Source organism: Talpa europaea, assembly GCF_964194135.1.
Source record: "Talpa europaea genome assembly, chromosome: 10".
NCBI lineage: Eukaryota > Metazoa > Chordata > Mammalia > Eulipotyphla > Talpidae > Talpa > Talpa europaea.
Window position 1 is genome coordinate 116,915,155 of NC_140077.1, and position 144,179 is coordinate 117,059,333.

Consider the following 144,179-nt stretch of genomic DNA (forward strand, 5'->3'; position numbering starts at 1 on the left):
GTTCTAGACCTAAATTGCCACTTAGAATGTGTGATGAACATACAGAAACTTACATGTTGTCTTTTGTTTTATCGAGGAGCAAGTAGATTGTACAAATAAGCTTGATTGCTCTGTGATAGAGGATGTGGCCATCTGTAACAATTCATATTGTGAACTTATTACATAGATAATTATTATGATTAGTGTTACAATTCGGCAATCAGAAATCTGTACAGGATCCAAAGGAACACAGCAGGATAATACGCCAACTAAATGGGCTCGGGAAAAATGCAATTTATTTGACACACTCCACGAGAGAGGCGGAATCAATTGGACATAGAGCGGGATCATTGTTCTCTCCCTCGGTGGCTTGGCTTAGCCACACAGCACCTCGGTCACTGCGTGTCCGGGAGAGTCCATCAACCCTCCGTCCACCCGCAATATCACTGAGGTGCCCTGGGTCCAGACGGGCTGGCGTCCCTGAAGGCGCGCCCCTTGCACAGGCCTAGTGCACCTTCAAGCGCGGCCTTTACATCGCTCAGGTAGGAAGCGCAAACTCCCCCACGCTGTGACCCTGCTGGGGTCCAGACACAGCCGTTGTGCTTAGGGTGGACTAGACACCCATCTACAAATTCCGTTCTCCCTCCCCAAAATGCTTTTTTAAAAAGATTTATTTATTGATGCATGCAAGAACTGGGGTACAGGCCAGAGGTGCAGGGGGTGAGAGGATTTAACAGAGTGGGGAGCAGAACAGGCAGATCCACTGAAATCCACTGCTGAGGGGAGCAGCGGGGGGGACAGGAGAGGTCTGCTGTGCCCTGTGGGTCAGCTCCCTGGCTGGGGATCAAACTCGTGCTGCTGTGACTGCAGACAGCTTCACAGCACTGCGTCTTAACCCCTTTTGCCACCAGGGAGGCCCACCCCCAACATGTTTTGAGGCTGTCATATGAGCAATTCTTCCAAAAAAAAAAGCAACAAATATCAATGTATGGAAAACTTATTTAAAAAGTTTCTAGTAGTCATGGTTCTCGAGTTTGAAAGACATTTTATGGCCCTGCTGATAAAATCTGTAATTGTTCGATTGGTGACAAGATGCTGTACGTCTCCAGTTAATCCACATCTGCTACATTAAATAAGATATGACAGAAGGGAAGGGAGCAGGCGCTGGCACCCTAAACACCCACAGGTGGAAAGCAGTTATCCCAAACATCTGGACGATTTACTTGGTGGTTGCCGGCCAGGGAGACATGAATGTTCTATTTACAAACTCCTTTGGTAGAATGCAAACAATATAAAACATCGAGGGCCTTTGTTGCATGAAATACCGAAATTTTTTTTGTCCTTTTGCAGACTAATCAATTGAAGTCATTAAGAAGGCCCATTACCTACTTCTATTTAACAGAAAAATTAATTGATAGACAAGTGTCCAGCGTAAGTTTGAAGAGATGTTAATTTCAGCATTTACTCTCTTTCTGAACTGTGTGTTCTTAAAGAAATTGCGTGGACTTGGAAGTGGTCCATTGTCTTCAAGACACCCCCTGCACATTCATTGTTTGTTTTGTACCAGGGATCTTGGGTCTCCATTCCGGGTATGGTTTTATTAAGACAATGTGCACATGTGGAGGGAGGTGATTATATATCTTGGTGGTCCTTGATTTTCTTTTTCTTTTCACACGTCGCCTTAGTTTCTGAAGACGTCCCACGCGCACATGGCTTGCTTGTTGCAGGTGTAAAATAACTGACAAGTGAAACCAAGACCCCTCACCAGCCAGCCGCCTCGCCCCTTGAAGGCTGCGGAATAGGAGCGTGGCTTTTGTTTTCAGGAGTCTCCTGCTGATGGAGTTGTCTCTTTGGTGTTCATTTGGTCAAAATTATATCACTTATCATTGCAAGAGTTCAATATTTCTGTGAATCCTGCATCAAAACAATAGTCTCGCGCGCGACTCTTCCCTGCCCTGGGCTGTAAGTTCCAAATTGCCACATTCAACATTTGAGCTCTTTCTTCTGTTATTTACCTCAATTTTCTAAATCACATGTGTAGTTTGTTCTTTCTTGGTTATTCAGTCAGAAGGAGTATCTATATACCATCCAGAATGGAAAACAGAAGAAAAGGATTGTGTTTTCTTATCTCACCCTCTGCCAAAGTAGACACGCGCACATACACGCACACGCGCACACACACACACACACCCCTTCTTAGAATAGAACTGCAAGTCATATTTTATATGCTTACTGGTTATTTCAATATTTGCATTATCGTGACCATGTAAATATTATCCAGGGCGAATCCATGCAGAAAATCCCACGGACATGTTTACATTGGATTTAATATTTTGCTGAACTTGCTGCTTCCCTGGAGTGGCCCTTCAGGGGCCCACCTTCACACAGTCTCTGACACCTGCTCAGGGGCCCGACCTGCCCGTGAGCTCAGCTTGTCCGGACCCCTCCCAGCGCACACCCCCCCCTCCAGGCTCCTCTGTCCGCTGGGGTCTGAACGACTCACTCTCCAGACTGTGCTTGGCCCATCCTGGGCCTGTCTTTACCCCAAGGGATCTCGCCCTGCCCATCAACTTGGACATTCTCGCACCCACTTTTGTGGGGAAAATTGTCTGAAAATGAAATCTTCCAGCAGGAGTTAAACACGCCCCGGCTGCGCATCCCTCTCTGCGCGCTCGCGAGCCCAGCGCCCCTGGACGCCACCCGCGCCCCGCAGGGCTGCCCCGCGCCGCTGCCAGGCCCAGTCAAGTTGGTCAAATTCCTCCAGTTTTGAGGAATTTGAGGCACCTCACCAGCTATGAACTGGTGCCTGTGAGCAGGGCCGGTTAACGCCAGAGATGTGCGGAGTCAGCCAGGGGGTGCTAAGAAGTGTGTGAGGTAAAGTCATGGGCTCAGGATTTTTATTCAACACATCGCTTTACTGTTGTTTGCAGTTTACAAACATCATTTACTTCTATAGTTTTAAATAGTTTGTGTGTAGAGATTTTTAACGAAAATACATATTACACTTCTGCAGGAGCTGGCACTGAACGTTTATTTTTTCACTCTAACTTAATCACACATATAAATTACATGGAGTAAATCTATTACGTGATAGAATATATAACTAAGTTCATTTCAACTAAGTTTCTCCAACTTGTATTTCACAGATGGCAAAGTGAATTTCATTCTTTGGTATTTTTGAATATAAATTGGTAATATTCGCCGTGGATTTACCACGCCTCACGTTAACACACACGCTTCTTAGCCAACCCCTCATCACCAGAACTTATTGACACCAAATGGAACTCACCTGCTTTCTCTAGCCCTGTAGCGAGTCCCCGACAACTGCCTTTTGTGCCTGAGTGAAGCAGTCCAACATCTGGGCTTCATTCAAGGCCTGGAAAGTAAAGCTGTTATCATTTTTGCACGGGGACCTTACAACTTACAGACTTTGGGGTTTAAGACTTGGGGGTGTCAGCTGCACCTTCAGTGGAGGGCAACTTCCAGCCACCCCAGCTTCCAGAGTGATTCTCTCTCTCGTGTGGAGTAGAATCAGGTGCTGCTTCTGCAGCTGACAACATCGTCCAGACTTGAAGAACCACTGGCTTAGGACGCGTCGTCAATTTGCTAACTGAATTCACGTACTTGACACAGAAAAATGCTCCTGTCGATGTGACCTATATTTACCTGTGTCTCCGGAGAGACCTGCTGCCATGTCCTCTGGCACTATCGGGTAATACATTTGAGCAGCTGGTTCGTGTTATCGATGCCTCTTACATAAGTTGAAGTAAACATGGGAATGTATCCAGCGTTATTGTACCCCGAACAGGGCGATGTTTAGAGTAGTAAATTCTAGTTTTTAACTTTCTGTGCTTTTAACTTCAAACAAAAATCTTACCTAAAATGGTCCCCCAAGGACTTTTCATCGACATCCTTTAAAGTGATTCATTGACCAGAGGAATGCAGAGGTTAATCATTTTGATTAATTTCTAATTAGCTCCACCTGTATTCTGAGGCCATGCTCACTATCACCATTGGGAGGGGCCGGGCTATAACCCAGCAGCACCCGAGCACACCATTCCCTTCCGATATGCCTCCGTGGACAAAGCCAAAGCTCTCATTCAGTCACAGCTCATTAGGAAGTTTTTTAAAAATAGAAGATGTAAACCTTTCAGCTTTTACCATTATCTTATATTTATTTTTTTACCTTTTTGAAAGAGAATGTTTGAAATTACCCAGGTGGGTGATTATTGTTAAAATTATTACTGAATGCAAAGGAAGATAATCCCTGTCATGTGTTAAATTTTAAGAAAATCAACAATTTCACTTGCAGATTAGTTTCCTAATGTATTTGGGATCTATAAAGTGAGCTGGATTGGTTGAGAAATCTGAAATTAACTAACTCATAAACAACTTTTAATTTGATTCTCCTGGAAATTCAGAGCATTTATTTGGGGATGTGGTTACACAAATAACATCTCAGGAACTGAGGGAAATAACCATTAAAAAAAAAGAATTCCTTTTTGGGGGGAAAGGGTGTGATTTTAGTAAGGAGAATAAAATTAAGAATGCCGCAGAAAAGGGAACTCTCATATGCCATGACTGGGAGTGTAAACTGGTCCAGGCTTTATGGAAAATGGGATGGAGATTCCTTTCAAACGAAAGTAGCCGTAACACAGGCCCCAGCAATACCATTCCTGGTGTTTATCAGAAGATTGTGATGATACTGGTGCATATAACCATGACGACATTCATGCAACTGACACACTTTGTAGTGCCAGCAGGCAGGGGCAGGTTCACTATTGATTCAGGCAGACGGATAAAGAGAGTCCCAGCGCCCTCAGTGGGTTTTCCAGGCTCTCTCAGGGACACAGGTGCAGGACCGCCAGCCAGGGAGGCAGGCCCAGGCAAGAAGGGGGGCTGGGAGGCAGGATATACACGCTCCCTTCATCAGGTAGGTTCTTGGATACTTCTGGGAGTGCCTGGGGGTGTCTGTGTATGGGGTGTGTGCATTCTAATCACAGTCAGAGTAAAGTATTCAAAAGTGTACCCTGAACACTGCATGTTGCTTTCTGTCTAGCATTCTCTCATAAGTACTTTCTGCCTTCTCCCTCAACTGCCATAATTACATTTTATTTTATTCATGCATAGCTTTCTACACCATCATGTTCTAAAACTAAAAAAAGGCATTTTTCTGTGATTTAACATTTCATTTCACTTGCATTCAATTTTTTCCTGACATAAACAACTCTACAATAAATTTATATATAGACAAATATATATCGCATTTCTCACTTATCAAATTATTTTCCGAGCTAAATTTTCAGAAAATTCTGAAGTTCAAGTACACAAACACTTGCACGACGTCTTAGACACGAGACCCTCGGCCTCCTCCAGCACCGACAGCAAGGGGAGCATAGAAGGATGACTTAGGGGCATCCTGGACACTCACACGTTCCACGCAGGTCTTGCTGCACTAGCTAGTGTTTGTGCATCTGGTGGAAACAGTGGGGATGCAAGTTCGCCAGTGGCGGCGTCCCCTGAGTCAGCAGCCCTGGAGACAGTGGGAGCCCCTCTGGCCAGGAGAGCCAGTTCAGAGCAGACCCCCGCCACCGCAAGGTCGAGACATCGACAGGGAGCACGTTGGGCCCATTAGCATCGCTCTGGGACACAAAGCTGACTTTCCAGCTAGCGCATCCCACCAGGTCCTACACAAGCGCTTGTTACCCACTGGGGTCTCTGGCTCCAACCCCATGCCCACACTCTCCCCTGTCCCTCAGGGTCCCCACTGACCTCAAACTACCAAGACTGATTTCCTTCTGCACCGAATGTAAACAGATCTTATTTTACTAACACTTACTTAGAAATCAGAACCATTATTTCTCAGCCTCGCACCATTCTGCTGCATCTCTCTTGCATTTCTGGATTCAGCTCAGGTGAAGCACAGACACTTTGACCCACGCGCGCGTGCAGACCCACGTACTCTGTACACAGTGACCACTCAGTTTTGGTGTCATGCTTCAGGCTATTTTCGTAGGCAGCCGTGTTTCTCTTTTCCTCAGTTGAGGCCTTGCAGCTTTGGGTGGACATGGAACCTGCTCTCTTGACTAGACGCTGGCCTGCTGAGAACGCTGGAGGCCAGGGGAGGGGAAGAGGCTGCTGCCAACCAGTTATTCAGAGAACGGCCAGGCAGGGCAGGGATGGAAGAGGACACCAAGAGACGGAACACGCCAGGGAATCCCTGGAGTCAGTGTGGCGTTTGTTGTAGAAGACCGAGCTCCCACATTGTGCAGGTACATTCTGGAAGCAGGTGCGTGTTACAGACTGAGGCTGGCATAGCCTCAGGAAGCTCTCGTGAGATGCAAATTATCACGAGTGCCAATGTGTGGACGCTGACGTAAGAGTGAGAACTGTGCTGGCTGAGGCACAGGCTTCGGTGCACACCTGAACAGCTGACCTCTGGCCTCTGCTCCTGCATTTGTACAGAGCTACTGATAAAATGGAAACTACGATTGCTTTTTACTCACTAGAGATCAAAAACACATTTTGATCCAGACTCCAGGACTGTAACTGAGAATTTTCCAGACTGTGTGCCACAAATCCTGTGTTCTGGAAAAGACTAATGTGTTCTCCTCAAAGAAGGCTAAACGCCTGCAGGATCCAATGAACAGCCCTGCAAAGGCCCCCACAGGAACTCACGGGAGCCGTCCGGAGCTGAGCTTCATGCACTTGCAGGTCTGTGCAGGACTGTGCAACCTGTTACGCGCAGGCATCCCAGCCCCCCACCCTCTGAGGTCTTCGACCGTTTGCTGCTTTGTTCTGCACTTGACTTCCACGGGTCTTCTCATGAGTTTTATACTTTTCCCCTTTATTGAGGCGGCCTTTGGTTTACAACGCTGCATATGATTTAGGGGAACAGGTTCACACCTCGTCAGGTGTGAGTCGCTGCCCCACGCCACCCTCCACACCCCGTAGTCCTTGACTGGAACCACCAGCCCCTTCCTCACGTGGCCCTCCCCACCCCCCACCTGGCAGCCTCAGGTCTGCAGTTATATTTGTAGGTTTAGTTTAGTTTTGTGGCTTCCTCTGTGGATTTTGTGTGTGTTTGATTTCCTTCTATTCCGTACCTGAGTGAATTCATCCTGTATTTGTTTTCCTCCTCCTGGCTTATCTCATTTAGCATAAAGCATCAACTTTTGGACCTTATTGAGAGTCTATAGGAGATTTTTCAAGTCATAGCCATATGTGATATGTTTGACTTGTTTGCTGCTATAATCTTACTTTTTAAATGTTGATAATAGCAGATTTTTATATAACAAATCTGCAGTCACCTTAGTCCATATGAAATATCAGATTCAGTTATTTTTTTCTCTCTTTTTTTTTACAAAGAATGCAAAAATAGAATGCAGATTCACGTGTGAACTTCCATTTATTTAGAAATTCATTTGAACTACTTTAAATGACTGATATCAATTAATGGATTCTCTCATAATAACAAAACAAGATGCATTTTTAAAAGAAACTTCATATCTTTAATATCAGAGTGAGTGTCATTTCAGTTGTTTTACACGCTAGGTCAAACGTGTATAATCCTTTAAATGGTGGGGGGGCACGTGGGGAGGGGCCGGTGGTCCGGGTCAAGGACTACGGGCTGAGGATGGTGGGGTGGGGCGGTGACTCACACCTGATGAGGGTGCAACCCTGTCCCCCCAAACCATACGCAGTGTTGTAAACCAAAGGCCACCTCAATAAAGGGGAAAAGTAGAAAACTCACAAGAAGACCCTTGAAGTAAATGCTTTTTGTTCGCCTGCATCAAAGTTCCTTTGGGTTTCACATGAGGCACAGTCCTCTCTTACATACTCAGAACCACCCCACTATAAATTTTTAAAATTTATTTCAGTTGTTGAAACACTGACCACATAGCTTTTCTGGGGCAAAGGCCTGCTCTACGCGCCAAGGAAGCAAAGATCTGAGGCCCGGGGTTCCCTTCGGGGGTCTCACCCAGGAAAGCCCCGAGAGCCACGAGTGCCCCACGGGGGGACAGCGCCCCCACGGGCACCCTGATGGCGCCAAAGGCTCCTTCCTGCGGGAAGGCCACTGTCAGGGCCACTCTCGGCCTGTCCAGACCCCTTTGGAAATAAGAGCCAAGAGGCGGCGCTTGCACTGACCCGCACTGCTCATCGTTCCCCATTGCTGATTGAGTTTGAACATTTTTAGGTATCAAGAACATTGATTTCTAATCATCTATTTAAATTCTCTCCCTTCTAGATGATAGAGAATTCCCGGTACACGCTGAACTCTGCGGTGAGACGCGGACGAGCACCATCGCCCTCCCTCGCGACGGGCTCACAGGTGCGGGGCCTGCGCGGAAGCCCCTCTGGCCGCCCTGATGCGACAGCCCCAAGCAGCAGTGACCCCTGCCTTGATGCACTTCGCCAACTTCTCCTCAGAGGCCTGAGCTCCGAGGACCTCATCAACGCTGCTCTGCAGTGGCTTAGGCCACCGCCCCAGCCTCAGCCCCCTGGCAGGTATAAATCCAACCACTTTAATCGCATTAGCTAGTGAATAGATGATCATCGCCAGTTACTAAAATAAGTGCCCGTAACTTGCAAGACAGAAACTTTCTTCCTGCTCTGTCCATTGCTTTTATGAGAAGTGGAATGATTCAAGTGAGAAAATTAATTTTCACTTTAACTGGGATAAGAGACGCACTAAAGAAGGAAGTTCTTCTCGGCTTACTGTGATGTCATTGAATTGTGATTCACTGATTTGTGATATTGTTGAACTGTGATGTCATCGAAATGTGATGTTATTGAATTGTGATGTCACTGACTTGTGATGTCACTGAAATGTGAGCCGACAGGCATGAGACAGGCGTGACGAGCTCCGGGAGGCTCTGGTCCATCCTTGGCTCTGCTGTCCTCCCCCGTGTCTGGACTGGGCCTGGGCTCTGCCCTTTTCTTTTTTTCTCACAAAGATTTAAGCTGCACTTTAGAGAAGGGGAGAGGAAGTAGAAAATAGCAGGAATTGATGAGGGAGATTTCAGTGTAAGAACCTGTTCACAGTGGTGATAAACCTAAGCCAAGGAGTCCAACAATCTTGCAATTGATTTTTATGCAATGAGCAGATGGTGAGCCACAGAAAATACCTGCGAGTACACACGATAGTGTGCAGCCGTGCCTACGCGGGCCTGTTAATTGCAAAAGGAGGATATGCACTTTCGGGCACCACTGCTGTAGGGGACAGGTATTTATCAAGCTACTGCGTGTGCTTCGTTAGTTGCTGGGGACAGAGCAATAGGCAAGACAGAACCAACTCGTGCTTCTGCAGAATCTTCCACCTTGTCGGGGGGGGGGGGGGCTGGTTGCTGAAAGGATGCAGACAATTGACAATTAAAGCAAAAGGGCTTAAGTCCAAGAAGGGAGAACCGAGGATGTCTCTAGAACCACTGTGTAGGAGTAAGTCTAAGGCAGAGACCAGAAGGTCCTTGGAGGAAAAAGTCATAAACGCGTTTCAATTAAAACTCAAGGTAGAGGAATGTCAAGTGCTCTAAGCGTGATTACGCTGAGGGTGAAACCATTTCATTTTGGTTTGTTCTTCTGCCTTCCTACTTTTGTACATTTCAAATTGTGATTTCTCTGTGGGCACAGCTCCTGTGAGGGGAAAAATAAAGACCAAAAAAAAAAAAAAAAAAAAAACCAGAGTAAGGGGAGGCAGGTCCCTCCCGGCACGAAGGCGACGCTGAAAGGGACTCACGTTGGCGCAGAGCAGGGAGAGCTGCCGGCGGGTCGAGGCTGGTCTGGCCAAGGGTTACATGGACTTCATGCAGAAGGACGGGGGGTGGGGGAAGTGGAGAGTCAGCCAGCATGGACGTGACGTCACCCCAGACGCCCACGTCACCGAGCCTCCGGCGCTTCCTCCCGGCCTGGCCTCTGCTAGTTGCGTGACCCTCCCCATGAGACAGGCGTGACAGGCATGACTCCTCTGAAGCGTGTGCCTTGATTTATTTATGATGCAACTTTTTTAACCACAGTCTGTTGGCACTTAGACCGTGATGTTTAGTGTTAAGTGTGCAAGGCTAACGTTTTAGATGAAGTGTCCTGAAAATGTCCTCAACTGCTGCTAGTGTTTTAATATCTCAGGCCAATTCATAATCCAGGTTGCAAGATTGAAACAATGACTTCCCGACTGAGGGACGTGCAGCACCAAGTGTTCTATTTCCCTATTTTCCAAGTCAGTGTTTCCTGCTCCGGAGCAGACACTGAGTCACATAGTGTCAATGGATGAAGGGAAAAATAAATCCAAAGTCAACAGAGCTGGTGTTGTCAAGTGGAGAGGGAAGTCCCCCACCCCGCCTGGGCCCCTTTAAGGCTGGACGAACAAATTAACATCGCACAGATTTGCAGGAGAAAAGACCCAAGTATGAAAGGACACACACGAAGCATTTACCACAGTGGGCACACGGGAGCATTGACCTGCACGCAGGGGTCTGAGGCCCAGAGAGAAAGAGGGGAGACTGCACATGGCTTGGGGGGGGGGGGGCGCATCCTTGCCCCGAGAGAAACAACATGTTTCTCAGAGGACATGCTCACCGATGAGCCCACACCTGGTGGGGTTCCCCAAACTTCTTCCTTCCAGATCAGAAAAAGGCGGTAGCAGCGACTGCTCCTTTGATTAGGACGGGACGGAAGCTCAGGACATGGCAGTCTCTTGCTCAGTCAGGGAAGGGCACGGGGTTTAGACAAGAACCAAACGTCTCCCCTGCCTCAAGGATCTCATTCCTCTTCCTCAAACTCCTGTGTGTTCCAAAGTGGGCGTCTTGAGACCAGTTGTGAGGATCACGGGGTGGCATGGCTGGGGCAGCCTCAGTGCCGAAGGGCCCCGAGTCCAACCCACGGCATTCCCTGGCACTTGGATGGGGTGAGTGAGGGATGATGTGACCCCGGGGACAACGAGAATTCAAGAGCAGGAAGGCAACACCTCCTTCTGAAGATGAGGGGAGAAAAAGACTTCTAGTGGAAGTAAAGGGGTGCAGCCATTCTCCAAAGCCATAATGAAGGTTTTAGAAAAATTAAAGGTAAGAAGCCCCATGGCCTCCCCCTTCCACGAGGCACGAGTTTCCTAGGAAGCAGACGATGGTCTGGCAGGTGAAGTCAAGGGGAGCTCGGAGTCTGCCCCCACAGTGAGGGGGAACATTTAGGGCGACGTCATTGAAGAGCATCAAATGGGAGCTCCATTCAGCAACAACATCCTGACCTCAAAAAGGTAGTGTCGCGGGGCCTCCCCGGTGGCGCAGCAGGTAGAGAACAGCACTGTGAAGCTGTCCGCAGCCTCTGCAGTGCAGGCTCAATTCCCGGCTGGCCAGGGAGCTGCCCACATGGCGCACAGACCTCTCCTGTCTCCCCGCTGCTCCCCTCAGCAGCGTATCTCGTCAGTCTGCCTGTTCTGCTCCCCGCTCTGTCTCTGGTGAATCCTCTCGCCCTCCCGCACCTCTGACTGTACCCCAGTTCTCGTATAAATAAATAAATCTTAAAAAAAAAAGGTAGTGTTGAGTAAAGAGCCTCATTTGGTTAATGTCTGATGCGTGCACATAAAGGAAAATCTTCAGAACACACGTCAAACATCCAGCAAGGGTGAGTGCGGGGAGAGTGGCGATGGGGGGAGGCAGAAGAAGTAAATGAAACAAGAAAATGGACTGAGCTGTGAAGCCGAAGATGGGATTAGCTGAATGACAGGGAGACGACCCACCACGGCCAAGGGAACAGTCATTCAACCCAGAAAACCCCCTGGGACGTCCCTGGAAAACAAGCCCATTACATGTTAAATTTCCCAAAACTTGACTGTGGAGCCAACATCTTTTGCCCTGGCCTTCCTGCTGCCCGTCCCTCTTCCCCACCCTGACCCACCCGCAGGGCTGAGGGGGTTAACTCTGTAGCCAGAAATAATTTCGAGAGAAAGTGTCACTGAATAAAAAATGAGACATCCTGCCTCACTCAGAGCCTTTTTTATGGCGATGTAAATTCTCCTCATTCAAAAAGCATCTTTTAATATTTTAATTAGGATACTGTGTTATATGAAAGGAACATCTGATTTTGGAAATGCAGATGAGGGTGTGTGTGAAACAAAGACACAGAATTAGCAAGGTAGCACCCAGTTCAGCAGCCAGCCGCGCACCGGAGAGCGCACGGGGAGGATCAAGGAAATAACCTGATTTTTGAAGTGAAAATTGTGCTCACATTTTTCGAAGTTAGCACTTGACAAAGTTAATGACAGTTTAATACACCTTTTACTTTAAAATGCAATAATTATCTTGGACTAATAAACCTGAAATCAATCAAGTTGCAGGTATTTGTTGACAGCAGCTGGAAGCAGGGAGGCCCCTGCGTGTCCGGCGGTGCCCCCCTCTCTGAGCCTGCCCCCCTTCCTGCCCGGCCTGCTCGCTGCCACCCGACCAGCAAGGCCCTGGCGGCGCGTGTGCGCAGGCCGCGGCGTGTGGCCAGCGGGCGGGGGCAGAGCCCTGCACACTGGAGTCTGAGAAAGAGCTGAGCGCAGGCTGCTGCCTGTGGGTGAGGCGGCTCTTCTCACCCCTGATGAGGCCCCAGGTGCCGGGTGAGAGCACGACACCAGGGGCCCAGGCCCCCCCGCGGCTCCGCAGGGAGAGGGGAGCCAGCCAGGCCCCTCCGCAGACAGCATGGCCCTCGCGGGGAACAACGGAGAGCAGGAGCGGCCCTGTCTGGAACGGCCACCCCCTGGGTCTCCTGGTGTGCAGCACCTGCCGCCCCTCAGGCTACCCTCGCACCTGTCCCTTCTGGGCAGCGCTCACAGCAGAAACCTGGGGGGCTGCTCCTGGCGCTCGGCTTCTCACTCTCTTATCTCACAAGCTCTGTCTAAGTGCCACGGAGGCATTTAGTGCAGCCCACGCGACGCTGCAGCGCAGACACGATTCTCCTTTCATCTTAAACATGAACGTGACTCACTGTGACGGCCGGGACTGAACCCCACGTGGACCCCACAGAGCGCAGGGTGCACGCGCCCGCGGCTCCCCCTCCCAAACCCGCCACCAATTCGTCAGCAAAATTCCTTATGGCCAAGCCCACCCGCTGTCCGCGCTGCCCGAGGAAGGCCAGAAGGAACAGATGAGACGCGAGACCCCCCGCGAGCTGCGAGGGGCGCCCAGGTGAGGGATTAAGGGGATGGGGTCTCAGAGGCCACGGTCCGTCTCCTCCCGGTTCCCGCTCCAGGCCTCAATTGCTTTCTCTCGCCCGGTGCCCGAGCCACGGTCAAGCTCTAACGGAGTATAGGGTTAGCTACTAAGTGAAGGAAACAACTGGCTCCCAGAGGCGCGCCCTGGGCCGTCACCTCGTGCGGGGCGACCTGCGAGGGCTCCCCACCGGCACCGGCATAGGTGGCCCACGCTTCGCCCTGGGCGCAGGTCGCCTACCTGGAGATGAGAAACAGCAGGTCCACCTCGCGGGACTCGGGTCGGGCACCTAGGAGGGCATCGGGACACTCTGCAGGAAGGCGGGAGTACAGCCCGCGATGTCCGGGGCGCCGCTGCAGTGACACGGGGTGCAGGGGCAGGGGAGGACCACATGTCGTGTGCTGTCGGGTTCGAGGACTCCCCGGTGGTGACAAATAAGACGTGGAAACCCGATGGCTTCCGCTCACGGCTCGGGCGGCTGAGGCTCCGCACGCAGGCGGTTTCCGCGCCAAGGCCACGGAGGGGGCAGTGGAGGGGGCAAGCGCGGGTCCTGGGTGCAGGTGGTCACCCTGGAGGGGCAAAGCGCAGAGACCCCGCAGGAAGGAAGGCTCAGGAGATGGTGTGAAACAGTAAGAAAAAGAGCCCAATGAGAGGACTCAGAAATTGAGAAATGAGAGAAAAAGACCCATAGTTTTAAAAGTCGTCAGTCATGTCATCCGTAAGCAGCCCTATCACAAGGAATATTTTGGAGTATTTTTTAAGGATTTATTTATTTATGTATGCAAAGCTGGGGTACAGGCCAGAGGTGTGGGGGGGTGAGAGGATTCACCAGAGACAGAGTGGGGAACAGAACAGGCAGACTGACTGAAGTACACTGCTGAGGGGAGCAGTGGGGAGACAGGAGGGGTCTGCTGTGCCATGTGGGTAGCTCCCTGGCTGGCCGGGAATCGAACTCATGCTGCAGAGGCTGTGGATAGTTTCATAGGTTGCGTCTTAACCCCTTGTGCCACCAGGGAGGTCCTATTTTGGAGTATTTTTAATAAAAACACTGTCTTTACAAAGAAACTATATGAAGAATAAGATAAACAGTGAAGAACACAGTTCCTGTACTTTAGAGAAAGTTAACTTTCTGGAAATTAATTCATTGCAACAGAATTGATGGCTGTAAGAAGAGAGAAAAATCCTTGTTTCGTGCCAGGTGAGCTGGGTGGGTTAGTGTACGTCCGCCAGTGACCATCAGGTCTCTGTACCGCAGCGTGTCGCCACAGCAGTGACAGGAGGATTTCCACTCTCCCACAGCGGGGGCACTGGGCCTGAGAGCGTGGCCGAGGTGGGTGTACCCACAAGCACCCACAACACACAACACTCAGGGCACACACGATCACGCGTCCACACGTCTGCAGCAAAGCAACCCCCGTGTGACCAGTGACATGGGAGACGGGTCCTTCTGCACATTTATAAAAATTTCCCAGCGTTCCAAATCCACATATTCCTTTTATTTTTTTAAAAAAGTATTTTTTAAATGCAATTGAGGATTGCAGGCGCAGTTAGCTCACCCGCTTGGTGCCAATGGAAACAGCTACGTAGAAATTACGGTTCCCATCTATCTGCTGTGACTGAAACTGGACGACCTTGGACAAAGCTTCAAGGACAATGAGGTCCACATCTCTGAAATCCTGCCGCAGGCGGCACCAGCCGGCTGCCATGGTGAGCACAGCAGAGCTGGGTGAGTCCCTCAAATGCAAACTGCGTTTGGGGCGGGGAGCTGCTTCCTGTCACTCGGCACCTGCCATCACGCCTGCTGTCAGGAGATTACCCCCCACCCCGGCCCTCTCTAGGGTGAAGACGCAGAGAGAGGTTCTGATCCATAACAGCCAAACCACCCAGACTTTGTGTTTCCCAAAGTTACAATTTGTAGCTCAAACACATGACTGTAACCACAATTACTCTGCTGCTTTGAGGGAGAATGAATTACTCTGGGGTCCAATTTTATCACAATAAGAAGAACTGAGGAACTTACTGGCTCGGTCTTCTTTGGTGAGTGATGAGCAAAATTCCTTTTCTGAGAAGAAAATTAAAGTCCTCTTGCATCTGGAAACTTGCTGAAACGCTCATGACTGCTGCCGGGGCTCGGGTAACGGCGGGTGTTAGAGCAACACACTGGCTCCACTCTGGCCTCTCAGCCGCTGGCCTGCGCACCGGTGTGGGGTTCCGGGGTCACTGAGGGCCCCTCCCCGGCTGAAGATGCTGGGCGGGCACACGCGGGGGGTCGGTCCGTCCCAACGGGCGCCAGAAAGCGGGAGCTGCTCAGTAAGGAGCCAGACTCCTTCCCGCCTCCGTGGCAGAGTCTGCCCATCCTCCTGGCTGTGGTGGGGGGGCCTGCGGGGGGCGGGGGGCTAGACTGTGCAGGAGGGACAAGGCAGTGCAGGGGCAGCCTGTGGAGGAAGCGCCGGGCACACAAGCCCGGGATCTTGCCGTCGGATCCTGCAGACCCACGTTTACTGAATTGAGCAAACTGAAGTGCCCCGTGGAGTCCTGCCCAAACACGCCGCCTCCCGAGTCCACGCCATCCAGTTGCCCCCCTGGAGCACACGCGGCCCTGCAAGGAGGCTCGGGGCAGCCCTGGGGGCGGCCTGGCCAGCTCCGCAGCCCCTGGGGTGCTGATATGATCCTGGGGATCCCTCAGTTATGGAGCTACTGGGAGGAAACAATGATGTTTGCTTTTGCTGGAAAATAAAGGGCGACTTAGGCGCGCCCGTGTGGCGTTCCCGGCTCGTCGGGAGGCGCTCACTGGTCAGCTTCCGAGGGCAAGTCCCAGGCCAGGACAGAGATGCAGCGGCCTCTTGGGCGAGCCTGGGGCAGCGGGAGGGGCAACGCAAACAGGTCAGTTCGCAGGAAGGCTCAGTCACGGTGACGCCCCCTGAGGGGCACATGCAGCGCCACGACCTGGGCCAGCACAAGGGAAACCGTGATGGGGTGAGCGGCGGCTGAGGTGGGCCGGGCGAGCTGGCATCACTCGGAAGCCCGGCCGCGGAGGGTGAACAGGTGAAGGCGACAGAAGTAAACCTGAGGATTCTACCTGGAAGGATTTTTTAAGAATTAGGAGGCTCCACAGAAGAGGAAATGGGCTAAAAATGTTAATGTGGGTATAAAATATTGATGCGCTGTAGACGCACAACTTGCATTGATTAAATATAAAGAAAGTGGGGAAGATAATAGCTCCAAGTTTAATAAACTAGACGTGTTGACAGAAATGAAAAAGTCAGGAGGAACAGCACGTTGGGGCTGCTGAGGAGAGGAGGGAAGGGGCTTGTTTTCCACCTGCCAAGGTCCACTCCTGTGGAGGAGCTCCAGGCAGATCGCGGGAGGCTGAGGCCCGCCTCCCCAGATGCAATTCGGGGTGCCCTGATGCTGAAGGCGTGGGACTCGATGGCACTCCTAGGGTGGGAGCCCCCAGAAAGGGTGGGTGGAAAGAGAGAGGAAAGTTATTTGAAAGGAAAGCGACGGGAACAACGCCGGTCCCGAGACACTACACTATGATGGTGGAAAGCGGTGCGTCCCCGCTCCTGCCGGCCGCGCACCAGGGACATCGTGGGTTTGTAGATATTCAACTCGGTGTGGGGATTCAATGAGGTTTACAATTTTACTGAGAATTTCACGGTTTATGGACCGTCCCTCGGGCCACGTAACGTATCGGAACACAACCCGATGGTGCTGACGGGGCGACTTTTATTCCTTCTAACCGGACGCAATAAACACAGGCAGCACTTACGCGGCAGATTGCGGAGACGTGAAAACCTTGAAGCGCCAAGCAAATTTTTGCCCGTCAGGTATATTCTTATCCACAGGGCCATCATTCCTCATTGATCCGATAAGCCATCGTTCACCCTCGATGCCTTCCAATAGCTCCACTTTTGTTGTTTATTTTAGCCAAAGCAAAGGGAATCGAGCCGGGAAACATGGTCCTTTCACGAAGAAAATGACGGTCCGCATTCGCCCTTGTCACCCCCGTGACTGCCGGGCAGTCATAGGCGAATAATAATGGGGACGAGGAACAGAAGTAACGGGAATCACAGCAGCAGCACAAGCCCTGATGCCTCCCAACGTACCTGTTTGATGAAAACCCCGCGCTTGCAGTGAGCGCCCCGCAGTTCCCTCCTCAGGCGCTCTGTGGGCCTGGGGCGCTCCCTGGCATTCAGCTGGGGGCACCCTCCACGCAGCTCACTAGAAGCCACACCCCAGAACTGGGGTTCCTGCTACCTCCTGTGCTGCGCACCCCCAGTCCTCGCTGTTTCTGTTCGTGCGGAGCCTTCCTGCGTCCCTCCCCGGGGCAGGTCACACGCCCGCGACCTGAGCAAGGCAATACACAGCTTGGATTTATTTATTTTTTTTTTTTTTGAAGGCGCATCTGAGGGCCCAGGGTGACGCTGCCACCTCCCTCCCCACCCCCTGCTGAGACCCGGGGCCGAGCCTCCCGACACCACCAGGCCTGTCTTCACTGGAGATAATCGCACTGTCGCTCAGAATGCTCTGGAACTGTCACGCGGAGAAGATTGAACACTCCACCAGCACCGGCCTCTCTGGCCCGTGCCCCGACGGGTGAGAACATGGGGGGGCGTGGCTGAACCCGCAGCACAGGCCGTGGGGCTGAGGCTGCAGCACAGTGGGGCGGCTGCGCTTCCCGGGCTGTAAGACAGCCCCACCCAGCCCTGGGGTCCGGCCCTGCAGAGGGGACGGCTGCAGTGAGGGGTCTGTCCCGGGGGCGAGCCACGCACTCCCGTTGGGAGGTGGGGTGTTAACACTCGAGGCGAGCGGAGGCCTAACCTCCCTTGGCTGTTTCCCTGGCTGCCGGGCCCGCGTCACCCCGGGTGGCCAGCACGGAACAGCCCAGGACACGCGTCCAGAGCACGGGCCTCCCACGGCCTCCCAGAGCAGGCTCCACCCAGGGACAGGCGCTGCCCGGAACCGGGACGCCCTCAGCCGCGGGGACGCCGCGCGTGGACAGAGCGGCCAAGCTCGAGAGACGGACGCACGGGCCTCGTCCCCGAGTCATGTCACTCATTTCAGCAAACGCGCGGCAAGCGCTCCCGGCGTGAGGGGTTGTGTAGGACGGAGAATGAAAGTGCAAGGCCTGGGCGGCTTCTCAGTCCTGCTGCTCCAAGCCGGCGTCAGGGCACCCAGCGCGAGGCCCGACTCTTACCTCAGGGTGGCCGGGCTCGGGGTGGAGCTGAGGGCTGGGCTCCGGGGCGCTGGTCGGGCTCCCCCCGCGCTGACACCTGCCGTCTCCCCGCTCACCTGCCAAACAAAAGATTATCTTAAACTCTCCCCCGATTCATGCTGTCTCGAGATGGAAATTTCATCCCTGCACCTGCACACCTCAACCCTCTAACTTTATCCTAATATTTCAAAGAGTCCTGAGATCCGTCGGTGCCGAGGCCGCGAACTACAGAACGCGCAGAGGCCACCTTGCGGGTCAGCCCCGGCTTCCCCCCAGGCTGACCCAGACCCCACGGGCCCTCCTCGCGCCGGGCCACCCGCTTCCTTCCCGCAGGGGCTGAGGAGCCGCGGCCTGCAGCCCCGCGACAGCACCTGCATGAGTCACGCGCGGTCCGGGGCGCCCCCAAAGGTCAGGAAATGTGAACCCAGGGGTTGAATCAGTTTCCCCTGATGTGAAACAGCCACTGCAGCGGCCACCAAACTTGTTAAAGATTTTTATTTCTTCAAGTAGCACAGCAGACACCGGGGTTGAAAAACGTGGAAAAAAAAAAAACCCGCTCGCCCACTGGGAGTGGGACTGAGGCACAGCAGGACCCTCGGCGGCCGAGGCGGCGGGGTGACGCCAGAAGGCACCCAATGGGCACCCCAAGTCCTCATCCCGCAGCATCTTCCTTGGATCCGTCCAGACCCTGAATCTGAACGACTTTTTCACTTTAAGGGACTCATTTGAAAACAGAAATCCCCACAGAATTCTACTATTCCTGAAATAAAAACTGTCATTCAAGAATTGAAGCTTCACCTACTCGATGCTTCACACACTGGGCAGAATATGCTGGAATCAAAAATAACCCTGGTATAAAAAAGGTACAGTTTTTCCTCTAAGGGAAAGTGTTTCTGGAACCCATTTCTGATGGACAGTTCTCCTACTCCACGTTCACTTTCCACCTGGAAAAAAATAAATGAGTTAATAATTTGCACAACAACTTTCTTTGCCGTTTTTGTCATAAAGGTAGTGAGTCCTCATAAATTTTGATGTGTACAAAACAACGTATGTTACCTGGAATGAGTCTTTTCTTGCCCCCCTTTATTACTTTAGGATGACGGATTGCCAAGTTGTTTCCGTGGACCACCCTCTTGCTGTGGTGTTGCTGCAAAGGGATCTTAAGAATGTCTGAGCGTCGGCCTCTCTCGGATGGATGGGTGGACGGACGGACACCCGCTATGTGTGCACACACTCTACCTTTGTGCTGAGCAATCACTACCTGCGGACACAACCCTATGTATAAACACACGCACGTGTGTCTGAGCATCCTAGTGATCCTGTCAAGTCACCTTCGTCGCGGCTGTTTTTAAGAAACACCGATAATTTTACAGTAAGCCAAAGTGGCTAACTTCAGCCTAACAGGAAACATCTAAACAAAACTGGATAAAACACCTGCACCGTGCAGCTCCCTTACTAATTAAAGGGCTAATAGCTCTCCCGGAGGCATTTCTGCCCTTTTGTTTCAGATGAGGGCTAAATGCCACCGGCGTCCATCACAGAGCTGGAAGATAATAGCCTCAGGATGTCCATTTAAGTGTAATTAACACTGGTTAAGGAAAAATAAGGACATTGCAGAGTAAAAGTCTAAGCCCTTCCAGCAGCGGCAGCCCGGGGAGCACAGTGCTCCTTCCTCCTCCCCGACTCTGCACAGACGCCCCAAGCGCGCGGGGGCTCTGGAAGAGGCGCCTTCGCCCCTCATTTCCAACCACAGACATCAGTGAGTGTCCAGCTCAGAAGCGGCATGTTTCAAGGAGGGCGCAGGGAGCAAGACAACGTGTGCCCTGGAAAGCCGGTGCCCACCCCACATGGAGGGCGGAGCCGAGGGTCTGTCTGCAGCAGTTGGCTCAGAGCCCCCCACCCCCAGGCCAGGCTGAGGGTGCTTCCCGCTCTGCCCCCGCAGAAGGGAGCGTGGCCTCGCCTGATCGGGTGCCGCTGCCTGGCTGCAGCCTGTGACCGGGCAATGTATGGGCCACAGGGCTCTGCCCTCCTCACTGCAGGTCCACACGGGGTCAGGGGGAGGTGGGCGTCTGGGCGGGGGGATGGGGTCCCCCACACACACCGGAAAGCTAGCGTGAGGTCCTCTCCGCCCTGCTTGGAAAGGCTACTTGGGAGCTCAAAAAACTAGAGAAAAACAGAAGTTGAGAGACCTGGAGGGAGGAGACGGGGCAGCAGCTCAGCAGAGACCCACTGTGGGCCCCGCTACTTGCAGCAAAAGTGTTCAACTGGCCCCTTTTCCTCTTCGCTTTTCTCCCCAAACAAAGCAGGCGAGTCTATCCACACGGAACGGACGCTGGGCTTGGTAAAATCTGTGAGACTTTCTCATCATCACTATTTGAACACACGGTTGCTTTGAATTATCTCAGGTGCTTTTCGAGAGAACCAGGCCTCACACATGTAGCCGTCCACACAGCCCCTGAATTTAAGCCATGAGTGTTTGATGAAGACAGTGGTTACAGAAATAATGAATTAAGAAACATTTGTCTTGCTTAAATCATGTCCCCGAGTGTCTGGTTTGTGTCTGTGTGTGCGGCCTCCCTCCGTAGGAGGCTCTGGCAGTGCAGCTCGGAACTGGCGTGCGCTTTTAAATTATTGAATATATTTGACATGATATTAAATCAAATTATTGTAACTTAGACAATATGGCCCAGAAAAATGAACCAAGTATTCATTTCCAGGTTCTTTGATTATATTCCTTGCCCAATATTATTCTTCCTACTATAATAAAATGGTTATGAAACTTGAAATCTTAATCTAGGAGCTAAGCTGGTGTGGAGAATACAGGTGATGTTATTTGAACAACTCCTGGATCAATATTTATCCATATTATTCTTTCAACCTCTCGCTCCACTGTCTATCACTTGAACAAGTGTAATAGAAAGGAAATAATGGCCCTGACACGTCAGTGAAGCGCGGGCAGTCCGGAAGGGAACCCCTGGCCACGGCCTCGAGAAGGGGCAGGTCTGGTCCGTGTCTCCCTGAGCCACCTCGGGGCGACTACAGTGATGAGCACAGGTAAATGCGGGTGCTGGTCCCCTGAGAACACGAGACCCCTTCGAGCCCCAAGCCCGACGACGTGTGTTACTGCTTATTCCCTGCCCCGCGCCCCGAGCGTGCCCCGTTGCTCGAACATCATTCGCTGTAAAGACTTTCAAACGCACGTGGAAGTTCCTTGACCCTCTGCTCAGAATCCCGCCCGAAGCGAGCAGCCGTGTCTCTTAGACCCAGAATGTGCCCGGATGGGCGTCTTCTTCGAGACTCTCTGCCTGTTCCAGGGAGCTCCTGGCAGCTCTCATGCCCCCCGCCGCCCCCGCGCTGTCTAGAGAGGGTCTCTGAGTGCCGGGAGGGGATTGTTAAAATCTTCCCCTACTTCTGTGGAATTGTGTGTAGTTCACCCCACTCGTGGACTCTGAGGCTCTTTGATCAGGCGTATAAGCATTCACAGCTGCCAGGGCTCGCCGGGCAGGGGCCTGCGCTCAGCGGGCAGCAGCAGCCTGTCTTGGAGGCTGTATTTCAGCAGCAGTCCCGTGCGGAGACTCACAGGGAAAGTTCCGTCTCCTGGAGGCGGGGGTGCGGGGTCTCCCTGGTCTCCTTGTCACGTGCCACCAGGTCGTCCAGGCTCTCCGCCTCTGGTACCCGGCGCGGTGGCGCCGGCGGGCCGGGCCTGCTCCGCGCTCCGCGAGGACACACGTCCACCGGCCTTTGGACGCGGCGAGCGTGGAACAGGGAGGCCACGCTTCAGGAGCCAGCAGGGAAGGACAAGAACTAAAGCAAAATCATCTGGTCTTTGTCTTTCTCCTTCTGCCTCACTCCGGTCGGCAGGTCCCCTCCAGGCCGTCGTGGGCCCAGCCCTCGCCTTCTCAGCCCGTCGCTGCGCCTTCGTGCGCCCTTCCCGGGCTGCTGTGAGCAGCGCCGCCGCGGACACAGCCGTGCTGCCGCCTTTCTGAGCTAGCGTTTTCCTGTTCTTGGGTAAATACCCAAAACGGAGCTACTGGGTCACACGGTAGTGTCCTGTTTTTAGTTTTCTGAGGAACTTCCTAATGAAAACAAACCTTAGATGGGGGTAACAGCAGGCTGGTGACGGGGGGACAGGAGGGGAGGGCGGGTGGGCAGACCCCTCGGCTGGTCGCTGATGGCAGAGATGGACGTTTGGTGGTGGGCGTCGTGAGCAAGCGTCACCTTGGGACCTACGGAGCGGTGAGCTAACGCTCTCCACAGACTCAATGCCGCTGACTGGCTTGGCTTGTTCTGGAGCCGGGTGCAAAGGAAACTCAGTGGCCTCGAGACCCTCCTCCCCGGGACTGGCCTGTCCTCCAGAAAGTGGCTGAAGCGGCAACTACGAGACCCTTCGAGGGGTCACGCTAGTCCCCAAGGCAGAGGAAGTGTTCAAACGGCGACGTGGCACTGTCCTGAGAGGGTTTCAAGCCTCAGCAGGGAAAGCGGGCTCCTCGGCGTGGCGGCCCCCCAGACGCCAGCTGCCCCAGCGCAGGAAACCGACACTGGCGGCCCCATGTCCTCCCTGAGGAGTGGGCATTTGACGCGGAGCCCGTGGGGCCTCTCGTGGGCGCCAGCAACATCCTTGCGGGCCGACTTGTCGGGGCCTAAGCCGTGTGGAGGCAACTGAGGGAGGAAACCTAAATTACTTTAACCTAAATCTGTCAGCAGGGCTGCAGTTGCACGTGGAGCCAAGGCCTGACCACCACCCCCCGCAGCCCGCACGTTCCACAGCGGTGCCTCCGTCGGGACGAGCAGGGAGTGGCCGAGACGGATCCTGTCCCTCCAGACGCGTCCAGGGAGGAGTGGTCAGAAGCAGCGAGAGATCAGATTCTGAGCTTAGACCTACCGTCATGGTTGAGGTGGCGTTTGATCCTCACAGCCTGATCCTCGCCCGTGAACACAGCACTGTAGTTACACAGGTGTGGAGATACACATGATTCCCTCCAACTGTGAGATTTATGTAACTTTAAAAAAGTAAAATGGTTAACAGAGAATTGTCATTTGTAAAATTAGGGGATTGTGGGAGAAGTGATAAAAATAGAACCGACTATGTGCTTTGAACTGTAATAAATAAGTCTTCTAAAAAGCATCTTCCAAAACAAACCAAATTTATATGCATTAAAAATCTGCTTAGGCAAGTAACTCTTATCCCGAATCTCTTTCTGTAATTGTTCAGGAAATATTGCTTTGCTATCTCTCTGCTGATCTTGTGATATGTCTGCTCAAATGATACCACTTTTTAAAGTTTCCACACAACGCTTGCTGGCTTGAATTTTAATATCTTTTCACATACGTTTGGTATCATTTTTTTAAGAGACAAGAACCACTTGGTCCTTCAACAGTGCAGCTGGAAATACAAGCCATGGCTCGAGGTCATCCTGTCCCATGAGGGCAGGTGCAACGGGGTTTCCTTTACGCCGCTCTCTGATACATCTGCTCCTATGACCTGTGGACAGGGAGCAACAATTTTTGCCATCAAACGTACTTAAGTTACTTGAATGAATCAAATGTATACATTAAAGTATTTCCAGAAACATTGATTAAGCTGCTGCTATGACCCAGGCGCTGATCGGCAGGGACAGGACAGTGACGAGGACGTGGTGCTCTTGTGGTTACATTCCAATGGTAGGAAACAGATGGTCTGTCTTAGAGAAAAGGTAAAGACAGATAGAAAGGCAGAGGCGGGTAAATACTGGACAGAAAGATCCAGACAGAGAGAGAGTGACAGAGAAACTCGGTAGGTGGATGGGTGGGCGGATGGAGACACACATAGATACGTAGAGGCAGGAAATAAATAGAACAACTTGGGGAGTGATGAAGAGGCGGGCAGAGAGCTCCTGAAAAGGTAATCGCAGCCCAGACGTGAAGGGGTCAGCTAGAAGGTCCCCGTGACGGTGTGGAAGCGGCTCTCCTCTGCCTGCTCAGAGCTGTGATGTGGGTGACCTTTATCTAACAGCTGGGAACAGGTGTTGAAACAATCTTTAAAGAAATAAAAGCCAGCAGGTAAATGGTCTTACCACTTAAGACAGAAATGCCAAGGTCACCAGAAAGGAGGCTTCTGTCTGTATTAAAAACCGGTAAAAAAAAAATGGGTCCCTCTGGGCAGCCCCCAAAGGCTTTGCTCCGCCGCCGCTAGACCAGGGGGGGGGCTGTGCCAGAAATGTTACTCGGTCGCACTCTCTTTATAGATTTGAAAACTGAGGAATGCAGAAAGAGAAAAAACAATTCGACATTAAATCTCCAGCCTTGTATGATGTCTGTGCAGGTGCCTGCGTGTCCACGGAGGCGGAGAGCGCACGCCTCAGGCTGGCGTCTGCACGGCTGTGGCGGCCACTCTGTGAGAGCAGGGGGTGGGGCGGGCGTCCAGTGGGGCTTCCCTTATGGACGCCGGCATCTGAGTCCCAAGTAATTTTCACATGTCACAGAATATTATTCCACTTTTGATTTTCCTTCAGGCTTTTGAAAATGTAATAGCGGATCCTTCTGCGCCCCAGGACCTCCGAAGGAGACCAGACTGGCCCCTGGTGATGCCCACCGGTCTCTGGACTCGCCGGGCACCTTGGTTTCCACCTTGGGCATGTTCCTGGTGTAGCCGCCGTTGCCCTGCCAAGGGGGAGATGTCTTGTGGCAACTAGGTCTTAGGCACGAACAGCACAGCCTTTGAGCCTCAGGACAGAAAATGTTCAAGAAGCCACACTGAGTGATGGCGGAGCCACGAGGAAGAGGGGAGGCCACTCACTTCCGCACACCCTGGACGCCAGCGCCGGCTGAAGCCTGGCCGCACCGCAGCGGGCCCGTCCTCTGGGGCTGCAGTCTTGGGCGGGTGCATGCGGCTGATTTCTGGGAACATGAGCCCCAACATCAATTGAGGGAGTGGCCGCTCCCACGCCCTCCTGGCTCCTGCCGCCGCTGCCCGCCCTCTGCTGCCCGCGAGCAGGACACCAGGGCCTTGTTATTCTCTTGCTATGCACAACCCAGCCCGGCCGTTTTCTCAAAGCAGGCCTGTCACTGACAGCGCACAGTGTTAGTCTCTGCCCAGGCGATATGTCTGGTTGGCTCTAGTGAGACAAAGAAGGAGAATTTTGTGGGAAAATTGGAAAAAGGCGGGCCTGTCCGGTGGCACAGCGGATTGAGCACAGCGCTGCGAAGCTGCCCACAGCCTCTGCAGCGCGGATTCGATCCCAGCCGGCTAGGGAGCTACCCACATGGCGCGCAGACCTCCCCTGTCGCGCCCTCTGCTCCCCTCAGCAGTGTCCTCCGTCCATCTGCCTGTTCTGCTCCCCGCTCTTCTCTGGTGAATTCTCTCACCCTCCCGCACCTCTGGCCTGTACCCCAGGGCTTGTATAAATAAATAAGTCTAGAAAGGAAGAAAGAAAGACAGAAAGAATTGGAAAAAGGTGGTGGCGAACTCTGTTTTCAGGTGTTTCCCACGGTCAGGGGCACTGAGGGCTGGAGACTGGGCGCCTCCCAGCAGAGTTCGGGCCTCTCCAAACAGTCAAGGTCTCAGTGACTGCAAACAGGCAGCAGCGGCTTCCCCTTGACATTTGTCTACTTGGGAAGGGTTTTGCCTCTCAAGCCTGGACGTGAGCTCAGTGTTCCGTGATAACCTCTCCCACCAAAGCCCTGACGCCCACGCAAAGCCCCCCGGCCCCCGGCAGACGCAGGACACAGCCCGCAGGCCTGCAGCAAGTGCTCGCGGAGCAGGTGGCCCCGAGCCTCCATGCGGCGGGCACGGCTCGTCTTCCCGGCTCTTCCTTCCTTGGCCTGAAATTTATTTTTGTAGAAATTTGCTAAGTTACACCGCCTGGGTGCAAAAGACACTCCCCCGCAGCACGCTGCACTCCTGCCTGCTGCCGAGCCGTCAAACCCCCAGGACAGGGGAGCCGCGGACAGACAGCGAGACGGACAGACAGCGAGACGTGCGCGGGGAGGCTGTCCCTGCGGGGTACAGTCGGGCCGGCGGCGCCTCTGACACACCGGTAAGAACACGCCGTGGCAATTCTGCACCGTCTGTGGGGAGGCCGAGACACGTGAGTGGCTCACATTTCCCTTGAGCTGGGCTAGATGCAAAGGAAAGGGGCGTCCAGCATTAAGCCTTCTGGACACCGGAATGCGCCGGCACGGCAAGTCTGCTCAGAAATCCCCCAAATAGGCTCTCCCTGCACTTGCTGGCATGTGCCCGAGCCAGGCCAGCACACGGGCCTTCTGGGAACGGGGCTGCGGATTTGAAGGACCTTAGGACGTGCTCTGGCTCCTGCCCTCGGGGGTCCTCAGATACTTCTGAGAACCTTCTGGGGGCTGAGCTGTCTCTCGTGCTCTGCTCCCGAGACACTGCTGGACCGGACACAGGGACCACGAACCGACTCCCTGCGGGGAGTCTACACGCTGTGAGTGCTGGGGAATGACATGACGGGGGGCGGGCAGGAGCCCAGCTGGATGAGGACCCCAAGCTACGCTCTTCTAGGTCATGAAAGGGGGAGCAGCGACTGCTTTTTTGATTTAGAAAAGGGCGGACGCTCAGGACATGACATTGTCTTCTTCAGCTGGAGAAGGGCAAAAGACGAGGCCCCTCGGAGCCCCCAGTAAACTCCTTACCGACCTTCCCCCCTCTTCTCAGCTGAACTCTGGAAGATGCCGCCTGAAGCCTTTCGGGAGAACGACTCAGCCGCGCGGGGCGTCTCCAGGCACGCAGGTGGGTCCGGTCACTGCCACACTTGGGCGCGGCTGTTTCCTGCCGTCCGCCTCACGTTTGTTTGATGATGCCGACCTGGGAGAGCCCGGAGGGCTGGGAGGCTTCCTCTGCTCCCCGACATGCTGCTCGTGAGGACCAGGGGCGTGGTCCTGCTATGACTTTCAAATTATGCCCCAAACCCTAGTCAGTGCCGGACGCTGACTCCTCTCGGCGTGCTCGATGCTCGGCTCTGCAAGGAGACCTCAGGGTCTCTCCACAATCACCGGAGCAGAGGGTGTGGCCATGTGGGCCTATGGGGCTCTGGACTTTGGGGCAGGCTGACGACGCATCTGTGGGTACCAGTTCTCACCCCGACTCACCCAACCTCAACCCCAGCCTTGGGAAGATCCATACTGCGCAGGACTTCGTCTGCCAGAGTCAGAACCAGCCCAAAGTGTAATTCTTCCAAATTCCCATTCCACTGTCCAGACTCCATTCCACTGTCCAGACCCCCCTCCCACTGTCCAGACCCCCCTCCCACTGTCCAGACCCCCCTCCCACTGTCCAGAACCCCCTCCCAGGTGCAAGCACAGGTGCTGCAGGTGCAAGCGCAAGCTCCTCCCCCGGCCCCGCGCACTCTGCCCAGCTCGGGGACGGCTTACCCTGCCCAGGGTGACTGCTCACCCAGAAGTGGCCTGCAGAACCCCAGGACAGCTCGCACCCAAAATGTGGGTCAGCCGCGCCACTTCTCAGCCCAGACGAAGCAGCTGGGACAGTCAGCAGCTGAGGGGCAGGGAATTAGACTTGGGACTGCTGAACCGCGGGGGAACGGAAGCTGAAGCGTGACGTCCAAGTGGTCATTTGACTTTTTAGAAATTACCTGGGAACAAATTACACAACTTCATGCCTTTATCGCGTCTCACTGTGCGATTCCTTCTCTGGGTATCACACCTCGTAATATGAATCTCTTCTCACATCTACTACCTTGTGCGATGTCGACATCTGTTTCCATTACACTCGTCCCTTTAGGAGTGAAGTCTTCAAACAGTATAAAAGTTTTAATCACGTGATAAAAATATGCTGGGAATATCTAACGAAATCTATTGTGAATGTGACTAGAAATGCTTCTGACAATTGCAGCATCAGTTGGCTCGCGAAAATATAGTTTACATCTCTCAGGCTTTTTTGCATCTTAGAATTTTTAATCTCCCAAGAGTATCATTCTTCTATAAAAATGGCCACAGCATATTCCCAACAACACTTAAATCTACACCTCGATGCCTAAACTAAAAATAAATATGCATTTTGAGAGGAATAAAATGATCGTTAAATGTTTAGTGTAAATATCCAAAAATGACTCATTTTGCTCACTTCGGCGCTGATTACACATGTGCTGTCAACTCCGGAACATGTTGTGAACATTTGGGCCGTTGCTGAGCTAGAATAAAGTTGCTGGAGCTTGAGGGGCTCTCGGGGGCGGTGTCGCGCTAACCATCCACTCGGCAGGGGCTGAGGGGTCCTGCCGAGGTCGCGAGGCCACCCGGGCTCAGAGGGCCGAGCCAGCTCGTGACGGGACGACACCGGCAGCGCCTCTGCAGACACTTTCCCCGAGGCGGGTGTGACGGTCTCAGCTGCGCCACACGGACATTCCCTTTTCCAGAGAAATTTTTAAAAAGCCATCGCGTTGGTGGCTGCGCATCCGGCTGCCGGCTGGGTGCTGTCGTGGGCCTGTTCTCGACTTTGCTCTGACCCCCCGGAACAGCAGCACCCTCTGTGACGGCCACTCACCTCATCAACAGGCTGTCGCTGTGGGAGTCCGTTAAGTCCCGACCTGCTCGCCAGGCAGGAGTAGAGAGCCCGGCAGGACGAGGGTCCTGCCTCTCCAGAATCGAACTGAGCTGGAAGAGCCCCGGGGGGCCCGGGGAGATGACTCAGAGGCTCCCGGGGAGGAGGTGGCGCCTCTGCTTTCACCCCCTCCAGGCGCCTCCCTTTCCCGACGTGAGAAGGTCAGAGTCCCGGCCAACAGTGGTGCCTGCCCAGGCCTCCCCTCCCAGCCCAGAGGGCGCCGAGACGACAGCCTCCACCAGGAAGCAGGACCGAGGGGTCACGGACTGGGCTGACCGCAGCGTCGGAGGCACTTGGGGCACGGACCCGGCACCTGGCCAGCTCAAGGCCAGGCAGCGCGAGTGACCGACTCACAGGATACCCCAAGTTCACAGCCAGGGCTGCACATGGGCCGGGGGGCTGCGGGCACCCCCTTATCTCCCCGGGACCATTTTCTTCCCTGGACCAAGGGGTGTAACTGCCAAAGGACCGAGCCTCCTGAAACAGAAGCCCTCCCGGGCGACGCCACGGAGACCTGACACGGGCCTGACGCCTGTAACAGAACAGCTCAGATGACAGGGTCGGGACGTCCTGAGATTCCACCGAACGCCTGAGAGAGTGATCGTCTGAAAGGACTTGGAAGAACGACACCAAGGCTAATTATTTTATTTTTAAATCACTGGAAAACACAGATGAGGCGAGAATAACCCATCTTGGAATGACAGGAGGCATCAAGCCCTCTACCTGAGGCAGGCAGGCAGCTGGCCGACAGGTGTGTCCCCTGACGCTAAATGCACTTGCTGCATCGCCAGGGACTGAAGTCACAGATGAGAGTCACAGAGAAAACCTTGTCATAAATGCAGGTAGAAAACAGTAGATTTAACCCGAAATTGTCTAATTATTCTGAGATGGAGGAAGCTTGATTAAAGGACAAACCTAGTTAATTCAAAAAATTCCATGCGGGAAGTAAGTCTTCAGCTGCTAACAGGGGTGGGGGAGTGTGTCGGTGGAAAGACGTGCTGGTTTAGATGCTGAATTTTGAGAGAGACAGAGGAACAGCCCAGTGCTGAGGAGTCATCACCATCTACAGCCAGGGCCGGCGCGTTTCAGGAGGTAACGCGATGCCCCTGAGGCGAGAGGCGTCCGCCCACGCCCACACTGCCTCGGCACAAGAGCGGGGCGGCTGACTCTTGGGGGCTGGACACCCCGTGTGAGCACGAGTAACGGACCTTCAGCGAAACTCCCAGGGACATGGAGCCAAGAAGAGCGGCTGCGGGGCCAGGAGCGTTCTAGAAGGGACCGGGAAGATCTGGTGGTTTAAACGACCTTCTCCCCACGCGGGGCGAGTCGTGAGCATCCGGAGCACTCGGCTGAGTCGCCCGGCCGTGCTCCTGGCTCAGCCCTGCCCAGCCCAGTTTCCGACACGCTGCAGTCCACCCACCCCCGACACCCCAGGGCCGGGTCTGAGTCCTGGGCCTCCACCTCCTGCCGACCTGGTTCGACATTAAAGTCCTTGCACTCCCCAAGCCTGGAGCGTGTTTTCGTCACGTGTGTGCATGGGGCCGACAAGCCTTGGCGTCTGGCTGTCAAGTGCAGGTTTGCCGGGGTTGAAGCCGGTGTCCCGCCCACCAAGGCGCAGCTCACGCCCTCCGCCGTCACCACCCTACAGCCGCCGGGGCCGCAGGAAACGCCAGGCCCTGACAAACATGCCACCGAAAAGAGCCTGCCACCTTCCAAACTTTCTAATAATTTACATACACGTCCGTGCAGCTCAAAGTCCGTCTTTGTCTACAGCTGTGAAGACAGGAATGTGCCCATGCCCTAGTGACACAAATTCACCCTGTCCAGTCAGCACGAGACACCATGTGAGTGACAGGCGTGAACAGCGCGAACATACGCGAGTCCGTGTATATTACTGGTGATTTCCACCACGTGATGTGTAAAATCAAGAATCTGAAATCGGATGATAATCGTGACTCACACGGTCTGACACCGTCAGCTCGTGGCCACCAGCAGCAAGAGCGCGTCCGAGACTGGGCTGACCCGAGTCCCGCGTGGCCAAGAGGCTTCGAGAAGGAACTGGCGGAGACCGCGCGGATCAGGGTGCAGACGGAGCCGGGCGCCGGGGGGCAGGGAGCCTCTAGCTGTCAACGGGGAGACGCATGTCAGCGAGAAGATGTGTTCTCTCTTCCTCGAGTTACCCTTGGAAAAGCCAAGGTCACTGTCGATGGCTGATGACTCAGATCTGGGTGTTACGAGCTGCAGACGATCAGGGAAGAAATGAGCAACACCGGTCCGGGGAGAGATGAAAGGTGCCTCGTCCCAAGGAGCCGGAAAGGGCATCTCGCCAAGGCGCGGGGCACGGTGGGGGCCGAGGCGCCAGGACCACTGGCTGCATGAGGGGAGGGACGGGCAGGAGGGAGGGCAGACACCGGCCAGGACGCCGCTCAACGCCCGCGCCCCTGGGGACCTCGCCTCAGCCTGGGGCTGCTCAGGTGACACACGTCCACGTGGAGAAAACCCACGACAGAGGCCACGCACGTGGAAGACTTGCCAGAGATGAGGCGGAGCCGCGGGGCAGCCTGGTCGTCAGAAACGTGATCCAGACACCGCGGGGAGGACTCGCTGCTCCGGTGGGAGCACTGAGGGGAACAGGCGTGTTATAAACTAGAAGGATGGACTCTAAACAAAGCCTCAACACATCCGGCCACGCTGAGACTCGAAGGACCTACGTCAAGGGGTTTTTAATGCACATTTGAGAGATTTAGTGTCAAAAATTATGGGAAATTATAAACAAAACAAAGGAACAGCAAAACTGAACCACAGCCAACTCCAGAAGTCTGACCTCAGGATTAAGACTACGGGGGGCTGGGGGAAGGGGGCGCAGTGAACTGTGAGGACTGCGGGTACTCGGGTGGGGGCTGGATCACAACAGGCATCTGAAGAGTGGTGTGCCCCACACCATGCGCGCTGCTGGAAGCCAGTGGTCTCTCCAGAACCAACACTGCTTAAGCCAACAAGCAAACGCCACTGACGAGGATTCAGGGGACCACAAGAAGTCCATGGGCTCTTGGCCGGCCTCATGACAGAAAGACCCCACAACGCGGCCATGAGAAGGGCCCAGAAACAACGAGGTGAGCGTCTGTTACGTCAGTGACCAGCCTAGTCCGCAGAGTCGTCTTCGAGACCAAGGGCGAAGGGAAGCGCGTTTCCGCTTAAATCTTTTAAGAATCCAGAATCTACTACAAGAGCAAAAAAAAAAAAGCTTCCCTCTGAGCAGACTCTTACATTTTTGTAGAGTATTTTTACCGTCACTACTGTTACTCCGGGGCCAGCACTGACCGCGTCCCTGCTGCTGCTTGAGTTTAACACACGCGCAGCGCAGACGGCGCCGGCTCTCCTGATGACACCCCGGCGAGGGCGGTTTTCCACGGGAACTTTCCTTCTCTCCAGTCACAGTGAAACAACTGGAGACGGGATTTCCAGCTCACAAATGCACACTGCTTTCACGATTACCCTACTGCAAGCAAAGTTAGAAACCACAAGGCCCAAAGTCTTTAAAATGGCCACTGAGCCAGAACTAAGCTGCTGTTGACTTAGGATGTATTTGCACATGGAATCAAGAATGAGACCTAATGACATATTCCAAATGAGCCTCACTGATAGTATTCCATGATTACATCTGTATTCTAACATTATTGGGATCTGTCATTCAGTCATCTGTTGTGAAAACAAAACCGAGAGAGAACAACGCCTCCTGTGTGACTCTTACTCTTGTCTAATCCGCACACGTCCTGTGCGCATGGGTGCAGCGATCCAGGACCGGCCCCTCATTCCCCAGCACACATCACCCACAAGAAAGGCCCCAGGTCTAGGCCTGAAGCCCGTCCAGTTTAATGCAGTGAAGGCACAAAAATAGGGGGTTACTCACTGACCGCACAGGGGAGGAAGTAAGGATGACTCCTGTTGGCCCCTCCGAACTGACTCCCCCCCTCCAACCCTGCCTTTCCCGTGGCCCTCTCTGGCTGTGCACTCAGTCCCTGCAGATCACTCAAGAGCAATTCAGGGAGAAGAGGACTGTTTCAGGAATGTATCCTCCTGGCTCCTTCCCGGAGCCGACCTCTGGCCGGCGGTGTCCAGCTGCCGCCCTCAAGGCCCTCTCTCCGTGGCGGGCGGGCTCTGGACTCAGTCATGCATCTAGATTGATGGCGTTTGCCATATACATGGGTGACATCAGGCTTGTTTTCCCTTAGACATATCGGCGTGCAGAAATTGGAAAGTAAACTAGGAATGATTGAACATTATAATCGCGGTTTTTGGAAGCAACGGACTTTGTGCTCGCCCTCCTGACTGTAGGCGAGTAGAACAGCACGCACACTCCGGGCTAAATCTGATCAACACGGACATCGTCGATGTGAGATGTTTTACACAGGGAGTTTGCTGCGCAGATGCGTCCCCGGGGAGCGAAGGTGAGTGTTGGCAGTAGATAGCGGTCTGGGGTATTGGATTGTGTCCATCTTCCTTTCTCAATAACACAGCTAACATCTGGTAAGTTCTGGCAGAGGAGAAGTGACTACATGCTCAGGGGACAATTGATGCTGGCTGTGGGGGAGGAACAAGCTAGCAGAGAAACCCCAAGCAGCAGAGCAGATGTACTTCCCCTCGGCAGCGCCCCCCCGAGGACGCAAGCTCCCTGCGCTGGGGGACGTTATGGTTTGGCTCCTGCTGTCAGCGAGGAACCAGCCGTGCCAGAACCCTGGGCGAAGACCGTCTGGAGGAGTCTAAGCACGAGCTGACAAAAACGTTGGATCAGTCCTACCAGGCAGCTGATGGTAGACGAGGTTCGTGGACACTCCGGGCTCATCCTATTTTTCCCAGCTGGGGCTGGTTATTACTGAAGTCCGAGTTATCAAACTTTTTCTATGAAAGAGCAGATATCACTTCTGGAGGAAGCGATACCTAAACTGACCTGAGAGACATGAGTGTGCGTTACTGATGTGCAAGGGAGGAGACGAGAAGGAGCATTTCAGAAAGAGAGAAACACGTCCTAGAATCTGCTGGAGTGAGAACGGCGGGTCCACACGAGACTTCCAAGCTGCGTGGAGAGAAGAGGCAGAGCCTTCGCCAGGGTTTAACTTCCAGAGATGTCATCCAAACTGGGGAGCCAAGAGCGCAGGGATGCGGCGAGGCTCACCGTGCTTGGGGGCAGGAGAACGATGGGACCGCAGCTGCGGGGAGTCGTCGGATACTGCACAACAATTAACAGAGATGGAAGAAAATAAATTAATGAAAATGTTTCAAGTACGTCTAATTATGTTTCTGAGCAGTCACTTGACTTGGGAAGTGTGAACTGGAGAGGATGAAATAAGGAGAGTGTGGGGGGAAACAACAAAACACGGTGTCGCTGGAACACAGAAGACATTCTGGGGGTTTGGATCCGTGGCAGAGAGTGGTGCAGGAACATGCAGTGGGCATGAAGAGCAGCAGAAAGCTGAGAAAATATTTATATGGAAAAGCCATGGGACTAGATAGCTGATTGGACGTGAATCATGAAGAAGAACAAGATGTGAGCCTGAAGAGCTAGTTTATGGCCTGAGCCAGAGGCAGATAAATGTGCTGTGTGCTGATCTAGGGTGCCAAAAAAGGGGCGCATCCCGGGAGCAAGAGAACAGTCAGTCACAGCAAGTGTACAGAGGCTACTGGAAACCTAAACGGATCATTTAGAAGGGCGGGCTGGGAAGTCTATTACATGGTCGTCATCATGCAGATGGCAACTGAAGCAGCAGGAGACCCAAGCCAGACTCACGCTCACCTCCTCCCTCACCTCCTCACATCACATACTCAGTCAGCTATCAGGTTTAATCTAATTATTTTCCCATATTGGTCTTATGCATCTGCTGCATCAGACTCCAGGGACACCGATGTGGTCATTCGTCACCTCTGTCCTTTACTATCAGAGTCACGCCTGACCCCTGAGCCTCACCCCTGCTCAGTCTGTCTACACTGCCACCCGGGGGATCCATCATACAACTAGATCCACCAGACTCCCCCTCTGCTCAAGGTTTTCCAGCCCGCCGTCCCCATGGAGGGGGGCACTCATGCTCCTTGACAGCAAGCCGCCCTCCGTGACCCAGGTCTCCGGGCCTGCTTCCTCGGTCCAGGCCTGTCATCGTGTGCCTGCTGTTTGTGTTGTCCTGCTGCCGGGCAGGCTTCTCCTCAGTCTGCAACAAAGGTTAAACAAAAGTGCGTGCTTGTGGTCCCGCTGGCCTTTGTGCTTCTTCTTACTGATGCTCCTGCTTTTGTGCCTGCCCATCCAACACACAGAGGGGGAGTCTAGCTCTCCTGCCTCTTCAGGCCCACAACACCTCGTGGAGCCACTGAGTGAGCAACTGAGTGAGCCATCTAATCAACAGATGGCTTTCAATGGATGGAAACTCAGTTTGTCACAGATGCCATTTTACTGCACATCAGCACCTGATAGCACAGTTAGTGCTAACACAAGCTCCGCCATTTCTGGAAAACTACCACCACCTCTATGTGGAACGTTACCTGTAGAGTTAGACATCATGATCTAATTTATATTAAATCCGTAAATTCTCTGATGCCTTTCCTGAGGGCTACCTCTATTGAGCTAGAAAAGTGGGGAGCTTCCCCAAATGGCTGGCGCACACAGTCCTGAGCGGCGGAAGGGTCTACAAGGAACCTGCCTCACAGGAATTCGATGTGGGACGATTGCAATCGGAGAGTGCGGCTGGGCACAGGTCACATCCCTCCCCGCGGGAGCCGGTGGCGCTCACACTCTGTGGGTCACGGTGGTGCGTCTCAGGGGTTCGGTCCCAGGCGGCTCCTGGGAACCACGTGTGGAAGGTAGTGAATTCTCAGCGTGCCCATGAGGAGAGAAGACAGAGACAAACGCTGCCGCTCTCCGCCTGTGGACAGTGGCCCTGCTCCTGAAGTGTCCCCCGTACAAGTCAGTCAGTCGCCCGCGTCTCGTTCTTCCCCGCCCCCAAGCGCTTCCACACCGGCCGCTTCAGAGGGACGCGTGGCTCACGGACAAAGCCTTCTCAGACCCTCTCCCCCAAGATTTCAGGAAGAATGTGTTACAATATGCGTCAGAGTCATCCTTTCGTGAACTTTGACCTTCGTATGAAGGGCACTGATGTTAAAATGAATGTGTAGTTCACGTCAGTCCCTGAAGGAGAATGAAGAACCACACAAAATGGCCGACCGTCGTCCATCTTGAATTGTGAGCTGTTGCCGGAGAGAACTTGCAGTGAGGGCATGTCATCAATTTGCCTGACCTACAGCTAATATTCAGAACAACAGTCATTGTTGGTTCTACTAAAACAGCACGAAAGCCAAGTATATGGCTTAACTGGAGATGAAACTCTGATGTCTGTGAGGAATATCAAATATTTCCAACTATTTGAAAATATCTTGAAGGTAAATGATTTAACTAAAACAATCTAATTAATAGATTTTGTTGAGCCCCAAATGCTATTTTCCTGAGCTCCAAGATACTTTAGTGACAAATATCCAGAAATTTCACACATCTTGGACAGTGATTCTGTGTCTCGGGCAATTTAGAGACTGTGGGATACAAAGATTTCTTCCTCTGCCGTCTGGGTAAATGGCACAGAGCGCCATGCTTGGCATCTCATCTCAGTCTTCTGGTGAGCTACAAATGAGATAAAGCAATGTCTCCTGCCTTGGCCCTCTTTTCCAAGGAATGCAGGGGTCAGTTTCAACCAGCGGGCTGTTCACAATCCTGCAGAAGGCCCTGGGAGTCACTTCAAATACCGCAGGTTGGAGGAGCAATTCAGTAGACAAAAATATCACAATGCATTATTCCCAACTCTAATTAGTCAGCATCCTCTATCACAGTATTGTTGTGAGTTGTCCATTTTGTTAGCTCTCTGTCTAAGAAGTGGAGGGGATGGCTGCACGGAGAACACTGGCACCCACATTTCAAAGGAGCAAAATCAGAAACAGATCTGGATGCTTCTGTGTTTCTGTCATAGAAGATTTGAATTATTATCTCCATTCAATGACACAATTACGCACGCATTTGCTCCCGTAGTCACTGGATGGGAGGGCTTCAGACTAACTATAGCAGACGCACATTTCATTTTCTTTTCAAATGAACACTGGCATCAGGAGCCCAGGAACTCTTCCAGGAGGAGCCTCATGTGTGCGTGCTCCTGAGACCGACTGCACCGGCCTCTCCGGCGATGGCTGGCCGCTGGCCTGCGCCAGCCCGTGTCTAGTCACTGCCACCTCTGCTCCCTGTCCCGGACAGAGGCACGGACCCAAATAACAACCACAGGGCAGGAGCAAGGGAAGGAGAAATGTGAAAATAAATCCTAAAATGAAAGGCTCCCTGTGCCTCCGCTTCACGAGGAGGTGGGTGGGGAAGGCCCCCGGGCTGCCTTTTCTCCTTCCTTCGCTGCCTCCTTCTCTTTGCGGCTCTCCCACCAGACGGCCCGTGCGCGATGCTAAATGAAGAGGCATCTGCTGGTGTTGTCAGCAGTGAGATCGAAACAGGCACCGAGAAGTGTTTCAAGATGGCGAGGGAAGGACTCTGCAGTAAGGCTCTGAGGAGGCTGAGTTTCAATGACGCCTAACACAATGTTTTAAACCACACACCACACCACACGTTACTTCTTGTTAAATGCTGGTTATTAAACAGCAGGCCGGCTGCAGACCGCCTGCCGGGGGGAGCGAGGGCTGGCGGATACATCTCTGACAATTGGAACAGTTGACGGAGTGACGCGGATTCTCATCTCCACATCTGCAGAGCACGAGCAGACACCCCGGCCCGCGGCGCTTCTGCGCAGTGGGATCGAGGGTTAGAGTCAATGAAGCACCATTGTAAGCTTCAGTTTCTTCTGGAAGTCTGCGCCCTCATCCAAACTGAACGTGCTTGCGCTGACGTGCTCCCCCCGCTGCACCAGGGGTGTCCAGGGTGACTTGCCGCAAACCCGAGAACAAGGGAGGGGTGGAGGCTGGAAGGCCCGGGGCGGGAGCAGCAGAGCCGTGCGTGCCTGAAGCGCGTTTTCCAGCCGCACAGACACAGCATTTTTCAGCTGCAGGCGAGGACATTGCTCTGCGTTGCCTCTGCCCTCCCGCCCTGCAGCTCCCGGGTCTCTCGTCCCACCTTCGCAGCCCGGGCGGCCGGCCACCGAGGGCACAGGCAGCTGACGCCCAGGGGCTGGACATGTTGTTTTTAGCGCTGACTCTGGGCAGCAGGCGCGCTGAGACGACCTCCGGGGACCTTTCTGCTCACCTCTATTTTTTTTTTAACTTCAGGCTTCAAAAACCTTGGGTTCTCTTTGGACTTGCTAATTTCCCTGTAGCAGGTGTGCAGGGCGAGCAGGCCCCTGCCACTCGGGTGATGGCAACATCCCGGGACACACAGGTGATCAGCGGGTCACCCCATCCCCGGGGGGCGTCTGGAGAGAAAGAGGATTGCTTTCCTCCTTGCTCCTGTCGGTGGCGCGTCCGGCTCTCCCTGCCATGGCCTCGAAGCCAGGAGAGGAACGTGCCCCCAGCCAGGGACAGGTTGGGGACTCTGGGGAGGTGACAGGTCTCATCTCCAGCGGGGGGGGCGGGGGGGGCGGGGGGAGTCCTGCTTGTTAGAAAGACTTGAGTGTCTGTTAAGGTTTGTCCCAAGCAGTGGACTTAAAGGCTTGAGCGCAGCGTCCTCAGCAGCAGTGAGTGAATTCTGAAATCTGAATCCGGCCGTGAAAACGCCGCGAGTGGGGCGTGACGCACCCCCTGGAAGAAACCGTGACCCCTGGACTCCAGCGCAACGACGGGAAAGGTCAGCCAGAGCTTTCCCCCCGCCCAACCCCCTGGCCGAGGCAGCAGCCCCACAGGCGTGGAGGTAAACCAGGCAGGCCGCGCCGGCCCCGACACGCAGCCGTTCCTCCTGCTCAGAGTCCACGGTGGGACAGGGCGCCGCCTGAGGGGCAGGTTGAGATGGACGTCTGTCCTGCAGAAACACGCGAAGCCAGCCAGACCCAACCGTGGCCTCAGGTGCCCTGAACTCTGGAACCGCTGCTGGCCCTGGGCTCGCGGGGGAATCGCGCCTGCACCCCCGACTTAAGCAGCCCCTCGCGCCGAGGCCGCGCCGGCAGCCCCGGGAAGGACAACAGACGGCACAGCCACGGGTCGCGCGCCTGGTTCGATTATGAATGATATTATTGGTGTGAAGAGAGACTGCGCGGATAAATTGCCTAATGTCTGTCAGTTCAACGAGGACATGCCGGGCGTGTTTCTCCTGCGTGTCCGTGTGTGAGGCGTCCCCAGCCCCAGACCCCCGCGGCGCTCCAGGCTCCTCTCACAATCCAAACAGGGGATGGGAACTGGGGTCACTCCTAATTAGAGCTGCTTTGGTTTTTGCGCCTCTGTGTGTGGAGCAGGCAACGGCGCCGTCAGGGCTTCCCCAGCTCCCGAGAGACAGGGACGCGCCTGGGCACCGAGCACCCCGCGCTGGGGCCCCTCTCGTGCGGCTGCGGCGACAGCGCGGGTCCCGGGGGTCAGACCCGCGGGCTCCTCCAGGCCGCGCGTCCACTCCCGCCCCTGACGGTGCCGGCGGGGTCTTCGGGCCTCTCTCAGCCACACACCCTCGTCACACCCGCCCGAGCTCCCCGGGAGACTGCACGTGGGTGTCGGGGCTCCGGGCCCGGCCGCAGATGGATTTTGAATCTACAAAGACTCTCGGCCGTGACGAACACAGAGCAGAGTCAGCTCGCGTTGGACGGCATAGTGGCCATTTCCAAATCCAAAGATTTCTGACGGTGGCTGAGGGTTTCGGGCGTTAAGGAAAAACACCCGACTCGCCGTGGGCTGGTGGGGAGCCGTGGGCTGGTGGGGCCTCACCTCCCGGCTCCACCCGCAGGACCCCACCAGCCGAGGCTGCTGCTCAGCTAGACAAGAATTTCCCGCTGGGCACGGCGCGGAGGGGGCCGGGGGGCGACGCTTGGTGAGTCAGTCAGAAGGAGAAAGAGAAAAAACAGATATTTCACTCACATGCGCAAAGAAGGAAAGAGATCAAGGAACAAAATTAACCTAAAGGAACCCTAGAAATCTGACGGGGGCTGCGGGGGCGAGGGGGATGATGGAGAACAGAGGGGGGAGGGGTCCCATTATTGGGGTGCTGGGGGGGCACGGTGTGAGGACCTGCATCTGAAGCAGTGCGAGCCCGCACCCCTAAGGCACGCACTGTGTGCTAAGCCAGTGCCACCCCAATAAACAGTGATGCAGCTTCTTTTTACACATGCATTTTTTACATCATTTGTCATTTTTGCACAATGCACGCATTTTCATCTTGGTTATAGTCCCCAGACAGTTCCCACCCCCCTTGTTTTCATCCTACCCACCACCCCCCCCACCGTAGTGTGTCTCTGGCTTATAGTTGCTTGTTGATTTGGGTTTTTACTTTTTTATAATTAGTCTTAAACAGTCCGCATTAGGAATTTTTTTAAAAAGGAACTTTCTCAGGAGAACGTGCCACTCTCACAATTTTATGATACTTATTTCTGCTTTTTAAACGCCTCTTGACATGAACACACCCTAATTCTTAAAGTCTGAGTCTACAAGTAGCGAAATAAGTCGCCCCTCGTAAGCCAGTTCCCCGTCATCTTCACGGAAGATCCCCAAACCCAGTGGTTGAGAACAACCACCTCCTAACAGACTTGATACTTGCGGGGGCTGGGCCCCGTGGGGCATCGCCTTGGCTCCGCACACTGTTGATGGGGTCACTGGGCAGTAGCCAGCTGGTAGCCAGGGAGCCGCAGGCATCCAAGACAGCGTCACCTGCACCTGGGCTCCTGGAGATTGCGGGGGCGCTGGGAGACCTACTGTTCTCTTGCGGGGGCGCTGGGGGGAGACCCAGGGTTCACAATAAACTTTGCCGTTGGCCTAAGTCCATCTAGAACCACAGACCACCGCCCGTCAGCTCACGAGCACTGACTCGGTGTGTAGAGTACTTTCAAATATTTACTATCCGACCCTACAATGACCAGTTACAAGGTCTATCGATTAAGTTAGTTAGTTGTTTGTTCTTTGCTTACTCTTCCCTCTAACTCAGGCGATGCGTGGCTGTAGCGGCAGGAAGGGCCCAGGGCAGGACCTCTGTGACCCGAGCAGTCGGGGTCAAGGAGGAGTCCTGGAGCCCTCGGTGGCTTTTATTGGGATTTACCCGGCACGCGGAGGCAGGGGTGCGGGGGGCCGGGAGGCTGGCAGGTCCCCCAGCCCCCAGCGAGTCCTCACTCTTTCTTGCTCCCCGGCCTTCTCTGCTTCTCTCTGCTTCTGCTCTCTGCTCTCTTGGTGTCCCCAGTGACGCCGCCCTTATAAGCCCAGCCTTAGCCCAGGTGCACCCACTTACGCAGGCCCACACCCCACTCGGGTGCCGCCATCAGGCGTGCGTTCAGGACCGCAGGGATCCATCATCCATCCTAATGGCGGGAGGGCAGAAAAGCCTGATGCTTTACCTTACCCTACAGTGGTCTTTAAAAAACTGCTTTTTCTTAAAAACACGGAAGCCCTGTGCGAGCTGAACGGCGACAGCGGCCCCCTGCTGGGATTTGGAGTTTCAGAGGGAAGACAAGGCCCGTTTTCCTGCGCTGGGGAGAGGCACAGAGCGGGACTCACGTGGATGCCGGGCAGACGTGTCCTCTGCCCGCCCCGTCCTCCCATCTGGGCAGCGAGCCCCATGGCAGGATCACCCGCTTCCCGGCCGGGCGCCTCCCGCGTGGCTCGGCTGGGGGGGCGGCTTGTGCGCCTCTGACATCCCCGCTGTGCGCCGGGATCTGAGCTAACCTTTTACATTTTTATAACAGATGCCGCTGCCTCTCCAGACGGGGATTTGGCTAATTGCTTCTCTGATGGAGAGACCGCGCTCAGCTGCAAGGGATTTGAAGAGATGCAGCAAATCAGCCGCAGGTAAATTAGGAGAGCGTCAGCGTCCGCCCCGCAGGAGAAAAAGGTGAATGTGAAGCGCCGACCTGCCCCCTCTCCTCTGCCTCACGCGTGTTCCTAGCCCAGGATCTGTCGCCTGCAGAGGCAAAGCATCCCCAGCGTGGTACGCGTGACTCTGTCTGGTTCACAGGCCGGGCGAAGGCGGCAGAGCTGAGTCCAGGTGTTGACGGGGGAGCAGGTTCCCCACGGGCCGCCCGCTGTGAGGCTGCGCCCCGACTCTGTGACGGCAGCTGCAGCCCCCCCAGGGCTGGGGCCCGCTGGAAGGCTGGGCTGGGCGCCGCCCTCCCCCGCCCCCGAGAGAAGGCAGAGCCAACCCGCTGCACGGGCTGCGACAAGTCCCTGCAGCCCGAGTCCGTGGGCTGAGGACGGAGGCCGCGCCTTCATGAGAGGAGCCGGCAGGTCTTTGGAAGGCCCAGGAAAAACAAATGCCCCGCGTACCCCTTCTCGGGAAAGCCCACTCGTGCCCCACCACGAGGACTTCGGAGGAAGAACAGGGCGGGGACGGGAGGCCCCGAAGTCAGGCCCCGGCTGACGAGGCCCTGGCCAGGCGGGAGGTCAGTCGACGGGCAGGAGGGGCGCGGAGACCCGCTGCGGACACCGCGTCCCGCTACGTTCGTGTGACCCAAAGGCTCGCTCTGGAGGACGCGGCGTCCCTCCCGGCGACAGCAGGGTCTGCTCACCCCTCGGAGGAGCCCCCTGAACGGAGCCGGCAGAAAGCAGCCCCCATCACAGCTGTGTCGTGCCTGCTGCGCGCGGTACAGCGTCTCCCCTTCTCACAGGCACGCAGGCCGCGCGAGGAGAGGCCGCGCTGGACACGCAGCACCGTGTGGCGCTCGTGGGGCCGCCCGGGGTCCTGTCACTCCCGGGGTGCCCCAAGGAGCAGGACCCGGAGGATGCGAGTCGAGAGGGAGAGTCCCCGTCTCGCAGAGGATGTGACCTTCAGTTATGGACGAATCTATGAAATTGGGGTAACAAAAGCCGCCCCACAGTGGGGTCAGGCCACAGTCACCCCGCAGCGGGCGCTGACGCCCCCCTGGCCCTGTCCTGGCCCCTGGGCTCTGGGGCGGCGGCTGCAGCCCGGCTCCTCCTGCTCCTCCTCCCACCTCCTCCTGCAAATATAGACCCTCGTGGGCTAATGTCTCGGCTGTTCGTGAGTCACCAGCCTGTGTTCAGAAGCCGCAGGTGATTGCGAGGAGAGACCGTGCCGCGTCTGAGCCACCACACGCGATGCGACGGAGAGTGAGCTTCCTCTCCCCACCGCCGCTGCCCCGTGAACCCTGCCAGCCACGCGCCATGTCAGAGGCGACGGCCCCGCTTGCCGAAGGCCTGATGCCCTCTGGGCCCTGCTCCCCGTCATTCCCGCCGCCCCCGGGGCCCGCCCTGGCCTTGCTCCGTCACCTGCCCTGGCCGCACGCCCAGATCGCCCAGCTCCGGCTCCTCCCGAGGGGCTGCGGTCTCTCTGCCCCCTTCCCCAGCCTTACTGTAAACCTCCCCCTCATAGGAGAGTCCAGCGAAGCCTCTTCCACGCTGGCATCTTGCTCTTTCCCACTGACTTTTGCCCCATGTCTCGACGCTTCCATTTACCCGCCACCAAGCACGTCCCCCACACAAATCAGAGCGCGGTCAGGGGCAGCGGCGCCACCACAAACAACAGCCGGGGCCCACGAGCCGCCCCGCGAAGTGGCTTCTCTCCGCCCGCGGGCACGACCCTCTCCCGCCGCCGGCGAGCAGTGCGCAGCAAGACGCCAGCGCGGAGGCCGGGGCCAGGGCCAGCTCCAGGGTGTTCCCGAAGCCCAGCGCGCCCAGGGAGGCAGACACGTCCTGCCGAGGGCCAGAGGCCAAAGACCACGAGGAGGGCAACTCTGGGGCTATTCAGAAAGGGCATTTTGCCATCTGCAAAAACAAGAAAAAAATCAAGGGACTCGAAATGACAGACGAGGCCGCGTCACGTGAAGCTGCCACTCACCTGCGATGGTTCCACCAACACGGCGGCCTCGTGGCCACAGCCCTGTACGTGACTAACTAGTTTTTCCATTTTCAATGCCTCCTTCATGCCTCTTTACGGAAAGCCATTTCAGTGACAGTTTGGAATAATTATCCCACTACTTTGTGATAAAATCTTCACGGATGGGCACTTCCTAGCAGGAGCCGCTACCCGGGCACGGCGCTAACAGTGAGCAGCCCCATCAGCTCTGCTTGCGCCGCATCCAGTGTGGCCGTACAGCTAGGACACCCCTCACCCTTCTCTGGGGTCCCCGGGGCAGAGTCAGGACAGCCCAGCACTGGAGGTGACCAGGCGCGCCCCGCGGTGAAACACTGTGGGGGGAGGGCAGAGACCATAGGCGAGGTTTTCTCTGTCAGTTCACCCTCAAAAACATAGCGGGTCCACCTGTCACTCTATTAACTAGCCACAAGAATACGTCGAATCCTAAGGGGACAGAACTGGGGCTGCTCTTGGTCGGGAGCACTCGATGGCGGGGACACAGGCTGCAGGACAGACTGGGGCTGCTGAGTCTGCAACGCAATCAAGTTGTTTAATTTCCTGCAGAGCTCGTGTGAGGGTTAAGTGAATGCATACAGTAAAACACTTAGAACAGAGCAATCAATGCTCAGGAATTACTTGCTACTATTTTTATTCCACCTTATAATAAAGACGGCGGTAGTTATAGATTTCTTCCAGGAGCCCGGGAAAGCCACCGTATCTCCTGGCTCGGTGCCCTGACCTTGGCGGGTGACTCCAAATAGATACACTATAAGCACATCAAGTTCAGCTCGTCATTTATGCAGAGGATGAGGAACGGTCCTAACACGTTCTCAGGGTCTACCAACGGGATGAGAAAATAATACTTTAGGATCAGGTTAATATTCCCATAAATCAGCACTTAACAGAAAGATTTGTGGGGCCTCCCTGGTGGCACATGGGATTGAGACACAATCTATGAAGCTGTCCACAGCCTCCGCAGCACGAGTTCTATCCCAGCCAGGGAGCTGCCCACAGGGCGCAGCAGCCCTCTCCTGTCTCCCCGCTGCTCCCCTCGGCAGTAGATTTTGGTCGATCTGCACCCTACTTTGTCTCTGGTGAATCCTCTCACCCCACGCACCTCTGGCCTGTACCCCAGCTCTTGTATGCATAAGTAGATAAATCTTTAAAAAAAAAAAAAATGATGTTTGAGGTTTTAGCGGGACGAGGCCACGTCTGTGTCTACCGTATTGTCATGAGTAGAAACAGGCCCAGGACGCGTGTGGAATCCTGGACAGCAGTCTCCTCCTTGCGCCTTCAGGACCAACAGGTGCGGCGTTTGGCAGCGAAGGCGCGGGCCGGGGCCCGTGTGCTGAGGCCGGGCGGGGTGCAGGCGGAGCAGCCGGGAAGAGCGTCCCTGGACTTGGGCGTCCATCCCCGTCTCCAGGGCTCAGATTGTCCCGATTCTTTACTTTTTCTAATACAAACGTTCCCTGAGAGAACCACTTAGGAGACTGCGAGCTAATCTTCTTCAAAATACACAGCTCATGCTGATCTAGTCTCTTAAAGTGTTTTCTGCACCTCAAAATCAACAGACTCGAGCTTTCCTCGTGGACAGGAAGGACAAGGGTGGGGGGAAGCGAGGATGCAGGAGGGGTCAGCGGTGGCCCAGGGCGGGGGGGCGCCGGGGCCTGGGGCAGGGGCGCGGGCAGGTGTCTTTGCACGACAAGAAGGACGTGGCCTAGGAGGAGGGCGAAGGCAGAGCCATTGCTCCGTCGAGGATACACGAGAGGTCATGAGCGGCGTCGAGGACGTAGAGCGGACAATGAAAGGGCAGATGAGGCGGCAGAAAAGGTCGTAGGGTCGTCAGCCCGTTTGCAGAGAAATGGCAAATGGTCACCGCCGGGCCATGGTCCGGGAGGGGGTGTTTTAAGAACAACGTCACGTCCCCGCGGCCACTCAGGGTCCGCTGGTTGCTGGGGCAGCTGCGGCACCCACCGATCTCGGCGCCTGCAGTGTGGCCCAGACACTGCCTGAGAGCCGGAGATGAAGGAGACGCGGACACGTGCCAACCCCGCCATCTGGCGGGGGGACCCCCGGGAGCAGGCAGTGGGGTGCGGCCAGAGCCCAGCCGGTCCAGGCCCCCTGGGAGCCCGGAGCCTGGCGCACTTCCGCGTCAGTCCCACCTGCTTCCCACTGTCCCCCGCCAGGGAAGCGCCCCAGAACCCCGGGTGCCTCGAGCTCCCCCTCACAGCTGCCATCGCCCTGCCCTGGCCTCTGTGGAGAGTTTCAAGGCCATAGGCGCAAGCTAAGGTCGTCCTGGGAAGGCCCGTGACCCGCCAGGTGACTGCCCAGAGCGACGTCAGCAGTAATGCTGTCACCGTGCCCAGATGCTCTGCGGAAACAGCCCTTCAGCGCCTACAGCAGAGGGCGCCTCCTGCCAGGACATGCTGGCCTCACCGCCCCCCAGCCCAGAGGACGCCCAGGAAAAGCCTCCGCAAGGGACGCAGCCTGGAAAGGAAGGCCCCACCGCAAGCCCAGGGGTGGCAGTCCCACGGCAGCCGCACCCCTCCTGGGGCGCCACCTGCTCCCTGCCGCGAGGACACCCGAGCGGACGGAAGGACACATGGACGACGAGAACCTCTCTCCGCCCCCGTCTCCCTCCCTCCCCCCCTCTCCCTGACACGCTCTCCCCAGGATCAACCTTGGCGCGTTCCCCTCTTCCCCGAAGCACCCAGCCCAGACCACCCGCGGCGTGAGAGCCTCCACTCTGCGTGTCGCCCACGTCCAGCTTCTCTGCGCAGAGGGTGGCGCAGGCCTGACCTCGCGCTTGTCCTCCCGCCGGCCTCGGGGGCGCCCGCGCCGTGAGGTCCCGTCTCCCTCAGGCGTTCGGAGGTGCCAGGGCCCAGAAGCAAACCAGAGCCCGGCGGCTCCCTCCCAGCTTCTGCGACCCTGACCGGGGTCATCCCTGTGTCCTGAGTGTGCATCGGACCCACAAGGGGACGCGAAATAAACATCACAACAAACACAGTAACTTCCTCCCCTGCTCGTCCCTCAGCCGAGCGGCGCCACGGATGGCGCCACGGACACACCGCTGGACGCGGCGCGAGAGCAGGGGAGGAGGGTCCAGTTCAGTGTTTCAGAAAGTTCAGTGTCGTGGTCCCTCCAGTGCTGAGGCAAACCAGCATGACGTGACGCGACTCATCGCTCTCGATATGGGCAGGAAACGCTTCCAGAAACAGAGAAGGAAGCCACGTGGCCGTGTCCCACGCTCAGCGGCGACAAGGACTAAACATAGTGTTTTAAGGCAAAAGCCCCGGCGGCGAGCATTACTGTCCCGAGTGCTGCGACCACCCTCCTGTCACTAAAGCATAAAATGATATTTCTTCGCCCTTGGCGCTTCCGCAGCTTGCTTTCCATGCGGCGCTTCCCGGGCCTGCGCGGGGAGGAGGCAGCCAGCGCCCGCCGAGACACAGCCCGGGCCTCCCGGAGCCACACGCCGCGGCCCGGCCGGCAGGGACAGGCCCGGCGCGCAGAAATCACCAGTGTTCACACGCCGGTGGCCCCGCGCCACCCGGCTCCTTTGTCGAAAGGAAAGTTATTTGAAATGTGTTGTTTGAAAATGTGTTGTGTGAATATTCTCGGGCTGGAAACACCCACGACACATTCCTTCCCTTCACCCGGCCCCAGCCCCACAGCACCGGACTCCTAAGCGCGCCTTCCACTCCGGCCACAGCTTCCCTGTGAAATATTTGAATTTTCAGTTACGACAACGATGATTGCTCATCGGGGTGGCTAAGACGCCCTCCCGGAAGCCATCGCCGGCTGGACGCGCCTCCAGGGTCTTCCAAGCCAGGTTGTCACCCGCCCTGCTCCCCCCGCCCAGCCCGCGTGGCGCCCCCAGAGGCCCGGGGCTCGCAGAGAGACTCTGGAGAGGGGTCCGGGCCGAGCATCAGGCGCTCGGAGAACTGGGCGGGAGCAGGTTTTAAGCCTGAGATGCTGTTTCGGCCCAGGCCACGCGGGCCCCCAGACTCCCCGGCCCCCCCAGACTCCCCGGCCCCCCCAGACTCCCCAGCCCTTCCAGACTCCTCGGCCCCTCCAGACTCCCTGGCCCCCCCAGACTCCCCGGCCCCTCCAGACTCCTCGGCCCCTCCAGACTCCCTGGCCCCCCCAGACTCCCTGGCCCCCCGAGACTCCCCGGCCCCCCGAGGGGGACGCGCCGCCCGGCCCGGCCCGCCCGTCTCCTGCCCGGCCCAGGGGACGGTCTCCCGCCCGCAGGGCAGCGACGGGGTCCCCGGAGGGCAGCGCGCGGGCGGCGGCCGGGCCCCTGGGCCCCCACACGAGGAGGGGGTCCGAGCCGGAGCCCGAACGCCCGTCGGGGCGGGACCCAAACATCGGCAGCAGAAGCAGCTTCCCGGGTGGTCCCGGTGAGTCACGGTGCCCGAGGACCAGCTGCTCCGGCGGCCACCCTCCTGCAGGCTGGAAAGTGGGGCGGCCGACCCCAGTCCCTGGAGCTGCTCCTGCATCTGGGCCCGTTAAGCCGCGCCTGGCGTGCAGCTCCTGACACTGGGAGACTCGTCCACTGAGAGACTCGGCGACGACGTGGAAGCACAGGGGAGGGGCCCAGCAGACGGGGTGCAGAACTGTGGGCACGCTGGTGGCCGGCAGCGTGTGGACCTGCACCCCTAGGTCATGTAGTGTTATAAATGTCATTACCCCAGTGAAAATAATGCAGCTGAGAGCCACCCCGTCACGTGTAACTTCTGTTATATTGGTCAACAGAAAAACCCAGTGTAGAGATGGCAATCATGAATCTCCTCCTCGCTACAGGCTGTTTGTCTGTTACTGTTATTTCGGGGTGCAGTGACCTGGCTCCCACCCAGCCCGAGCCATCTCTAGCGCGCATGAAACTTCAACATCACCTTCAATTTTAAAAAGATTTAGATATTCGAATAGTGAATGTCATGTTTGAATGAGTGATATTCTCTGGGGAGACTATGAAAATAATGTTTTAAATTAAGATATACAATATTCGGAAAGTCGTCATCAATCTGCACCAACATGCTTTCTAAACATTTAAATTTTCTTTCAGTGTTTGACTTGCACAGGGAAGCGAACTTGTTTTGCAAACATGAAACGGATTCCCTCCAGACATACAGAGAGCCTACTGCTTGGCTCTTTAACTCTCATTCCCTAGAAATGCAGAAGTTGTTGAGTCAATTGTGAAATTAAATTTGACATTTCACACCCTGATAGTCATGTTGATGGTGATGTGTGGCTTCTTTTGTGCAGCAAAGTGCAGCTGGGAGGCACAAGCCGCGGCGGAGGGCCCCCCTCAGCAAGCCGGTCGCCAGCCCTCCCACCTGATGAATAATTAAAGCCACCGCAGTCGCGTTCAAGGGCTGCCGTCCTCTCTTCCTCTCACATGCAAAATATGTTTTCCAGAATTTCACCTTAAAAATGGCTAGTTTAAGTGCTAACGTCGGGAGCGTGGGGACCAAAATGTCTGTGAATCGGCTTGCAGACAGTGATTCTGCTTCCTGAGGTGGCAGGAGAGGAAAGCAGATCGCGAGCAATCACCTCCACCTTATGGCGCGGCTCACAGAACTGCACTTTGTGCAGCAATTCAGGCTTAATAGTCATTCAACAACTGTTTATTCAGTAAGTTCTGTGAATAGAATAAACGTCTGTGTAGGTGCAAATGTGCTGCGGCAGATAGAATCAGCCCTGGCGATGGCATTTGGGTAGTTGAAAATTTTAGTTTTAGTTTTCATTGGAATCAGTTTTGGTGAGAATCAAAGGGCGAGCGTTCACATCCACTCGTGGGTGTCTCCAGGCACTGAAGTTCCCCTGGATGACACGCTCAAATATACAAACTCAGCAATTTTTGTATGAGAATTAAGGTGCTACTTGTCACAAATACCCAGTCTCTTCCTGATGGAGAATGCGAATGATACTGCTCATTTTGAAGCAGTAGATGACAGCTGGAATTCTCCCCTTCAGCTGAATTTGGATAAAACACACCTTTTCCACATCATTTTACCCTGTGAGAGACACACTGTCTACTAAAGCAATGCCCCTCCAAAGCCAAGGAATTTCCTCGAGAATGACCAGAATTAATTGCTAATTGTTTGGACTGTTTCACCCAAGACAAACGTATCTACAGGGAGCTTGGAGGTGGGAGATGAAAATGTCCCACAGTTGAGGCAAAGTTGACCAGCACCTGATAAAAGGGACATTTTGATCTTCTGAATCATAAAACATCAATAGGACATGAAAGCAAAGTAACTCCTCCGTGTTGCTCGTCATCTTTGCGTTTCTGTCATCTTACTCCTTCTTGTTCCTCTGGCCTGAGGGGAGGGGGCGAGAGCCGTGTGGGCGCTCACAGCAGTGATGCGCTGACCCAGCACCTACTCTCCGCTTCACACGGCCTGGCCTGCGTCACTCACTCCGAGGGGTTGACAAAACAACCTAAGCTCTGTGGACATTACATGAGCGGGCGCAGGCTTGAGCGGTCCCCGCCCGCGGCCCCCCGAAGTGTCCGCCCTAAGTGAGGGCTCTGACTCTGGGGGACGCCAGCTTCAACACTGCTGGGTCCCTCAGAGCGAGGGCTGCTTGGCGGGGAAGCCAACAGCGCAGTCACCAGTGGCCTGTCCTGGGAATCCACATGCCAGCAGCAGCACACGATTCCGCAACGGTAAAAGCCGAGGGGTGCCGCCACCCAGAGGAGGCGGGGAGGCCATAGGGCTGTGGAAGGCATCAGGAACACCCCCCACCCCGGGAGGCCCCAGCTCCCCAGGCGGGGGCTTCTCTGAGCCAAGCTTCTGCAGCAGACCACAGGTCTGGAGGAGTCTCTGGGGACCCTGAGGCAGGACGCACAGAGCGTGGCAGCTGGCAGGCTCCGGGCCTACGCTTACCCGGCGCAGGGTGGGCACCGGGGGCTGGGGTGGGGGTGGTCAGCCCTGCTGGTGTCCTCTGGCCAAGGCGGCTTGCATCTGTCCTGGTCTGCCCGGGTCTGTTTTCAGGGCTTCCCGGGGAAGCTTGCTTTTGAAATGCCCACGTCAGTCGTGCCAACTCTGCTGCCCCCACCTGTCCCCAGGCGGGCCCTTACAGTGTCGACACACACAACGTGCCTCTAAACTTCATTTAAGAAACTGCACCAAACCCCCCACGGCTGTTATTGAAATTTAATCAGGGTGATGTACGCTGGCGCACACAGACCCGTCTATTTTCTGATGTGTGAGTAATTATTTTGTCAATCATTTTAATATGGATTCACAGTTGCACATGACAGCGTTCCCCACTTGTGACCTATTCGTTTACGGTTTCGGTCCTTGCCGGGAATCAGGCCACTGGTGAGGGCTAACGAGCAGGGACCACTGCACTCGGGAAATAATGAGAAGCCGGAGTCCCGGCCGCCAGGGTCAGGGACGCAGCAGCCAGCGGCCCCGCGGCCAGGAGAGGAAGGGAAAGGGAGGGCGCGTGAAGGGACAGCGCCGCTCTCGGCCCAGCCACCTGACCCGCTAGACACGGCCGCCGGGGAGCGGGTGGGCAGCCAAGGCACCCTCCAAGGCCCTCGCCGGGATGGGGCGGAGGGAAGAGGCGGCGGAGCCAGGAAAGGGTGGGGGATCCGAGCCCCTTGCAAGGCTGGCCCCCCGCACGGCGCACTGTCAATCCCAGACTGGATTCAGGAAGATGTGTCCAAACAGGCCCAACTATTGACGAGAACCGCCAAGCCTGCGTGGGAAAGATGCACACGAACTTGAATACGCTCTTGTTGCACTGTCTACGGCAGTTCTAAACGCCAGGCGACTCCAAGCGGTTCTTTGTTGAGAGTGGCATGTGCCAAATAATATTTGCCAAAGTTCATGCGGCTATTTCTGTGAGAACTGAAGGCAAACTTCCTTGTACACAGTTATCCGTTCCCGAGATGAAGACACCGTGAGCACCGCTCGTGTGACTATTCATGTTGTCCATCTACCACGACAGGCTTGAACGAAGAGCTGCCCACAATGCTTTCAATACGTATTTCAGATTTTTATGAGTGATATGATTGTCCCATGAGGACATGACTTTAATTAAAATTGCTTGACAGACTACCAAAAGTCACTGCAAGCGTTCACGGAGGAGCCCATTAAACATTCAAAAAGGTCACTTGCTCAGAGTATTTTAATTTTGTTTTCATGTTGAGAAATGCTCGAGGTGTATTTAATACATTATACTTTCCTTATTTTACTATTCACAAAATCATTTTAATAACTCACAGATAATCTCTGCTAATATTATTTGCAGTTCATGCCAGAATTAAGAAATTTTAGAAAAATATATTCAAGAGAAGCAAATACTTAACATCATTTAGTTTGGAAAAATAATGAGGAGCAAAAATTCTGCATGGTAAAATGAATTTATATTGTTAGAAATGATGGGAATTGTGAAATAATATTTAACCAGTGGGTTCAAATAGCCAGAAAGTGGTGCTGGATGTTAATGTGCACAACTAAAGGATAAGCTGAAACAGAAACAAAATCTACAGGATTTGCAAAGCTAGTATTTTTAGCTCATAGGAAAATTAAGTGCATTTAGAAGTGATGTTATAAAGGGCATTAGTATTGTGGATGTAGTTTTTCTATACACCAAGCTTCTTTACTTTGAGTTTACTGTAAATTCCCGCAGCGGAATTTGTAGGAAATCACACAGCAAGGCTCCGCACACCGGCCGTGTCCCCTCCATGCGACATCTTGCAAAACCACAGACCAGCGTAACGGCCAGAAGCCGCCTTCTCACAGTGTGGACCCGGCACATTTGCATCCACGCGGGGTGTCTCGGAGGCCCTCTCACCCAGACACCACCTCCGACCACCAAGGCCACCCCCACCTCAGTCTCCACACGACTTGCGTTCCCCTCCGTGTAGCTTCGGCACCCCCACCCAGTCTTGCAGAAGCACAAGCGTTCTGCACGCAGCCTTTGGGATTGGTTTGTCTTCAGAATCAGTAAAATTCTTTGGAGATTCGGGCCTCCCCGGTGGCGCAGCGGTTGAGCGCTGGGTTGCGAAGCTGCCCGCGGCCTCTGCAGCACCGGTTCGATCCCGGCTGCTCCCCGGCCACTGGAGGAGGGTCCCCCATGGCGCGCAGACCTCTCCTGCCGCCCGCTGCTCCCCTCAGCAGTGTCCTTCGGTCCTTCTGCCTGCTCTGCTCCCCGCTCTGGCTCTGGTGAATTCTCTCACCCTCCCGCGCTTCTGACTGTACCCAGTGCTTGCATAAATAAATAAATAAATCCTTAAAAAAAAATTCTTTGGAGATTCATTGAAGTTGTATTTTATCGACAGTTTGCTCCAGTCTATGCCGAGGAACACCCAGGCTGGAGTATCAAGTCTGAACGAGCGGTGGGCACTGGAGGGCCTGCGTCCCGGTCTCAGCTGTCAGCAGCCAGGCACAGCCGGTGCGTGTGCAGAGCGTGGCACAGGAGATTCACTTACCCGGGCGCACGCCCAGGAGCATCGTGGGTCATGTGCAAGCGGATGGGTGCTTGTCAGGGAAAGTGCCTCTCCCTTTCCTGAGCAACTCCCCTGGAACGCCCCCCGTGATGGTGGCCCACACGGCCCTGTCCTCCCTGCATCCGCTGCTGCCACCACCGTTTCCTCTGGCCCATTCTGACGCGTGAATCGTGACTTCTCACTGTCACCTTGCACTGCGCTTCCCTAATACCCGACGCTGCTGAGCACCAACCGCGTCAGTGTGAGAGCGTGTCCTCTTGGCCCGATGTGCATGTCCATGCCCATTCTCTAATCGGAGTGTGCAACTTTTGAGAGTTCCTTCGGATACTCATATATATTTTAAACAGGCCCTTCCCATATGTATAAAACATCTTGCTGGGATTTTTTTTTAGGAATTTCATTAAGTCAACATATCATTTTAGGGAAAAGTGTTATCTTTACTCTCTGGAGTCCTTCAGTCCATAGACGCTGAGTATCCCTCATTAACTTACATCTTATAAATTGTTTCATTTGCACTGCATAGTTTTCAACTGACACACTATGTGCGTGGCTCATTAGATTTCACCCATTTTATATTTCGGTGGTAGTCAATGGTGTTTTCATTTCAGTGTCCATAGGTTTATTGGTCACATACAGAAATTTGGTTTTTTGGGTATTTGTTTTGTATTGTGAAGCATTGCTTGCCTCACTTATTCTATTTTTTGTGTGGATTTCTGGATAATTTGTAATAGACAATCATGTTATCTGCACATGGGAACTGTTTTTATTTTATCCTACCTCGCACATGCCTTTCATTTTCTTTCTTGTCCTTTTCTTGCCTTATTGCAATGGCTAGCTTTTAAGTAGAATAAGAGTGGTAAACCAGGCATCCTTGCCCTCTTCCTATTGCCTGGTTACTCATTCTACAAATTGCTCAGCACATCCAGAAAGATATTAAGGTGAAACATCAGCTCTCCAGTCTTAGGATTTATTCAAACTCACTGTACTGATAGACATAACTATTCTAAATTATATATATGCTTTGGACATTCACATGCATCACATGGTATGAAATTAAATATACTTCTGAAGTATTCAGGGTATCTAGCCTATCTAGATCGGCCAGCCTCAGCTACAGAACTAGAACCAGTCAGACATACATATTAAGAGATTTATAAGGTGATGACTTACAGGGCTGATTAACCTAGTTCAGATTTGCACTCTGTGAGGTGGGGAGTAAGAGTGGTATTTTTCAACATTTTGAGTTGAAAGTGAAGATATCTGTTCACCAATAAAGTGTAGAATTATTTCTCTGTCTTCCCTAAATAGGGGTCTGTTCGTCACACGAAAAGAGCACTGAAACTCTCTGATATTCTGAGGTTATTTTTTACTTCAAAATGTACATTACATCTGAGAAGTAGTATTTCAAGAAAACAGCAGTACTGATCTGAATATCAAAGCACCACAAAATACTTACTACGCTACCAAATTTATACCTACACGCATCATTTGACTCAGTTCTACTTTTAGAAACCCATCCTGAAAACGTACAGTCAAAAGTTTATGGAGATAATTATCAAGATGGTCCATGACATCACTGAGTATAAAGGCAAAATAATGACCTAAATGTTTACAAACAGAGGACTACATGTTAACATGGCACTTAAGTCCTTGTCATGACATACTGGACATACCAGGACAGCAGGTTAAAATAAAGAGGTTAAAACTATGCGCAAATATTTCCCAAGTACTTTTAGAGGAAAAAGAAAGAAAAGAGAATCAATAAGTCCATGTCTATTAAAAAATAAATTGGCTGTTTTAATATGCTTGAAAAGCAAGAAGGAATTTTAAAAAATGCAAAGGAATTAAGTGTGTTAAGCGTGTTTTCTCTGTAGTGTGCGACCAGGTGAGCGCACACTCCTTCTTTGCACATGTCGGTGTTGACTCTTTCCAAAGCACGTTTATGACTTTACGCTTAAAAACTAGGTTACAATAAATAAATAAAATATGCATATGCTTTGGCACAGCAATTTTATTTCTAGCAATTTATCCCAAAGAAATGATTAAAGACGTGCATGAGGATTCATGCGCAGGACGTTCCCGCAGCGTTGCTCACTGCAGCCAGGACGGAGAGCAGCGGCCCCGCCACAGAGAGCGGGCGAGGTGAATCCCAGCACGTCCACGTGGCGAAAATCCAGTTTCTACTAAAATGACGCCGCGCGAGTCCCCCGCGTGATGGGCCCCCCGTGGACGCGCCGTCTGAAAGGCTCGGCCCGCGGCTCGGGGAAGCGCCCGCCTGACTGAAGACGCGCGTCGGCGGGAACGCCTGGCGGGAACGCCTGGCGGGAACGCCTGGCGGGAACGCCTGGCGGGAACGCCTGGCGGGAACGCCTGGCGGGAACGCCTGGCGGGAACGCCTGGCGGGAACGCCTGGCGGGAACGCCTGGCGGGAACGCCTGGCGGGAACGCCTGGCGGGAACGCCTGGCGGGAACGCCTGGCGGGAACGCCTGGCGGGAACGCCTGGCGGGAACGCCTGGCGGGAACGCCTGGCGGGAACGCCTGGCGGGAACGCCTGGCGGGAACGCCTGGCGGGAACGCCTGGCGGGAACGCCTGGCGGGAACGCCTGGCGGGAACGCCTGGCGGGAACGCCTGGCGGGAACGCCTGGCGGGAACGCCTGGCGGGAACGCCTGGCGGGAACGCCTGGCGGGAACGCCTGGCGGGAACGCCTGGCGGGAACGCCTGCGCGTCGCTGCCGGCCCGTCTGCTGAGGGGCTGCGCGGGCGGTTCCCGCTCTTCCGGGCGCATCCGCGCGGGCTGCTGCGTGTCCACAGCGCGCGCCCCTTTGGGAAGCGGGGGGAGGGGGGGGGGCACGGTAACCTCTGCGATCCTCCCGCCCCGCTGCGAGGAGGAGGGACCCCCCCCTGCAGGCCCGGCGGGCGCGGGCCATGGGTCAGGAGCCGCCCCAGGAAGACCCGACGCGCCTGGAACGGGCGGGAGATGCCGGATCCGACCCGCCCCGAGCGCGGAGGCCAGACGGGCCGGGTCTGACCCGAGGCCAACGTCTCGCGTGAGCACAAGAAACGGGGGTTTGGCGACACCCGCTTCCCCTGGGCTCTGTTCCTGCCCGGCCCTCGCTTGGCCTCAAAGCAAAAGGAAATAGCCCCAGAGACAGTGACCAGCTCCCGCCGGGCGTTCCCGGAGCCCTGAGCGCGCCTCCGCGAGGCCCTTCCCGGCCACCTCGGGGCATCCCCGGACCCCGATTTGGAGAAACCAGCGCGCCGAGCCCCCGGGCCCCCCGCGGCCGCCCCGCACCCGCAGGCCGGTCTGCCGGGCCGCGAGGCGACCCCACTCGGGCGTCAGAAGCCCGGCGGTGGGTGCGCGGCCCCGGGGCCCCGAGGGTGGACGGGCCCGTCCGAGCCGGGGCAGGGAGGGGGTGACGAGCCAGAGCGCAGGCGGCGCCGGCGTGGGGGGGGGGTTGGGGGGGGAGTCGCTCCGCCGCGGGCACTCGGGCGGGCGCCGGCCCCGCCCCCCCGCCCAGAGCCCTGCACCCCCAAACCCCCCGGGGCCCCGCCCAGGGCCCTACACCCGCAACCCCCCGCGCCCCTGCCCAGGGCCCTGCACCCCCAAACCCCCCGCGCCCCCGCCCAGGGCCCCGCGCCCCCACCCCCACCCCCGAGGCCCCAGGTCCCAGCACCCCAACCCCTCCCCCCCCCGCGGCCCCACGCCCCCGCCCCCGCCCAGGGCCCTGCGCCCCCACTCCCCCCCCCGCGGGTCCCAGGGCCCTGGGAGCCCCCGCAGCGCCGCCGCGCGAGACACGAACGCGCGTCTGTCGGAGCCGCCTCAGCACTGGGGCTGCCGCCTTCCGGCCTGGGTGCCTGTTTGGGGCGTGTGCCGGGTGAAATATTACTCGGCCGTCAAAAAGAAAGTCGTGCAGCAGCGTGGATGACGCCGCGAAATAAGCCAGAAAGAAAAAGAAAAACACTGGAGGGTCCCCCTCACAGCAGGACCCTAGAAAACCTACATAAGAGACCACGAGAAAGAGTAACTGTAAGAAAGTGAAAATCAAAATCAACAAACAACTATGAGCCAGAGACACTCTATGGGGTGGGGGGAGGGGAAAGGAGGGTTTGGGGTCAAATAAGGGGGTTGCAATTGTATGGGGAATATAAAAATAAATTTTTTTTAAATAAATAAATATTGTTAAAAAAAAAGACGCCACACTGGCGGCTTCGTGACTGCGGTACGTGACCGCCGGCGCCGCGTTACCCTGCGCCCCATTATCCCCGTTACCCTGTACCCGTCAGACCCGCGCGCGTTGACGCACATCATCGGGCCTCCCGTTGGCGCAGCGGGTCGAGCGCCGCGCAGTGAAGCTGCCCAGAGCCTCTCGGCGCCGGTTCGATCCCGGCCGGCCGGGGAGCTACCCGCACGGCGCGGCAGACCCTCCTGGCTCCCCGGGGCTTCCCCTCAGCAGTGTGCCTCGTCGGTCTGTCTGTCTGTTCTGCGCCCCGCTCTGGCTCCGGTGAGTCCTGTCACCCTCCCGCGCATCTGGCCTGTACCCCGGTTCTTGGATGAATAAATAAAGCTTTAAAAAAAATTAATTTTACATCATCAGGGATTTGCCGTCCGCAGGTGACCGGACCTGAGGGCGCGCTGCCCCAGGAGCCGCCCCCTCTCCCGCAGCGCCCCCCGCTCCCGCCGCGGAAGGTGCCTGCTCTGGAAGGCTCGGGGCGTCGGGGCGCCGCGCAGGGGCGCACACACCTTCCCGGTGAAGCCATTTGGGGGGCGCAAGGCCTGTCTGCGGGCCTCTGGCTGCGTCCTCTGGGGGCTCCCGGCCGGGTCGGGGTGCACGCCAGCTTGGGGACAGCTCCCCTCCTTGTCGTGCACCTCGGTCTCTGCTGCTGGTCATTAGTCCGCGTGAGTTCACATTCCTCGGCTTCTGAAACCATCAGTCTCCCCGCGCCCTCCGGACGGCTGCCTGGCAGCTCCGATGGGCCATTACTGTGGTTTAAATTTCATTTTTGGAAGATTTCATCTGACATTTCAGACTTATTAGGCCGCCTTGAAAGCCGGAGGCCCGGGGCGCTGTCTGCGCTCAGGTCATCACTAGTTAATGCCAGTGGTCCCCAGGGTCCCCGCCGCGAATGTCAGCTAGAAAAGCTTGGAAGTGTCATCTCACGTGGCGCCTTCACACTGGCCGGTCGCACGGCCGTCTACACACATGACCGGAACTCTTCCAGTTTAAATTTATTAATAATATCATGAATAAAAAATAGAAGCTACAGCTTTATCTGGTTAAAGATAAATAATTAAGATTAAAGAGCTGTTTCCTTTCCATGAAATTAAGAGGACAGAAGATGCAGACGACAGAGGTCCTGGTTTCACTTCTTTCCTCTCTTGCTGCCACTCAGAGGAATTCCTGTGGCTGCATGAAGCCCAGACAGCGAGGGGCTATAATTAATACTATTATTAAAAAGGTCATTTTAGGTTTACTTTGCTTTCAGCAAAGCTTCTGTCAAGAATACATTCAAGAAAAATGAGGCAGCTGGTTATTTTAACACGGTATTCACAAATAACATTTTTTTACAAGGGATTCGGCTTTGCTGCTTCGAGAAGAGCAAGTGAAGATCACAAACCACGGCCGGCGCCCGTGACGGGACCAGGCCGCGCGGTATCCTGTGACAGAGGAGACAGGAATGGCGGAAGCCATGCTTGTGAAGAAATACCTTTGCAAAATCATGTTGTCCATGTAGAGGAGAGGAGCGGCGTCCTGGCTGCCAGGGCTGTATCCTGGCAGATGGAAGTACCTGGGCCTGGATTTCTCCCGTTCTCCCGGCATCAGACTCTGGACGCTCAGGCAACCGCGTGGAACGAACAGGCACGACCTGGCTGGGCTGGCGGGTCAGTGGCCGCTTTCCTGGGAAGACGCGCCAAAGCCTCAGCGTTGTGGCTTTCCTGTGGTAGAATCTTCTGGGAGTTAGAAATCTTTGTTAATCTCTCCAAAGGCCTGAGAAGCAGCCCCTGTATAAATAACTGCTATTCTGCTCCATCGACAGCGGTGCTGGCGGCAGGCGCTGGCACCAGCACCCACCCCTGCTCTTCATCCTCGGCAAAAACGCTCTTTCAAGCTACCTGAGCCCGCACACATTTTCTCTGCGCCTTTGAACAGGTTTGCATCATCACATTTACATTTTATCTTATTTCTTGATATGCTGTCATTTGGAGTCGGGACCTTTTCCACGGGGCAAAACCAAAGGAAGAGACCAACAGTGGAAAATGAAGCATCCGAGGCCGCTCTGCCCAGCCCAGAAGGAGCTACCGGGCGGGGACACCGGGCACAGGGTGGGGACACCGGGCACAGGAGCGGGACACCGGGCACAGGACTCTCCTCACCTGCCGGGAAGACGCCGTCGGCGCCTGGCAGCAGCCGTCCGGGCTGAGAACGTGCAGTGTCACTCAACCCCCGCGTGGGCAGGGTGTGTGCGCACAGACCCGGAATAGCACCTACCCCAGTAGACGTATGGGTGTGTCTATGACGCCACATTTTCATTAATCTGTTGTACAGAAAAATTACAAATCAGAGCCGTGCATGAAAGTCCATGTAGCCGAATGTGTGGTAACGACCCCAAGGAATTGAAATGATCAGAAAATAGCAAGTCTCTTTCTCTCCTTCTCTTCTCCAATACCATTTTTTATGTGCTAATTAAGGTCTGGCGGACTACATTTCCCTTCTATTTTCCTCTGATCGTGTGAACCGAGAAGGCGATTTGTAGAAATTTATTGATATTAACAGAATCCCATTACAGCAAAATGATACGTGTGACCGCAAGAGATGGCTTGCAGAGGACTGCATTTCCATTGTTGTCCGGAGCATCTCGGTAGACAGCTTTAAGGCATGAAAGCCGACTTAGGAAATTTAGCCAATAGTGTGCATCACAGACATCACCTGCAGGTGTCATAATGCTAATGTACATTTCTGTTCCAATTAACTTCAGGAGAAATAAATGAGTTTTGATCACACGCACCATCTCCCGGGATGGGAGCCCTTCCAGTGAGCACGAGAGCGCGTGCTGCTCCCTGCAGAGGCCGCGCCTGCTTCCTGTTTGCTCACAGCAAACTCGGATAAAGACACGGCCTCTGAACCAGCCCCGCTTTCAATTTCAGGCAGACCCCGTGTTTCCTAAACAACACGAGGTTGTTGGCTTCCCGAGACACAGGCCTTTGCGGACAGGTCTCCAGCAAAATGGCGGTTACGGGGAGGGCGTTGGACGGGGAGTGGGACTTGGGTGGAGAGGCTGGATCTGAGGGTGTGGACGGCGCTGAGCTGGGTGGGGCGGGCCCTGCGGTGCAGACACGGTGCGTGGGAACTATCCTTGTGAAACGTGTATGGTACTCGGTGCAATGGCTGCCAGCACAGGCCGTCTACTTCAGGATTATGTTCTCTGAAACTCCTGTTTGCGATTTTCTTTTGTTATTACCTTTACGAAATCATATTTTACTCAGAATAAAATGCTGCGGTTTTGCCGAGGACAAATTCACATTCTTTATTTGAACACAAGTCCTACTCAATGTTTATATTTATGACTTTACTCCGTGCTGTGGTGTTTATGATCCTATTTTATCACTCCCTTCACGCTTTAGTGAGTGACTCTCGAGCTATCGATCCTTTTCTGTGAGTTGAGGATAAAATAAAGCAATACCCCAGCTACAATAAAAATGCAAATTTAACTAATTTAATTAATAAAATGCAATTTATATGAAAATGCCTTGGTCAAGACAGATCACTCCCCGCTGAACGCACGTTAGCCCAGCCCGCCCGCCCGGCCCAGCACTTGCAGTCCACGACGGGAAACTTAATAGTTACTATGGACGTAAAACAATTTCTACGAAAAACAGCTCTTCTCAATTTCAAAGGTGCCGCGGACCAGCACAGCGATGGACGATGAGACCGTCTCAGGGTTGAGAGATTGCGCAGGGTGGTCAGGGATTCGATGAATAAATGACACACAGACACACTTCAAGAGAGTGAAAATCTGAGTGCGTCTTTATTAAGTTAGTGGTCAGTATATATATGTTTTTTCTAAAAGCATCAAAGAGATCAGTTTGCTCATAAATTTAGCTTAATTGACAGGGCAGTGATTTATGTCCGAAGTTACATCTATCCTCATTCCTAATTGGATAGGCTATAAATTCTTTTTACTATTCTATATAATTATTTTCTAACTATCATAATTAATTGTCATGGGTGAATTTATTTTATAATGCAGTTAATATCAAAAGGTACTAAAGTTAAGCACATAATAGAAAGATTATTAAACTAACAATTCTATTATAACACAGTGTTTAGTAATGTTTCATTTGTATTAGCCTAATTATTAAATTAGGTATGTTTTTTAATTAGCAATCAATGACCAGAAAAAGGAAAGTTTTTAGAGAGACAGTTGTAGCAGAATAAAGTTTATGGGCCTTGAGAAAGCGAGATAAGGTTCCAAGTGGTCAGCATTTCTTTTAATCATCTTTGTGGCAGCTTCTGGTGGTCATTATTTCTTGACAGGCATTCGGCTTCTCTGCATCTTAGGGAGTTTGCTGTTCTCCCCCTGCGCGCATGGTTCCTTGCCCACGCCGGACCTCAGGGACCATGGCAACAGCCATTAGCCCTGAGGGTCACTGCAGGGGGAGGTGCAGCAGGTCCCCCTTTGATTTTAGAACGAAGTTGGTAAGCATACATGTCACACTGGATGCGGTAGATGGACCTGTGAAGTGAGCGGACACAGAAGGGAATAAACAAACAGAGAAGCAGGACAAGTAGGGAAAGAACAAGGAAGGAGAGAACAAGATGATACCAGTGAGTAGGAGTTAAAGATTGGAGAGTGGAAGCCAGAGAATGGGCAAAGGAAGAGACTGAAGTATCTAGGTGAGATTTACTGACAGCAGAGATTTCAGACTGAAGAGATGCAAGGTCATGAGAGAGGTCATTGTCATGCCAGATGCCCAATAGGTGATGTTTAGTAAGATTCCAATGTAGAGAGGAATTATAACGCAAAGGTGTAACACAAATGAAACGAAAGTGAACGTGGCAGCGAGTGGATAATTGCTGCTTAAGCAGCTGAACTTCATCTCCAATGGCAATAACAATTTCTTCCAGGGCATTTATCTTTCTTTCTAACTTGTAATCAATGTCCCGCTGCACAGAGAGTGCCATGGTCACATTTTTGGTAAGGTCATTTACAAAAGAAGCTGTCTTAGTTTCCTGAATTAAAGCAATAGAGGAAGTAGCTAAGGAGGTAACCAGGGAAATTAGAGCAGCAATTCCTAGAATAAGGGTGGCAATAAAACGTTTAGGACGAAGAAGGGCATGTACTTCATCTAAAACTTGCATGGCAGTATTATCATACCAAGGCATATCATGTAAATCAACAGGTAACATAACATAGGGGGGTCTTTTAAGTAAGACCACCACAGGATATATACGAGCAAGAGAGGGGGTGATACAATTAGTAATAACACAGCCAGAACAATGTACAGAGTAAGAAGTCCCACGCAATTGAATGCGTGTAGCTGTGGCATTTCCCAGAAGTAGAGCAAAGGGGTATCCAACGCAGGCACGCACTGGGATCTTAGCAGTGTCCTGTCCAGGTTGTCTGAAAATTACATCATCAAAAGCAGCGAAGAGACGAAAAAGTTCAGGCTGTAAATAAGTCTTATTGTGATGATTAAAAGCATACATAGGTGGCACCCATCCAACAGAGAACCTTCTATAGGGAAGGGTTGGAACAGCAAATGAAAAATCATATACAGTAAACTGAGACATAAGAGGGGATATAGGCATTGCTTGAGAAAAACCACAGTGCAGCCAAACTGGGTAGGAAATAAGTGAATCCCAGTATTGGTCAACATCCCGGTATTTTTGAACACAGTTGGGAAAAGGGGGAGTAAAGGGCGGTGAGGAGAAGGTGCGGATTTCATCGTCTGCCATTAATTGTTCCAAGGCCATGAACGTTAAATCCCAGACGACACGGTCTTTGTTGTTTGTTTGATGGTCTTTAGGGGGAGTGCGAGGTGGTGCATCAGTGAACATGAAAACATAATGTAGCATCATACAACCAGGAAGGGATACAGAGTTAGCATAGGCACAAAGTGGAGGGTCATCAGATAGGCCCTCATAATCAATAGGAGAAGAAACCATGTGTTCAGAGTGAAAATCAGCCAAGCCACCAAGAAGGTTGGTGTCATTTACATAAACTTTTATGACAGAGTTTTCTGTCCAGGGAACTGGGTGCAGAAAAGGTGGCTCGGGAACATAAGCCCAGAAATGTGCCGCTTGTACGGGCGTAGACTGAGTTGCCAAAATGGCAATAATTGCCATGAAAATTGATAAGGCAGTGCGTGGAACATTATTTTGTTGCACCAGGTGTTCAGCCATCATCGCGAGGGCCTTTATATGACCCCAGGTTGGAAGGCGGTTGGGATGCTCCCGCAGAAGTTGAAGGTGACGCATCCTTCTCGTCAAACGCGCCATCTGCCGTCGGTGGCGGATAGCCTGAGCTCTCGCTCGGGACCGGGACCGACGGGCAGTGGCGGATGAGTCTGTCCGGAATCCAGACAGGGGAGTCGGCATCCTGAGGAAAAATACAAGCATAACCTCGCCCTGAGGCAAGCAGTAAATCTGGGCCTTTCCAGGCTCCAGTGAGGAGGTCTTTCCATTTGACCTGAGGCAAATGGGAAACATCAGTGTATCCCCAATGCCGCACCATAGGGGTGACACCTTTGTCATCTGAATTAAGATGATTAATTACAAACAGAGCATGTTGCAAAAGATGTTGAGGGGAATAAAAACGGGCTACATTTTGTAGACGGTCAAGTTGAGTTTTTAATGTTTGGTGAGTTCTTTCTATAATACCTTGACCTTGTGGATTGTAAGGGATGCCAGTAACATGAGCAATACGCCATTGGGCACAAAATGACTGAAATGATTTGGAAGTATATGCAGGAGCATTGTCAGTTTTTAATTTTAATGGCTTACCCAACACCGCAAAACATGCAGTAAGGTGTTGAATAACATTCTTCACTGCCTCACCAGTACGGGCAGTGGCATGAACTGCATGTGAGAAGGTATCAACAGTTACATGAACAAAACAAAGTCTCCCAAAAGAGGGGACATGAGTTACATCCATTTGCCAGAGAACTTGAGGCTTTAAGCCTCGAGGATTAACTCCTAGTTTGGGAGGATGATGAACATCCGGACAAGAAGGACATTCACGAACAATTTGTCTGGCTTGTTCTCTAGTAATTTGAAAACGGTGACGTAGAGCATTAGCATTTTGGTGATGAAGAGCATGGCTCTCTTGAGCCTGAGCCACCGTCATGACAGCTGAAGATTTTGTAAGTAAATCAGCCATCTGATTACCTAAGGACAGGGGTCCAGGCAGATTAGAATGACTTCTAATGTGGCCAATAAATAATTTTTGTGTTCTGGCTCGTAGCAGTGTTTGTAAATGAACCAGTAAGGAAGAAATATGGGATGACCCAGATATCAAGGCAGTTTCAATTGCCGGAAACAAAGAGACAACATATTTAGAATCAGAATATAAATTCAAAGGACATGTGTAATGCTCTAAAGCAAGTGTTACAGCAATGATTTCAGCCTGCTGAGCAGAAATTCCTTTAGAGAAACGCTGTATAGGAGGCTGATCAGGATGATATACTGCCGAAATTCCAGAGGAGGAACCGTCAGTAAAGACAACGGCAGCTCCGGGCAGAGGCTGCGAGGAAACAATTTTTGGAAAAGTTAAAGCAGTTTCCGTCGCAAATTTTAAAATAGGGTGCTGTGGCAGGTGGAATTTGACCTGACCAGGAAAATTGAGCAAGGCTATGCCCCAGTCATCATCATTTTGAAGCAGAAATTCAAACTGTGTTCTAGTATATGGGACAACAATAGTGGCAGGAAGTCTGGCAAACAGTTCTTTAGAACGTGTCAATCCTTTCATTATCAGAAATGCACACATAGATGTATAAGATGTAACCATTTTTGTTTGATTGTGTGCTAAATAAAGCCATTCAAGAATACCTGATTGCCACAGGCAGGCAGTAGGGGTGAATTCAGTTTTAAGGACAAGTAATTCCCATGGTGATGAATAATCAATTTGAGAAACTTTAGCTTCAGAAAGTTTTTGTTCAACCAAATGCAGTTTTGAGAGAGCCTCGGGTGTCAAGGACCGAGGTGATTTAGGGTTAGGATCTCCCTGTAATATCTGGAAAAGAGGGTGTAAATCACCTGTAGTAATTTTAAGATAAGGACGAATCCAATTAATGTTTCCAAGTAACTTTTGAAAATCATTTAATGTGGAAAGTTTATCAAGGCGGATTTGAAGATTTTGAGTCATGATGAAATCATCATGAATGGTTTTTCCCAGATAGTTAAGTGGTCGATCACGCTGAATTTTGTCAGGAGCAATGACAAGACCAAAGGAGGTCAGGTCAGTAATTACACATTGTAAAAGCGTCTCCACACCTTCCTTAGAGGAGTGGCTCAGGAGAATGTCATCCATGTAATGAATGATATATGCATCAGGAAATTTATGTCTGGTAGCTTGTAAAGCCTGATCAACAAATTTTTGACATAAGGTAGGAGAATTTTTCATGCCTTGAGGCAGGACTTTCCATTGAAAGTGTTGCCAGGGTTGGCTAAAATTAGCGGATGGAACACTAAAGGCAAACCGAGGAGAATCATCAGGGTGTAGTTTAATGGTGAAAAAGCAGTCCTGCAAATCAATAATTATGATATGATTTTGTTTTGGAACAGCTACAGGGGAGGGGAGGCCTGGTTGAAGGGCTCCCATTTCATGCATAGTGTCATTAATTGAGCGGAGGTCCTGAAGAAGCCTCCATTTTCCTGACTTCTTTTTAATTACAAAGACAGGAGTATTCCACGGACTGTTAGAGGGCTCTAAATGTCCTTTTTGTAATTGGTCAGAGACAATGTCATGTATAGCCTGGATTTTGTCAGATGTAAGGGGCCATTGAGGTATCCAGACAGGATCATTGTTTTTCCAAGCGATTTTATCAGCAAATAAATTTTCCTCAATGGCCCCTAAGAAAAAGCCTGTTCATCAATTAAATCAGGAGCGGTGAGAGTTAACCCCATAGATTCCATCACATCACGGCCCCATAACGAAAAGGGCAAGGAAGGAATCACATATGGCTGAAAGAGACCAGAATGCTCATTCATTTGCCAATGTAAAACCTGAGAGCTTTGAGCTACATTGTTTGCCATGCCTAAACCAATTAAAGTAGATGAGGAATTAGTAATGGGCCATGACGAGGGCCAGTCTTTGCCAGCTATGCATGACCTGTCAGCACCAGTGTCCAATAATCCCGTGAAGGGGTGTCCATTAACATATATTGTCTGTAAAGGTCTCTGTTTTGTAATGGGCTGTGTCCAAGCCACGACCTCGGTGGAGCCGAAACCACCGTCTCCCCGTTTGTCTTTTAAAACTGGGTTTGGGAGTTTGACATAATTTAAAATTAGAATTTGAGCTATTCTTTGATCTTTGTGAATTTGAATAGTTTCCTTTAACGGACGGATCATAACTTTGACTCGGCCTGTGAAATCCGCATCAACAATACCTGGCAACACCTCAAAATTCTTTTTGTAATTTGAACTCCGACCAATTATTAGTCCGACCGAGCCAGCCGGCAGCGGTCCCTTTAAATAAGTTTCAACTAATTGTACATCTTCTGTGGAAGACAATAAAACATCCTTGATGGCAGCTAGATCCAAACCAGCACTGCCCGGGGTGCCCCGGGGGAGGTCATAAACTGACACTTGGGAAGGGGAATTGGGCTTAGGGGGTTGTTGATGAGACCCTCTTTCTTTTACGGGGCTGAGGGCTTGCCCCTCTGGAAGTTTTTTGAGTCAATTGACTGTTTAGAATTAGGGGTTAATTTATGGCCATCCTTATGCCATTTAGAACGACATTCGTTGGCCCAATGAGTACCTTTTTTGCAACGAGGGCATGGGCCTGGTGGGATAGGGCGTTTAAGTTCAGCAATTACTTGGGCTTTGTTTGGGCAATTTTTGGAGGTGTGGTTTGGCTGGCCGCAGCTAAAGCATGAAACCTGATTGTTACGCCGCCCATGAGGCATTGACTGAACAAAAGCGGCGAAAGGTTGTCCTTTCATTGCTGCAGCATATGCAATGCCTTGAACAACCGCTGGGGAAGCATCTAAGCAAACTTTAATGTAATCTTGAAGTGTACCAGTTTTTCTTATGGGTCTAATTAATTCTTTACAAAGGGAATTAGCATTTTCCCATGCAAGTTGTTTAAACAACAAATCCCGTGCTTCAGAGGATGGAAGAACCTTATCCAGAGCAGTTTCTAATCTAGCCACAAAATCCTGGTACATTTCATCCTGGCGTTGGTGTATATCAGTGAGATTAGTGGGTTTGTGCTCAGGTGAAGGTAAATTTTTCCATGAGGCAACTGCTAGTTTATTAATTTCAACTAGGACATCTTTTGGAAGGGCAGCCTGTCTGCGTACATCAGTATATTTGTCTGTTCCCATGAACATGGAAAGAGAAATTTTCTCAGCCTTGACCATATCATCATGTTCCTTAAGGAAGGCATGTACTTGGTCCTCATATTCCATGCGAAATAATATATACATTCCTGAAGGAAGAACAGCCTTGGCAAGATTAAGCCAGTCATAAGGGGTCATCCAAGTGGCCGATAACATGTCAATAATTTGATAAGTATAAGGGGAGTTATGTCCTGTAGTCTGAACAGCTGATTGTAATTCTTTAAGAGTTTTTATAGGGATGGCCTCCCATGCAGGGCCATCGTCATGGCGAGTCAAGACCGGAGGTCCAGTCACGGGAAAGGCAAATGAAAAATCTCCTGTTTTACTGGCCTCTCTTGCTGATCCCAGAATGCCACCTAGGGGTCCTTGAAGGACACAATCATGGGGAAGATTTTTAAGTAATGCAGTTTTGGGCTTAGTAACGATTGGAAAAAGAGTGGCAACTGGGCGGGAGGGTTTGTCATTTTTGAAAGTTAATTTATCTAGCATTTCAGCATATTCATGATCATTAGGCTCATCCTCTGCATGGGAAAGGGATTCTTTTAATATAGGAGCAGAGGCTTGAGCGAGTAATGGTGTTATTTCTAGGTTTTTGTTGTTTTTAGGATTATCCTGAACCTTTTCCTGTTTACTCTCCCACAATTCTGCCTCAGTGTCATCAATCAATAAGTCTCTAATTTGTACCCACAAGGACAAAGTCTGTGCGGGGACTTGAGATGGCCCATGAAGGCCAAAAAATTCTTTTACTTCTTTTCCTACCTTTTTCCAAGTTTCCAGTGACAGACTGCCTTCTTCTGGAAACCATGGGCATACCCGCATTATGAATTCATAAAGTTGTAACAAAGCCTTTTTATTTACTTTAATTCCGCGTGCTTCAATCATATTTTTCAGTATAGAAAGAAAAAGATCTCTGTTTTTGGTCTGTTGTTGACCCATGACCTCGTGGTGCTTTGTTCACTCAGACAAGATCTTTATTTCAACTGTGCTGTCCGGCCCGTGTCCCTCGCGGGAACTTGCGGAGGCGTCTTAGCTAAGGTCTGTCCGTATAAACCCCGGACCAGGCTGCTCCAAGGAGCAGATGACCGTTATGCCTTATGACGTCCTCCACGGGAACCGCGGGTGCAGCCCACTCAGACTCCGTAGCCCTAAGGCCGTGGAGCCGTATTCATGCACTCTCACACACACTCAGCACCACGAGTATGTTTTCAAGTTTAGAAAAACTTCTCACTGTCTCAAACTGATCACCCTTTATCAGCGAGCTCCGGACGCCCCAGTGAGGATTCTATCCCTGACTGTCTAAAAAAGAAGGGTATTTTAGGAGAAATTCACTCACACACTCACACAAGAAGGAGATAGCTTACCCAACGCAACCTCTTCGTTACTTACCTCTCCTTTGGGTGAGAACAATGAAATGAAGGTCAGGCCCCACCTTCGGGCGCCACCTGCCGCGGACCAGCACAGCGATGGACGATGAGACCGTCTCAGGGTTGAGAGATTGCGCAGGGTGGTCAGGGATTCGATGAATAAATGACACACAGACACACTTCAAGAGAGTGAAAATCTGAGTGCGTCTTTATTAAGTTAGTGGTCAGTATATATATGTTTTTTCTAAAAGCATCAAAGAGATCAGTTTGCTCATAAATTTAGCTTAATTGACAGGGCAGTGATTTATGTCCGAAGTTACATCTATCCTCATTCCTAATTGGATAGGCTATAAATTCTTTTTACTATTCTATATAATTATTTTCTAACTATCATAATTAATTGTCATGGGTGAATTTATTTTATAATGCAGTTAATATCAAAAGGTACTAAAGTTAAGCACATAATAGAAAGATTATTAAACTAACAATTCTATTATAACAGTGTTTAGTAATGTTTCATTTGTATTAGCCTAATTATTAAATTAGGTATGTTTTTTAATTAGCAATCAATGACCAGAAAAAGGAAAGTTTTTAGAGAGACAGTTGTAGCAGAATAAAGTTTATGGGCCTTGAGAAAGCGAGATAAGGTTCCAAGTGGTCAGCATTTCTTTTAATCATCTTTGTGGCAGCTTCTGGTGGTCATTATTTCTTGACAGGCATTCGGCTTCTCTGCATCTTAGGGAGTTTGCTGTTCTCCCCCTGCGCGCATGGTTCCTTGCCCACGCCGGACCTCAGGGACCATGGCAACAGCCATTAGCCCTGAGGGTCACTGCAGGGGGAGGTGCAGCACAAAGGTATGACATACATTTGAACAAACGGTGTCTTATTTCCATATTCACAGAAAATGGCCAGATCGCCATGGGGTCTGCCCCACTCGAGCAGATGCCCAGTCAGGAGAGGGGAGACCCCCTTGGGCGCAGACGTCCCACACACGCGATACCAACGGGGAAAGAGTCGGGGCAGGGGAAGTGGTAATGGGCGAGAAAGCTGATTTAGAGCCATTTTCCCTTCCTACGTCCCACCCTCCAGTCCTCTCCACGTAGGCTCTGTGGCCTCCAGTGCCCTGAAGCAAGAAAGCAACACGTCACGGTCCTGATGTCCATATGATGACCAGAGCGCTTTCCATGGGTCCACTTATTCACTGACACACTGTCTCACAGGAAACCCTGCTCTCAAGGCTTCCACGACACCACACACTCCCCGCCCTGTGCTGGATCTTCCCCAGCCCCAGGCAGACAGTTCCAGGCTTCGCATTAACATTTCCATACCTTAATGACCTAAAGATGGAGCTCGAACTAGTATCATTTCTTCCATCCGCCACTAGAGCCTCTCCACACCATCTCCAAACACACCCAAGGCTCTTCCCCAGGGTCACCCTCCAGGCCCGCCCACATCAGCTCATGCTACATCAAGAGCCTCCTAGCTTCTTCCGTAGCTTGTGATCCTTTTCTTCAGCACATCACCTCTTTGCCTATAACTCTTCTACTTACAAGCAAAAAGGTGTTTCCTGACCTCAGCCCCGTCCGCAGCGCACACCTGGCTGACCAGTCCACTCTGGGCTGGTGCGGTGTCCACTCTGCTCGCTCGTTTCTGCTCCTCCAGTGCAGCGAGCCGGACCCACCGGAGGGATGTTCTCGCATAGAGCCCTGTGGGTGCCCTTCCCCCTGGTCTTCCCGGACCTGCCTCTCGTGGATCATTTACATCTCAGGCCCAACCTATCTACTTAATGAAATACTCCCTGATCATCTAAACTAGCATTCCCGTCACTATCTCACATAGTCACCCGTCTGAATTTCTTCGCAGTAACTTCACCATCTAAAATCAGCTTTTATGTATTTCTTACTAGCTTATTGTCTCCTTCTTTACTGGCTGTTGCCACTAGAACGAAAATTCCGTGAATCCAGAAACCAATTTTGTCATTGCATCGGTCATTAAAAAGTAATAAATATGGGTTGCAATAATGAATGATAAATTAATACATGAATAATTGGGTAATCAAAACAATGTGAGATATAGTGATTAACAGGATGAATTAATAATGGCTGAAAATCGTGACTAAATGACAAAGAAAATAGATGTCATTAGTGTGAATTAAAAACCCGGAGGATGAAGTTGAGAGGAGCCGTCTTGGATGGACGGACTAGCAGGAATCCAAACACGTAAGTGGTAACTTCCAGCAGTTTGGGGCGCAACGAAGATTGAGATAAGAAGTACAAGACTGGAGTCACTTTTGCTCAAATAACAGTAGGATGGCACCGCGCCCAGGACAGAACCAGCAAGAACGGGAATAGCACCTTGGCTGTCTCCTCAAGCGTGCCCAGCGTGGGGTGGTGAGCGTCATGGTGCAGAGCCACCCTCAGGAAAACCACAACAAAATAACAACATATGACATTTGGCAAAAACCTGCAGCAGAGCGAAACAGCGTCACGCTGCACTCGTATCAGCAGCTACACCTAGGAAGGGCAGGGCAGGGCTTACCAAAACACGTGACTTACTGAGGGGCGATCACGGAATAAAACGAGGTCACTCGGGCTGAGCAGGATGCTCAGGGCACGTCTCCAGGGCCCCACCCTAGGGAGTCTCCAGGGCCCCACCCAGCAGGTGAACCCGGCTCTGACACATTCGCCTGACGAGGGGGACAGATGGCAAGTTGCGAGGCTCACAAGCTGAAGCAGGCAGCTTGGCAGGACTAAAGCGTGTGTGGGCGCAGAAGCAGAAAGACTGGGGTGCGGGGTAGGGAATGGGGGACAGTGAGATGCCACACGAGGTTGGCAGGAAAAGGTGAGTATTCAACCATCGGGCAGACTTACCACACAGTCAACAGAGGGCAGAGGGCAAGTGTGTGAGCAGCAGAAGAGCGGGCCGTGGTCAGGACAAGGTGTCCAAGTCTGAGGCCACGTACAGACAACCACGCTGGCCGCGGCAGCCCGGGGTGGGGGGCACACTGAGAGTGACACAACACGCCGGTCACGCAGCACCTTTGTCAAGCCACGAACAGCTCAGAAATAAAGGAAGCCAGGACGTGGTGACCCGGGCAGTCGCTGCAACCAGCCTGGAATACAGAGTTTTTAAGAGCTCAAAGAGAGAGTATAATAGGGCCAGTGACACTTTAATGGAATCGACTTTAGGAAAAGTGTTTTCCTACCTCTCATTTTAAAATACACACACAGGAACTCCCTGGTGGCACAGGGAATTAAGAAGCAACCTATGGGGCCTCCCCAGTGGCGCAGCGGTTGGGCACTGGGTTGTGAAACTGCCCGCGGCCTCTGCGGCGCCGGTTTGATCCCCGGCTGCTTCCCGGCCACCGGAGGAGGGTCCCGCATGGCGCGCAGACCTCTCCTGCCGCCCGCTGCTCCCCTCAGCAGTGTCCTTCGGTCCCTCTGCCTGCTCTGCTCCCCGCTCTGGCTCTGGTGAATTCTCTCACCCTCCCGCGCTTCTGACTGTACCCAGTGCATGTATAAATAAATTAAAAAATCTTTAATAAATAAATAAATCTTTAAAAAATAAACAAAAGAAGCAACCTATGAAGCCATCACCAGCCACTGCAGCACGAGTTCAATCCCGGCCAGGGAGCTACCCACATGGCACGGCAGACCTCTCCTGTCTCCCCGCTGCTCCCCTCAGCCGTGGATTTCAGTGGATCTGCCTGTTCTGTTTCCCACTCTGTCTCTGGTGAATCCTCTCACAACCCCCACCCCGCATTTGTGGCCTGTCCCCCAGCTCTTGTATGCATAAATAAATAAATCTTTAAAAAATAAATAAAACATACACACACAGTTATCATCAAATTCTTTTGATTCTAACACCAGGTATTTAGAGGAAAATTTAGAAATGTAGGAGTGGGTGTTGAACACAAGCATCTTTCCTTGATTATACTCTACACTGTTAATGTACTCAGAATAATTTGTCTAATCACCAAATTGTCAAAATCGTAGCTTGAACTTATTGACGATACAAAAAATAGATCTCTATTTCCATTAGCCCAAGGACAAACTTTCCACCACGGTAAATGTACCCCAGAATCCATATGATCCCCAAGCCAAGGAGGAAATCTCCACTGACCTAATTATGTAATGAGGGAGAATTTGCTTTGCTTTTATTCAAAAGCTGTTATTTCTTTCAGATGTCCCTCGACAGAAACAGACTTCATTACTTAAAAAGGAAGCTCATCTAATCAACTGATATTGTTCATCCCTTTGTTTGTTCCAATAATTGCCACATTTTTAACACCAATGGAAAAATACTGAGCCTGTCCTTAAAAGACTTTTTTTCTCCCTCATTTCAAAGCAGGAAGGATTATATTTACAGAGAATTTGAAAGGATTTTATTTGAGTTTAGGTGAGAGACGGTGATAAGCCGGGGCCACCAATTACCTCACAATCAGCCCCCCAAGAAAGCAGCACATGAGGCCAGGCGTTCGGGGACCCAAACTGAACTGTGCTCCTTGCACCCCCTTCAACACAACAAGGCAACGTCATTTTTGGTCAATAATAAATGTTGCCGATGAAAAAATTCCATTGGACATGAACCTATTTTCCAAACTTTTCCATGAGATTCATTAATGGACGATGCAACAAAACCACTTTGTCCTATTTAGCCTCTTAGAACCAGTTCCTCCTGTATTTAAATATGTAAGGGGGGGGGGGGGCGTGTGGCCATCTTTCCGTAACCAGACTTCAGATTTATTGACAAAACAACTAAATAAGTCACAAAGATCCTGAAAATAAACGGAAAACATTGCCAGTGACTATCGTCCAGTCACCTTACGCATCCCAAGCCCTTCTGTCCTCACGGGCCTCTACTGCTGGTGGAAAATGTCCCTTGTTTGCATTGACTTTTTTCCAAGACAGCAAAACCGAATAGAACCTGTCAGTTTCCCATAGTTTGGGGGACACCCTCAAGTGGTAGAGACATTTTTTTTTTTAACCTTGCTTGAGGTTTCAAGATTGCTTTTTGGACAATTCCAAAATGCCTATCACATTTCATATTGAAAGCTATCTACAAAATGGTAGTGCATTTTCCCGACACCCTTCAAGGTCACTACATGCATTTTCATGCTCACTTTTAAACTGTGTCTACAGCATGACAAGGCAATGCAATGAAACCTGAAAAAGTCACCCAAAGGGGCTTTTCCTGCAAGCCTCCTATGGAAGATTCTCCCATCCAACTTCAGTTTTGAACATACCTAATGTATTGCTGGCACTAAAAATCCCTGTTTATAAGTGATTAATCTCGAGAGTGAGGTCACAGCATTCTCTATTTTCGTCTTTTACTGTTATCTGTCACTCCACAGCGCTAGTCAACGTCCAAGTTAAAAGCCAGCTCTGCAGGTAAGCCTTCCACACGACAGTCTGAATTGGTCCCTTCACCGTTACTCTGCTAATTCCATTCTGCTGGCCTTTTCAGCTCTTTCCATCAACATCAACACAGTATCCCAACACCTTAAAACAGAACCACAAGTTCCTGACGTGGGTTTGCCGAGACCTGGTGACTATTGCAGGGTGATGGGCAGTCAGCCTCTGATAACCTCTACAAGAAACATTCCACGTTTCTAAAGGGCTTTGTCACCCCCAGGGGAAGGGTCACCTTCACGTGTATACTGCTTTGTCCCTCTGCACAGGGGCTAGGACTGCTTCAGCAAGATCATCTCCAGTCTTGAAAGAACCACAGCCCTGGAGCTCCAGTCAGGAGCTGGGAGTCAGGTCCCTGGACTGGTCTGGACAGGACACGGCCCGTATGTCCCTGCGCAGATGCTCTAACTCCTGTTCTTTTCTGGCGCTTCGTTCAGATCTTAGAGTTGGTGCCAGAACAGACTCTCTGAGGTGGGTTGAGGACTGAATCAGGTATCGTGGCCGGCTTTCTTATCTGGTCCCGGCACGGGAACCAGCCAGGCCGCGTCCACGCGGGCAGCGCGGGGAACCATCTACCGCTCGCTCTCTCTGGACAGGTCGATGCTGAGGTGGCCACGTGGCCACCCCGGTCTCGCTCCCTGAATGGGCCTCCTTCTCGGGCGTGGACCGGGCCTTGCGTCCAGCCAGGCCATGGGCTCTGCTGCCGCCGCGGAGACACGACACACGGCAAGGTCCCCCTCGCAGTCATCACGCCTTCGCCTCCCACAGTCATGCCTGTGCTGCGTGGGTAGAACCTTCAAGCGCCACGACCGCAGCAAACTGGACAGCAGGCGCGTGGGCTCGGCTCGGCCACTGTCACCGCGGCCCGGGCCTGGTCCCCGCGTCTGGAGGTGGCTCCGCCTGCTGCCCGGCCCGGCCACCGCTTTCCAGTCTCCGCCTCCATCGCCTGCACTTCTCCTGTCGCGCCCCAAGTAAGCGACATCACCAATGGTCTTTCTCTGTCTGGATTATCTCACGGGGTGGAAAGCTGGCCGGAATGGACATCGCCAAGGCCCCGCCGGCCCTGGACAAGTCGGCTAGTGCAGGGTGAGGGCGAGGCGGGCCGCAGTGACCCTCCCCAGGACCCCAGTGCCAGCAGAGAGGACCAGCCCCATCTCGTGGAGCCCAGGGGCAGACCCGGCACCCACCTGCCTGCAGGTGGAGGCCCCGGTGGACCCCGAGACCGCAGACCCGGGGGTTCTGCCTCGTGGCCAGGAGACCCTGACCAGAGGACCCGGTCACCCTGCCCTGGCCTGGGCGCAGTCACAGAAACTGCGGACAACATGGGGGTGTCGTTTCCACCCCTAAGGGTGGAGCTGGCGTCCGCAGCACCACATGTGAGAGGCCAGAGACAGCCTCCCCACCTTTCTCTGTCACCCCAAACCTCCACATCTTGTGCTGTCCCCTCCACCGCCAGCTGCCCTGCGTGGGGCAGGGGTCACAGAAAGGGGGCGGAACCCGCCACCCCAAGGCCCGAGTTTCTGTCCCAGTGACTTCGCCGATTTCAGCCGCACTCGGCTCTATGAATAGCAGTGGGAGTGACTTAAATAACTCCAAATGGCTCAAGCAGAAAGGAGAGTGATTATGTCAGATGGGAAGACGCTTATCAGTCGCCGCTCTGCGCCGCACACTAAACTCCGGCTCAGCCCCTTCGTGATGCTTCGGGCAATTTCCTTCTCTGCGCCGGGTTCACCCACAGCGGGTCCAGCAGTCACACGAGGACGTGCGAGTCTGGCATTCGAGGGCTGTCCTCTCCTTTCCCCACCCCGCCCCGTCTCCCCTGGCCCCCGCCCCCGTCCTTCTCACTCTCCAGCTGACCTTTCCCCGGGCCCGGGCCACAGCCAGGCGCCACGGGCCTCCTGATCCAACACCCACATGGCCGAGCCACTCGCCTCATCTTAAGTCGGCCGACGCTGCCCTTCTCGGGAGGTGAGACGCGTGACCACAGCAGCATCGCGTCCCGGGAGACACGGCGGCAAGAAGCGAGCCCGGGAAGGCCGGCAGAAGCCGCGCCACGTCGGGTGGCACCAGACACGCACGGAGCCCGCGGGCCGCGCGGCCGAGGGGCAGGCGCCGAGGGTGACCGGGCCTGGGCCGCAGACGCTGTGTCCAGACAAGGCTGCGGGAGGGGGACAGAGTGTGAAATCACTAGGCAGCAGCATTAGGAAGATTTTTTAATCAATATAAAATCTTCATCTCCCCAAACACTCTCGGGCGACCCAACCGCCTGCACCTTGGGCCACTAGAACCTGGAACTGCGGCGGAGGCCATCTTCAGGGCCTTGGGGGCACCCAGCGTTCTCGCGGAGGGCCACAAAGGGGTGGACTTTTCCCATCTCATCTGCACACTTCAGACTTGAGAGCAGCTAAAAAGTGACCAGCACACTAATTGCAAATACCAGAGCTAATTGATGCGACACGAGCGCACGCACGCACGCACAGCCTCACGCCGAGAGAAACCAAAGACAGCTACTGTGAGAGCAAGCGGCCCCTTATCAACGTCCTCATCTCCACCGGGCTGCCCACCCGTCAGCAAGACCTCCCGCGGGGCTGCGAAAAGCCGCGTGGCTCCGTCTGCGCCCCGGTCCCGCGGCTGCTGTGACCGCTGTCCACGGGAATCGTCTTGCAAAGTTCAAAGTAATTGTAGAGGACGCCCCATAATTAAAATAAAATTGTTAAATTAAAAAAGACAATTCAAGCTGGATTAAAATGATGTGTTAAAATCATAAAATCGTCCCTGCTCTAGTTACTAGCAAGATTCATTTTTAATCTACGACATTTATAAAGCAAGAGATTTTACTTATCCAGCCTTATTAGCATAATAATCATTGCACTTTACAAGGCCTTAACAATAAATTACTTCCCTTATATTTAAGTTTCGCCCAGACAAACAGAATTAAATATGTGTTGAACTGAAAGGTTAAAGCCCCTTCATTAATTCTGTTATTGTTTTTCCTAAGCCGAGCTCTCCGTGAAGCTACCTCTTGACTCCGGGTGCAGATCCTAATCGCCTGCTGGTACTGACCCAGCCTGACAGGAGAGAAAGCCTTTGGGCATTTTCACTTGTAAGAGGCCTCAACCCTGAGCCCCTTTCGCTTCATTTGCATAATCACTGCACAGCTCTCCCCACACTGGGGCCTGTCTGTGTTTCTGCGTCCAAGTTCAGTGTCTCTCCCTTGCAGCTGCTTGCTTGACTGCTTTCTAGTCATTCATTTTCCCGTCTCCCCAGGCTGCACCCCAGGCCCGCGGCTCCCCCTCTGTGGAGGTCCTCTTGCCTCCCGGGTGGGGTCATTACTGAGAGGACACAGTGAGTGGTTCTGACGGACGCGGACGCACACAGGTGAGTCGCTCCACAGACACTGCTGTGGCTGCTGCGTCTACGACAGACTCTCCAGAGGAACCGGCGAACAGATGTTTCTGTGGCTCATGCGACACTCTCCCACGTTCCGGGCCATGACCTCGGGAGGGGGACAGGGCAATTATTCTGCTCACTGTCCACATTCTGTTTTCAACCACTACACCCCGCTTGACTGAAAGGTGCCATCATGTGACGTGTGGCTTCTGCAGCTGCAAATTTGTGGGCATACGACGTGTCGCCACCATTCTTCTGTTCATGCCCACTTGGCTTCTCGTGGGCCACCGGAGGCTCACTCGTTCTAGAATTATCCTTCAAAGGAGAGCACCAAGCAACCTAAGTGCCGCGGGCAGGTGAGAGGTTAAGAGCGTGGGGGGTGCTTGCACCAGCACATAACCCGCTATCAGAGAAGAAGGGGGCTCTTGCCATGTGTGATGACATGATGGGTCTGTGGGGGGGCGGGTTATGTCGCGTGAAGTAAGTCAGGAAGACAAGACAAGCCCCGGGTGATGTCACGCGCAGGTGCAACAAAACAAAGCAACCGTCAGCCTGAAACCAAAACAAACCCTTGAAACCTCAGTGTAGACTTGAGGTGCCCGAAAGGGCCTGCGGGCAGGAGCGGAGCGGGGAGGCCCGGGGGACGGCGCTGGAGGCTCTGGGTGCTGGGGTGGGGACATCCATCTGGAGTGGTGCGAACCTGCCCCCCTAGGCCACACACAGTGTTGTGAACCCCAAAAATTGCCAAAAAAACTGTTAGTGAATAAGGAATTCATTCCACATCGCAGGTGGGTGCACCTGAAACCCCACTCCCGGGGGAAGGTGCGGGGACCCAAAGCAAACCTGAGTTCTCTGAAACCCTTTGGGGCCCCGCGCAGAACCTCCAAGGCGCGTCTTCACAAGCCACGGTCTCCAGATGGACAGACGCTCTCGGGCGCCTCCTGTTCTCTCCCCGAAGCCGGCTAAGCCCAGTGAAGCCGGGATAGACATCAGAGCCCCTCGGGCTCCAGGCGACTGAAAAAGGCAATTTCACCGCCGCGAGCTCCTGCGGGCCGCCCGGGGCACCCGAGGGCACGGCCAGGCGGCCCCGGTCCGCGCCGTCGGAGCCTGGGACGGGACAGGCGATGACAGAACCGACTTTGGAGGCACAATCGCTGCAAACGCCGGCACCACGCAAGGGTCGCGGCGGCTGCGACCCCCGGGCTCGGGCGGACCCGGGGACCCCGCTTGGCTCCGGGCCGGGCACGCGCGCGCGGAGCTCCCGCCGGCCGGGGTCCGGGGCGCGCCGGTCCAGGCAGGGGTCCGGGGCCACCCAGTGCCCGAAGACCCCCCAAAGGCCCCCGAACACCCCCCAGGCCTTCCTGGTGGGGACCGGCGGGGAAAGGCCGCGGGACGCGCGTCTCCAGGACGAGCCCGGTGCGCCCGCGCGGCTCACCCGCCCCAAGGCGCGGCTCTCCCCGCGCTGCCCGGGCCGGAGCGCCCCCGCCCCGCCCCGCCGGCCGCCCAGGACCGCGGCCTCGCTGGACACTCTCGGCCGCCGGACACTCCCGCGCCGGCCGTCGGGGGCGCCGCCGGGCTCCCCGGGCGGCAGGGGCCGCGCCCCGAGATGCGGGCGGGCGAGGCGCGCTGACAGCGAGGCCGCCGCTGCGGACCTCAGACCCCGGGGACCGCTCCGGTTTTCCCCTTTATTTCGTTATTTCACGATGGATTTAGAATCCAGATAGAGCGCAAAGCCGCTCCCGTGCCGGCCACGGCGGGACGCACACGCGGCTCTGCAGCCGCCGGCGACCGCGGGAGCCTGCAGGTGAGTGTCCAGCGCGGATGCCGCCGGCAGGCGCTGCGAGCGCGGAGAGAAGAGCGAAGCCTGCGCCACAGCGAGGTCTGGGACGAGCGCAACGGAAAGCTCGAAAACAAGTCTGGGTCTCCGCCCTTCAGTCCACCTGTTTCAAATTCTGCGTCGTTCGGACAGTAGATGAGGAGAAGCTGCGCGTCTGTGTGACTTGGGGTGACGTGGTGATGCAGTGACGTAGTGACGCCGCACAAGCCAGGGCTGGGAGAAAGAGGCTTTGGGGCACCGTCGCCCTCATGTTCTCAAGATGCCCCGGCGGGCAGGACTGTCAGATGTCCACGGAGCTCGCTCGCCTGCAGAAGGCCCCCCCCCCCCCCCCCCGCGCTGTGCCGGCGGCGCTCGAGCTGCAATGGCCTTCCCCTTGCAGTCGAATCTGAACAATCCGGTTATCTTTTTCTCTGTTTTTCATCCGTCTTGAGCCAAATGACGGGATTTTTTTCCCAGTGGGCCTTACGCTCCGCACTTTCACAAATGAAAGTAACTTTCTCTATTATAGAATTGAGTTCAAATCAGAAAAGGTCTGAACCCCATTTAAAAGATGGTTCTGTAACCAAAGCTGTGAAAAAATTTCTTTATGAAACAGCTTCACCTCAAGACAGAGGCTCGGGCCCTGAGGCAGCGCCGCGCCCGGTGCGTCTCCAGGCGCTCGTGCAAACAAGGCCAGCACGGCGGAGAGGCGGGTGTGGCTACGGATTTATTTTTATTTTTTTATTTTTTTTAAGATGTATTTATGCACACAAGAGCTGGGGTACAGGCCAGAGATGCGGGGGGCGGGGCGGGGCGCAGTGAAAGGGCCTCCCTGGAGGCGCCAGGGGTTGCGCACAGCTGCAGCACGAGTGCCGTCCGGGCAGGCCAGGGAGCAACCCACATGGCTCTGGGTTTAGAAGGGCCTTGTCAGGGAGAAACTAGACCCCCCTGTCCCCAGCATAGCTGTGGCCTTCCCCTTGGCCCGTGGTCTGAGGAAGGGGTGAGGAGAGAAGCGACGGTGAGTAGGAGGAGAAGCGCACAGCGGCAGGACGAGGCGGCCACTGGGGGAAACATGAATCACAGGGAAGCCGCGGCTCGGCCCAGGACAAGTCCACCCCCCAGCCCGCTCTCGTACTCACACTTCACAGACCCAGGCTGCATGGCTCACCTCCTGCTTGGGCGGGGAAATAAAATTTGTAAATAAGAGCTCGCGGGAGCGGAGCAGGGAGGCCAGAGCACCCCGCCCGGGCTGGCCTGCCTTTGCGCCTGGTGAGGACAGCGGCCAGCTGTGGGGTGCAGGGGTGGGGGACGTGGAGAACAGCATGGGTAACCCCGTCCCTTGGGACACCCAGGAACACCCCTCACCCCGGCAAGGCATCTGGTTACTCACTCAGGTTCCCCTGAGATAACCCCAGGGGCGGGAGGGAGGGAAGGCAGGACACGCGCCAGGACCTGGAGCGAGGCTGACACCACCGCCCAGGCACAGCGGCTCCCCGGGGTGCCTGGCGGCTTGAATTGTACGGAAAGGCTTACTCCCCTCCACTCTGAGGGTGCTTGCCCCCCGGGAGGAAATGAAGTGGGCACAATACCGCTGCCGAATTTAGAAAGGTGCTTCCATAGTCTGCAAAATATCATGGGCTATTTAGAATCTACTTTAAATACCTACGGACTGTATTTTCAGTTTAATACCTGCGGCATTAATTCTATTCATTTACTAGCTTCCGTGAGTTTCACTCCTGAAGCATAACACTGCATTGCAAATGTGTCCTCTAACCTATGATATTTATGTATCATTTAATATGAAATTTATGAGGTTCCATTTCTGATTTCCAAATGGATGCAAATTAGAACACAGAGTATTTACATTCCTCCGTGTCTAACCCACATACAGAAAGTTTGACTTTAAAATGCCACTGTGCACGTCTTTCCAGCAGCGCTGTGTATTCAGATGTCCTCTGTGTCTCGAGCCCACTCTGGATTTCAGTTTTTAATTTAATATTGGGCAAGAATTAGCTATCAAAATACTCCGCTGTTGAGGTTACAGAGGATTGCTTTTTTCCTTTTAATTCCCGAGACATTTATAGGTTGTTAGGAGTGGAGAATCTGTGGCCACATCACCCCCTAACATTTTGCTATCTTCTTTGGAGATTAGCAGTTAAAATCTATAAAATACATTTGCCGTTCAGATCAGAGACTAAGCAAAGAAGCTACTTTGTCCTTTTCGCATTCACACTGCTCAGAGAGGGAAGGACCTTTAGAAAACCTGTGTCCTATCTGTTGTGAACAGAGAAGTGTTTGTTTTCAGGGGGGGAAATAGCTGCCATTCCATTTACGTTTAGAAGCATCTCCCATTTGTTAAATGCTACGAGTCCATTTGCATTTCCACAGGTGATACCTGGGTGGGGAAATGCAAACCTAAGCCTTCACATCATCAGGCACGTTTTCCAGTTCTTTCCAAAGGTGTGGATGGCAGTGGTTGGGCGAATCTCCTTTGAGCCTCCTTACTGACTTCGCGGTGATGGTCTGGGGGTGGCGGGGGGTGCTGCTGTGAAGGGCGAGTGTTCTGTGCAGAATTTGGACGAAACACCTGATAGCTCAGAAATCTAGGGGTGTCTTTGTTGTTCACAAGATAGGACTCCATGAGTAATTCTGTCTTGGGGATAAAAATCCAGAAAAATGACATAACTAGCTCAGCTGTAAGGAAGCGTGGTCCACCCTGCTGCCACCTCCCTCGTCTGCATCTCGGTTTAACTGGGCTCCACACCCGGCGTACCCTGTGCTCCGGTGTGTCTGTGATGTGCAGCCTGTCCCTCCACTTAGGAAACCAACAAGCCATCCGTCCAGGCCAGGTACTGATTGTCGGTCTTCAGCTCTATAGCAACTGTGTTAAAATCATACCTTCAAAGGGTTTGAATAAGCAAATACATTTTTTAATGGAAGCATATTTTAACATGTGTTTGCATAGAAGCTGCATAAAAAGTAAGGTAATATGAGCAGAAAGCGAAAGACTTGGAATTCTTTCTCTTATTCTAGATAAAATGGAACTGATGCGGGCAGCACTGCCAGGGCAGCCCAGGGCACCGAGCTCTGGCCCTGATTTGGTCACGGGTGTATCAACATGACCGCGTCTCCCTCTCCCTCTCTTTCCCTGTAAAACGAGCTTACTAATTATTAACCTTAATTGTCAGGAGTATTATGAGATTCTATAAATCATGCGCGTGTAAGCAAGCATAAAATGGCATTGCAATAATTCCTCCAGACTTTCGTCTGGAGGGAAACAAATTCAAAGAAAATTCTTCTGGAATCTAGAACTGCTTGTCAGAGTAAAACCTGAAGGATTCAAAGATTGGGGCTGAATTGAGGATTTTGTGTTTGTAATTTCTACTCCATTCCTTACACACTTTGCTTTATTTCTTTTTTTATCATGTAGGTGTTTCTTTTTATATTTTATTTTTATTTATTTATATATATTTTACATCATTGTTCTCTTTTTTTTTTTCTTACAGTGTTTACTTTCTTTTCTCAGGTGTAGTCCCGATAGAATCTCTGGATTTTATTGGGTCATTAAATAGTTCTAGGATACAGGTTAATATAAATACCAAAGGAACCAAATCCCAAAAGATTTTTAAAATTTTACAATCTGAGCTCAAAAAAATAAAAAAAAGGATCATTTAAGTTTTAACCATATATATATATATATATATATATATATATATGGTTACAGAAGCTTTAGGCATTATAAATAGGTGCAAATTTGAATATATAATATTGCCAGACTTTTTGATGAAATTTTGTCTAAAAAGAAATATGTAATATTTATTTACCTTCCTTTACTATGAAGAATAGTTTTCTATTATATGTTTTCTTGGTTAAACCAACAGTCTATAAGTCACTTCAAAAAAAGACTTTTTTTTTATTATCTGCCTAGGAAAATTGGACCACTGATGTCTTTTTAAACAGCACAAAATGGTGACTATCATATGTCATATGTTGCATTTGCAATATAATTTTGCACAGGGAATTTTCTCAGCTGTCAGAATAAAGTTATTTATATCTATTTATATTTTTACAGGGCAATTAGGGAACTAGTCATCAGTAAAAATTGCAATCCCGAAACCAACCATCTATAATAGAATCATTGGTGAATACACACACACACATATATATAATAAATTGTTAGAATATTTACTTTCTATAATACCTGGTAGGTACATTGTTTTCAGCTTTTAAAATAATTTCAAAAGTAGTTTATTAGCTCTAAGACAATAGGAAAATTTTAGAAATGTATTTTAGGAATCTGAAATAGTTGAAGAGCTAAAAATGATTTCATACATTGAGATAGGTGTATACACCTTAATTTTAATCCTCATTGCTTCACGTGTGTTTCATCTCTATCTGATGGGACAGTTTTCTCTTTTTCTCTTCTATTTCACTGCTATGCTTTCCATTTTTTCCAAAGTATGAAATTCCACCCCACTTTTTAAAATTATTTCTCCCTGACCTAAAACTGAAGCATTTCACAGGTATTGAGGAGAATGTCACGACTGGAAGGTCTCTTACCATATATTCCTTTTCTTGTGAGTCCTTTCTAGACAGATACTACACATTCCCAGTGTATCCTACTCACCACACCTTAAAGAGAGTGAGAGAGGAAAATCAGTGGCTCCCTCTGCTTTCTCTCTTCTTCCATCTTAAAGCCTTTGCTCTAGCTCACATTTGTTTATAATTGATCCAAACCCTCCCTTTGAGCATTTTCTTCAGAAGAGCTATATGTTTGCATTTTCTGAGTTGTCACACATCTTCCACTCGCTGTCGTGTCACGTGAGTACATGAGAATCCTGGAACGCACACCTTTTGGCTCTGTGGTTCACAAATGCTCTTCTGGTACATACTCTACCTTCCAGGGATGCAAATGAGAGGCCCGACTCCAGTTCTCAGTTTAATTTCTCCATCTGCCTGGAAGCTCAAAAAAAATTTTTTTTTCTAATTAGCACAGGAGACATTCAGTAGGCTAAGCCAGGCATGACCATTTCTCTCCGGTCCTGTCTGGGATCAGGAACACATTAAATCAATGAAGCGCAGATCTCTTGACCTTTGGAAAATTTTCTTCTATCACTTCTTTGTTATTGCGTCTACCATTATTACTTTTTTTGCTGAAACTATGGCACTGTTAATCACTTGTGAGGTTGCCCGGATCTATCTTTTTTGTCATTTTTCTCCTTATTCTCATGACTTCTACCTCTTTATAGTTTGCTCTTATCTCAGAGCTATTTCTTACACTTCATTCGACAGAGCAGCGATAAAAATCTTCCGGGACCACCGTGTCTTCAGATCAATGGTTATATTATTTGGATGACAAACCACATTGTTCATTCTAAAAATCATTCTATTTTATGCCATTCTATTTCATTTTTTGTGTGTGAAACTTAATTTTTCATATGCATTTTTGCTAGTATATTTTATTGCGTGGCTGTGCATCTCACATGGAGCTCTGTTTTGCTGGGCACATATTATTCTGGCCACAAAGGCCATTCTGAGTGTTGACTGGCTTTGCTGTACTGTAACTCATCAGGTTAAGCTCCTGGGGGTTGACTGCTGTCACCAAGCAAAAGGAGATGTTCAACCACCTTTTTATGAGCCATAAGCGAGTAAAACGCCACATTGCTTGGACCTCTGACACCATCAAGCACCCCTCTCCGGTCTCCCTGAAGTGCCAACCTGGGTCTGAGAAGGGCTGGCCTGGCTTGGCTTGGTACCACAGGACTCAGATGCTTGGTGCTTGGGCTTGGTACCACAGGACTCAGATCTGTTCACACAGACCAACACCACTACAATTTCTGCGTTCTCTGGGAACCAGCGGTCCCTCACGACGCTGCATAGGTCCCCCTCGCCATTCCTCCCCATGTGAAAGCAACAAGCCCCAGGCCCCACTTGCTTGCACTTATCCCTGAAGCACCAACTGCCACACGGCTCAGGGAAACAGCAGACCCGGGGCACAGAGCGGACCAAGAGTCTGTATCCAGAAACTTACCAGCACGTTCAAAAAAGCAAAAACCAAACTATACAACTTTTGTCACTACATATAATTAGTGAGCTTTTGTTATATGTAGCTTTTGCTAAGCTACATATAATTAGATCATAGTGTAGTAAACACATTCATATGGATCCTTTTTAAAAGGCAGATTATTCAGTTTTGTTCCTATGTCAAAGAAACATAAGTGATCACGTTTTTTAATTTTCATTTCACTTTGCTGTGTTCTCCATGTTTTCTAGCACACGTGTAAGGTGTATGTGTACATTTTAGACACGGTCACACACATACCTTTTAATAACACTCAGATGTTCAGAGAATAGGTTAAGATTCATTAATTATTTTAGTTTGTACCCTGTGGTTTTCAGCTTTAAGCTTCCACAGGTCACATGATTTCACTTGCTTTTGGATCTTTCTTGCATCTAGAAGTATTTTTGAAATTGTGAGTCTCTTGTTTTTTTAAAGAGAGCAACAGTTACAGAAGTGTTAGCTACTGATAAAGGCTCCATCCTCTACCTGTTTTGAAGACTGCACTAGTCTATCCCCTGTCAGACGCAGCTTTGCATTCTGTATTTTGCGATCATATATATGTGAACTTAGGCTTCTCGGCACTGTGCTAAGAATCCTGTTGAGAAAGAAATGCATTACCTCAGCTGGACACAACTCCACTAAAATACTGAAAACGAATGAATGGCAGAAACGCTAAGTATGAAGCTTGGAGTGTAACCAACATCCCTGGGCAATGAGGCCTTAAAAACCAATGTTACCTTCTGGCAGGTATAATACCAGGTTTCTCGCAAGAAAATGCACGTTACAAACGTTTATAGAGTCCTCTCCCTTTCTTAAAATAAATCAAAGCTACTCTTTATTTTTTGAACATAGAGCTTAATTTTTAAAAATCTAAATCTTATCCTTACAGTCTCTGTAGTGGGGCTGGGGGTGGAGGGAGGAGAGTAAATGAAGTCAGTCAAATATTATTCTTATTCCCAAGAGCTGGAAAAGTCAAAGAGTAAAGTTTCATCTGTTTAGCAGTGGGGCCACCAGACACCACATTCCAGAGCTCTGCAAGGCGCTTCTCTCACGGGAGATGTCTACCAGCCCTAAATCCCCTAGAAAGTGAGGCAGACATTTGCCTAAGTGGAGTTGGAGGCCATGAACGCATGCCCTCTGTCCCGACTCTCGCAGACGGCATGAGAGTGACAGCTTGGTGTCTGTGTCATCTCAGGGAGGAGGCCACGGCTCGTTGCTGATGTGTCATCAGCAGGGAGCACTGTTTCACCAAATGAATAAATTCCACAGTAATGGGTTGCAAGAAACCATGAAGATAGAAAATCTAGCACAAAACAGAGTAAAAGCCCCAATTCACCGCATAGAACCAGCAAAGGGAGACTGCCTAGAGATTAAATGTCATTCTCACAAAATTAAGTGGAGTTTTGTTTGTTTAGTCTTTAAATAACTTTCTCCTCCTTTCTGTTATTGTAAAGACGATTTAAATTAAGCTGTTATTACACGACAAACGTAGGACTGATTAGAACACATATGAAAAGGGAAAAATAAAGGAAACGTATCTCTCACATCTGTCAAAACTGTACTATGACTGATGAACTGGGCTGAGAGATTTCCATCCACCCGGGAATTAGTCATTTACAGAGGCGACTCCAGGCTGCCTCAGCATGACTTTAAAGTTACCAAGAAAGGGCCTCCCTGGTGGCGCAAGGGGTTAAGCAACACACTATGAAGCCATCCGCAGCCTCTGCAGCACAAGTTCGATCCCCAGCTGGCCAGGGAGCAACCCACATGGTGCGGCAGACCTCTCCTGTCTCGCCCGCTGCTCCCCTCAGCAGTGGATTTCAGTGGCTCCGCCTGTTCTGCTCCCCGCTCTGTCTCTGTGAATCCTCTCACCCTCCCACACCTCTGGCCTGTACCCCAGCTCTTGTGTGCATAAGTAAATCTTTTTTTTTGTGGGACCCTCGCTGGCGGCTGGGGAATGAATCGGCACTGCAGAGGCTGTGGGAAGCCTCGCAGCCCAGCGCTCAACCACTGCACCACCAGGGGAGGCCCTGCATAAATAAATCTTTAAAAAGAAAAATAAAAAAATAAAGTTACCAAGAAAGCAGGATTAGTTTCTCCTTTTGTGCCACCATGAACTGTGCTCCCCACCCTCAAGGTGGTCCAAGGTCAAAGACAACCACTGATGCTCCTGCATCCCATGCCTGCAGGCGGGGAAGAGCAGGAGCCCTCTGCAGCCTGTGGCGACACACGTGTCCTCAGGGCGAGGCCAGTGCGGTTTCCGGCAGAGCCCCGTGTCCACGCTGTTTCCCAGAAGAGCAGAAGAACAGATGGAAACGGGCAGGCGGGAGATCTCCCCGCGTGTGACTCTGAGGAGCAGCTCTGTTCTCTTGAACAGGCTCTGGACGAAGAACAAGATGTGGAAGCACAAAACTAACACCTGGCCTTCACCTCTGTTGTTCTGGAAAATAGGTCCTCAGAGCAAACCCTCCATCAGAGGATAATTTACCTTCCTCTAAGGGCTCTTCCATTCACATCCCAAACCTAAGTCGCTTTCGCTCAAAGTCAAAGAGGACACAGAGGCCCCGCCTAGGTCAGCCGCAGCCCAAGCTCTGGTCACGCCATCACCAGCCACAGCACTGACCAAAACATAATGTTCACACACCAGAGACTGTTCTATAGGTAAAATTTTTACGCTATCACAAGGATGGACTTCCTGGGCTGGTGACCCGTGCGGCCGCGCCCACGAGCCCCTCCTGCCTCCTCTCCAGAGGCTCCCGCAATTCCGGAGCCTGTGCTCCCACTTTCATCAGGAATCACGAGTCCTTGCTTCACAGAGCACAGCCAGGCGTCCGGGAAGACCTCAGAAACTCTGCTGCTGCATGCTTGCTATCCGAGGAATGAAAAATAATTGCCCACTACTGGCTATAGATTAAATATATTTATGCTGCCATAGGTAACATTTACTAGACGTTGTAAATAGCACACAACCTAGAAATCACATAAGTTGTGACCCTGCAGCTAATTAAATTCAGCATCTAATGGAGTGAAATTTATTGACAGCTCACTAAAATGAATTAAGAGAAGCAGTAACTGCAGTGTGTTCAAAGTAATAAAGTGTTGGGTTTTTTTCCCTAAGCTCTTAGAAGATTATTATAAAATTGCCCTAGGCCACTCTGTTAATGCGCTACACCCAATTACTACTCTTAAATCAGCGAGGACATGTCTATTTATTGAAAAGTAACTTACTTGTTATTGTTTCTAATTTTTATTCATACTTAAAAATTGGACACTTGTTAAATATTGAAATTGAGCAAGACGCATCATAGATGTTAGGTTAATGACATGCAAAGACCAATTTGCATTGTATTATCTCTGTTTTCAGGCACTTTTCATTTCTAACATAATTTTAGCACAGAGAGCATGAGTCTATGCCAACTTCTCCCATGATTTAATTTTTCAAAGCTGAAATTTTTTCACAAAGAGAAGAGTTTTATGGGCAAACGCAGGCTCCCACTTTGCAGGGATGAAAATCTGTTTGAAACTTTCTCAAGGGCAGTGAGGATTATATCCAAGCCCGAATGTTCGAGGACATGAAAAAAAACAGGACTAGCTACCACCCAAAGCGAATTCATATCATCACGCTGAACATTATAAAAAAAGGCCTTCCCTGCCCTCTTGATCCTACAATCTGAAATGTTCGAAGGGGCCTCCCCTGGTGGCACAGCAGTTGAGCGCCAGACTATGAGGTTGCCTACAGCCTCTGCAGCGCCGGTTAATCCCCACCACCGGCGAGGGTCCCACATGATGCGCAGACCTCTCCTGCCGCGCCCGCTGCTCCCCTCAGCAGTGTATTTCGTCAGTCTGCCTGCTCTGCTCCCCACTCTGGTGAATTCTCTCACCCTCCCGTGCTTCTGGCTGTGCCCAGTGCTTGTATAAATAAATAAATATTTTAAAATAAAATAAAATAAAATGTTCAAAGCTACAAGGAAGGGAATGAGAAGCACAGATGGCGCACAGGGAGCTGACGATGCCATCAGCCACTTTAAGGAAGCATAACAAACTTGCACCTAAATGCCAAGGTAGAGAAATCAAGGCAAACCTTTGATCACCAACGCGCTACTGCTCGTGTCTGTAACAGGCCGAGCTCAAGCCACCATAGTGTCTCAGGCTTTGTGCAGTTTGGTCTTGTCATTTTGGAAACCAGGCAGATCCCTTAAAATAGCTCAATGCAGAAGATTAAGTTTGTGAACTTTATAGCAACCTTTCACCTAAGTTGGAAGGGCTCTCCTGACCACGTCAGCCTGTGGCAGGCACAGAGCGCGCTGCAGCAAAGCCACGCGTCCCGCACTCACGGTGCTAATGCAACGTGGCACCCGCTCAAGTGTCTTTTAAAAAAGCAGAGAGAAAAGTTCAGTCTTTGCTCCAATTATTTAGCTAATTGACACAATCCCCGGCTTTGTGTTTATCAGAGAAGACGACTCCTTTAAAAGTTGATGATCTGGCAGAAGAGCGCTGTCCTCCCGGTGCACTAAATGGACACAGGCTAATGCAAAAGTAAATGAATTCTGAAAAATGGAGCGGCGGACTCACAAAAGCAGAAAACTGAAATGATTAAAAGCAATCCATCAGCCCCAAAGCGACTCGCTCTTCACAACACGCTTAAGGAGGCCGTTCCCGCTAATGAAGCTGCTTTTGATGACACCCACAGCAGCGCCCTGCAGAAGCGCCGCCTGACGGGAAACAATATCTTAAGTGGGCACAGCACAACTTTGGAGGAAGGACGAGTAAGTGTCCTTGTGTCTCGCGTTACCACTGTCCGCTTCTGAAGAGCGGAGCTCACATTTGACATGTACTTGAGCCTGCGTCTCTCCCGAGCTGACGACCAGGGAGGCCCTTACCAGGCTCAGCCGGTGCTGCTGCTGCTTCTCCGCTAAGCCGCCGGGAAACACTGTCCTGCTACACCTGCTGCCCCAAGTGACATCAGCAAGGTCATCTCCCCGCACCCGACCTCCTCAGCGCCTTCTGTTTCCACTTCACAAATCCCATTAGCAAACATGCTGGTTGTCCCTACATGGAAGCTTGCCACTGAATTGCCTGCGCAGGATGAGAGGTGACATAGATCCCCGTCCACCCTTGCCTCAGCCCCCCGACTTGATCCAGGCTTGATGACGTCATACCCAGTGAGGCAGCCGGGACGCTCAGCCAGCTTCGTTCCCTGACGTGAGCTGGACACGGTCCCCGGGCGGCTGGGGGTCCCATGCGCAGTATCACGCTGATGCTCCACAAACGCCCACCAGTGGGAGCCCCAGTCGGGACCCCGGGCCGTGGCCCTCCACGGCCCAGCCCGGTTCCCGAGCACTAAAAGCAAATGCATCCGACTTCTCCACCCTTCACAGAGAAGCCGCGTCCTGTCTGCAATTTCATGTTCCCAGCAAGGGCATTTCCTCAGGGTCGAATCCTCCCACTTTCCAAGCAGCATGACCGCCCCAGGGGCACCAGCGCCAGCGGACGACACTCGTGCCGCAGGAGCCGCGCCGGCGCTCATTCCAGCAAAGGGCTCTGCTGGGCCGTGTCCAGCCGGGTGGGCAACTGCGCTGCTCTAATCTGATTATAAGCTAAGACGAAATTTTAATTTATTTTAAATGGCAACAAATTCAAAATGCAAATGGATGTCACTGAGATAGGATCAAACGCTCTTCAAACACAGCAGAGAGGTGAGAGCGAGCTCCTCGAGCTCCTCGGAGCATTATCTCGGAGGCGGAGAATGAAAGCGCAGAGCAGAGACGAGCCCCTCTTAAGAGGCTCAGTGAACACGAGAGGGAAATGAACAAGCGAGAGGGTCAGGCCTCGGAGGCCCCAGGGAGAGGGCCAGGCCGCAGCCGGTGGGAGATGAACAGCCCGAGCAGAAGGGGGGAAGGGGTGGCTTGGGGAGCGGGCGGGGGAGAGTGTCACAAGGAGCTTAAAAAGGTAAAAAGCCCTTCAGTCTCGGGCAGACGCCATCGTGCGTGAGCCTAGGACAGAACCACAGCCTGGGGCGGGGGGTGCCGGACAGCAGAGCGGAGGAAGGACTCTTTGAGTTACTATTTTATTGACAACAATGGCGTTAACGAGACCATGATGAATATTCCAGGACAAACGCAAAGGGCATCACTGCGATGGGAGATGTCTGTCAGGCGGGCTGGAAACGAGCTTTCTCTAATTAGGAACAAGAGTGGAATGACAAACACGGGGGCGTGTGGACACACTGGAGCTGAGAGGTCCGCTCCACACGCTGCGATCTGCTGCCGGCCCAGGAGGCCTCGCTGCAGGCCTCGCGAGGGGTAGCGGTGGCCACCGGCCCGCAGACTCCCCGCTTCGGAAGACAACAGGCCCCAGGGAGCAAGGAGTAAGAGTTCCACCCACACCCACGGCATCCGCGTCCCGCGGGCCTACAGGGCTCGCCCAGCAGTGGAGATCCTTCCCTTCTTGATGAGAGACGAAGGCACCGAGCTACAGCTGGGTGACAAAACTCTTCCAGAGCAGAGCAGCACACAATTATATTCAGCTCGTGCCCCATGCATTATTAACGCCCTCAAAATTAAAGCGTTTCTTTCCGTCGCTGGTGAAGCAGCGGCTTGTCGTGGGGAGACCAGAGGCTTTGAAGTCAGGTAAACACCCACACCGAGCCCCGCCGTCTCCAAAGATGTGACTCGGAGCAAGTCTTCTAACCAAGTCTCATTGTGCAAATGAAGACGGAGCAGCCCCTCCCAGAGGGCTCTGCATGGCTGGAGAAATATTTAGTGTCTCTAGGGATTTGAAGCATTAACGTGAGTCTCCCGCGCCCCGTGGGACTTCCACGCGCATGGTGATTCTCTGCCATCTCTCCGCTAAGTCTGGCAAGGTGGGCGGCGAGTCTCCCCCGCAGCGGCGCCCGCAGCGCACGCCCCGTGGCCTTCTCTCCTCGCCACTCTCTGCAGGCGAGAGGCACGGGCCGGCAGCGTCGGACTATCCACTAATCAGATGGCTGGACTGACACGGGGACAGTCTAAGCGCCTCTGGCAGACATTTCTCATTCAGTACAACACCAGCGGGGGGCTCGAGTGTCCTTATTTTACAGGGAACGAAACGGAAATGTAGGTGAACGTGCAGCGTCCAGTCAGGGCCCAGCGCTCAGAGCAACAGCCGGGACCACGCGGAGTCTGCCCACGGACTGCGGGTGCTGTCTGCGCGCCCCGCGTCGCCCCCCCCCCGCACCCCCTCCCCAGGGAGCGCTGTGTCCGCGGGACTCCCCTCCGCAGACCCCCAGCAGCAGTGACCGGAGGCCGAGGGGCTCTCCCGGGCCTCGCTTCCAGTCCAGCAACCAGTGTGGACGCTCAGGTCCCAGGGCCACGGACACACCAGCCGGTGCAGGTGATGACTGACCCGCCCAAACCACGGGGTCTGCAGCGAGTGACATGAAGCCCTGGAGCTCTGTCTTCTCAGCAGCAGAAAGATTAAAATACATTCAGGGATAAAAGAAGTAAAATACCCTTTCGAAATGTAAATTACTTCCTCCCTAGCCACTGCGATAATGTACTAATTCCAGGCGTCAAATAAATGATTCAGGTCCCTGCCATTCAGTTTGTTTCTCGACACCACGGGGGAGAGTGACCACGGCCACGCAGCCAGCCTGACGCGTGCCGGCGAGGGGGGGTCAGAAGCCGGCCACGTTGCGTGTTTTCAGGAAACACGTCCTTGGGGAGACCGAGGACCCGTCAGCCCCCGGCCCTCATCTCACGGCCGCGGACGCTGAGGCCCAGGGGGCGCGGGGCTGGCGGGAGTCACGGTCCGGGCAGCGGCCGCCCCCAGCGCTGGGCAGGAGGACAGGACACTGCGGCGTGGAGCTCGACGCTGGGCCGCCTCTCCCCTCGGGGCAGGCGAGCGCGGAGCAGGGAAGGCTCCTCTCCCGCGGGCTCGGGTGAGGGCGCAGGAGGCAGAGCCGCCTCCGCTCACGTGCTCGGGAAGGCCCAAGCGGGGCCCAGCCTTTCTCCCCGCGAAGGGGACGCTCCCCCACACCAAAACCCATGAAGTGGGGTGTTCCGGGCTGGGGCACATTCAGCTGACGGTGCCATTCCTGGGGTTCGCTGCCGTGGCCTGAGTCTGCCCAGAGGCCATCGTGCCGGGTCTGCCCCCTGCGTCCCGACCTCCCTGACGCGCTGTCTTATTTGCCGGATGGTGAGACACCGAAAGTGACGAAAGGCATCTTGCTGGAACATTGTTCCAGGCCTTTCCACCGTCCTCCAGATGCAGGGGCCTCCTGTAACGCCCCCAAAGACCAAGGGGGGGTGGTCTTCCCGATTTGCCAGGACTCTGAGTGAGAAGAGAGGACTGCTGGGTTTTTGGCAAGTAGACTCCTTGAGGGAATGGGACCACCCCGGCCTGGCCACCCCCGCGTCACAAGCCGCACAATGGGGGGCCAGAAGCACCCCGTGCAGCAGTCACACCACACGCAACAGAGCGGCCTACGGCTCCCAGCACTGCCGCCGCTGCCTCGGCCGCGGGAGTCCTGGCCGTGGGGCTTGGGGCCGGCGCTGTCCGGTGAGGCGGGCGGGAGGCGGGCCCCTGGGCGGCTGTGGGGACCAGCACCATCACACCTGAGGACGCCCCTGCAGCGACTGACCCGGCCTCCTGGCGCTCTCGGGAGGGACTGGCTCAGCAGGTCAGAGAAATTACAGATGCTGCCGTCGGCCAAAGGGTGACATGTCCCTGGCCAGAACCGCTCACTGGTTCTGGTCCAGCCACCCGCCACCAGAAATGCAAACAGAAGGGTCACTGGTGCTGGGAAAAACCAGAAACAACAGTTTATTCTGACGGAGGAGGGAGCAGAGGGGGAGCGGGGGCAGCCGCCACAGGACCACACAGACTCTCAGGGTTTCCTCTTCCCCTTGACGAGGGGGCAGAGCTGAGCTGAGCCCAGCGCCCTCTCCTGAGGTCAGCTGAGGCCCGGGCACCCCCCTGGGGAGGGCAAGGTCCCCCTCAGGCGGCTGCCCTCCACAGCAGCTCTGTCCCCAGAGGGGGCTCCCGTGCTCAGCTCCCCTAGAGACCCCAAGACGGCTGCCCTGGCCCTGTCCCCATGGCGCCTTCCCGGGCCAGGGCTGGGCCAGGCGGGGCAGGCGTCCCCCTCGGACCGGGGAGGGGGGGGCTGGAGGTCAGAGCAGGCCGCGCGGCGGGTGCTGGGCAGCAGGACGCTCGCACACCCCCCGCCAGCCCATCCACGCCGGGCAGGCAAAGAGTCTTCTCACCCTGAAGGCGCCCAAGGGCCGGGCTGCAGAGGAAAGGGGCGGTGACTGCCTGGCCAGGGTGTCAGGTGCCGCGGCCGCTGGGCCGGCCGGTCCTCCCTGCTTCCTTCTCCCCCGAGCAGGGAAGCTTGGACGGTTCTGCAGGTTCAGGAAGACGCGCTGTCGTCGTTTCTCCTCATAAACTCGTCCAAAAGGAAAAGTAACTCCTACTTGCGGGCGGTCTCATTATTAAAAACTCCAGTGCCATGTGCTTGAAATTCCTGACATTTTTTAAAAGCCGAGAGGTTTTTTTGTTGTATTTGGAAAGCAATCGCTGACATTTTAACTCTAAAAAAAATGTTGATAAATCTGTTCTGTTTGTCACCTCACCAGCACCCAGCAAGGTAGGAAACAGAACAGCTGGTGGGTATTTCTGATCTCAGCTGTCAGACAGAGCGAGCAGGGAGCGACTCTGCGGCTGCTCGTGCTTCCTCTGACCCCCCTGGGGCCGGCCACCCCCAGGGCCCCCCCGCAGCGGGGAGCCCACCCAGCGCCACCCCGAAGGGAGGCTTGCAAGCAGCTCTCCCCGGGCGGAGTCTGATTCCCACAGGAAAACTCTGAGTTCGTGAGGATGGCACCACGGTGAGCTGCTGACCTCGCCGGCGGGCAGAAGGCGCCCGGCGGGTCTCTGCGCGGTGAGCAGCTGCAGAAGCAGGGCCCGCGGGGGCTGGGCCGGGGATGGCCGCCTCGGGGTGCACAGCGAGCATCTGAAACTGGATTTCATGCAGTTTTGTCAAATGTAACCTGAAAGGGGTCTACTCCGGGTCTAAAGAAGTAGCCTGGTTTAGGGGATGGCTGGGAATTATGGGGAAACAGTCAAAGTTGCCCCTAATAGTCAGCCCTACAGTACAGATACCTGAACAATATTTTACCGAATAGGGCGGGTTGAATTCCTGCTGTTATTTTTTTTCCCCAAATCAGGGAACGTTCTGCTCCAATGATGCATGTTTCCTTCCCAGAGTATTTGATTTTTAATGTTCATACTCAGATGCACTTTTAAACTTTGTTCCAGTGTCTTAAGGAAGCCATCAGCTTGATTAAGTGATTTATGGCCTTTTTATATACTATAGGTTCCTGTTCCTTTCTCCACACAGCAGCACAAGGACACCCAGAAGCTGTTCAACAAGTTCTCGTTCCTCACCGTATTTCAGGAGATCAGTTCCCCCGGAGAGAAACGTGCTGATTTACCGAACTCTGCAGCAGGAAGCACACAAAGCAATTTGGAAAATATGCAAATATCGTGTTGTTTTGGGGTGTTTTTTTTTAACATTGCAGAAAAAAATAAACTGTGTCCTACTTGAAAATCCTGCGTTGGTGGCGCGGGCGGTTGAGCGCCACACTGTGGAGCTGTCCGCAGCCTCTGCAGCGCGGGTTCGATCCCGGCTGGCCTGGGAGCATCCCACAGGGCACAGCAGACCTCTCCTGCCTCGCCCGCTGCTCCCCTCAGCAGTGGGTTTCAGTGGATCCACCTGTTCTGCTCCCCACCCTGTCTCTGGTGAATCCTCTCACCCTCTCGCACATCTGGCCTGTATCCTGGTTCTTGTATAAATAAATAAATCTTTAAAAAGAAAAAAAAAACCTGCCTTTTTTTATTTTTGAAGAAAAAAAAATCCCAGATCCACATGAAAATTCCAGGTAAATAATTGAATGTAATTAAAAATTTCCCAAAAAAGAAGTTAATGCCAGTCAATCTTCAATGGAACCTAATGGAGAATTTTCCAATAAATCGAAGGCAGCAATCAGAGCAGCCAACAGCTCCCCTTGGTCACCTTAAAAATATGAGAATGACCACAGGCAGCATAAACCAGACTCCCCAGACTGTCCCTTCCTTCGCTTGGGCCTCCCAGCCGAGAGGGGGATGGATGCTGATGCCCGAGGGAGCACGGCCACAGGAGGAAAAACAAGCACTTTCTCTCTTTTGAACTCAAGCTGTCTCTTCTGAACACCTGTTTCTCAATTCCTGCGGGTTTGCACCATCCTTCCGGCTAAACCCCACCTGCCCCCATGATGCGGCTGGCGCACGCTAGGATGGGGACCTGCCGAACTCTGGTCCAGAGCCGGGTGCTGTCGCCTCCGGCCGCTCACAGGCAGCTTGCTTTCTTCTCCAGAATGGGGTTTTCCATTTGATGTGAACCAAGAATTCACCAAGAATTGTTTTGACTCTCAGTCTCTCCTTCAGAAGACACGTGCAATGACCCTGATCTCCGCAGTCTCGCAGTTTTGAATCCTTGAAGACCCAGGAGAGGCTGGTCTCCACAGGCAACCCGCTAACCTTGGTGCCGAGCAGAGTTTTTACAGACATACTATTGAAGCAAAAGTGCAACAGAAAAAGCCAAACAAGTGAAGACGACACTATTCAGATGGGTGGGACGCGGCCAGATCAAGCCTGAGCTGGACTCTGCGAAAGAAGGGCCCGAGAGGCTGCAAAGGCCGCAGGGAGGGGCGGGCCCAGTACGTCCGCAGTCGGACAAACCAAATGATCCACCTGGCCTCGGCGTCCGCGTGAAAGGGCGGCCACAGGGGAACAAGGGTCTCAGACTCTAAAGTCAAAGAGAGGAAGCAGCTCACGCGCGCTCTCCCTTGAGACTTGCTTCTACAGACACAGCGAAGGCGGGAGGCTCACGGCCACCCTGAGCTGAGCCCCCAGGCCGGCTGGGCCCCAAGCGCGCAGAGGAGGGTCTCCCGGAGGGGGAGACCCACCAGCAGGGGCAGGGGCCGGGGCCCAGCAGCCTGCAGAGGCGCCTCTGCCAGCTCCAGTGTGGGCAGCCCTGGACCTCGCCAGCACTCGGCCAAGTCCATGCCCCTTTGCCCGGACCTGCTCTTCAGTCTGTTAAGCTCACACCTGGGCCCCAACCCACATAGAACCTGGTTTCCTGTCGTCATCAGGGTGGCAGAGCTGAGTTTATCTCCTCTCTCCTTGCCAAGTGATTCTCAAATTAAGCTGATTCTCTTTTCAAACGCCTGACGTCATGGTCTGTGTCGGGAAGGGACGCCCACCGCTCGCGGCACCCAGCGGGGGTGAGGACAGGAGGTGAGCTGCAAACAGCAACGACGTCTAAAAACAGAAGGCGGTCTTCAAAGTATCATCGGAAAAGACACCTTACAATGCCATTCCAAAGCCCAACACACCGGTAGCAATCCTAAACTTCAGAAACAGAGACTGGCGTGCAAACCTCCATCCAGCTCTTATTATGCACGCGACCTGGGGCAGCATCCAGGCATCAAGTTCCTAAACCAAAGTGACGCACAATGGTGACTCCTGCCTGGCTGGCCGGCAGGTTGGGTTAACAGAGGTACTTGGCACGTAACACATGTAACATGTATGTTACGAGACTGCCCAGCCAAAGGTTTAGTCCAGAAAGATCTGGAACTGGCCTTGGTGAACAGGGCCCTCTACAGACGCCAGAGAATCCAGGATCAGCTTCTACAGGACGGAGAGGCAACTCCAACCCTCGTCTCTTACCCTGGCGGGATCGCGGCGTGGATTCACCCAGCCCGAGGACAGAGGTCTCGCAGGGCAAGTTCATGACCACCCGGAAATGAGTTCAGTCCTCTGAAGGGTAAGGCCAAAGCCGCTTGCTTAACAAGAGCGAAACTCATGCTGCTGACACGGGGGCCGAGTAACAGCAACAGAAAAGCATTTTGGATCCTGAGACGCCGACGGCAACCACAGACCCCATCCCCGACGCTTCAAGACTTCAGTGGATTCCACCAAAGAGGCCACACTGTCTCTCTCTTCTCCTCCTTAATTAGTTCCTTTTCTGGGCCTCCCTGTTGGCGCAAGCGGTTGAGCCCCGCACTGTGAAGCTGTCCGCAGACTCGGCAGCATTGGTTGGATCCCAGCCGGCCGGCGAGAATCCCACATGGCGCGCAGACCTCTCCTGCCACCCGCTGCTCCCCTCAGCAGTGTGTTTCAGTCCATCTGCCTGTTCTGCTCCCTGCTCTGTCTCTGGTGAATCCTCTCACCTCCCGCGCATCTGGCCTGCACCCCAGATCTTGTATAAAAATAAATAAATCTTTAAAAAACATTATTTCCTTTTCACCATACTGAACTGCCATGAAGAAAAGTCAAAACCCCCCAAATTGGAAGAATCTAGTTTCAACCATCAATCTTGGGTGAACTGAATTGTTTGAATAGTGACGTATCCTAGACAGTGGTTTATAAATATTAAAGCGCATATAAATCCTAGGTTCTTGTTCCAAAAAATGGAGATTCTGATTCAAGAGGAATAAGGCCGGGGCGGGGGGGCACTGAGGTTCTGCATTTTTAACAAAGTTTTAGACACGTGGATGCTGCTGTGCACGCCCGCGAGTGCCAAGGTTCTGCAACACAAGGGAGCTGCTGCTGCTGCTGCTGCTGCTGCTGCTGCTGCTGCTGCCGTGAAACAGACTCCCACAGAGGACCCGGCTTATTCTAGGATTCAAGGACTGCTGCGCCAAGACACTGCAGTTTACTTTGAAAAGGACAGAGTATTGTCAATAAGGCAGGACAGAGGGAATATTTCAGGCCGAGGGGGATGCGCGCGCAACCTTCTTAGGCTGTGATGGAGACTCTGCCCTCCCATGACCTCTGTCCCGAGCCCTGAACACACTCGAGCTTCTCCGGCCTGCTCTCCTCCCTTCTCGGGGGGACAGGAGGACAGAGGGGACTGGAGACACATCTGGAGCCTCGGGTAACCCCAGCAGGCGAGGCTCCGGTTACAGTTTCCCCTGAGGCAGAAGCAGTGAAGAAACTGGTGCATGTCCAAGCGCTGCCTTGTGGATCTCCCGTCTCCCCGCCGGCAGCACCAGGAGATTTGTCTCCATGTTTACCCTGATTGCCGGGCTGAGGTCCTGGGGATAAACTCAGAAATGTGCGGGACTTCCCATCTGCCTGAGTGGCCCAGAGTTCTCAACTCTCGAGGTGTCCACACCAAGCCTCCAGCCCTGTGTCCATCACCCCTCAGGCCTTCCTAACGCCGCGCTGGGCGGTGGGGGCCCCTGCTCACGGGTCTCTGCTCCAGGACGTGGTGATTCTCTCACTCCTGTCTGTCTCTCCAGCGTCGGGGGGCCCAGTTTAACCCACAACCGTACTTCTCTTTAAGAAAATGCATTCAAAACTCCGAAAGAGCTTTCTTTAGTTGTTGCTTTTTCAGCCTCTTAAGCGCTTTACTTTCTAGGAGGGACTGGTGGCGCCCAAGCTTCTTCATGTGCGAAATGAATTGTTTTTAAAAATAAAGACCCAAAGAAAAAAGTGGCAAACAAGAATGAAACGCAAACAGTTAATGCTGTGATAGAGGGCAAAGGCGCTACCCAGCCACCACCCACCTGCTCTCTCTGCTGTTGGGGATGAGCAGTCAGTCCCCATCCTAACTCATCCCTCGAGAAATCACAAGCCCTTTAGTTTTTATTTACATAGTGTTGTTAGGATGTGATCAACTCCTGGGAGGGTTCATTACAAGCACAGGTACAATTCTGCATGCGCCCACGTGAAGCTGCAGCCATGAGGGTTAATCCATCAAGCCCAGTGGAGATGAATTTCTAATCTGTTAAGACTTTATCAAAATACAATTACCATAGAAACAGCCAAGTCTTTGAGGGACCAAATTCTGTCCGAGTTTGCAGCTCCTTTCAATTAGAAAATGAGAACAATCGTCTCTGCTCTTGCCATCCTCCACCCGGCCTTCTACAGTGTTTTCAATCATTTAAAGTTGTCCCAATAAATGGCGGGGGGAGTGTGGGTGGGGGTGGATACGCACACAGGAGGCCTCCCTCGACACAAGGGGGACACACCCACACTTTATAAATAAGAAGAGTCAGGGAGGTGAACGGAAGACACGAAAAGAAGGCAGCTTGCTGGAAAGGAAATTCCGAGGACAGGCTATGAAGCTGAGCAGACCTGGTATAGAGTCTCAGTTCTGCTGCCTATCAGCTATGTAACACTGGGCAAGGCACGTAACTTCTTCAAATCTTTACTTTTGTGCACAAAAAATAAGTAAATAGGGGCCTCCCCTGGTGGCACAACGGTTGAGCGCTGGGCTGCAAAGCTGCCCGCAGCCTCTGCAGCGCCAGTTTGATCCCCGGCCACCAGCGAGGGTCCCACATGGCGCGCAGACCTCTCCTGCCGCCCGCTGCTCCCCTCAGCAGTGTACTTCAGTCCTTCTGCCTGCTCTGCTCCCCGCTCTGGCTCTGGTGAATTCTCTCACCCTCCCGCGCTTCTGACTGTACCCGTGCTTGTATGAATAAATAAATAAATCTTTTTAAAAAAATTAAGGATGCAAGTATATAAAAAAAATAAGTAAATGAAAACTATAGTATCCTCTGGAAACATTTTGGAGATTAAGGATACTATAAATATATGTTAAAATAATGTAAATATTTAACGATAATAATAATGCTAATGTACAGCAACCAGCATGTTGACTGGTACTCAACAAATATGAGTTTTTATTATTATGCATTATTTATAAATGCTGGGATATCGATAGTAGTATTCACACATGAACATTATTATCTACGATTACTGGTATCGAGAGCCTTCATGGGTGAGGTGTTGGGACTGGAGCTGAACAAAGTGACCACATCCTTTCACTGGTAACTTAAATTCCAGCACATTCCCCCAATAGCTAAACACTTTCCTAAATCTAAACATTAAGAATAATTGATTAATTTGAAGGTCAATTTATCTTTCACTTGAGACATCCTAGAAATCCCTGGAGGTCATCCCTGGCCACACGATGATGGCCAGAGTGCTATTTTAGAAAACTTAGAGGTGGTAACTCCTTCCTTCCTTCATCTGTAAAGAAGCTGTAACAGGCTGAAAGTAAAAATTCTCTAAAAAAAAGGAAAATGCTCAGCGATTCCCATATTCATGGAAATAAGAAGGCAGTGTGGACCCTTCATAACACATCTCATACAAAGCTATTTGACCTTATCATCAGCATCTAACAGTGAGCACTGTTAATAAATGTGATTAAAGCAACGATGGACGGGCATGCTCGACGACATGCTCCCCCACGCATCCACACCACCCTGTCGGCCGTGACACACACGGCACCACCGCGCAGCCCTGGAGGCCAGGTCCCGAGCAGCCCGGAAATGTCCTTAATGCAGTTAATTGTTCTTCCATTTTTGAGAGATTTAAAAGAACAATTTTAGTGGAGAAATAACCATAGTGACGAATTCCCTCAAGAGAAACAAATTCGTTTAAACTTGTTATAAAATTTGGTTGAAAATAAGTTTCAAGAGATTATTTTTAACCTACAAATGCATCGCTTCAAATTCTACTTCCATATCGCTGAGAAAAAATATCTGCTGGAACGTCACCTTTACAGTGTGGGGAGGGTCCCCGAGTAATAGTTTTTCAAGGTATTCTTGATGCACAAGATAAAATCCTGCCCTTGATATTAAAAAATATTATCAAGGCAGATAATGCTGCTCATCTAAATTGAAGGATTATCGCTATTAAATTGAACATATATATTTCTGTAGGAGATCTAGAATCCCCGATCTTGGGAACAATGATTTCCATCTGTATCTGCCTGTCAGACACCTCTGGTGCAGGTTAGCACGACAGCTTCATGAGACCGTGACTCTGTGCAACGCAGCGCAGCAAGGTGGGGTGTTTCCAAGAAGCCAGAACACATCGCAGACATCCTGGCAACACCCCGCTGTCCTACTAGGGATATTATCTGTTTCTAGATGACTAGATTGAAACAGTCTCCTGTATACATTAAAAAACGATAATAATCCCAGCAACCAAGTAAGCCCTATCTTTGAGTGACTTCGCATCCAGAGCTTCCGTTCGGCCAGGGACGGCGCCGGCAGCTTATGCACAGGAGCTGGCAGCCGTCACTGAAAGGAACCTGGACTGAGAACGGTGGCCGGGCTGGGAGCCGCGTGGAGTCAGAGGCGCCAGCCCTCCCCGGGGTGCCCACGCCCTCGATCCTCTGTGCCAAGTATCTTCCCTGCCCAAAGTGCACTCGCTTTAGGACACGAAAGGAGCGTGTAAAGGAGGCGCACGGTTGGAGGGCTGAGAAGAATCACCCCTAAATGTCAGCAGGAAGGGAGGAGAAGGGCCGCCGAGCTCAGGGCCAAGCCCAGTAGGGGCCCCCCCCTTGGAAAGCCCCACAGGAAGCCCCAGAGCCCCCAATTCTCTCTATCAGAAGCCCCCGCTTTCAGCCCCAAAAAGCCGAGATTAGGTCCCTGGCACACTAGCGGTGAGGCTGACCACACCACGGCCGCGGGGCCACCCCAGCATCGAAGAGGAGGGCCCGACATGGGCAGGGGCGCAGCAGACAGAGCCCACGAAACTCCCCCGACTCGGAGCAAATTCAGCGTTCCCAGAAGGTGTCTAATATCCCGCGGCCAGGGGTGCAACCCAGGTGTGTGCGAAATGCTCACGGAGGGGGTCCCGATGTCGGTGGGGCTGTTTTCAAGACGTGTATTTACAATGTCGTCGTCACGAGCTCTGCTAATTGCCTTCTCTGAAGCAGAATAAAAACTGCGGGCGAGCCCCAGCACACGGGGCCTCACAACGCACCGGTTACTTGAGCAGAAACCAGGGACTAATTGACTAAGGGCCACACTTTTTTTCAATGTGTGATTATAGGAAGAATAAAAATACCATGATGAATCCATGAGTCATGCACACCTGGGACTAACACTGGGAACAAATGAAGCCGCATGAGCACGATGAGGGGAATGGACAAGACAGCGTGAGAACTTCTCTGCGTCCTCGTCGCTTGTCCTGGAAGCCGCGTGACTCGCGAGTCTGCACCCTTCAGCTCTGATACTCAAGACACTTTCTCCAGAAATATTTATGCACCAAGTTAACAAGTATCGAGTTACCGTATTTGACCTAAGAAAGCTCCGCGGTAGCAGATGATGAATGCAGGCGTGTCGAGAGGGGCCAGGGGCCCCTCATCAATGACCCAGGGTCGTCCTCGCCCTGTGCTTCTGTGTATTTTCGGACAAAAATTTCAATTTGGAAAATTTTACTTAAATAGTCACATCGTCAACATCTTTTGTAAGAGCCAAACGCCAGACCACAGGAGCCAGAAACTCCCCAGAAGCCGCACGTCTCCACAAAGGACCGATCACGGCAAGGCCGGGGGTGGCCCCGTCTCGGAGCAGGGACTCCCCTTTTATGCAAGAGCTGACACCAGCCTCTTCGTTTTCAAGCAGAACATATGAACCAATTCTTTTTATTGATGAATCTGAAAGTGAGTGTTTCATTTCTGTAACTTGCCTTGGGTTCCTGATGAAACGCATCATGCTTTATAGGGCAGCTTCTGGAAGACTCAGTTCATTTGTTCTGAGAGGTATTTCTGCCTCTAAGCTTGTGTCCTTTCCTCTTGCCTGCCTGCCCTCCGGGTTATTCGATTTCAGGAACCCTGCCTTACCTCAGAGCCACCTGGGCTGCACCCCAATTCCGCCACTTACGAGCTATAAAACCTGGGCCAACCCGCCAAGCTCTTCGAGCCTCCACAGAAGAAAGAATAATACAACGTGGCGCCGTCAGCATGAGGTCGGGACGGCAGACGGCATCGAGGGACGGACAGACGAACGGACGGATGGACGAAGAATTCGGCCATGCAGGGGCGAGAGATGCCCCAGAAACAAAGGGCCAGTCCCGTCTCCGCCCTGTGTCTCTTTTCCCTTCAAAAAGAGAACACCAGGCTGTCAGTCCTTGCCCTGCGCGGCGCTGATAAAGCCAGCACTGAAGCCTCTGCTCTTCGACCAAAGGCTTAAATGTTCACTAAACTAGCAAGAAATGACTCGTCCTTGAAATTATGTCAGAATCAAACATTCCAGTTTTAGCCCAGAGTCTTCTCTCCCCTGAGCTCGTCTTGCCCAGCCCGCGAAGACAGCCCTTCCGTGCCTGTGGAGCGCGAAGCCCCGGGGCCAGTCGGACCGAAAGCTGAGGAAAGACAGCGTGAGGCCAGGACACCCTGGCAGACCTGCAGCCCGGCGTGCGCGTGAGACGCAGCTGCCTAGAGGCAGAGACGATGAATCGAGAAGATGAATCGAGAGCATGAATCGAACGCATTTGCAGGAAGGACCAAGGAAAGCCCTGGACCCCGGGAACAAGCTCCGTGTTGGTAAAACCCGCCCTGTCTCACCAGGCGCCCCTTGGAAGCCCCTCCCGGAGCCACGGACCGTGCAGAAGGGTCCAGCTCCTGTCCCGCTGCCAAGGCGGCGGGTCGGAAATCACCGAGTGGTCATTCTTGTAAACTCTAGGTGGTGGGTGGGAGCCAGGCTGGGCCTTGGCTGGGTCTCAGCTCCCTTCCCTTCACGTCAGAGGCCACGGTCGCGCTCCGGCCCCTCAGCCTTGGTGAGGACTCGCAGGGCACCCACGCCCCCTACACGTCGCCCCAACGCTGCCCTGTGCCGGCACGTCCTCTGTGGACACATTAGCATGCACACACGTGAGATGCGGTAAGTGGAACCAATATAAGCAGAAAGCAGTATTATTAAAACCCACCATAATATGGCATTTAAAAATTGATTGGTCTCGATTGATGGAGAATCCAATTTAGGTTAAATAACTATGTTTATGAAATTCCTTTAGGATTTATTGGCTGGAGCGTGCGAGCTCATCAACCACAGTTGGGTTTGCAGGAATCTGAGCAGAAAAGTTAATTAACAATAATTTTAAAACTGCCCAGAGCCCCTGCCAGTACGGCCTGCAGCCTGCATACATAGTAACGTGGGTGGCTTCTAGAAGGAAAGTCACTTCCTGAAACTGTTTACTTTTATGTGATTGAAGTCATTATTAAAAATAAGTGAGCAGTATTGATCTGGATGGTTTAATAATTCAAAATGGTTAAAGGCAATGACAGCGCTTGAGCAGACAAATATTTCCTATTATTGTTTATTACCAACTTTAGCTCTAATGACTCAATTAATCCAGGCGCGGTTTCCCAAAGCGAACTGAAATGCAATTATCAGACCACTAAGATGCTGGAGTCAGTAACTTAAACCTCAGGCAACAGATTTTATAAAGTGATATAATCAATATTCCATTCAAGGTGGAAGACGGTGGTGGTAATTTGCCACAGAACATTCAGAAAGTCCATTGCCTTTTAAAAGCAAAAATAAAATACCTCAAGATCTACTGAGGTGATATTAGGTGTACACTGACCGACTCCTCGCAGCATCTATACACACGTACTACACACACACACACACACACACACACACACACGAGATGAACACATGGCTTGCACTCAGACGCTTCCATGGAGCACGTCTGCCGTGTTGGGTAAGAGAAATTATGAGCACTAAATGCCCAGAAATACACAGCAGGAACGTCACTTGCCTGATCCTCCCGCAACCATCCGCACACGTCTCCTGTGCGGAACGTCTGCGCGTGGCTCCTGCTCACAAGTCCACTCGCCGCGTCTCACGCGTCTGCCGGCCTCCGACAGCGAAACGGCCACTGCTCTCCTGGACTCTGCCGCCCTCGGCTCGGAAGGGCCCGCACAGGGGAAAGGCGCAGAGTTGCAAGTGCCCCCAAGACCACGATGGGGACCCACCACGCGCCGACTGAAAACCTACTGTGCGCTGACAGCGCGCCGAGCTTTCTTTCCTTCATGGTTGGCTCAGAATCCAGGCTTGCTTGCACGCGAGCAAAGTGCGAGTAACTCCTAATTGGTTTTCTGCTCAGAGCAACTGAGCCTTGGTGGCAGCCAAGGTCGCGGGTATTTTCCCCACTCACGGCTGTCACAGGAGGAGAAAGTCGGATGCACTGAACAGAGAAAAGGAAACCCTGCCGAGCCAACAGACTCGCTAAAGACGTCGTCTTATTGCCTTAACTTTGATGGGGATGACGGCTGTTTCCTCGAGGCAAATCATCGACGCCAGGTGAGAAAGAAGCTGCCGTATTAGTGCCTTTCCGGGAGTCTTGGCGAAGCTGCCCCAGCAAGAGGGCGCAGGCCGGGAGGCACCAACGGACACTCGCACGCCCCGCCGCGTCCAGCGCGTCCCCTTGGCTTGCAAGCGGGTCTGGCCCCGGGGCCGTCACAGCGCCCGTCCCTTCTGAAAGGAGAGTCTCCTCCTCCCCACTGAGTGGGCCAGGGCCCGGGGCCAGGCTCCCGGGGGCGCCAGGGGCCAAGCTGCTGGGCCTCCAGGGCTGCCACCTGCAGGGCGGCCACCCCTCGCTGCAGGAGTTTAGGATATGAGGCAGGAACCCCATGAAATGGCTGATTACTGAGCCACATGAAAAACATTGCTGGCCGCAGAGCCACGTATTCGTGGCAGGAGGAGGGAGGCCCAGGAACGCCTGGGGAGTGACGAAACCACCCAGTGTGGACAGCAGGTTAAGGCGAGAATGAAAGGCGGCCCACGTGCCGGGGAGCAGGAAGGTTCTCCGGAGTAAAAGTCGCTCTGCGTTTCGTCTCCAAAGGCGGGTAGAGAGCAGAAGGCAGAAGAGGATCCCCCGTTAGTCCTCCTGGAGAGGGAAAGGCGCCCCACACCTGAGCTCAGGCTCCACCTGCACACCGGACGCCTCCCGGACTCTGCTCACCATCCCTCGGTCCTCTGTGAAGCAGCGTTTGTCCTCCCCACGTAGCAGGTGCTTCCCAAGCCCCGGGAGAGTGGAAACACCTACCAGCAGCATCCGGGCGTTCCCTGCAAGCCACACGTGGCAGTGGCTGTGGGCAGCGACATCCCTGTCCACACTTGACAGTCTCACCGTTTCATTTCGCGTTGCCTTAACGAGAACTCGAGCGTCCTTCAACGTGCTGCTCCAAAGTCTAAAGGTTTTCTAATTATGTTATTTGTCTGTCTGGGAGGGTTAACTTTATCGCTGGGAATTTTTCTGAGCCCTTCGAGGGAAGGGACCGCCCGCCCAGCCGTGGGGCGGGTGAAGTCGGTCACCCTGGATCTCAGGGCCTGCCCGCCCGCAGCAAGGCCTGTTCAGGAACAGCCCTGGGGAGAAGGACTCAAACCCTTGAAGATCCTGCCTCACGGGGATGTGTTTGTAGCAGACGCTCATCCCACGGCCGCCAAAGACTCTGCCCCAGGGGAGAGGGGCTTCTTGCAAGCCTCGTGCAGGTGTAACAAGAGGGCGGCCGCAGGAGCAGGGACCCCAGCGATGGTGGGAATCTGAACTCAATAGGGTTACAATAGTAACAAAGATATTTTAAGTACTTAGGACAAAATCTAACACAACATATATAAGATATATCTGTGAATAAATACAAAACATTGATAAAAAAATAAAACAGCTAAATAATTCAAGAGGGATTCTAGGTTCATACAGGAAAGCCTTACTATTGTTAAGACATCAGTTTTTTCCCAAGCTGTTAGATCCATAATTCCCCCCAAAAAATCCCCTCAAGCTATTTTGTAGATATCAGCCAACTAACCACTCAATTTTACAGGGCAGGTAAAGTCCACAAGAGCCACCAAGGTCCTGAAGAACCAGGTTGGTGGCATCACACCACCAATTTCAAGCCCCGCTAGGAGTAATCAGGACAGCCTGGTAACAGCGAAAGAATGTTCCAGAAGAGCAATGAGTGGAATAGAGAGAGCAGAAATAGACACATGGGAAGTTAGTCGATTATTTTTTTTTACTCTGCAAAGGCAGTCAATGGAAAGGAATAATCTTTTCAACAAACAATACCAAAGCAATCAGATGTATAAAGCAAAGACATAACCCGACACACCGATCGTACAACTACACACAAATTAAATGAAAACTAATCATAGCCCTAAACGTAAAATTATAAAACTGCTACAAAACATGCATGATTTTCTGTTTGGTGATGAGCTTTTAGAAAAGCATCAACAGCATTACTCGTGATAGGAAAACAATGAGTAAGTTATACATACTGAAAACTACACCTTTACTGCTAGAATGAAAGAGTCGCCCAGTGGGAGAAGCTATTTCCAAAACACACATCACTCGGAGGACGTGTGTCGGAATCCTCAAGGAATGCTTGCTTATGACTGCGCAATAACAGAATGAAAATCCTTATTTTAAAATGAAAATCCTTATTTTAAAAAACGAGCGAAATGCTTGAAAAGGAGCCACACCCGTAGCAGGCAAGCACATGGGACCGGCACCTTCACCCACTGCTAGGAGAATCAAGTGCGCACTGACGAGGATGGCTGAGCTAGCGAAACATCGCATGTTGATCGTTTCACCCTGTAAACCAGATTGTCCTTAGCTCATTTCCCAAAGCAAGTGGCTCGGGGGGAAAGTTAACTGCACAAGGAATCTAGGAAGCCCTACATGATCTATTCTCCTCTTGGAGAAGAACATAGTAAAAGTTCTGGGGAAAGCAGACAATAAAGAAACTCGCATGATTTTATTTAAGCAAATGACCCCGGTGTTAGGAAAGCACAGATCTCCTTTATATCAACAGCTCTTTTTCTAAAGATCAGCTGATATCCCTTCTCACACCTTGTGGGTGAAGCTGGTCTCTCACCACTGTCGACACAGGAATCAGATTCCCTCTTTGAGTACACCGAGCCTGTGTGTTGCTTTCTAATCCACGTTACATGTACATCATACATTTTTGTTTTTAAAATAGAATTTTAGAGTTGAAAACCGCGTTTTGTGACCCTCCGGATGGGGCTGGTCAGTGGGGATACTGGGACCGCGAGGTTTTGTTTCGCGAGCAGCATTTACTGTCTTGGGCAAGGGAGGTGATTCCTGGAGACCACCCAGGAGGGGAGGGGCTTCCCTTTCCCTGCAGGGGTGGGGGTGGCGGGGGCAACCAGGTGGAGCCAGGCCTGGCTGGCTCTGGGGCAGCTGGACTCCTCCAGGGTTCAAGGCCAGCCCTTGTGTTGCAAGTTCCTGGCCCACCAAGAGCATTTAAAAGTTCTGCCCAGGGCCTCCCTGATGGCACAAGGGGTTAAGACACAGCCTATGAAGTGTCCGCAGCCTCTGCAGCACGAGTTCGATCCCTAGCCGGCCAGGGAGCTACCCACATGTCGCAGCAGACCTCTCCTGTCTCCCCGCTGCTCCCCTCAGCAGTGTACTTCGGTCAATCTGCCTGTTCTGTTCCCCACTCTGTCTCTGGTGAATCCTCTCACCCTCCCCCCACACCTCTGGCCTGCACCCCAGTTCTTATATGTATAATAAATAAATCTAAAAAAAAAAAATATTTTTTAAAAAATAAAGAAAAGTTCTGCCCAAAAGGTCTCATAGATTTTAGGAGTCTTTCTCTTTGAACCTCTCTGTCCTTGGGGACACGTTGGATGTTTAGATCAGCTCTGTCACCCCGGGAAATTCTGACAACTCTCCAGGGCTCTGTTTCTTCATATGTGAAAGGGACGAGGAGCACGATGCCCACCCCAGGCCTGCGATGCCGCCACGCCAGCCCTGTGCACTGTGTGGGCGACATCAGGCGAGCTCGTCCTCGCGACGTCATCACGCAACGCAGCCTGCCTCAACGTGCACAGGAGTCACCAAATCAGTAAGGGGGGCTGGACTGGTCACTTCTTCGCTGGCCAACTCAACAGGCTCCGTGCTAGCGGTGACCACAGAAAGAAGCCCCAGACAGGGGGGCTCCTTTTGTGAAGAAAAACAGTATTTGCTTATCATTGTTTAGGATTTTATTCAGATTTTGGAGAAAATTATACATGAGGGAAACATAATGACCCATGTCAGGTAGAATTGTACTCAGATATTACAGAAAATAACACATTAGAAAAGCAGTGATCGCTGCAAGAGCCACCTCCTTTTTGGGTCACACCTGAAGCTTTACTTACTTAAAATACACAAAGCTCCCCAAGGTCAGGAGCCCCCAGTATTTATTCAACTCGGCAGCTACTCTGCAAGCGTGCGGTATTCGAATTCCATCTGCGGATAACATGTCCTGGCGATACATGTTCACTCTCAGAGGGATCTTGGGCAACCTTCAGCAAAGACAAGTCACAGGGAATTAAATGTTACCTTAGTGGACAATCAAAAGGAATCTCTCCGCTGAACCGTCCTGACAGCAGCATATTCTACTTGAACAGCCACTCCAAGTGCGTGTCGGGCCATTATTTTAAATTAGAAAATATACCTTTGTCAAAGCGTAGCAGCCAAAATTCGGAAGTGACATGAGTGTCAAAGGAGGAGCCACGGTCGATTTTATCCGTCCTTCCCACGCGCTGTCATAAGGCGGTGCTGGCCCATAAATTACCTGTCCTTAATAATACTAAAAGTGCCAAAACGTGTGAGATAATTTACTATAAAGCATTGTTTTAGCATGGCTCAAGGTTATTTTTATACATCACCTTCCCGTGGTTGCATTCAATTTGCTTTCTTTAATGGAAAAAAAGGGGCTGGTGACAAAGGTTCTGCCCTGAGGAATGGCCCTCAACCCCGGTTTACAAACTCATCAGTCAGACCTACGCTGCGTGGTGACTGGGCAGGTCCCAGCCCCGGGCCAGAGTCGCACACAGACAGGGAAGCTTTCAGACTCCGTGCAGGCAAGTCACAGAAGGAACAGTCTTGGAAATTAAAATTATTTCAATTTATCTTCACCTTCTGCCTTGTTATTCATGGAATAATGACTACAACAGTAAGTCAGCTGGGTTCTGGGAGAAACAGTCCTCAGTCTGACCCATCCAAAGGAATGGAGAATCTCCTCGATTTTGAAATCAGGTGGATGCAGTCCTGCTCCTGAAATGCAATGGCTGGAGCTTGGCCAATAGATACTCACTGTATATAATAATTTGATGTTTGGAGGAAATTTCTGAGCACTCGATGTTTTCAGTTTGTCACTAGGAAGAGCAGTGTCAGGGCTAATAGCAGTTAAATGCCCTAGTCGGTGCACAGTGACGGGGCAAGACCAGTGTGACGATTCGGAGCAGCTTCGACAACACTCACTGATCGCCAGAGAAGTTCTAGACGACACCTTGAACTCTCAAAATACCAGAAATTTAAACAGAGAATGTTGTAGAGTTTGGATTTCCTAACGGAAAGTATTCTTTCTGGTATTTTGGTAAATTTGGTTTTTGCATTTTTAAAAGCATACACAGAGAAAACCAGACTCTTGAGGTATTTGTCAAGCTGAAAGACCATGCTGGGCATTAACTTCCATCATCTCCACAGGTAAAACGCCTTTCAGACTAAACTTCAAGGCCCCTGTGCCTCGTCCTCCCACCTCCCTGAGTTATTTACTCCGTGAAGCTGATCTGTTCAAATACAGTGCTTGGCGGGTGAACAGACCTTGATGTTTATAATGCTACAGTTTCCATTGTCAACTCTGGGTCATCCCTAAAGCAGAAATCAAAGCAATATCTGCTAATTGCATATTTCAAAATTAATATCGATAAACTAATCAAAATATTGACTGCTATTTCTAGTTATTTCAATGAACTGTTAACTGAAATTGTAAATACCTCTTCCAAGCATCGGTGTTATTGTCTTAAGAGACCCATTTTATTCGAACATGTCTGTTCAATAGCTTTTTGAGCATCCTGGCTTGACTCACACATCTCTGACTTTGTCAAGCTGCCCACATCTCTGGTGGGGTTGCACGTAATTCAAATTGCCACTTCCTCTGTTCCCAGCTGCTCTTTTATATCTGGATGGGCCCAGTCGTTCTCAATAAGCCTGCCTGATGGCTTTGCAAGTCTCAGCGATACAGAGCCATGGCCTGGATTATTAGTATTTTATACTATGGCATAACAGGTGCTTCATTTTTTACTGGGTAATCAAAGTATGAAAATTCCAATCTTTCAACTTTTTCTTGTTTAGGTTAATTCTCCAAATTCTTTTGAAAGTTGATAATTTAGACTTCTCCTGAGTACGAGTATATACAATACGTGCTCCCCACACATAAGTTATTAGATAGGAGAGAATTTTTAGCCACAGCTATTGAGTTGTAGGGCTGACAAATAGACTGGCAGCAAGACATGATGCCAGGCATCATAGCTAACAAAAGCCTCTATTGTTTTTTAATTTCTATTGAATAATAGATTTTTTTCCTACAAATGAGAAATGTGTTATTTATTCTGCCTTTAAAAGGAAGGTTCTACCTTAAATGGGCTTCAAATTTCAGCATTTTCACTTCAGATAAAAGAATGGAACCAAGAATAACAGAATAATTGTTCTTATTGTCTTACTGTATATTCAGGTGTGTTTGGTTTTGTTTATTGTTTCATTTTTTTTTTTCTTAAAGATAGCGCATGTTCCCAAGGGCTACTGTTTGAAACCTTTTGTCTGGTTTCTCTATATTCCACATAAAAGTGACACATCTGGCATTGCTCTTTCTCCTTCTGACTTGTTGTGTTTAACATAATCCCTTCCACCTCCATCCATGTTGCCACAAAAGGCATGTTTTTTTGATGGCTGAGTAGTATTCCATCGTGTCTGTGGTAGGGCGCTTGGATTATTGCCATGCGTTGGCTGTTGTCAATATGCAGCCATAGAAGGGGGGGCTGCCAGCATAGAGTGGGGGAGCACAGTGACCATGGTGGTGGGCTGAGGTGCTCTGGTGGTGGGGTGCTGTGCTACAGCACTGGAAGGCAGGGATCCCATACTTCCAAAATACACCAACAATGTGAACCAGTGTTCACTCAATGATGTGTAGCAAAATATTAAAGAAAGAAAGGGAAAGACCTTGTATGGATGACACAAAGGTGCAGGTGGAGCTGGGTTTTCTAGATGTGATGCCCTTACTCCTTAATCCAGCCAGGAACCCTCAGATTTCCCAGAAGAGCAATAAATGAACAGTGTACCTTAGGAAGAGCTGTTTGTACCACTGTCTAAATATACGGTAGCTTACCCTTAAAAATAGCATCAGTCATAAAGTGAATTTCTTTTCAACTCCTAAGTTTTCCTGTTACAGCTATTCTAATAATTCCTGCATGCACTTAGGAGGCTTCATCCTGTGACTCTGTTTCAGAGGCAGGTTCTGGTGCTGTTGCTTCTTGGCCACAGGTCTATTTTGGCAGCTAGAAGAGACTCATAGAAACACCAACTTACGTTTTACCTACAGCCGCAGGGGCCGTGAGGACCCACTCAGAGGACCCCGACAGCAGACAGCACAGGGCGTCCCTGCTCTCCTCACCCGCCTGCCTCGGTCCCCAGAACATCGTCACTTGAGTGGTTGTGCTTTGCCCCTGCATCTGTCACAGCAGTAGCACTCAGCAGGTCACACACACACACACACACACACACACACACACACACACATGCACGCAAAATGACCTTTCCAGTGAATATCTGGACTTGACATAAAAATACGTCTACTTGCCACCCGCCCCAGTCTCCATAAAATAGTAAAGCTCAGCAGATCTGTGCATGAAAAGAGCAGCTCTGCCATGCTCAGGACAGCAGGCGTCAGTTTGCTGCTGCATTAAAAACGGTACACAAGAAAGAATGTTCCCTGGGACCCTGTGCTGGGGACTGACGGCTGACAGGCGTGCGTCTGCACGAAGCCAGGTGACTTGCAAAGGAGCGTCCACCCACGGCCACCTCCTGGGGCCACTCCACCTCTGTGGCCCGCGCTCCTCGGCCATGGGGCCGGCAGGACCGTCACACGCAGCTCCAGCAAGAGGGAGAGCGAGGGCAGTGCCCAAGCCAGGGGCAGGGCGAGGGCTGCCGTCCCGCAGGCGATGACCAGCCTCTCCCCCAGGAGCGCCACTCTGCTCGTGACAGTGATTTGCCCTGGGTGAAAAATAGGTGGTTTCTCTCCCGAAAACAAAAACGCGACCTTCCCGCGGTCCACCCTGGGCCTTTCGTTAGGGCTTTCCTGGAGCTGCAAGCTCGCTGCATGCACAGAGGGGACCTGCCAGGGTTCCAGCGCCGAGGTGGAATCCGAAATCCAATTATCTAACTGATGGAAGCTCTTGTTTTCTATCTTTAAAAGGTAAAAGGTTATTATTTAAAACAGAATGTCACTGCCAATGCTTAATGGGTAATTTAAGCTTACAAAGGAAATACACTAATCACAGGAATATAAAAATAAAGAACAATGTAACATTTATATGTAAGCTTAAATTTTTGTTGCCAATATTTTTTTTTAATTTTACACATTTGCCTTTTTGCTTATTCAGTTTATAAATTAACAGATGAAATTTTTGATCAATGATGTCCTGTGAGAACATTCGCCTTTTATGAGGCGAATCTAGTCCCTGGCCCTAGGTTGCTGCTGCTGCTTTATTCTGAAATAATAAAGCCATGATCTGTTCCCAAGATCAAAACATCCCGTTACTTCAGATATTTGGGTGAGAGAAATCAGTCATTAAAAGATTTACTTACTCATAACTACAGCATCTTACCTATCTATACATTACAAAGCTATACAACAATCAATTACAAAAGAAAATTGATCTGTAACACAAATTCTTCCCCCAAATTATAGAATCATAATCATTACTTTAACAATGTGGGAGGAAAAGATGTATTAAAATAAATCAGACCAGGATTTGATTTCAAGCAGAAGACTGGTGACGATGTTCGCCTCCGTTCTTTCTTAACACAAATTGAAATGGAGGAAGCGAATAAAAAATAATTTTTTAAAAATCCCCAGATGGGGCCTCTCTAGTGGCGCGGGCGGTTGAGCACCGCACTGTGAAGCTGTCCACAGCCTCTGCAGCACGAGTTCGATCCCGGCCAGCAGGGGAGAAACCCACATGGCGCGGCAGACCTCTCCTGTCTCGCCCGCTGCTCCCCTCAGCAGTGAGGTTCGGTCCTTCTGCCTGTTCTGCTCACCTCTCTGTCTCTGGTGAATCCTCTCACCTTCCAGCGCATCTGGTCTGTGCCCCGGGTCTTGCATAAATAAATAAATCTTTTTAAAAAAAAGTCCCCAGATGTAAAGATACAGAAAGATTAAAAGGTGAATAGAATTTAAGCAATATCTCTAAATGTGTATCTGCAACATGACTTTGGGTCAATATTTAAATGGCAGAATTTGGGGGATTAAACCAAAAAATGCAAAAACTAATTTTAAAAGAATATGTACACCCAGGTTTACGGCAGCATTATTTACAATAGTCAAGAGCTGAAAAAAAACTAAGTGGCCATCAATTGATGGAAGGGTAAAGCAGATGTGGTATAGCTACATGATGGACTATTATGCAGCTATGAAAAAGATGACATTCTGCCATTTGCCACAACATGGATAGAAATGGAAAAGATTGTGCTCAATAAAATAAATCATACAGCAAAAGAACAATATCCCAATCCGATTTATTTTAATATATGTTTTTCTCCCATATTATTAAAGTAATCACTATTCTCTCAAAGGAATATTTTAACCCATCTTAAAGATTTTTTTCAAAAGAAGGCTAAATTACAGCATTGGTCATGATTTATTTCACTATTTAATGAACCTTAAAGCAGCGGTACCATTTTAAGATATTTTGGTTGACTAAGGATGTGAATAATAATCCAGTACTTACTAGGCAAGTAACTGGATGTAGAAGATGGTGTATAATAATCAATAATCATTGATCCCAGAGGTCTACACACTTTATAAGTTTTCATCAGCATTTTGTCTTCTGAAGGTTTCATGATCCTGTCACAGATATTAAAAGATGATGCAATTTCACTTCATTTTTTTGTATTTCATCGTCTCTGATTTATACCACCATACTTTACTCTTTATCCAAATTTAATACTCAATTTCTGTTAACCTATAACATGTTGGCTTGTGAACCAAATGTTAGATGACTTCTCATAATTGATCAAAATAATCTAAATTTTTTTTTGTAGTATGTTCACGTAAAAGTATATGAATTAATGCAATATATGTGTATATCTACATTATTGTGAATAATGTATGTGCTTGCTTTTTAAATTGCATGTACATGTGTAATACCACATATACATACACAATAGTAGTAGTCATTTTAAATGGAAATGGCATAATATTGAGCAGAGTTTGATCAGCAGTTACGGCTCAAAATAGCTGAAAGGAGGGAAAGAACTGCCTTTACTCTTTCAAAGAATCTTCCATTTTTAAGTTCCTTCAGGGCAAAACAAACAAAAAACCTGGAACTTTTATCTTCCTGCTGCCTATTTGAAATCCAGCTGAAATTTAAAAACCTAAGAGCTTTCCGCTAGTGTCAGAAACAGAGCACATATTGGATCAATAGTATTAAAATTTCTAACTTTTTCATTTTGGATCTGGAAGAGCACCTTCACACTGCTCACGTGGCTTCACTTGTTATCATTAGTTGCTTCTATTTTTACTATTTCATGGTTAAATGTTCTCATAAACCCTGGTGTCTATTTTTTTCTAAGTCCCACATTATAACTCTAATCTTTTACAACTTTCTCTGCATATATCATAAGTGCTTTAAGTATGATAATGTAAAACTATGATAATGACAGTATTGAAACAAAAATGGGGATGATGAGGAGCCGGGTGCAATCAGAATGCCAATTACGGCGCACTCTCATGCACACTCAATTAGATAGGGAAGGAGAGTATTTTTAGACATTTCTTTCACCAAGAAGATATGACATCCAGGCAGAAGGAAAAGGACAACTTCATTTTAAGTAAGTGTTTAAATATTTCATAATGACTGTAATAAGGCAGTAGAGGTTACCTTGATAGAGTTTGCTGTTCTCGTGGCAAACCCCCACGACTTTCTAAAGAGACAACTTCATATGATTGTATAGTGAATGATGATTGTGTTTCTAAATGCTTAGAATTCTTTCATTTTCACTTTTAAAGCGAAACATGGACCTGCCATTGGATAAAGTAACCCTATCAGCCGCTCACAGAGGTGGAATTAAACCACGCTTTTCAGCGGCTAAGTCATACGCAACCCGAAGTCACGCTAAATTGCAGGATAGGATGTATTTTTAGATTAGTTTAGAGAAATAATTGCAATATTTTGGTAACACTAACAAGGACGATGTTTAGACCTCCACGAGCGTGGCTCCTCGATAAACCGGCGAAATACACGGCACTCTCCCAGCAAGACACCGAGGACGCCGGCCACCGCGCCCTGGAGGACAGGGGCGGCCAAGGGCTCCCGAGAGAGAGAGAGAGAGAGAGAGAGAGAGAGAGAGAGAGAGAGAGAGAGAGAGAGAGGACAACCTTCAGGTGCCCGGAGCTGAGACCCGGGAAGGATAAAGCGCTGTCCTGCAGCTTACAGAAAGCAAGAGGAGCTGGGTCACCCCCAGAGTGCAGAGGAGAGGGGAGGCCTGAGGCCCTTCCGGAAAGCCTCTGGCAGAAGGTGACCACCTGCCGCAGGGCCTTAGCAGGAGGAGAGGCTGAGCCGCTTTCCAGCTTCTGCTCCGGGCGGGGAGAGGGGGATGGACAGAAGAAAACAGAAGCGGGTGACTTAGGCCTGAGGGCCGAAGAGCTGGCGCTGTCGGAGGGCCTCTCAGCAGCCCGTGTGCGCAGAGGACGCGCTGGAGCCACAGATGCCCTCATGGGGGCGGGTCGGCAGGGGTGATGCAAACGCTGGGATGACGCAAGGAGTGGAAGCAGCCGCCCATCCCAGGGGAGCTCAGGGTGCCCGGGAGACAGTGTCCCCAGGCCAGACCGGCCAGAGACTGCGGTCACAGCAGAGCCATGGCGGGAAGGACAGGAGGAGCGTGGTCTGGGCAAGTAGGGAGTCACTTCGGCCCTGGGAGCCAGCGTCAAAGATATTACAGCAGGCAGAAGAGAGGGCGCCCCCCGGCCCCGCTTCTCCCCCTCCCCCTGCCCCGTGGCACAGGGGTTAGGACGCAGCGCTGTGAAGCTGTCCGCAGCCTCTGCAGCACGAGTTCGATCCCCGGCCAGGGAGCTACCCACATGGCACAGCAGACCCCTCCTGTCTCCCCGCTGCTCCCCTCAGCAGTGTGTTTCAGTGGATCCACCTGTTCTGCTCCCCACTCTGTCTCTCGTGAGTCTTCTCACCCCTGACCTCTGGCCTGTACTCCGGTTCTTATATGCATAAATAAATAAATCTTAAAAAAAAAAAAAAGGCAACAGAAAATACTGGGACACCAGCGTGCAGGGGTTCCAGGACACTCGGAAGCTTCTGGGAAAGTGCTCAGCCCCAACAGAGGGAGGGTTCTGGATAGAGACCCCACAGTCAGGCGAGCCTGGGTCCCTCGGGAACTGGCCTGCACTGCCCTGGGCCTCTTCCCAAGGGAGCTCCATCTTATCCCGTCAGTTACTCAAACTCTGTTGTTGTGAACAGCCGCGGGGAGACTCGCCATACTCGGCCACTGTGAGAAATCCCCAGCACAACGTAAATACACTCCACAGTCGCAAAAGAGATGAAAAAACTGCATTACTTAAGTGTATTTCAATAATTTAAATAATTTCCCTCTCATTCTTCCTCTTAGTTACAACTTACCACCCGTCTGCCTCTACAACCAAAGCACAAAATGACGATGACGAAATTTAAACAAAATGCATTTTTGCCCTTGTGTTCAAAGAGCTTGAGAGAAAGAGGCAAATCATGAGCCGTTTAACCCTCGGACTCACGTCATCTTAAGGCCCCGCCGTTTCATGGCCACATGGAAGGCGCGTGGACCTTTGACTTTCAGTTCTAAAGGAAAACATTTTGATTGATATTTCAGTTTTAAGTATTGGAGATTTGATTTTTTTTCTTTTTTTAACATTGGACGCCTTTCGAGATTTCAATGTTTGTAGTCAACAGAGCTTCTGTAAAGGAAGCAGACTTCTCAGAAAAATGACATGAACATAAGCAAATCGTGTTATAATGTTTAATGTCTTTCCTTTTGCGAAGCGAAGGGACGAACAGGAAGGTGTTCTCTGCACGGGCGATGCCTGCCTTTGTCCTCGCCCTCACCGCCTTGAAGACAGCCCCACACAGAAGGGGCCTGGGAACTGATGATCCAAAACTCGGCTCCGTCGCGGCCTCAGGCCTATCTTGAAGGCTCTTCCGTCCCACATCACCCCCTGCCCACCGCCCGCCCATCGCCAGGGCTCTTGTAAAGAGAAGTTAGAAGGAAGAACTGCTCAAAATGGGGGGGATCACAAATCCAGAGCGAAGTCCGGCTCCCCAGGGGAAGTGGCGCTCGGCGCTGAGCGGTACCAGAGCACAGAGGCGAGGCGGGAGGCGCCATCTGTCTCCTGGAGACGCAGAAGCCCGCGCAGCGCCAGCCAATATGTTCTGTCAAAGCAGCGACTTAAAATATGCTCTGCTCGCACGAAAATGGCAAGAAGCAATCTGAGAAGAAACGTGTATTTGACCAAATTGTTCCCCGCAGCTCACACACGCCTCTGCCTCTGCCCTGGGGCTCTCGGGGCTGAGGGCGACAGGTGGGGACGCTCCCGGGCCAGCACTCACCTAGGGGGGCGCAGGCGCTCACACGGGTGCCGCAGCCAGAAGATGCTGGCCTGAAAATGTGCACAATTTCACAAGGCAGGGGGCAACCCCCGCGGGCGGCCCCCGCCTCACCCTGCCGACGTGCCACAGACGAGCCGGGGACAGCTCGGCCGGTCAGGGGAGGGACAGGCCAGCGTTCAAGTGGACGTTTCTTTTCACTCCGGCTTCTCCCCTTCGCTGGGGCCGGTGCTGTGCTTAGAACGCTGTGAGACGGAGCCTCTGCTTCTAGTTCCTGGTCTGGCATAGCTAAATAATTTGACTTTTTTCCTGGTTTTGATTAGTTCAAAGAGTGTCCTCCGTGTGCCCTGAAGGAACAAAGGTGACCCCAATTCAAATGTGGCCAGAGCACATGCCGGGGGGCCTGCTCGCGGCTCGCACTGTGGGTGCAGGTTTACTGGGTCTCCAGAGTTGCCCGGGGTCCACCGGCCCCAGCCAGAGCGGCCGCGGCATGAACACGCCCGCTTCCCCGGGGCTTGGGGAGAAGTCACAGCCGTCTGGTGGGCTGGTGACTTTTGAGCGACATGGTTCAGGCAGCAGAAGTGGCCGAAAGAAACTCAGAAGCTAAGAGCCCGGCGCCTCCGCCACGGGTGGCACAGGGCACCGCCCGGGCCAGGGCCCTGAGCCGCGCTCCCAGCTCGCCCGCAGCAGGCGCTGGCCCGAGGGGTGCTCGCCTCGCTGTCAGATGAGCTGCTTCTGTGGCTCCAGGCGCACCATTAATGAACAATTCACTTGCCAGGAATTAAAGCGGATTTAAACACCAGCGGACCCGATGCCGTCAACAGGCAGCGGTTCTCATGGGTCCGAGCTTAGTCGCTTGCCCGCCGCACACGCTGACGACTCGCTGCTCACATCAGTTTCACTCCGCTCAATGGACTGCATTTTGCTGACAACTTTCAGGTTTTTTTTCTTTTTTCTTTTCTTTTTTTCTTTTTACATCACTGTAGTCCCCATAATTCTCCCGCTGCCACGTCACCTGTGAACCCCCCCCACATTCCTCGCGTCCTGCCCGCCCCTGTTCTGAGACCCCGGCTTTGCAGGATGCCTCTGTGCGGAGGCCAGCTCGCTACTTCTGACTTTTTCTTGGCCCTGTGTTTGGTTTCTCTACGGTCCACATGTAAGTGAGCCCGTTCAATATTTGTCTTTTTCCTTCTGACTTACTTTGGCCAGCACAATCCCATCTGTTCAGTCTGGGTTTTGTTTTTTAAGGTACAAATTCTTTGGGATAATGAAAGAGAAGTAGTATGTGTTACAATCACTTTTCCTTCCTTTCTCACTCGCCATTAAAGCTTGACTTTGCAAAGAAGACCAATCTGTAAAATAAATATTATCATTGTATAATGCATAACTTAATCTACCACATGCTAATTCTAGCAAATATTGATACAGATCCCTTTACCAGTTTTAGATGAAAGATGCTTCCACTAAGCCATTGTCTCTATTTGCTGATGCACAGAATAAAAAAAAAATGCTTAAGTTCTTCCCCAATGGAGTCTCTAAAAACTCCTACATCATGGTCTAGCAGAGCTCTTTAGTAAAGTGGGTTGGGTTTAAATTAAGAAAAAGAAATATATTCTGTTATAATATCAAAAGTTATCTTGCACAGGATTTCAATTAGTGGTCTTGTGCAAATGAAGTGGCAAGAGCAAATGTAAATATTTATTTTTAGGCCTAATATAATGCTCTGGTGACAAATGATAAAGATAGACCTGGTTTTTATTGACTTTTAACTTCCCACAGCCAGCAAATGAAACATACAGTGTGAAATCAGAAACATCAGCACTGAGTAGGCGTCCCAGGCCTTGGTCTGTCTATCTAGATGCCAATATTAAATGTTTCCATGTTTATTTAGAGTTGGTTTCCTCCAGACTTTTTTTGTAGTAGTAAAAGGCTTATGATTTCAAACTGAACCAGAATAAATTCACCAGAATAAAGATGAGAGGAGACAGAATAGCTCAAAGGGGAGATGGTCTAACACTCAGCAACTAACTACCAAGCAGCAAACACAACATCTGGCTCAATGGCAGGAATCAAGAAAGACACGGTTTGAAATTTTCAGGATGCCATAAAAGTCTTGAGGTCAGCAAATGAGCAGAGATGGGAGAGTGAAGTGAAAGCAAGTGGCGCAACAGCGAGGAGGATGAGCAAGGCAGAGAAACTGCCTGGGGGTAATGTGCCCCTTTAAGTGGACTCCAAATAAGCAAGCGAAAAAGAATATAAAAGGGTTGGGAGACAGGATGCAGGAACAGGACAGCAACGTGTAAAAAGACAAAATCTGCAAACTGAAAGGAAAGAGGCTTTATTTGGAAGATTTGATTTCAAGAGAAATTGAAATGAAATAGCCAAATTCTAGAAATCCAAGAATGAACAGAGGCGTCTTCCTCCAGGCACCTGCAGCCGCGTCCCCCGGAAGGGAGGAGGGTCAGGCCCTGCCGCCCTCAGGAACACTCAGAGCGGGTCCGAGTGGGGTTTGCGACGGCCCCAAGGAAAAGCACCACCTATGACAAATCTCGTCAAGCTGTCACTTACTTCCGAGTGGCGTGCAGTTAATTGTGAAAGTGAGAGACGGACACACATTCTCTGCAGTGACAAACTTAGAGAACGTGACACTCGTGAGCGCCCATGACAAACCCGTCGGCAGCCTGGTGCTTGGCGCCCAAGGGGACCCTGGCAGGCGGGAGGGCGGCGGAGCCCAGGCCAGCAGACCCGGGATGTGGGGGGCTGCCGGAGGAGCACAGACACAGCGACACGGCGGCGGTCCCCAAAGAGGCGGGGGGGGGGGGGGGCGGAGGGGGCGGTGCAGAAGGAGAACACAGACAGCGCTGCCTCCTGCCCTCCTCCCACAGTGCATCCCATTAGACAAAAAGCTGCTGAGCTGGTCTCTTCACTAACTTCATCCTTTCTGGAAGTTTGAGGATATTTTTAAATGACCATAGTATCCTGCTGAATATGCTGAATATTCTGTCTGAAATTCCGCTTCCCTTCAAGTTCTTCTATTTAACCTTTGTTCAGCTCAGCTGAATACACACGTCAGCTTTATAGATACCAGCATCGCAGATATCAACTTTTATGGAGACACAAACATCAGCTGACCGGCAGGAATGCCACGCGCTGTCGTTACCAGATTATCTGTCCACATACAAAACCCCTGCTCTGGAGCTCGCCGAGCTCTTCGCTCTGTCAGCTTTGTCCCAGACCCTCATCAGGGGGTCACAGACTGGGCCTGGGACTTCCTCGGGACCCCAGGCGCGGGATACCAGGGTAGCCAGCTGCGCCCAGCCCTGCGGGAAGAGCATGCGTCCTTGCCAACCCCCGGTGTCTAAAGAGCACGAGCACCATGTCTGCCGGGCTGACCTTGAATGAATCCCTCTAGCCTGGACAACCTCGCTCAGCACCGCCTCACGCCTCCATCACTGAGATACCCGCCGTGTCAACAAGCATGGGTGGCCCCCAGAAGTAAGTGAATTTCACCCAGAACATGTCACTGCCACACACTAACCAGCCGCGGGCTCCCCACTGGCCAGGGTAGAGCAGCCGTTGGCAGAAGGAACTCAGTGTCCAGCACGGGGGTGTTTCCAAGCGGGACTGAGCTCCAGTGGCCCAGCTGTGGGGAGGACACGAAGGACACTATCCACCGCTTCTTCTTTAAATTGACATTCTGTGGTGACCCAAAGATCCGCAAATCAGATGGGTCAGCTGTCCAATAAAGGGGTTTTTTTGAGATTCCTAGGTGCCCATTAGAAACAAATAAATGTTCACAGTCTAAGAATGAAGGAACATAGTGAGTTCCGCTTAAGGCATCTTGAACACAAGGACTCTCAAAGTATTGATTCACCGTAAATAATGCCCCAAGAAGGCTGTTGTCAAAGCCAAGTTTTAAAGCATAGTCCACATGGATGATCTGACCTGCAGTGTGAGTATTTTCATGCACAAGAGATTTTTCTTGCATTAACACAAATATCAAATGGCAAACCCCACGACTCCAGCCTGGCCCCATCATGGCCGGCTGTGAAACACACAGACTCCAGCGCTAAAAATAAGAGTCATCAGCAGGGCAGTGTTTCAAGCGGTGGCACATGCCCACAGCAGGGGGGACCAGAGACCTCTGCGGATGCCACAGGGCCCGAATGTGACAGGGAGGGCGGCCAAGCTCGCCATCCCTTTGGAGACACAACATCTGCAGACTTGGAAAGAGACCCCAGCTGTCACTCTGCTGACCTCCCATCAGAAACATAGATGGAAGTGTGCTGCCTGCCTTCTAGAGACTTCCAGGAGAGCAGAGAGACCGGAGGCAAGACATCTCCGATCATTACAGGACTTGGAAAATCCTTAGCTTAAAATGCCATGGGAAAGGCGAAGAAAGCATTGACCAACCAGAAGAACTAAATACAAAAGGCATTGCTATTATCTGTAAGAATTTCATTGAAATTTTTCTGATAAAAAAGCTATGCTTCTGTGGCTCATCTTACAGGGACAGGAACCTGCCCAGCCAAACCCTACAAGGATACAGTCAGCAGATGAAGGGGCCGGGAAAGACCTGGCTGTATGTGTGAGAAGCTAAAGGTATTTCAGGACAGGCAGTCAGTGCTGGATGCTGATCCCCTTCCGAGGTAATGCGCGCCACCCCCTGGTTGACAGTGGGGTGCCGACCCCAAGGAGGCCTGGCGGTCCCCCCAAGGTCAGGGGTTCACATGTGCCCACCCTCCCTGGCTCTGCTTCAGTCGGGACGGGTGCCGCTCAGTGTAATTCTTTCTTTCCGATTTGAAATTTGGAACGGTTAAACCTTACTTGGTAGGCTAGTCTGTAATTAATTTCTACGTCCCCATTTGTGTTTCCTTATCATTTGTCATGAGAGGGAAATGCCAAAGATGATTTAAAGCAAGGATTAAATTACCTTTTAAATAGTTCTGATAGTTAACCTAGATTTATAAGCTCTCAGAGCATCTTCTTCTAAATGTTAAACAGGGTCATATAAGAACAATTTTCAATTTAACCAAATTGAAGGCCGAACACCCACCCAGAAGTTGGTTAAGACGTGGGCTGCATTTTCCACGGAGATCACGGAGGGCTCAGCTCACCCTGTGCGCCACGGCCAGGGAGGCAGCCGCTGAAAAGGCATGCTTTGTTCACTTTCTTTCTGAGACCATTCCTTTGTCTTCTGAAATTTGTTGTAACTCCTTGATTAGCTTTGCTGAGTCCTCTGTGTCGCTGACTTGCCTCCGAGTTTCCTGCTTCTTCCACAAGTAATTGTCTTTTATATTTTGATGTTGTTGTTTATTGAGAGAATTTAAAGCATAGAGACAACTTTTTCATTGTTTTGCCTCATAATTTTATTAAAACATTCTCCTCTCCCTAAGTGCATAAAAATAATATCTTACACACTTTATGGTAATGTTATTTAATAAAATATTTACTAAATAAAGATCAATAAAAATAGAATATAACTTGATAAATTTAAGGAAAAAAATCACTCAACATTCCAATAGGTAGAAATATACAACCTATTACTAAAAAAAGCTCAGTCAATAGGACCAGAGGCTGGAGTGTCAGAGATTATAACATAAAGATGAGCAATTATCTGAACACAGCTCCACAATTTCTAGCTCTAACTTTGCACCTATATAGCTACTAACCTGCACAGCGGTTTCTAGTATGGTGCACAGCAGGGGGGCCGCCTCCTGTCAGCTGCACTTTGCAAAGTTGCTCCCCCGCTCCCCCCCCCCATTTTAAATTGACAGGGTCTGAGTCCTCACCCCACAGGGGCTTGGGTCGGCTCCTTCACTCAGTTCTGCTCCCCAGCCCCTGCCTCTGCTGGAGTCAGCGTGTCGCCAGCTCCTGTCTCCCTGTCTAAGTTTGCAGTAGCTCCTGGGAGCGGAATTGCTGGGTCCTGTGGCAGATCCATTTTCAGTCTTTCGAGAAACCCTCTGCAGCCCTAAGCCCCTTTAAGGAGCACTTGGTATCCTCGGTGATCCTTTTTGTCTGTCTTTGCTGTCTGGAGAGCAGCGGGTAAAGTGCTCTGAACTCCGCTACCTCAGGGGTGCTGATGAACATTACAGCCCCACTTCCCTCCCTTGCTGCTGTCAAGCTCACACGCTAGCAAAGGGCTCGCTATCGTGAGAAATATTGGCAGTGACAAGCTTCATTCCATTTAGGAAGACAACTCACATAAAGGATCCACACTTTAGCCATCTCTGAATTCAGAAGTGAGGTGGTTGTCGTAGAAGAACGTATTACCATATTTATTGCACTGAAGAGTAAAACCAAACTTTTTCTGACAGGAAGGAAGTGATTTGGCTGACTGAGTTGACAGTGAGAACTGGCTTTGCCAATTAGGTTTTCATGACAGGCCTCCCAAAATCCAGAAAGCTAAATCTCAAATTGTAAGATTTTTACTCGAGTACGCTCAATGGGTGTAATGAAAGGGGAGCATTTTATCCAGAATGTTTTATAGGCAAATGTATATTTAAATTAATAATATATGTTTTCTCATTAAATTGGATTTTAAAAAGTTGCCACAAAATGAAAAAGCAAAAGGCAGAATTAGAATTAAAGCATCTGATATGTCTTATTATGTGACTCTAGTCAGCCCAACAAATTCTTCCACAAATGTGGTTATTTTCTTTTATAATTCATTTTATTTTCAGTAATCAAATTTTAAACAAATATGTGAAAATTACATAAGAATGGACAAAGTTGTCTCCTTTTTCTCTAATAATAAATAACATCCTTTTAAGAAATAAATGTTGCTTGTTTCATCAAGGAATGCATTTCTAATAGTTTTATGTGCTAAATAATATGTACCAAATTGTAATGTTTAATTCTATCTTATGTAATTCTTTGAAATTATCGATGAATCCAGGAGAACTTTCAATTTTAAAACTCTATGCTCGCCATAGAATTTTGCATTTCAATAAAGTGTCTTCATAGGGTTTAAATTGTGTTTTTATTACAGAGAAATGCGGTAAGGTAGTGAATAAAATGTGTGGAAGCTTTACAAAGTTGACTTGTGATGTGAGGGCAAGTTTTAAGAAAAGCTGAATGAAAACCGGGGTGAGAGAGAAAAAGGAATGATGTGCTGATGATGTAAGAAGAGCTTGCTCATGCGTTTTCCTATAAATATATCAAGTCACTGGCATTTCAGTGGCATGCTATTTAGATTCCACTGAGATATTTAAAACAATGATTTAACAATTTCATATATATATCTATATACATATGTATATCTGCGTGTGTGTGTGTGTGTGTGTGTAGGGGAGGAAGATGCACACACACACACACACACACCACACACATTGCCAGAATCTGTGTAATTTGAAATTATTTAAACTCACAGTAAAGAATTTTACTTGTAAAAAATAAGTGAGAAATATAACATACTTCACGATTCTTTTAGATGGCAACAAATATTTGAAGATCAAAAACTAAAACATCTAAAAGGAAGCAAGTCAAGAGATACAGTTTAATAAGTAATGAAGCTTGTGTGTTGTGGTTATTTTTTTTTTTTGACAGATAATATTTGGGCAGCCGGAGCCCCTTGATAAATTGATAGTGCGATTCTGAGAACCCACAGGTCAGAGAAACCTGGCACCTCCTTTACTATCCAGGAAGTTCCCTAAAAAGGAGCCCAAAGAAATCTGAACACCCGCTAATATCATGGATGTGTCCAATATTTCAAAAAAGTCACTCTGATACAACCGGACTGTTGTTTAAATAAATGATGGAAAATTGCGGGGGCTTGACACACATCTAGGTGCACCGGGACGGGCGGTCCGCGAGCAGGTGGGTCAGCGGGAGGGGATCGCACATTCCCTCCCAGCAAAGTCTCTGCTTCTCCCTGGAAACAGATTCCCTTTGTGACAGGCACAGCCCCGCGCTCTCCTTTAAGTGGCTTCTAGCCCGTGTTTGAATCTCAGTAAAGAGCATTTTTCTCCAACTCTGACGAAGGCCCAGCACGGGCCGATCCACGACATGCAATTCTACTATTTTTAAATGTTTTTTTTTCTCCATTCCCGGTTCTTCTCCCTCCTTTTAAGGCATCGTTCTGGATCGTAAAATCTAGGTTGAGACTAAATGGATTTTCATGTCCTGGGGAAGCTTGTGCTCAGATGAGAGTGTTGGAAAGTGTCATAAAAATTAAAATATACTTTATTATAATTAGTCTTTTTCCTGGTCCCTTATTTAGGTTTTCTAGCTTCCTGCTATGAGTGAGACCCTCCGGTGTTTTTCTTTTTCTTTCTGGCTTATTTCGCGGAGCATGATCCCTGCCAGCGCCATCCGTGTTGCTGCAAACTGCATGACTTTATCTTTTTTGATTGCTGAGTAATATTCCGTGGTGTATAACCAAGATGAAAATGCATACACCGTGCAAAAACAAAAAAAAATGGTGTAAAAAATATGTAATTTTTTTAAAAATGAAAATATAAAGGTAAGGGGGGGTGTGAAGCTGAGAGCAGAGCCCGGCGCTGCAGAGCAGGAGAGGCCCCAGGGCAGCGGTGACACCCCGCGAGCCACCCGCTGGCTCATGGGTCCCCCGGAGGCCGCTGGGGCAGAAGCAGGGCCAGTGCCTGGTGCGTCCGCGCACGCCCGCGGGTGACCGATCCGCGGGGCTCCTGGCAACCCCCGGGAAAGACGCGGGGAGACCCACCAGTTCCTTAGAAGGACCCCGCGCCGCGCTGCACGCGGCTCTCAGACTCCACCGCTCATTTTGGTTTAAGTCTCGGAGAAAATCACTCTCACCAGCACAAGTTCTTGCGTTGCCACAAAACTGTCGAGTCCCGCTTGTCCGCACACGCAGCGGCGGTGCGGGGGGCAGCAGCCGTCGCGGCCCCGCAGCCGGGCGCGGCGTGGAGAGCCGTCGGGGTTGGAGGGGCCGGACACCCGCGCGCCGCGCCCGGCCTGCGCCTCGGGGTCCGCACCCCCGGCCCCGCGCCCGCCGCGCCCACCAGAGCCCGCGGGCCCGCGCGCCCTGGCCAGATCCGAGGGGCTGGTGCGCCGTCGCGAGATCTGGAAACCGTCGGGTGCGCCCCGCGGAGGCGGAGGAACGCGGGGCGGGGGAAGCGGGAAGGTGGCCACCCTGACGCGCGCCCGCGGCCAGGGGCTCCCCGCGGCGGGTCTGGGGAAGCCGGAGCGTCCAGCACCACCCGGACCCGCGCGACGCCGCCCCGGCCCAGGGCAGTTTGGGGAGCAGAGGAGAAACCAGACGGGATCCGAACCGCAGCGCGGTCGTTGGGGAGGGGCGCGCGCGGGCAGGACTCCGGCCAGAGCTCGGGGCCGCCTAGGGCCTCAGCGGGAGAAGGGCCGGGGAGAGCGGGGCGCCCGGCAAGGCCGTCGGGGCGGGGCGCGCGGGGTGCGGGGCGGCGGCTCGCGGGGGCCGCGGCAGGAGCCCAGGGGGCGCGAGGCGGGGGTGCTCAGGACCCCACGAGGGGACACAGCCCGGGGAGGTGGTGACGCCTGGTCCCTCGGGGCCGCGCCGGGCCGGCGCTGTGAGTCCCCCGGGCGCGGGGCCGCGGGCAGTTCACGCGCTGAAGGCGGCGCGGACGCGGCCTCGCGCGAGTCTCCAGGGCCGTGTGCGCCCCGGGGTGCCACCCGCGCCTCGGGCTGGGGCAGCGGCCGCCCCCACCGCCAGCTCTCGGGGCTGCGTCGCCTGCAAGCAGCAGACAGCCCGGGCCCTGCCGTCCCCGTCCCTGGGCGGCCCCGGCCCGACGCCGGCCGCGTGTTTGCAAAGCCGGGTCCCCCGTGGGCCGGGCCGCGCGGGGCGTGGAAGCGCAGGGCAGCCCGCGGGCTGGGGGGGGGGGGCGCTCCGTGCCCCCGGCCCCCAGGCGGGCAGCGCGGACACGCGCCGTCGTCTGGAACGCGCTCCAGTGACAGCCCCGGCGCCGCGCGGAGGACGCGCTCGGCCTCCCAGGAGAGGCGCGGAGCTGGGCACGGCACGTCCGAGGTTCCCCCGTGAATAAATGGCGGATTTAAAGCAGCATAAATACTGAGAATCGACAATCCCGCCTTGAGCGACGGCGGTTTCTTAGCTACAAATGTGCAGCGAGGTTATGAGTGACCAGGTCAGGGAACCGCCGAGGCCGTGTGGCGGATTAACGTCCACGCAGTAAATCAAGGGAACGGGAATGAACCCAGAAGCTGAACTTGGCGGGTGTCCACGTGGGCGCTTGAAAGGCCTGTCGCCTCCCCCCTACATTCCTCACTCCTAGATGCGGAACTGCACTAAAGATGATAAAATGGATGGTGAAGACATGACTCACCGCCCTGGATCCTGCTCCCAGGGCTGCTGTTTGAAGGTGGTGTGAAGTATTTACTAGTCACTTCCATCAGACCGGCAGGAGTCAGCATACCCAACTCCTGCCTCCTGCGACCTGTGCTCCCAGTGGGAAGGGCACGTGGGTGCCAGCCAGGTGCAGGCCCCAGGGAAGGCAGAGGTGATGGGGCGCCTGGGGCTGGGGCTGCCTCCACCCCGGGTCAGTGCAGCTGAGCTCCTGCTGGCAGCCAGAGGTGAGAGCTGCATGACCCGTGGAGGTGGGGACACAGCGGGGAGCAGTTTGGTGCTTAAAAGCCAGTGATGCAGACGAGAAACACCAGAGACAGTGTTTACCTGATGGGCAAATGAAGATCACTCATCTTGGTATAACAAAGAATAATCAAAATCCAGGTGTGACGCGCATTTCTCGTCCACGTGTCAGACCGGCCCTTCCGCTGAGCAAATGACTAAAAAGGCGATCACGGGAAGGCCCAAGAACTCCAGGGCCCGTGGGACAGGTGACGGTCAGTCATTTCCATCACTTGCTGACCCTACTTTCCGTTAACAACCTGGATTTATTGTCGCAGAACTTTTCTCAAGGAAAACTGTGGTGTGTGTGTCCTGCTTCCGCCTCTCCTCAGCGCGGCCAGGCCCTCGTCCTGTGTCTCCCTGCAGACCCCAAGCCACGCCTGAGAATCTGGCCTGTCCTGTAGCCACATTCACTCACCAGACCAGCCCGGGAGGTGGCTGGCCCGTGTGGCCTCAGCTGCACCCCGCCCCGTGCCCGCGCCGGCCCACGGCCCCGCGAGGCCACCTCGCTGGATTTATGTGTCGCTGCTTTTAGCGGGAGTGTCCATCCCTTGGGTTGTGCAGGAAAAATAAATTTTATGCCACTTAAAACTATTTCTTGTCAGTTGGTGACTGCTGGAAAGCAAGAGGGGCGGGAGAGGAGAGGGAGGGAGGCGGGGGGCGCGGGGGCAGAAGGCCGGCATGAAAGAAAGACATTTAAGAGGATGTTAGGGGAAAAGCCAGGATTAAAGACACCTTTTTCCCAAAGGCTAGAGCAGCACCCACAGCGCCCGCGGCCCCCGGAGAGCTCTGCGCCGGCCTCCTCCTGCCTTCCACAGCAGCGCTGCCCCGGCGCTCTCGTGGGCAACATGCTTCCTCACATCCTCGGCATCATCTTCCCATATCACGACAAGCGCCTCAACAACATTTTCCAGTGGCCCAGTGGCCCGCGGAGTGACGTATCGTCACTGGATCAGTCACCTATGATTAGCCATGCGGGTTTCCTCAAGACGTCCTTTTGAAACACGTATTTTTCTTTTGCGAGAGAAGAAAAAATTTAATGGATAACAAATATGCAAATACTTACATTCTTCCCCAAAATCATAGACCATGAGGTAGTAATCTTAAAGGTCACCCTTTTAAAGCCTGTATGGAACTTATTTACTTGTGAGATCCCACAGTAAGCAATCTTTTTGAACGAAGGAAAGTCCAACATTAAAAAGACCTCAGAATTATTAAGTTGCTATTAAGACACTGGGGTACTACTCAGTTATATGAAAAGACCAAGTCGCAGCATCTGCGACACCATGGAAGGGTTACCCCGCGACACCCCGGAAGGGACACTAATGCTGGGTGAAGTGAGTCCGAAGGCGGATGACAAAGGCTGAATGGTGAAACACACGTGAGCTAGGAGGAGCCTAACAGAGGGTCGATCAAAACTAAACCAATAATAAACCAAACTCTTGGCATCTGACCACAGAATCGGTGCAACCCAAAGGGGGACGTGAGGGGGGCAAGGGAACACAGTGGAGGGTCACTGGGGCACTGGCGGTGGGCAGGGTGTGACGACATGCAGTCACAGGGGGTTAGACCTATCGCCCCCTGAGCAAATACCATGATGTAAAACACTTCATCTCAATAAGTGTAATCGGAGTGAAAAAGAAAAAGAAAGCGGCTGCCAGGGCTTCCTGAGAACGTTCCGAGCCCTGTCATAATCGACTGTCACACATTGAAAATGTCGCCTGTCACAGTAAAATGGCCAAACAGACTCAAATTCAAATCAAGAATCAAGATCCATCCAATCTGTGGCAAGTGTCTGGCGCCTGCAAACACAAACACCCCCAGAAGAGAGCGCCTGTGCGTGTGGGTACCCGGCACCACGCGCTTCTCCCTCCACATTCCTCAAATCCCTAGACAAGCAGTTTCTCAAGAGCCTGAGAAAAAGTTCTCTCTCCATCATCAAAAGTTTTCCTATTCTTTTTTGGCTCTTTATCATTGATCTTGTCCAAGTTCATTTCTTTTTTTTTTTTTAAAGATTTATTCATTTATGCAAACAAGAGCTGGGATGCATAACGGGGGGGGGGGGGTGAGAGGATTCACCAGAGACAGAGTGGGGAGCAGAACAGGCAGATCCACTGACACACACTGCTGAGGGGAGCAGCGAGGAGACAGGAGAGGTCTGCTGGGGAGACAGGAGAGGTCCCTAGCAGGAGATTGAACTCATGCTGCAGTGGCTGCAGACAGCTTCGTGGTGCTGTGCCTTACCTCCTTGAGCCACCAGGGAGACCCCCCCTAAGTTCACTTCTAATGGAAGGAAACCAGTGATTTATCATTGCTTCCTCTTTGCATTTCAAAGTTCAAATTCCATGTGGCCAGTAGTTAGTAATGTGAGATTCTCATGCCTTCGGGGAAATTTGTCTGTAGTATGTTTATCCCCAGTCTTTATCCTTAGTTTCTGAGAAAGTTCATTTAGTCAAAGACCTGGGGACCTTGTTAAAATTCAGACTCTGACTTAGTAGGTCTTGAAAGGAGCCTGAGAGTTAGCATTTCTAACAAATTTCTAGATCCTACTGTGCCATGCGCTACACTTGGAGGACCAAAGCTGTTGTAAAGAAAAGACGGGGCTTGTGTGATTTTCAATACAAGCAGCCCCGCGGTTTCTTGGCGCTGGGATCCAGGCTGCTGGGGCTGGGGCCTTGGTCTTGGGTTCTCCGTGGCTGCCAGCCAAGTGCTGGCTGGAGCTGCCCCACTCACATGCCTGCCTGGGGGAAGACCCCCGTTTCCAGGATTGCTCACAGGCACCTGCTGACTAGGATTGGAAAGGGCAGTTCCTTGCGAAGGGCCAAGGCTGACAACAACAGGGAGATTATTTCTCCTGGAGCAAGAGAGCCGAGAGAGGGTAAGGAGCCCTGGAGAAAAGCCACCAGTTGTTTACAACCTCACGACTCCTGCTGTGTTCTCTTCAACAGACTCAACAGAAAAGCAACCAACGATGGGGCCACATAACTCACGGAACACCACTTGCCGAGAGATATAAAAGATGGGCAGGCTCATGGACATCAAGAAAATGCAAAGAATGACACATGAGATCCGAGGTCACAGCCTGATGGCTGACAAAAGTTGAAAACCTCGATTCAGAACAATTTCAGGCTCAGGTTTCACTTGTGCAATGGAGTTTCCATTTGAAAGTACTGAAATGGGGCATACAGCGGTGCCCCCCTCATTTCGCTTTCCCTGGTTTCAGTTATTTTTGAAAATATTACATCCAAAAATAGTGCGCGATCATATACCCTAAGAGACCACACTGACACAGCTTTCATTGAAGTATATGATTATATTCTTCTGCTGCATTTTTTTTGCTGCTGTTGTTAATCCCTTACTGGGCCTAATCTTTAAACTACCATCATGGTGGCGTAATCTCTCCCACATGTAACAGAAAAAAGCAACTAGCTAAAAGCTCTACGGAATGAGAGAAAGCCATTCTTTGACTTCATAGAAGTCAAAGCTTACAGGAAAAAGACTATGACCTGGTGGGTCTCCTGGCTACACACCTAAGCTTTGTGCTCATGGCAATATGCAAACAATCCAAATTAACAGGAGAAAACACACAATCTTTCTCATTAAAAATCCAGAAGACAGAGCCTATAGCAACCAAAGCCAATAAAAAGTAAAAGAAAAATCCAGAGAAACAAATAGTTTTAGCTCTAGGGTCTAAGAATAAACCCCAAGTCTTTGTCTAATCTTTGAACCACAGATGATCCGCACAGACTCTAATCAGCTCATATTTCAATCTAAAATAAGAGACTAAAATTTGAGCTTCAATTCATCAAAAACAAGATAAAACTTTTTAATTGAGAAAATTATCGCGTGATAAAAACATCATTTTTGGAGCCATTTAACAGAATACAGAGTTTCCACAGCAGAGTAATTACAATATTAAGGGGGGGGACAAGATATTAGTTGAAATATGAAGAACCCATTTTTAAGGAAAAAGAAAACCAACAGAGAGACCAACCTGGACATGATATCCAAAAGTTGAAATCAATGTAAGAACTCTTCAAAGCAGCTATTATAACAAGGACCACCATATCCTCTGATGTGTAACAATGTACAATTCTAACAAAGAGAAAAACAGGGATTCCAAATGATAAATGGAAACTATAAAAATGTACCAGATTCCACAACTAAAAAATATAGCCCAAAATTCAAAGAAAAAAATGCAATAGATGAGTTGAAAATCAGAAAGAGATGACATGGGGGAAATATTTCAATAAGAAAACATAATTTCAAAAGGAAAAGATCAAAAGCTCATTAAAATGAAAAAGGAGAGAAACATAAACAACTTCAGGGACTTTTGAGGCAGAGATTTTTAATATCTGGCATGCATATGTAGTTCGAATCACAGAAAAGGAGAAGAAAAAGTGGAAATAAAAATATATTTGAATAAATAGTGTCTGAAACATCCCAAATTTGATGAAAAACACAAATGCATCTATTCAAAAAAGGTCCCTGAACATCAAACCAGGTACATGGAAAACCACACCTATTGGCTCATTATATTCAATTTATAGAAAAACAAAAATAAACAAAGTCTTGAAAGACTTGAAAGACGTGCACCAGTATCTTACACATAGCAAGTCTGTTCTGGGAATTACAACGACTTTTCATCAAACACTATGGAAGCCAGCAAAAAGTGGAACAATACATTTAAGGCAATGAAAAATGAATTTAAGACCCCAGATTTCTATACCCATCAAAGATTAACTTAATGAAACACAAATAAATACATTTTCAAGTAAAATAAAACTATTGTGAACAAAACATCACCAAAAAAAGTACAATGGACGTTCTTTAGTCTAAATAGAAGTGATACCAGAGGGAAACTTGGATCGTCAGGAAGAAATAAAAATGAAAAATATCAGAAATAATAAATATCTACAAAAACATAAAACTATATTTTGTTCCCAACTTCCTTTTAATACATATGACTGTTTAAAACAAAATTATAATATTTACATAAGAAACAAGAAATCATATACTCACACAACAACTTCTACATGGGTGTTCATAACAGCTTTATTCAAGACAGACAGAAAAGGAAACTACCCAAAGATGAACAGAAAAACAAAATATGGTGTATTGATATGATGAATTACAAAGCATAAAGAGGAACATACTATGATACACGCAACAATATGGGTGAACTTCAAAATCCCAGCTCTCAATGAGAGAAGCCAGACACAAAAATGCATTATGCATGATTGCATTTATATCGATTTCCAGAAAATTCTAGTTAATCCAGAGTAACAAAAGCAGATCATTTGCTGCCTGGGACATTTTGTTATCCCCCATGAATAACAAGCTATCCCATGGAGGGATAGCTTGCAAAGGCTCAAGGGGATTTGATGGAAAAGATTCATATCTTCATTATGGCAGTAATTTCACAGATGTAAACACTTACCAAAATACCTTTTATTTAACATTTTAAATAGATGGATTTCATTGAGTGTAGTTTATGGCTGAGAAAATCTTATTCAAAAAACATAAGCCAGTGGCGTTTACGCTAGACTTTTCCAGAAATAAGGTGCTCTTTTAGCCTGACTCAGACTGAGGACACCAAAATTACATGGAGACGGAAAATAAGAAAGGTTTGTTGCTTTCAAAGCCAGAGATGATGGAGTTATTTGTTAGCACAGCTGAATCTAATTGCTCCTGAGTAGTCTACTTTAAGTAGGCCTGGGGAATTCAGTCCTCGAATAATCCTGATGGGTTTCACGTGAGTCCCATCCCACCCTCCGTTTGGGGGCTTCTGTGGAAAATGGTATTCGAGCAACTGGAAAGGAAGTTTTCTAAAGGCCTTTTATACAGAGGAGGCCTTGATCTTAAGGGGCACAGGTTTTCCTCCTGTGCGCAGACACAAGCCCAGATTAACTGATTCCAGCTCACCCCCTCTCAAAGATCAAACAGCCTCACGAGGAAAGTCTGGGATGTCTGCGATTAAAACAATCAGGACGACCGACTCGGGACTATCAATGCCCTTGCTTTGAAAGCCGCCGACTAGATGCTTTTCAGCGGGCTCGTCGCCCGTCACCTGCAACTAGAGGCGTCCAGGCAGCAGGTGCGCCCCTGACAGGCCCCGGCCGCCGCGGCTTGTCTCTGACAGGACTGTCCCCCCTCCGGCAAAACGTCCTGATTCTGGTGGATTCTGTTCCCCCCTCAAAATGTCTAAGTCTCGGGCCTCCATGGTGGTGCAAGGGGTTAAGACGCAACCTATGAAGCAATCCACAGCCACTGCAGCACGAGTTCGATCCCCGGCCAAGGAGCTACCCACATGGCGCAGCAGACCTCTCCTGTCTCGCCCGCTGCTCCCCTCAGCAGTGTACTTCAGTCCATCTGCCTGCTCTGTTCCCCACTCTGTCTCTGGTGAATCCTATCACCACCCCTACCCCCCCACCCCCACCTTTCTGGCCTGTACCCCAGTTCTTGTATGCATAAATGAATATTAAAAAAATAAATAAAATGGCCACATCCCCTAATGCCATTAAAAAAAAAAAATGTCTAAGTCTCATTGAAACAGTATTTGCCCCCTCAAAAATGACGGGTGGGCATAAGCATTTACTTTATTCTTGCCACCCCCCCCGCAGACCGCGCGGCCGGCTCCGCCCGCCTGTTCCGGCTGTTCCTGGAAACTTCAGGCCTCGCGGCCCAGCCGTCCCCGCCCGCGTCTGGGGGGCGGGCCGCGGGGGGCGCTGCGCTGGGGCCCGGGGGACCCCGCCTCGCCCTGGGGTGGGGGGAGCCCGGCGGGGAGAACCGAGGAAAACCCGCCGAGGAGAACGAGGTGAAGCGCAAACCCCAACGGCTGTTCCGGGCCGGCCGCGCCACGAGCGCCGCGCGCAGGCCCTGCCGGACCCGTCAGGACGCGCCGAGGCCGCGGCCTCTCCTCGGCGGGTGCCCCCGCCCGGCCGCCCTCTCGCGGGGCCGTCGCCTGGGCGTCCGCGTGCCGGTGTGTGCTGGGGGGGGGGTGCGGTGTGCGGGGGGGGGGGGGGGTTGTGAGTGTGTGTGTGGTATGAGTGCGCGTGTGGTGTGAGTGTGCATGTGGCGTGTGTGGTGTCATGAGTGTGCTGTGTGTGTGGTATGTCTGAGGTGTGTGAGGTGTGCAGTGGGGGGGGGTGTGTAGTGAGTGTGTGGTGTGTGTGCAGCGTGTGCTCTGTGTGGTCTGTGTGTGTGGCATGTGGCATGTGGTGTGTGTGTGGTGTGCAGCATCTCAGGCAACCTGACCCCAACAGGGAGACGCTCTTGTCCCGGCAGAGCCTTGTCCGCTGTGAGGCGCCTGCCCCCCTGACACCCCTGCCCCCTGACACCCCTGCCCCCCTGACACCCCTGCCCCCGACACCCCTGCCCTGACACCCCTGCCCCCTGACACCCCTGCCCCCTGACACCCCTGCCCCCTGACACCCCTGCCCCCGACACCCCTGCCCCCGACACCCCTGCCCCCTGACACCCCTGCCCCCAACACCCCTGCCCTGACACCCCTGCCCTGACACCCCTGCCCCCTGACACCCCTGCCCCCGACACCCCTGCCCCCGACACCCCTGCCCCCGACACCCCTGCCCCCGACACCCCTGCCCTGACACCCCTGCCCTGACACCCCTGCCCCCTGACACCCCTGCCCCCTGACACCCCTGCCCCCGACACCCCTGCCCCCGACACCCCTGCCCCCTGACACCCCTGCCCCCAACACCCCTGCCCTGACACCCCTGCCCTGACACCCCTGCCCCCTGACACCCCTGCCCCCGACACCCCTGCCCCCGACACCCCTGCCCCCGACACCCCTGCCCCCGACACCCCTGCCCTGACACCCCTGCCCTGACACCCCTGCCCCCTGACACCCCTGCCCCCGACACCCCTGCCCCCGACACCCCTGCCCTGACACCCCTGCCCCCTGACACCCCTGCCCCCTGACACCCCTGCCCCCTGACACCCCTGCCCCCTGACACCCCTGCCCCCGACACCCCTGCCCCCGACACCCCTGCCCCCGACACCCCTGCCCTGACACCCCTGCCCCCTGACACCCCTGCCCCCTGACACCCCTGCCCCCTGACACCCCTGCCCCCGACACCCCTGCCCTGACACCCCTGCCCCCTGACACCCCTGCCCCCTGACACCCCTGCCCCCGACACCCCTGCCCCCTGACACCCCTGCCCCCTGACACCCCTGCCCCCTGACACCCCTGCCCCCGACACCCCTGCCCTGACACCCCTGCCCCCTGACACCCCTGCCCCCTGACACCCCTGCCCCCGACACCCCTGCCCCCTGACACCCCTGCCCCCTGACACCCCTGCCCCCGACACCCCTGCCCTGACACCCCTGCCCCCTGACACCCCTGCCCCCTGACACCCCTGCCCCCGACACCCCTGCCCCCGACACCCCTGCCCTGACACCCCTGCCCCCGCTGAATTGCCTTTCTCCGTGCAGGGAGGTCAGCCCCAGGCCCTGCGCGTGAACACAAGGCCGCGGCTCCCCCGGCTTGGGGCAGCGTCCCCCGCTGGGGTTACCGCCTGCCCGGAAACCGGCCTCCCCGCGAGTGTCCATCTGCAGCGTCCGTGTCGCTCAGCCAGAGGCCTCTCCGGGGAGGAGGCCAGGACCCGGGCGGCGGGGAGCTGAGCCGTGTCCAAGGCGCGGCCTCACGAGCTGCGGGGACGTCCCAGCAGCAAGTCTGGGAACAGGGAAAAGCAAGGACGGACCCTCCTTCCCGGGGAAGCTCAGTCCATCCGACCCGGCACTCCGCGCTAACTTCTTACCAGCGCTGGACTCTCACCTCATTTCAGTGAAAATAAACAGCAGCCCATGAACTTCTTTTGGGCACGACATTGGACGTGTGAAGAGGTTTGCAGGCTTCAGCTTGTAACCTATTTCCCTTGCTGTAGGAACATTAATTTCCTCTTATTTTAATGCAGACGCTTAGGGCTAAGGTGTCAAAATTGCCTTTCATTTCCTAATTTTTTTCCTTGTTCTTCACCAGGTGAAAACCATAATCACAGCCTGAAAATGGCCGCTTCCTCCTGACGATACCCCACGCCCTGCATGGAGCCAGCTCAGCTGTGGCTTCCCCAGGACGCTCAGGTAAACGTGTCCTGGGTGACTGGCCGTGACTGGCGAGCTCCGGAAATAAACATTACGCTGTCCCCAGCCAGTGATCCGGGAGGGAATGCTGCGTCTTCGACATGGCAAAAGAATGAGTAACGTAAGAAGAGAGGCCGTCCGGGGTCAGTGGGAGGGCGGGTTAGAAAACACCATCTTCTCTCTAATCACATTTGTCTCCCATTTGCCTCTTTAACGTCAGGGCCCCCAGGATAGTCAGAACAGGCCGCCCTGAGAGAGTGACCTTGGCACGTGGCTTATTCAAGCTGAGGTGAAACCAGGCCCGAAGACTCATCAGAAACTGCATCCCGCCCTTAACTTCCCACAGGAATGGAAACGGAGGCTCTCGCCCAGCATCCGGGTTATTACCGCAAACCTCTCTGTGTGGGAAGCCTGTCCATGGTGGCAAACACCCCCACGGTCCCCGCAGGGCCATCACCCAGGACCCTGCTGGTGCTGTGACCCCTCCCCTCCCCCCAAGCCCAGGGCCCTGCCCCGTTGGCTAACTCAGGACACAGCGAACTTGGAATCGTCATTTCTATGTAGATTCCCATATCCGTGTAACTAAATTTGTGGTTTTTTTCCCCTCCTACTAAATGTCTGATGTTAATTTGATTATTTGACCAGCCCAAGAAGCAGCCAGAGGGCTGGGGTGGGGGCTGTCCCTCCCCCGGACTCCTCTCTGCCCCATCCTGGCCTTAGTCCCGCACTCATCCGTGATTATTGGACGTGAGTCCAGCTTGAGACTTCTGCGCACCTCATCATGGGAACAATAAAGAGTCTCACAATTTAAGACACCATTTCTGGGGTTTTCTGTTACTTGAAACTGAACGCAGCTTAAAGGATAAAGAAGATTCTAGCAATTTTGAAATAGCAAATGAATAAACAACATCCAGTAGAACCACTTCCTATTATGAAGTCACCTACCGGGACAGGTGTCCTGGTACCCTGAGCAGGCGGCGCGTCGCACTAGTGCAATCAGGGACTAAAGAGAGAACCCCAAACACGCAGGCACTGTCCTCGGTGGTGACGCTAGCCCGGGACTTCCGTCTTCGGCATCTACCACGTCTTTTCACTTTCTTCCAAAACCACAACCCCGAAGAGAAACACTTGGCACCCAGAAGCAAAATCCGCAAGCCCGGCGCTGTGATTATACCCAGGACTAGGGTCTTTAGGAAGTAACTAAGGATCACTGAGGCCCGAAGGTGCGGTCCTCATCCAACAGGACCCAAGGCAGATCAGGAGGAAAGAGGTTTCTCCCTCTCTCCCCCTCGCTCTCCTACCATCCTCCTCCCTCCAGCCATCACGTGAGGACACAGGGAAGGCGGCCGTCGGTAAGCCAGGGCCCATCCCCCCTCCAGGACGGCGCAAGAACAAGCCACGGGCACAGCGGCCCATCCCGTGCAGCTCTGACAGCGGGAGCCCAAGGGAGGAAACCCACAGCAAGACCCCGAGGGCCAGGCCTGGTTCTGCAGACGCTGCAGCGCTTGGGTTGGTTCCAACAGCGGCGTGTCGCCCGTGGAGGGTTTCCAGCAGGGAGACAGCAGTCCTGTTTGATTTCTCAGACATTATTTAGTAGAAGAAACTCCCGTTTGCAGAGTTTTTAACTATTTTCTGTGCTGTCACTGCTTCATGCCTCATTCATCAGACACAGCGCCCTGGGCTTCGCTGCTGAATCCCAATTGAGTTCTCAGAAGAATCCGGTGGACCCCACACGCTCGGGAAGGTCACAGAGATGCTCTGAAACCTGCCACAGCGTTTTCAATGATGTGATAACAGACAGATCTGCTTGCGGCTCACGCCGGCTTTCCTCCACGCTGGGGCCACATCTCCCCCGACACTGCTTCGGAACAACACCAGGGACTTCATCAGACTCCAGCTCGCGGCTGCGACGACCTCCCGGGACGCCCTTTGCTCTGCCTTCCCAAGGCGGGTTTTTAACTCAGAAGTCCCCGCTGCTCTCGGCTGTGCACACGCGTGCGAAGGGAGAGAGCAGCGTAAAAATATCGCGTAAGTAGAAGGAGCTTTGCAAACGCTGCGTTTGGCAGCCACGAAAGTGACTTGCTAGGTCAGACCTGTTCTCGGGCCCGGGAAGTCCATCAGCACGATAGGAGAGTCCCTCTCAGGCTTCATTCCCGGGAAGAGCCTGCTCTGCCATTAAAAGACAAGGCCGACGTGGCACAAAGGGGGCCCAGCTGGCTGGTCTTGGGCTGAGGCCTCATTGCGCTGCGTGGCCTGTGGCTGTTCCGCGCCTCCCTCCATCTGCGGGGGGGCTCCTCCTGGGTAGGCGAGAACGTGCACCCCACACCAAACCACAGCGGCCCTTCTCCTGCACGAGCTGCTTCATCTCACAGCTCCTCTTGAACCGGCCGCGGTGAGCTGTGCGCCATGTCCAGGCTGCACCTAGGGTCGCAGCGGCATTTCTGCGGTGAGAGCCCCGGAGTTTGTGGCCTTGCCTGTCGCAGCAGATTCTCCAGGGCAAGTGGTTCCACAGCAGCCTCTTCCAAGAGAGCCGAGGGCCACAGAGCCACGTCTGCTGACCTTCGGGAGTGGCCAGAAAGCCACACAAGCGTGTGTGCTCGGCGGTCAAGGGAAACCCCTCTTTGCTGAAAGGTGCGTGGCACATCTACCCCTTCATGGCAAACTGGCTCCCGTTTTCCTAATTCCCACATCCCAGCCACGCAGGCAGCTTCACCAGCTCTCCTGTCCAATAAAACTTTGGTCTGACAGTATTTTTCAAGAAACACCTGGAGTCTTAGTCGGTGGTCAGTGTCTTCTAAAGAGACCGAGCGTGCTGGCCGAGCGGGCACGCAGGGAGGCACAGTTGTCCGTACAAACAGAACAGCGTCTGTGCCACCTTGTAACCAGCACCCCCAGAAGGATCAGCTAGGCCTGCGTGCACTGGCGCGCCTGGCTCAAGGGCTGGGAGGAGCCTCAGGAAGCGCTTTTCTCCTGAGAGCCAGTGGCTGGCTCCGTCAGCAGCTGGGAAGGGGGGGGGGTGGCACTTAGCTCACATGTTTAGCAAAGGCATCAATGTACATAGGGAGGAACGTTTAATGCGACCCCCATGACAAGAACCAGCGCGCTGCTCCGCACCTGCACTCTCGCGGAAACGTCGAGACAGCTGCGTGCCTGACCGCTGGCCGGAATAACCCAGGGCAGGGACTGGACACTCTAGCTCTCTGGGCAGAAGGATGAACTAGCTACATTGCTTTACACCATCTACCTGGTGTACTTAGATCCTGCGAAATGTGCAAGACCCTCCATCCGGGGTTCATGTCTCTTGAGAATGAAGTCCACCCTAAAGCAGGTCCTGGAAATCTTGCAACCAGTAACCCTTCCATCCGGCAGAGCGCTGCGCAAAAGAAACTGACTACATGAGCGTTCGGATTCAGAGAAACCTCTGAAAAAGGAATTGACTCTCGTTAGGATCAACGTGGGCACTGGAAGTCTCAGTTCTAATTCAAGGAAAATGCATAAATGATTACAATGTTCTCTGTAAATATGCCTTGAAAACTAAATATAAATTAGATCTTTGATTTAATTTAATGTTCAAGAGAGAAAACAGACATAGTTATCCACCCAGGTCAATATGGGACCTTTATATTGATTTAAATTCAACAGTTAACTAGTTCCGTTTCCGGTCATGGAGAATGCGTTTCCCCAGTCTCCCTGACCGGGGCTTCCTCTAAACTAACGGCAGCATCTGAAAATCTGATCTGATTAATGACCTATTTCCCAAGATCAAAACCCAGAATGTCTTGGTTCAATTTAACACTATGGGATAATGTGTCATAGTTCAGCTGTTAAGTTGGTAGGAACATTAACTCGATGCTCAAGATAATGCCAAATTAACTTTCACAAATTTAAGTACTGTGCTCTTAGAAATAATCACCTCAATATCTTGTTAGCACTTGACTGCTGCCACACACTTTGCAGGTGGCTAAAAGGCCCAAGCCACCCCACCTTTGCTTCTTTGAAGACAAGAGTCTAAACTGACGCTGCTTAGCTCCCCGATCCACGGCAAGTGACTGCCATCGCTT